General features: G+C 41.9%; 4 protein-coding genes and 1 long non-coding RNA gene across 12 annotated transcripts; 3 read left to right on the plus strand and 2 right to left on the minus strand.

Annotated features, from left to right (window-relative positions):
- Positions 1-3,626: 3,626 nt before the first annotated feature.
- ALG14 (ALG14 UDP-N-acetylglucosaminyltransferase subunit) lies at positions 3,627-25,630 on the minus strand. Its single transcript, XM_064455549.1, has 4 exons — positions 25,427-25,630; positions 23,111-23,262; positions 18,186-18,308; positions 3,627-4,011 (listed from the first exon to the last, which is right to left on the minus strand). Exons 1-4 carry the CDS (start codon positions 25,551-25,553, stop codon positions 3,781-3,783), a joined length of 633 nt encoding a protein of 210 aa, XP_064311619.1. The 5' UTR covers positions 25,554-25,630; the 3' UTR covers positions 3,627-3,780.
- Positions 25,631-26,628: 998 nt separating this feature from the next.
- On the plus strand, positions 26,629-72,519 carry TLCD4 (TLC domain containing 4). 6 transcript variants are annotated; one of them, XM_064455544.1, is made up of 11 exons: positions 26,629-26,928; positions 34,077-34,319; positions 35,035-35,219; positions 35,796-35,922; positions 37,030-37,204; positions 47,689-47,854; positions 52,467-52,556; positions 57,920-57,978; positions 59,833-59,927; positions 62,129-62,202; positions 65,619-72,519. In XM_064455544.1, exons 6-11 carry the CDS (start codon positions 47,700-47,702, stop codon positions 65,932-65,934), a joined length of 789 nt encoding a protein of 262 aa, XP_064311614.1. In that variant the 5' UTR covers positions 26,629-26,928; positions 34,077-34,319; positions 35,035-35,219; positions 35,796-35,922; positions 37,030-37,204; positions 47,689-47,699; the 3' UTR covers positions 65,935-72,519. The 6 variants fall into 6 exon arrangements, with proteins under 6 accessions (XP_064311614.1, XP_064311615.1, XP_064311617.1 ...); XM_064455543.1 differs by lacking the exon at positions 26,629-26,928 and adding an exon at positions 29,259-29,581; XM_064455545.1 differs by lacking the exons at positions 26,629-26,928; positions 37,030-37,204 and adding an exon at positions 29,258-29,581.
- Positions 40,712-42,449, minus strand: LOC135313979 (uncharacterized). The gene is made up of 3 exons (XR_010373496.1): positions 41,896-42,449; positions 41,698-41,807; positions 40,712-41,442 (listed from the first exon to the last, which is right to left on the minus strand). It is a non-coding gene; the product is annotated as an uncharacterized LOC135313979 (long non-coding RNA).
- A 3,362-nt stretch (positions 72,520-75,881) lies between the features above and the next one.
- Positions 75,882-83,358, plus strand: LOC104044899 (holocytochrome c-type synthase). Of its 2 annotated transcripts, none has more exons than XM_064455551.1 (7): positions 75,882-76,041; positions 76,360-76,506; positions 77,220-77,368; positions 77,984-78,132; positions 79,658-79,777; positions 80,595-80,681; positions 80,937-83,358. In XM_064455551.1, exons 2-7 carry the CDS (start codon positions 76,392-76,394, stop codon positions 81,133-81,135), a joined length of 819 nt encoding a protein of 272 aa, XP_064311621.1. In that variant the 5' UTR covers positions 75,882-76,041; positions 76,360-76,391; the 3' UTR covers positions 81,136-83,358. The 2 variants fall into 2 exon arrangements, with proteins under 2 accessions (XP_064311621.1, XP_064311622.1); XM_064455552.1 differs by lacking the exon at positions 75,882-76,041 and adding an exon at positions 76,148-76,230.
- A 5,533-nt stretch (positions 83,359-88,891) lies between these two features.
- On the plus strand, positions 88,892-96,959 carry RWDD3 (RWD domain containing 3). Of its 2 annotated transcripts, none has more exons than XM_064455553.1 (4): positions 88,892-89,220; positions 94,859-95,343; positions 96,055-96,170; positions 96,269-96,959. In XM_064455553.1, exons 1-4 carry the CDS (start codon positions 89,136-89,138, stop codon positions 96,381-96,383), a joined length of 801 nt encoding a protein of 266 aa, XP_064311623.1. In that variant the 5' UTR covers positions 88,892-89,135; the 3' UTR covers positions 96,384-96,959. The 2 variants fall into 2 exon arrangements, with proteins under 2 accessions (XP_064311623.1, XP_064311624.1); XM_064455554.1 differs by lacking the exon at positions 88,892-89,220 and adding an exon at positions 89,613-89,664.
- The last annotated feature ends 41,227 nt before the right edge of the window (positions 96,960-138,186 follow it).

Genomic DNA, 138,186 nt, shown 5'->3' on the forward strand with positions numbered 1-138,186 from the left:
AATTTGGGTCATCTGCTGAAAGCAGATCCGCCTGTTTAGCTTTCTTCTGGCACAACTTGTAAATAATCTTCTAAGCTGTTTTTATCAGGAGTCAACCTTCTTCTCATATCGTTATTTTATTACAGTCCAACTGGCGCGCCTCTTATCTTCCCTTCCTCCTTTTCTAAAGTAAAATTAACCTGTTTTTTAATGTACGTGCAATATATACTCTCCATTAGAAGACAACCAGGTCAAAAGAGAAGCAACTCTGAATACTTAATATTTGCCAGCTAATGCATATCTAGATAAAAGAATCTGATAACTAAAACTCATTTAAAAATTGGCTTCCAGGCTAGGATTCGGGGCAGGAATTTTTGGATGCCTTCTGTTCTCTTCTGAATCTTTGCCAGTTTTGATGATGATATTTCCATAAAGTCATATTTGTTTTCTTTAAGAATATATTTCTTCCCTATTTTGCTTTCAATCCATAAGGTATTATGTCTTCCTCTTTTAGAAATGGAGAAAAGAGAGGTAATGTATTTGACTCCAAACATCCGTCGTATACATAATGCAAATGTGTTAGCCTCGATATTAATGTTTAAGGAAAAGAATGACACAGAGTAAAACCCAACAATCCGAACATAAGGAATCCAGTCAGCAACCTTTAAGTCTTTGGACAGACCCTGGGAGCACAGTTTTCTGTTCCATGCTGGGAGCAGGGAGGATGCAGTTTTCCCCTAGAACAACAACAGTTTGGTTGTACCCGCCTACTACAAACAAAAGATAAGAGGTTCTCCGTAACAAAATGCTAGTTTATGTCGGCTCCACTGTGCTTTTGGAGAGAACTAGCAGTTAGTTGAGATAATCTTTTCAAGGATAAGTCAATCTAGTTGATAACAAAACTTCCCTTTAAGAGAATTCAAGCCAGGACCTCTTTTCTGTGCTCCCTCCCCTGCGGTTGCGACGCAGCGTTTTATTGAAGGCTTTGGTCAGGGTTAGGCTGTGGTCTTTCTGTTTCTGAGCTCTCCTGCGTAGTTCTAGCTGCTTCAACTTGACACACTTATGGGTCATTTCTAATCCAAGTTTTCACTTACTAATTATAAACCGCTGAAAATTAAGTGTCCTTAGCTCAAGTTGGCACTTGAGCTGGTAATCAGTAAGGAAATAGCAACAAATATAAGGAAATGGGTGCTGTCCCACTCTCTCATAGCCGATTTATCCAGATTAAAAAACACTTTTTATATGCTATTTTAACTGTGTTGACCAAACAGAGTAAAGAACCTGCTGTTGGGGGGACACAGGCAGAGATTCTCTCAACTTTCCTCCCCAGAAAAGCTGGCAGTGAAGTAAAGGGGGCAAAGTCTTTCCAAGTCCTTGAAAATGCAATTCCTCCACCTCAGATGGCCTAAAGCAGTTTGGTTTTTCAGAACAGCCTCTTGTGAAGAAACCTACCGTTACCTTCAGAGTGTTTGCACGGGAGGTTACAAGTCTGAACAGGCAAGTGATTCCCTCTAGCAGGAGTCATGGCCATGCAGGTGACAGGTGGAAGAAGGCTCCTGGAACTCCCCAGCGTTCAAAGGCAGACTCACGAAGTTTATGAACCCGCAGGTTAAAAGCACACCAAAACCCAAAATCCTGCACTGGGCAGGGCTCTAAGGGAGGACCTGAGCAGCCAGAGATGCTTTCACTGAGGTATAAACCTAGAGCAGGATGAGGATGGGCTACATTCTGCTTTGCTCTAAACAGAAGCGGCATGTGAACTCAGTGCCGTTGGAGCCTTGGCTGTGTTTACGGACGAGGCAGTCTAGGAGTCTGCCTCCCTGCCAGGCCAGCGGGCTATTCAGGCACGGGATGTGGTGCATGAATGGAAGCTTTCATTGCCTTTCTTGTCTCATGCTTTTCTGAGCCTCGGGGCGTTGATCCTCTGCTGTTGCCCCTTACCCAGAGCAGAGGCAAGGGGCTGCCTCAGTCCTCGTTCCCCTCTACTCTAGTTCCCTTGCAAGATTCAAAGCAAGATTCTGGGCAGAGAGCACTAACCTAAAATAAACAATCATTAGCCATAATAAAGTCCAGCGTATCTCCAATGTACCAAACTGTCTGTAACTGCACAGCGAGTCCTGATAAGACAGTCCTCACTCCAGTTCAGGGAAAAAATCCCCTGCACACATCAGATGTACTTCAACAGGTCATTTTCAAGGGCCTGAGTACGTATGGCACAGAGTCCTTCCCACATAGTCTTAAGCTATTAACTGCTCTTTAATGTCAGACATAATCTAGGTTAAAAACCACAAAAACTCTCTGTTCTGAACTCACATGTGACCACATCAAGGGACTCTCCTTACACCGAGGATTATTAAGCCTGTTGGACAGGTTGTAACGGCTGGCTTCCCCACAGGGCCTCGCAACATCATGACAGTAATTTTCTGCATAATGTTTTGTGATGATTTCTAATGATTTTCTGCGTAAAGCAGACCCTTGTTTCCTATCAGCAGGAACCACCCTTTCTGCTCAGTTAAATTCCACCCCCCGTTCCCTACTAGAATAGCTGCGGCGACGTTTTGACATCCGACACTGAGGAAAAGGCTCCAGAGACGGAGTCTCCTCCTGCGGCAGCGCGAGGCACTGCCCTTGGCTTCGCCAGAGTCAGGCTGTGCAGTCCGTAGCGCGTTTCTACTCTGCTTTCAGCTTTCTTCTTTGTGTATGTTTCTGTAGCCAGACACATAGCTCTGTGTGTGTACGGATGACAGATGTGTTTATATTGCTTCATAGGTGGAACAGTGTGTAGAATTACGTTTTGCCAGATGCATGTGAAATGCTCAAGTAGACTTTCACACACTTAGCTCCAGCAAAATACCTTTTAAAAGCTGTTCCAATGTACTGAATACCGTTTTCCGTGACAAAAATCTGAAGTGCGTATTGTACTGCTGAAAGTAAGGTGCTTCAAATGAGAAAACAGGATACACTGAAAATCAAATTCACTCTATCAGGAAAAGAGCGGGAAGCTCTCTTCCTTCCCCTATTACTGATAGTAACATTTTTTTTTCCCTTTTCTGTATTTCAGAGCCTGAACCAGTTCATTTTTCCCAAGTGACAGTTTGCTCTCCGTGATGTAAACCAGCTAAGGATTTTTGCACATAAGCTTTGAAGAAAGTACTTCTTAAATCTATAAGTACTGTGCCTGTAGCATGACACTTGTCACCTTTTTATTTATCTTAAGAAGTGAGCAACAGTTTTCAAAAAGCGTGCTACAGATTATAAGGACAGCTTTGACAAGCCCAGAGGAAAAATGATACTGGTTTAATGCTTTGGGGGGGGTTTTGGAAGACTGTGGAGCACAAACTGTCATGAAGCCAACTTAATATAACTGTTTCCTTTATACTCTAAGGATTCACAAGGGACTTCACTGCTAGCATACAGGAAATAAAGTCTGTTGTGCTAGAACAAGACTTTGTTTCTTACAATTTAGAAAACTACACAAAGTTTCCTTACAGGAAATGTTACAATTCATACAAATTCCCATATTTATTTGTAGACAAAAATTGCCATTCACATAGCAGGAAAACTAGATGAAAACAGAGACAGCATGGACTTAAGGCCATTATGGTGAGCAGACCTACATGATGGCAATAAATACAACTTCACAAAAATGGACTTAAATACATAGAAATCTTTATTATTGGTTCTTTTCCAGTACCAGCCTAATTTCTTAAAAGGAATCCTTGAAACAAAATTATTACATGAATGCATTTCTTCAGCGAAGAGCTTGCAGAGTTTATTTTAGGTAAAGCCTGTCTTCTGTTGTTACACTATTCGACCAAGATATACTGACTTGGGATATTTTTCCTTCAGATCAGGCCACTGAACAATGAAGTAATCTGAAAAGTAGTAAAGAATCTTTCCAGACAGGGATAAAGTTTCTACACGGCAGATGCTCTCTACGTACACAATGATTGCTCTCTTTATTCCTAGAAGCCCAAGAAGAAGAGCAGATATACAGACAGGAACACATGTTCCTGGTCCATTGCACAATACCTAAAAGAGATGGAACATTTTACAGAAGTAAAACATGAGTTTTTTTTAATACAGTGAAGAACAAGAAGTGTGTATATTCACATCACATATTTACAAAAAAACTTCCAAAGGTATTTTAAAATACTGAAGAGGCAAGTGAATATAGAAAAAAAAAGGGGGGGGGAGGAATGGGGCAAACAAAAGACATTATTTCAAAGTCGCTGCTGAAAAAGATCATCCTTCTTTACCTGTCGAGGAGGAAAAGAGCTCTGAGGTGGCACACTTAATGTCTATGAAGAAAGCAAAATTCCTCGACTCATGGGTACATAACTAAAACAGCTTCCAATCTTAGTCACAGCTTTGTATCAATGATGAGATTTGTGCACAGATTAAGGCATAATAAGGCCAAAGAAATTCAGTTAAGATTATTAAACCTGGGATCCAGATATAAATCTCTTGAATTTTGGCTTAAGTCAGCAAAACGCGAGCACAGCAAAAATGTGCTGAGGAATTAGGACCTTCAGCAGAATCTACTAGCTGATATGCGTGACTGGATTATTTTTCTTTTCACAGACACTAGTACATAGACACAAGGATACAGAAGGAAGGAGTTTTGGTAAATACATGCCATGTCCTTGTAGCAGAGGAGCTCAAAAGCACTTATAGCAGTAAAAGAAAGTGGTCTTTTGCTTTTAGACATTGGGAAACTGAAAAACATATTGCTTAAAAGGTTTAAACCAGTGTATATTAGGCACTCTACTTGGGTATCAAAATTGATTTCAGGCAAGACATTTCGTACTAAATTTAACTACTACCATGTAATCAGTGCTTTTCTGCACAGCTGGGGGTTACGTGGAAATAAAGAGTTCTTTTATAAAGTCATGGCCCTATAGTCTATAAACTGACATTTTTTTGTTCCAAATTCACCAGCTTGTGAAAGATATTATATTGGAGGGGGAAAGAAAAATATCAGAGTTTCTGTCTCAGGGCTGTACAAACATTTCAGAATGTTTCCTTCCCTGCTTCGTGGCAAGATCCCACTTGATAAACTGGCTAACAGCACCTCTCCTCAGTTAAAAGCAGAAGCAGCTTTGGTGCTACTGAGCTGCAAACTCTCACCTATGCTTTCCTTTGCCTTTAAGATGGCCCCAGAAATCTACCTTGGGGATGTGATGCCTGTAATGCAGTGTTTTCTTATCAGAATCAACAGAACGTAATACTGCATGCAAAATTATTCTGATTTTATTGATCTTAATTGAACTATTTATTCATGGAAGACTTACTGACATTTTCTGAAAGACCCTTACAAGCAACATGCTGTACGCTGTTTTAAGCTTGAAATTTTAGGGTATCAATGGCCACAAATACTTGCATAAGACAACTGCAACAGTGTAGTTCTTTTATATTAGCAGTTATATAGCAAAGAAGCTGAACACATCAACTCTGCATACTAGATTTTTGAACTCAGAGTAATATACTACAGTTTCAAACCTCCTGCTGAACCTGATTTCAAGTAAATCCATGCTGGGACTTTAAAACCTACTCTACAATCTGCTGAGAATGAAGATCTGTTTTTTTTATACGTTTGCCTTGGCAGGCAAGGACGTAAACCAACCACACACGCTGCCTTTTAGCACTTCAAAGAAACTTTTCCATACCTGTGAACTAAACCAGGCATTTTGCCTTATTTCTTGACAAGTTTGATTAATTTGCACCGGTGTTGACTGTGCTGCTGGTGCATAGCTACCGATTAAGCCATGTACACATCTGATCACAACTCACGCCCTCTGCTCTTTCCCCTTCCACACATACTGGTTCAAACGAGACAAAGCAGATGTGGCTCTGTAGGATCTCTATAAGCAAAATGCCCATAAAACGCTCTGACTATAGATGTTCCCATTGTAAAATGCTTGGGTTTAGGAATTGTCCCCTGAAATACTCTGCTATAAACCTGCTGAAGCTAACAGACAAATAAATCCCTATCTGAATTTGGGGTCATGATCTGTACATCACAACTATTAATCAACCTTTCTGATCATTAAAATTTAACCTTCAGTGCCGGTCTAGAGACATGTCATACCTAGAACTGGTGCAGTTGCTCACGTCTTGGAGCAGCAATTCCCCTCCAAAAATCTGGTCTGACCAGTCCTACCTACTCCCTCTCAGGCCGTCAGCAGGGAGAAGAGCATTCCTGCTGCCTGGAATCTAACATCATACGCTCATCAATGGACACAGGGGAAACTTCTGAGAAAACGAGTATGCACATTATAAAGAAGAGGAACCATTGTGGAATCGCTAAGCTAGAAATGCTGCTGTTCAGCTCCTGCCCGTATACGAGCATATATGGTGGGATGGGACTGAATCATATATGTCCTTCCTTAAATACATAAGAGAAGATGAGCTATCCTACCAGTGAATTTCAAAACACTGTTCAAAAGAAAATTTTGGAGAATGATTGATGTCTTCCACCTTGAAAAGACCAAGGCTTTTGTTTTTCCCCTCCTGCAGAACACAAGCCTCTCCCAGGGAACCCAGCGGCAGTCATTAGTACGCTGTGGAGAAGAAGCAGGCATCTATTGGACAAGAAAGGACAAGGGCCTCTACAAGGTCAACCGGCTCTTCAGGGTAAGTGTTTCTCAATATCTATTTACTTTAGCTACAAGGCTACTAGTAGAGTATTTGTGTTGCATGAGATAGATCTCCGAAGATCTCTCGTTTATTTATTTGGTTTGGCCTTCCTTGGTGAAGCAGCAGAAAGGGGGAAAAGAAGGGGCCAAAGACAATTATTGTGTCACCTTTGTGACCTCTTGAGCTGCAACTGCCCAAGGACTTTCTTGGTCGCTGAGATATCCGACTTTGCTGCCAACAAGCTGTAAGGGATCGTTCCAGAAGCCAGTGCTGCAAGTCTCTCTACACCATTTACATTCACCTCCAATGCAAAGAAATGTCCAGCTAACTGTTAGAATGGCTCACTGGCTGCCTGGCTTCACAGCTAGGCCTATAAACTAAATCCTGCGTACTAAAATCCTCTACCAATTCAATGTAACCAGACTTCTAAACAGTACAATAAGCTAAGCAACCTGTATATTAATGGATCTTTAAAAGTAAAGGCTCAGAAGACAACATTTAGACTTAGCAACTCTCTCTATAAACCTAATTTCATATTAATCAGTTTCATATAAAAATTGAATAGTTCTTGCCTTTCTGCTTCGGAGAGTTTCTACAGCTGTTGAAAGAAAACAAGCTAAGCCAGCAGTCTGGCACGCTGGGAACACTGGCACATGGCACCGCTGCTGATAAAAGCTGCTTTAGAGTTGGTGAATGCAGCACTGTAGCAAAGTGACATTTACCAGCCAAAACACTGAAAGCATAGCTCACAGCTTCACTGGGATTAAATGTCAGGCCGCTGGTTAAAACAAAAATGAGTAAAGCAGAAAACTTGCAGTTTTACTCATAAATATGTAAACACACATTTGCTGTATGTCTGTAATGAACAGGTATTTGAGTACTGCTTATGTTCCCAAGCGATAACAATCAAAGGGAGGACAACGTAAGTCCCCCTAAACTTAGTAGAAAGTGGAAAACTAAGGTGAGATTTGCTTTGGATAAGAAACTGTCAACACCTGCTGTTCTCCTTAACAACTTCCACAGAGCTTGGCCTTTGCCACCTGAACAAGAGCAGAAAAACTGCCCAGCTTTCCAGGGTTGGGCAGGCTTATGGTGTGAGAGTGCTGATTGCTGCTGTGGGGTGATACGTGTGTGTGAATGAAGACCGTGCTGCTCACCAGCTATAGAGCTGCCTCCTGGGGTATGTTTAGGACGTTGCTCAGGCCTCCTTAGTCCCGGTAATGCTCCCTTCCCTACAGTGCTGAACAACTGGGTGTAAGAATAGGGAATAGATGGTGGCGATAGAGAACTCCTAAAGGAGGCAAAGGCAAGTGTGGTTATGCAAAGCTGACCCAAGCTGGGTTAACTGCATGATCTTTGTATATCTATGCAAGTAAACACACCTACATTTTAACAATGTAGGAAAAAAATGAGTAGGTATTTTCTGCTGCTCAGGAGCAAGTGTGGGCTTAGAAGCAGTAATTTATTAATAATTTTATTTTGTTTATGTTTTTGCTGGCCTCCTAAAACTCAGCTTTTGTTAATAAATACTTCATTGCAATGGTTGTTTAACTCTTGGGAACAAAAACTAACCGGTCAGCCTGTTAAGATATCTCTCAGGTTTGTTGGAAAAGCCAAGGAAATTCAAATAGCTCTTTCTGATATTTTAAGAAAGGCAAGGGAAAGGGGATTGAAAAAAGAAAAACACACGGAAGAGAGGAAGTGGGAAACCAGTTTGAATTATAACTGAAAAGAAGTTAGCACAGAAGGAAAAGGAATTTTAAAACATGGCCATACTGCCATGCCTTCATAGAAGACACTTTAAAAAAAACCTTGCCTGCTTGCAAATAAGGCTTAACTTAAAAACAAAAAAAACCCAAACCAAATCCCTTAATTCCTCTATCAAGAAAAAGGAGGAGCTTAAACCAATCTCACTCAGCTCTGATGAACAGCTTGGCCCATCTGCAGATCTGATGAAACTCCTCAGCCAAAGGTATTTTCAGCAGAAAGTTTCTTGATTTGGACCAAGTTTGACAAGTTTCCACCTTGCTAGGCAAAGCGAATTCTGGCTTTGGAAGGAGTTTTCAAAGGTCAGTGAGGAAATGCACCAGCTAGAGAAAGCAGCTAAAGGGATTGTTATCTGTACGTTACATATTTTTATTTTCATTGCATGTTCTTAGTGGATGACAGATGCCCAAATGCTGTGTTGTTTGTAGCTGGACTTAATAATGAAAAAAAATGAAGTGCCCTGGCAAGTTACAATACACGGAAGCCTTAAAAGAATCAGCTTTAAGAAATTCTAGGAACAACAGCAGACAAAAATAATAAACCTTTCACAAAGGTAGCTGGAGTAACAATAAACACAACTGAATGACACACAAATACAGAAAACTAACAGGGGGCAGAAGATGCTATCTTGACACAAAGAAAGCCTCCTTCACAAAACTACAAATCTGACCACAGAATAACCTGAAGGATCTTTTAGAAATAAGGGAAATGGAGCGAGAATGATTCCTGTGATAGGGAACCTGAACAGTCACATTTAGAGTAAGCTGAGGTCCTGGGAAACTAAAAAATAAAACAGTCATTTTTATGCCAGGGCTGGTTTTGGACTTCTGTGTTCATCAGGTAGGAGCTAGGGGGTTTGATATTTCAGGAGTTTATTGCCTTTTATTATTTCAGTGTTACAACAAATGTTCTTGTGTTTTTTGGTTTGTTGCGGGGAGGTTGTTTCTGTGGCAATTAATTAATTGAGAATCTGCATTAATTAATTTGAATTCTGCTATGTAAATTACAGCACCTTGTGAGCTCATCAGCCCTTGCTTGGTTCTAGTATTATCTTACTGTTTTGAAAAGTCCACACTAGTGCCCTGTAAAGTGAGGTATCCAGCTGAAGGTTTTTTTTCCCCCTACACCTACAGAAGTACCGAGTGCTACCTACAAAGGCAGCTGTAATCTGGCTTCTCGGTCCCAGCTGTTCCCATTTCCTGCCCCGTGATTCCCCAGGACCCAGCTCAGCTGACTGCTTAGTGGATCCTGAACAGCCCTCAAGTCTGTGGGAAATACAACTGCAAGTGTTACAGCCCTGCAGTTGTGGGACCAGCTATCTTAATACTAGAGATGCTCTAACTATAAAATTAAACTAACAAAAGCATCAGTAAACAAATATCTCAAATGTTAATTGTAAATACATTTACCTTATGAGCTCATGACCAAGCCTGGAGAGTCAAGAAGCCAGGGTTGTACTCACAGCTCCACTGTGGACTCACTGCAGGACTTGGGGCACAACACTTACTTTCTCTCACATCAGTATTTTCTACTTTAACACCAGGAAAACAATAATTTACTCCTCACAGAGGATGCATCAAGATTCCTGTATATCCTTCTCAGTGAAGATCTCCAGGTATGGAGAGCATTGTTTTTATTAGCATGTGTTTTGATTCAGTAGCATACTCTGAGAATAACATAAAATGTGCACGCTGTTTTCTTTTGAATAGAATTATTTTAAAAATATATTCAGATATAGCAGGCCATATCCATTAAGAATCAATTTATGCTAGTAACTTTGATGGCAACTTAAGCCTGGATGGCAAACGGAGGGAAATTGTTAATCTTTCAATAATTGAGTAACTCTAAAAGGTTTCAAGAGATATATTGTTTGTCTATATGGAGGTAATGCAGTTATGACAGAAATAATATCTCTTCCAGGGAATATAAATCTATTTGGTAATCAGAAAAAACAAGAGAAATCTGAGAATTTAAGAGACAGGGATTTGTCTCTTACAAGCTCAAATACTTAAGGATGTGGGAGAGGGAGTGTCCTTGTTAAAGCTTTTGCTAGATTAGCTCTTTAGCATGTCTGAAAACTCAAGTTTAAACCTTGAGGAAAACTAGCTTAGAATTTTTAATATTTTTTTAAGGTTGGGAAAAAAGCAGCAACCTTTTCCAACAATTCCTTATTACTGCTATTGGTGGGGAGAAAGAAGAATTTCAGGTTCTGTTTGAACAATTTAAAGGTTGTTAAACTACCTGCTGGCTTATTCTTTTTGAATAGTGTAGATCTTATCCAGTTCACTTCCCTCCACCACCTGAAAATAAAACCAGCTAAAATTTCACACCCTGTTTGCTATTTGAATGTACCTGTGGAATGCAGGCTAGGACAAAAAAAATCTAGATGTGTAGTCTGAGGTAAATCAGGTAATTAAGGTAGGATTGAATTATACCTGAATACGTTTTCATTCTCTGTTCTCTAAATCACTTGAATCATCAGGGGTGCCAAAAGATAGTTACAGTGTTCTATAGCAACAGCTTGTGCTCGGGCTGGTCAGCACCTATAGCTTGTAGCATCGCCAGGAAAACCTTCCTAGTCATCTTCTGCGCGTCTTATTGCTGTGGTTCCTGTTGTTACTATCATAAAATACACCCAGTAGGTGAGGTGCTCCTCAAAACAAGCAGAGGCGTGTGTGGTCCTACGGGCAGATTACCTAACTAGGATAAATAAGATCAGTGAATGCCAGAACAGGGGAGAGAGAATTGGAAGAGCAAGGACTTACATTAGCTTACTGTGCAGTTGGGTTTCTAATGTGAACTACTTTTTTCTGAGTATTATTTTCATCATAGAAAGGAATATATTGGGAAGCATCACCAAGTGCCTCATTTCCCCAGCTCTCACTTTATGAAAGCTTGGGGAGAGGGAGGCAAAAACCCTACCTAGTGGACTTTTCTATGGGAGAAAAGGAGAGGTTCCACAAAACCACTAGGAACTATATTTAACAATGGGATTTGATTGTAACAGCACTAGGCATTGTCACTTCTGCTTTCTAGGCACTTAGTGGCCTGGCCCAGAGTTACCAGCCCCGTGTCCTCAGGGGCAAGAGACAAGGGAAAGGGCCCAGCTGATGTGATTTGGATCAGCATCCACATGCAAAGTAGTGAGGGAAGCTCCCAGCTTCCAGATCTCAGCAGAACTCCGGAGTTCAGCTATGCATGTGGCTATTTGACACTGTAAAGCCGTAAACAGCTCAGGTCTGTTTCTGGGTATGCCTAGGGGCTTTGCTGATGAAAAGAAAGATAACTGGGGTCATTAAGAACCTCAGAAGTTAGGCAACAGCTTAGTGAGGAAAGTTTGAGACTCTAGGCTTGGATGCATAAAGAAACAAGCAGGCTTGAACTTTTCTTTTTCCCTTTTTTTTTTTTTTGATGCTGCTAACCTTAGGCACCCTACTTAACTGCCCCTGTACTTCAGGTGAAAGGTGGCAGGCCCGTCATTGGGATTAAAAGGTCTTAGGTGTGGTAGTTTCCATCCATAGGTATGATGCTTCTGCAGGTATGTGGAAGCAGAACGGGACATGTGAGCTCAGCATACTCCCTAGCCTAGCTGCCAAATGTAAAATGAGAAGCATAAAACCAATCAGTTGAAAATACTAATGAATGACAGGTGTGAAAGTGGTAATAATGCTCAAGTCTGCTGGAATGTTACGTGTTGGTTATTAAAACATTAACACCCAGACTGTCAGTGGGACCAACCAAACACCATGATCTCTGCCAGAAGTTTGTGTCAAGAAATAGCAGCACCTGTGAGTCTTGTGAGAAACTGTGGGAGGTGGATAGAAGGTTGGTTTAAAACAAACCCCAAGATTACCAAGGCAGATGCAGGCTGGAGAATAAATTAACTTCCTCCCTGCGTTACCATGGAGTGGGTCTGTGGTTTATTGCTGCTGATAAATTAGTAGGAAGTAAAGGAAATTCGACTTCATGTGGATGAAAGAGTTGGTCATAAAACAATTCAGAAAAAGGCTTTTGCCAAGTAAATGAAATGGTAGTTAACAACCTATATCTGTAGCTACGAACACTAGGTACTAGCTGTCTTTCAGCAAACTGTTGCTGTTCTAAGCATCACCTTGGTTGAATCTGACCCAAGTCTCTTGGTCAGAGCACCATGAGAAATACCATCTAACCTGTTAGAGCCTATTTAAAAATAAGGGCTTATCTTCTCTCCTAAATGTACTCCTCTCCTAAAAAGTACTGCTGGTTATAGTAGCCTGCTTCTACTCAAAAGGAAAGGAGAAATTAAATCCGAAGACTGTTAAATATAATCATACATATAACTAACCGTGGCCTAAAATGAGCCTTTAATTGCAAATCTCAATGTATCTTTCATTAGTCAAGTGTTCATTTAACTAGAACTTGAAAGCGGTCTTTTTAGGTTAGCTAAAACTGACATTTTACATGCATATAAACATCTTTGAGGCTACTGCCTAATCACTGCAGTTGGCATAGCAAGAGTCCGCATCAAATACCTGCCTGAAATACCTTTACAATGCAAAACCCAGAGGTGTTAGCAGGCTCTATCTGCATACCAGTGGCCTGGTTCAGCAGTCAGAGTTAGGCGAGACTGTTTACTTGAAACCATGCTTTATAACATATGTGGAAGTGTGACCAGGGTGTTCATCAAGTCCATAATGAACCTGATAGCTGATGAGTTAAGATTGACCTGTCTTTAGTTTAAACTCATATCTAAGATCTCAGGTCACCTTTACTGCAACTTCTGTCCTCCCTCTGAAATGTCATGTCTATAGGCACGTCTAACTGGGAGTCACAGGAAGAGCAGAGCTACAACCTAGCTTTAAACTAACTGATTTGAATAGCTTTGGATGTTTCTCTGTGCTCAGCAGAGGGTAATTCTACATTGTGGCTGCAGGATAGCTGTACACAGTACACAAGGTAGAGGAGGGCTGAATAAGGCTCATATTTTCATTAACGCTGAGATGTTTAATACAAATTTGGATGGCTTAGCTTGTTTTCTTTTTAGACTATACAATTTGTATCACTGATGCTCTTAATCTGATGTTCTGACTCTTGCCTATGTTGACTGTTGTGATCCCAGAACAACAGTAGATCAGACACGCTGTAAAATCGATCTGGTCCAAAAGAATTATAAATAGTGGGGAAAGATTCAGTATACAAAAGAATGCACGAGATAGTCTTAATACCGCGTTATACAAAGTTCACTTGTTATGAAGTGAATAGAGAAAAAAATGCCACTACTCAGATTTTGGAGCTTTCCACAAAGTTCTAATAAGAACCGTGATATAAAGGACAATAACTTATTATTTGTCATAGCGATTTGTTAAAGTGCTGTGAACTTCAGACATTTTGGGCAGGGCACAAAGAATGGAAAATCTTAGCTAAAGGAAATAATGATCTCCTTTCATATAGCTTACTGTGTGAACACTTCTGTAACAACTCTCGAAGCTTGCTGTAGTGAATTTAACCAGTCGGGGGACCAGGCATGTGTGATGGGACATGCAGGCATAAAAGAATTGGTAGACTGCTAGAAGCACAATCAGCCGTGCAGTTTTCAGGCTTCTAGAAAGAAGTTGGAGAGATGCATTCAGCTGACAGCTGGTGGGGAGGGAGATGGCAGAGCTTGTTGTACTTGCTGTGCAAATGTAAACTTCTTACTACAGACTTCCCACGGGAAGGAGGCCCTAATGTGGAAGGACTGCCGCCTTTGCCTGATTTAACCCAGGCTTTTCCAAATAGCAGTGATCTGAAAATATCTGTTTATCTCGGTCCCTGTAGAGCACTGAGGCAGTAGAAGTGTCCCCAGAAAAGCCAAAAAATGGCTGGTTCTAAGGGTCCAGGGTGCACAATCCACTAACGAACGGAGCTTTACGCAGCAATTCTGAACAATTCCCGGTGAAATTTCTTTACATTGAAGGACAGCAAATTGCTGACCCAATTGCATAGCCCATCTATGGCTGAAAACAAGGACTGGATGCAACCTCTGTACAGCTTCCCGCTGTGTGGTGCACACGCTTTCTTTTCAGTTTGAATTTCAGTTCTGCCAGAGTGACTGGAATAATCATGACGCAAAGGGCTAGATCACCTGAAGACCTGGTTTCAGGGCTGGCAAATCAGTGCAGAGACAAGGACAACAGTTCTGAAAGCAGCAAGAGAACTGAAGACTGGTTCCCTCTGAACTTGTACCTACTGACTGACTGAAAGCATACCATAGGAAGGCCCTAACATGAGTTTATTCCTTCTTGGCCATCAAATAATCTATGTAAGATTCAGTAATTTTCTCTATTTTTGGGAAAAATCTCTGTGCAGCTTGTCTAATTTTCTGTAACTGTATAAGAGGGATTTGCATATTTCCTTAGATGGTAGATCTTTTAATGTCTTATTCTGGTTTTATGTTTATTCTCAGCCTTTCTGTCAAGGAAGGCAATAAAAAAATATCTCTTCTCTGACCAGCTGCCTGTTTTCATGGTAGGAATTTGCAGTCTTTGAGGCTATGACTGCATATTAAATCTGGCTGCAACTGATGAATGGTTTTAAAAGCTTTTCTGGGGGAAGGCAGGTGTAAGCGGAGTGTGCTGGCAGAAGCTTTGCTTTCCTGGAATTTTAGTCCTCTGCATAGGAAGCCTATCTAAGGTTGACATGTTGCAAAAACTGTCCAGCATAGATGCACCTGCAAAACACCAACACCTACATTTCTATAATTCTTGGCTAGAGGAACACAGGCCGCTCATCACTTCTGACATCTTGTCACTTGGTTTAATATCTCTAAGGGACTTAACTTTGCAGAGCGCAGATGTTCATAACTCAGAAATGGACCTCTTTAGCTTAGTTGTTCAGTTTGAGATCGTCCCTAACTTTTTACATCTCAAACTCCCTGGGGGCCCACTTCAAGTGAGGGTCAAGTCCTGCAAGACAGCAAAGGTCTCCTGGAAGTTGTTCGGTTCTTTTTGAACTCACTATCTTGAAGAAGTGTTAGATGGAACCACTTTCTCATGCGAAGTCAACTAAGAAGCTTTGCCAGAAGATCAGTGTGAGATAGAAAGGGGACACAGTGCTTATGTAAATAAGCACATATAAAGTAACTCCTGTGCAGCTAGGTTTGCTGTTTCCCCTTTACAGCTATTTTGGCTCCACAAATATGCTAGTTATGCCAACCTAAGCCTATCTGCTCCAGATCTTGCTTTTGTGCACTTAAGGGTTTCAGGCTCCCTTTGCAGTACTTCTCTTGTCCTGCATTCCTTGAAAACTCCAACATTTCTGCTTTTCTCTAGCTTCTGTGTGTCTGGAGAAGACTTCAGTCATTCCTTCAAACATGCACACATTTCTGACAAGCCTGAAAGCAACTGTAAGGATTTGGGGATCACTCAGATGTACAAATGACTTTGAAGCAATTCAAAGTTGTCTCTCCCTCCTGCAGTTAAACAAAAACAGTTGCCGAGACTGAAAAATGTACAGTACCCGTAAGCTCTACTGTTTAAAAATATGAAGCTCTCAGCATGATGTAATACTGTGCTTATTTCTAAACTCGGGTTTAGAAACCATGCCAGAAGTTATAGATGAGTCCTGTAAACGCCAGCATTTGTCCCACCCTTTCTAGTTCTTTAAACTACAATGCTTTACAACTCGCCAAGAGTAGGGGGAGTTGCAATTCAGCATGAATGCTTTCTTCTAAAGGCAATTAAATATTACCAGTTGCTTCACGTGCCACAAAACCTTTTCACTAGCAACATGAAGCATTTTAATCCCTGAATCACTCTGCTAAGTGTTTAAAAATCTTTACAGCTCTCCAACTTACTATAGTTCACAGGATTCTTAAACTAAGATACGCGTACAAGTAGTAGTATGCAAGCAGCTTTCAAGTAGTGTAAGATCTGGCATGTAACGCCAGAGATGCTCCTGCCAGTAGCAGTACCAGCTGCTATTGTGGTTGATGATGGTACCTGGCAAAAAGGTATTTGGGAACTCCCTCCCCTCCAGCACTTATCACAGGTAAGGACTCCTTGGATAGTGTTTTGATTCAGTGGTTTCCTTAAACACTACAAAGGGATTAAAGGCCTTGCTAAAATGTATCCTGAATTTTACAAGGACAAGCGTTAGGCTTTTGACAGCTTATCACAGTTTATCAACTCCAACACGGTTTCTAATAATTCTATGTGTAAATCCCACTGTCACTTTAAATTCCTCTTGTAAACAGAGAAACCATGGAATTAGATTAGTAACTTCCTGCCCTTCTCCTATGATGTGTCCTGTTGACACTTTTGGTAATAGATTAAGCTACACAGTGAGATTTTCCGGTCAATCTCTTTTGCAATAATAAGTTAAAAAAAGTATATATGTTAACTGAAACCGGTGGTGTAGCAAAGTGATTCCTAAGTATTTGTTACTCATGTTAGCTCTGTCTGCTTCACGTAAACATCTCTAGTATTTGCTGCCCCCCCCCCCCCCCAATTAAAATCACTGTAAAAAGAATAGTGTGACATCTCCTCCCCCCTCCCAACTTTATCTCCAGTTTTCAGAATAGGCTTGAAAAACAAGAACTGCAAAAAGCTGCTTCTGTTGTTCTGTGCACTAATCTGCTCTGAAAATGCCAGCAAGCAAGTAGCTTTCAATCTGACAGAACTGACCAGTACTACTGAAGCCAACGAGATCAAATTATTCACAGCAGCTTCTCTAAACATTCAAAATATCACAAATATATATGAGCCTCTTTAGAATTAGCCATATAGTTCCCAGTGAGAGCTAAAAAATGTCTGCTTACAAACATCCTCTGTGGGTGCATACATGCTGCTACTAAATTATGAAAAATATCTTGTAACTGCCCAAGTTTTTACAGGTTTCATTAAAATATTTAAAACCCCATAAAATACTAGTTTGAAATTCTGCTAAAATAATGCTTTTTTTTAAAAAAAAACCTTAAGTTTGGATAACTGGCTCCTTAAGTTGACAACAACTCCAGCGAAAAGCCAGCTTTTACCAAAATTTCTCTTAAAGAATTATAGGACTGAAACCTGGGAGTCCAGTGCACCAGCTTTTGAGTCTCACATTGACACAAAACTTTATTGCTCAGATAGCTCTATTTTAATTCTATAATCTGACTTCTATAATCTGAATGCTTCTGACTTGATTAAGCATATGTAATATTTTTAAATAAATGCTGTAATTAGCATAAGAGTGCAGTTCTGTGAACAGTTTGAAAAAGTAACTAAAGTACCCAGGAGTTGCCACTTCAGTGGTGATGGTTTTCTCTCATTAGACAAGATAGTTAATGCCAGTCAGCCAAAGGCTAGATAAATATGCACGTAGCTGAAAAGTCCATGTAAGCACAAGAACTGAATCTGCATGTATTTCTGCTGGTCTGAACCTGCCTGTTCCAGACTGGTCATACCATTCCAGGAGCAAGACCAGCCAACAGGATAACCAGGCTTTCAGGCACAGTCTGTGCTGTTGCAATCCTGAAGAGATATTATCAAGAACCTGTAACCTTGTTTGTGGTAGCTCTCTGAGCATTAACAAGGGAGTGACACACTCTCTGATGGTCCCTGCAAGCTTTGAGAGGGGAAACTGATATTTGCTACTCCAGTTCACCAGCAGTGCAACCCGTTCTCTCTTCCTTGGTGTATTGCTGCTATACCTCTTTCAGCTTTGATTTTACATTCAGAAATACTTTTCCTGTGAACTGTAAATCTAAGCATACGTATCAGATAAAGTCTGCAATGTCTTGATATTCCAAATGCTTTTATGACTCAGATTAGCAAGTTCTCAGTAAATTAAAATTTACCTACCAAATCTGGTTTCAGTTTGTAGGTCAAAGGAAGGGAGTAAAGTATGGAGTACAGGGTTGTTACCACAGAGGAGGTCCAAGATTGTCTAACCTCACGGCTCCTGGGAATGCGATCAAGGGTGAACTGGAAGAGAGCACAATAAGCTGAATTGTTATTTTTCTCAGAACGTTGTTCCTCCTTCTATAGAATTATTAGATCTGTCTGTGCCAACTTTTTTGTTGTTGTTTTAAATCTAGTTTGGAAATGTTTGGGTATGAAACCTTTTCTTAGGTGCCTTATTCAGTGTCGTGCTTAGCGTTCCTGGCAATAAAGTAAAATGAAATACTAGAGCAATATATCTATTTCTTAATCTCTTCTAATTTTACTTTAAAACGTTCCTAACTTAATAATTCAGCTCCAGCAGCTTCACCCGCCGTATGTTAACATAGTGCCCCACCTCGTGGTCACTCAGACACAAGTCTAGGTCTGATTAGGTAGAATCAAAACTCGATGACTCTTCTCTCTCTTGTGTGCTTAAATTCTTCATGGGTTTACACTGCAGAAAATATAACAACTTTTCTCAGTTAATGTCCGGTGCATACTGTTAAAAATGTTACAGTAAATATCGCTACCCTTTAAATGAGTACTCAATGAGTATTCAAAAGATATGTAAGACATATTCAAAATGAAAAATATTTGCATAAAAGAAACAGGAGAAGACGTATCATTAAATACAAAAGTTTAAGAAATAATTTGTTCTGTTCTTTCCTTAGGAAAAAGTAGAGATCATTCACTGTGTGTAAAAGGTATTCAAATTAATAAAACATGGTTGTTTCCTGTTTGCCTCGGATCACTGTAAGTGGTTAACAGTAGTTAGGCTTTTTACGTTCTTTGCGGATGGCTTTGACCTCGACGCAGAGGAACTACACCTAAGAACTGTTGCTGCACCAGAAGGCAGTCCTGATGCCAATGGCATTTTTGACTGTTTAAATGAAGAGACGAATACAGTGGCTGCAGTGCACTCGTCATTAGCGTTGACGTTTTTTAGATCTGGACAGCGGTGGCTGTCTTGCTTCGTATGAGACACCAGATCACCATCGCTCTGGCAGAACTCAGATTGGGAGTGAGAGACTGCAAATATTGTTATAAATACTGAAAATTGCCCAGTTACTTCAAATATGCCAATTAGCAATGGTGTAGCTTAGCCCTGGTGATTTGTGACCAGGAAAGATTATGTTGCCAATAGCCATAGAGTAAATACCAACTACAAATCAGTCTTGAAGAGCAACACCTGGGGCTTTTTTAATATATAAGATGGAAAGAATAAAAACTCCACCCTGCTTATAAATGCAGAATATTAAGTTAATTTTCTTGACTGAAATTATCCTGTTTCATTGTGATAAGCTTCTTCAATTGCAGTGATGCTGGCAGGCATTAACAGCTGTTACAAACCGGTTGTTTTATGTTTTATTTGCAGGTGTTGAAACTCCGATTGCATTAGTCTGACAACAGAATAGGAAAAATAAACATGCCCCCTGCTCCCCATTCAGCAGGATTCTGGTTATCACTACCTCTCTATTTCTTAAAGCTTTGGAAGAGATCAGGTGATAAAAAGAAACACTGTAAGTGGAGTTTAGACCCTTGCATAGTATTCAGTCCTGCCAGAAATATGTGTACGATAAGGTAGTTTTAGGCAGATCAGGTTTCAGTGGAGCTATTCAGGATGCTCCCTTCACTGTGAGAATGGTGTTAAACAACATTTGCCAAAAAATGTTATGTTATTTTCTTCTTCATAAAATCCTGATTTCAGCAAAACTTGGCAGGGACCCCAGACAGAATCAAAGTAGAAATTTACTTGTAGAATTCAAGTAAAGATCAAACTGATTTTATTTACAGTCTTCAAAAATGTGCTTGAAACTTTGCACATCAGTGTCTATGTCGTACGTTAGGACTTTAGCCCACATATCAGTCAAGACTTAAATATTAAGCTGAGAAACAAAACCGGGTTGGTTTGTTTGTTTGTTTAAAGGCCACTGCCAGATGCTTCTGCAATCCCTGCCTCTCATCTGATGGAGTACTGTTAGTATTCCAGACAAAGATACCTCCTCATCTTTTGCTGGAAAACTGCACAGTATGTCTGATACCAGGAACAGACAAATTACTCCCCTGTCTTCTACGGTGTCGTATTGTTGCATTTGTTTTTCCTTACACCTTTAGTGGAGTCAGAAACCTGTTTGTTACTTGAAGATGAATATTCCAAACTGGCAACTCTATAATGGTTGACTGGGTATTGCAATTTCAAAACCAGTGATGTAGTCCTTTACCTAGTTAATATTGTTGTTTTGCAAGCATGCAAGAAAAAGTAGGTGGAAAATTGCCACTGCTGTGAATTATCATAATATGCTCAACTGAATATACTGCAATGCTTGCAAAGAAGCTGGGTTTATGTAGTTCTTTTTCCTGTTCAGGAACAAGATTTCTTAGCATGGTATCTCTCATGAGACACAAAATGGAAAAGAACCTGCAGTCAGATGAGCATTATGTAATCTGGTTATTCATCTCGGACATGACAAATGGGGGTATAGGATCCCATGAAGAATTCACGTCCCTCAGCCAACAACTCTAAGCTGTCTTTCTACTGCTAGAGTAGGCCAGCAGGAGCTGAAGCATGTTCTCTATGCTGGGCGCAGAGGTTCCCTGAGTAACAGCTCTGGGGGCACCAATGTACAATAGTTGTGGTTTCAGGCTGGGGGCTGAACAAAGAGGCAAGTGATAGCAGGGCTGGGGACTTTTCATAGGAGGCGTTTCAGATAATCTTTTTTTCCCAGGAGATTTAGTGGGTAGAGGTGCAGCATTTTGCTGCTTGTAAGCAAGAAGCTCATGCTGGCTTCCTTTCCTTTCCCCTGAATACTGTAGCTTTTAGAACTGGGCTAGACCACAGATCAAAAAGAGAGACTGGATATATTGGTGGGTTATTACATCAGAATTTGTTAAATGCGTGCGCTGATTTTCCTTTAGGTCATTGTTGTAATCCGCCTTCTGTCCAGTCCTTACTTCTGGAAAAATTTACTTCCTTGACAAGATGAGGAAGGGAATGACCATGCATTGAAGCATTCAGACTTTTCCCTGTAGTTTATTCAAAGCTGCAAGAAGCTACTAATACATGATTTTTAAATGCTTGATGATCTCCAGCATCCCCAGTGCCAAAACACGTACTTACTTGAAACCACACTCTGGGAGTCAGCAAATATATGTTATAGGCACATGACCTTTAATTTCTAAAATTTATCTTCCGTTTTCACCCTAAACATTTTTGCTCAGTGGAAAAAGAATGGCCAATGGAAAGTGAGCATCTGTTATCCAGACAGCAAACTTGGATGCAGCCAAAAATGTTCCTCTGGCTTTCAATGCTGAAGGAAAATATAACTACGTGATCTGTTAGCAGTTGGAGGGGGTATGAAAGGGAAGCTGCTTAGCAAACTAAGTGGACTAGTGGAAAACTGCATAATCCTTTAATACTCAAAATACGCATTTCTAAGAAATGTAATAATTTCAGGTTGGATGTTTTTCAGATAAATGGATATGACTGTGTGAATGACTAATTACCACACAAGACTCCTCTGAACACAAAATACCTCCGGCCACTTTACTAAACATTCGTCCTTGGTGCACAATGAGAGAAGAGACTACCACACTCAGTTTTAAGCTGTGTCATCCCCACTTGACTCAGCAGCTTGTGGTAGGCAAGGAACCTTCGTCTTCCAAGGTAAAAGTGGGGTAAGCAAACTTAAAAATGTCATTCCTAAGTGAGGCTGTTGCTCACCTTAGCAGCAGTTCCTTTAAATTAAGAGGGTTTGTTCTAAAATCATTAGTACAGAGTCCTACTATCTTTCGTCCCAGTAGCGCTGCTGAGGACAACGGAAATATAAGTGCACCATATGAAATCAACACCACATAAATAATAATTAATGTTGTACTACTTGCTCAAAAGGACTGAGATTTTTTTGTAGTCAGAACATTCATTTCCATTGTACTTATTCCAATTTCATAATAAAAAATATAATCTTGCTGCTAATTTCACTGGACATCAGGTCACACTTTAAGTCACCAGAGAGTCATGCTGCTGTTTGTTGATCGTACAGAAACTAGCTCAAAGCAAGCAAACGTTTGATGAAAATTAAACAAAATCTTTTCATGATTTTTAGGAGTTCAGCATTTGCTCAGGTCATCAACCAGAAAACTAGCTGACGTTAAGAGGTATTGCATACTTTTTAAGCATTTGTAACTAATGCTTAGTTTTAAAATCCAACACAACTCATTCTAGAAACACACAAAATTAATACAATTTCAATTAAGGTTTTCTTAGATAAAAATCTTTTTAGATATAATTTCTTTCAAAAATACTCTGTCACTGAGAGAAGTGCCAAACTAAAAAATAAAACAAAAAAACCCCACCATATTTCTGAAGCAGTATTTTTACAGCTACAAATAATGCTCCGATGGCTAGTTGGTTTACAAAATTAAGAAAGAATAGCCGCCTTGGTACAGTCACTTTCACTACAATTATGTTCCCTCATTGCTTTAAATGGATTAACATGTTAACAGGATCTAAAGACCATTTTAAGAGAGAGTAAGGAAGGTAAACTGGTAGCAAGAATGGCTGGCATTTGCTATTTTTCGGTATACTTACTTTGCATTTTCAGCATCTCTCTAGTACAGCATTAATTAATAGTCTTTATTTAGGTCACTTTTAGAAACATAAAAAACAGTATGTACAGAATGGCATCGTTAACTGAACTTTAGTGCAAGTGATTACCAATTCCTAGAAAATCAAAAGCACCTGCTGACCTTAAAAATATCCTTTCAAAGAATCACTTCCAAATTGCCTGAAACGGAAAGTCATGTTAAGATCATTTTATCTCACAAGAGCATATTTAACAAGTTACCTGTGAATTGGAGAATGTTTCAGACCTCTTTTGTTCAAAAGAACGTATTTTAGCTTCACTCATCTTATCTGAGTCTGCAAGAATATAATGTCTCGGAGAGTATGACTCTGACAAACAGCTAAGTAACCTCAGGATTTCTGTTGTGTGCCCACCTGTAAGAACAAAATAAACTGCAGTTCATATATAAGAAAAATTTTCAACTTTCAATTTCTTCAGCTAAATCAGTCACTTTTCCTTTTAAAACTTTTTAGTACTAATATTAATCAGTGACACTTTTCTGAGAGGAGAGGATGCAGTTAAAGGATGGTTGAGACTTTAAGTAACATGAAGACAATTCAGCTCCTGCTAAAGCTGGACTGATGGAAGTTTTTCAGTTAAATGGGATTGAACCAGGATCACACAGAAGTACATTTATGTTTAACACCCCGTACACTGTGAAAAACAAGCAGGCAAAGTGTTATATGGTAGTCCATACTCAAAAGCCATACGATGGTGCAATGGTCAAACAGAAGCTGGATGGGATTGGGCTCAGAGCTGTGCCATGGAAAAGTACCTCCCACTGACCCTACACGGTGTTCAGCCCTGCGACCTGCAGAGCAGGAGCTGCACAATCCCAGCTCCTAATGCTGAAATGAAGTAGGCAGCAATTTCATTCTGCAGCTACACCAGTGTAAAAGCTGAGTGCTTACAGAAGAACCAGTCTGGCTCCAGCCAAGCGTTTTAACCACTGCCCTTGACCAGGTGTTGCCAACCTTCTAACAGCAAGGTCGCTTTGTTCAGGTGACTAAATCAGCACTAGGCTGGCGAGAAGGGGAGGGTGTACTGTGTACTTATTGTGGGTTTTGGGAGCAAGGTTAATTCTTTTTTTGTCAGTTGAGTTTCCTGAACCGGAGTTACAGTGGAAGAGAGGAGAGTGAAGATTGTGTGTGTAGGTAAAGTGGAGCCGGCTCACCTTTTATCTGTTGGGCTGGTTCGGCTTAACATCAAACTACACCCCTAAGTATGTGCATAAGCATTTACTGGATGTGTTACTTTTCACTCTGCTGGAAGTTGCAGACCGAAATAGTAAACTAAACTACTACCTCCTGCCCATCCAGTGTCATTAGCCTCCTAAGAGACTTTTGCTCCATGAGTCAAGCCCTCTTAGCTGGCAAACAACTGACAAGCAGCGAGAGCTTGGCTGCTGCATTAGGCATGAGAGTGTGCCCCCTTTCCATAACACTTCATGCAGTGTTTTTCAAACATGTTCGGAGGGATTTTCTTGTGAACAATGATTTGTTGAAGTTTTCACAAATTTTAGTGCAATCATCTGAGTATTCACAGGAGAGCAGGAGATTCCTACTTCAAAAAAAGTCTCGAAAAATAGGCTTCAACATTATATGAATCTTAACTGACTTATCAATTATTTCACCTGGGAAGCCTATGTATAGTGAATGAATATTTTAATATGTACAAACTAGACTCCAAAGGACCGAAGGAAAACAAGCACATTTCCAGCCCTGGTGGAAGTAAAGATGACCTGAAAAATTATAAAACCGCCAGCCAAACTCAGATTGCAGAAAGATTCTGGGATTATTATGCAATTAGTCGGTGCGTAAACACCACAGGAATACTGAGGTAATGAAATCAAAGCTTGCCTGGATTTGTCAGCTGCAAATTTTCAAGGTAGTCTAATTTTGGGGGGGCAAATTAATTACCCCACAGCTTTGGGGAGGTGACAAGGAGTAGCAGATGTGCGTGTGTGTCCCCTTGGTGCGGGGTGACACCCTGGGGCGCCAGTACTGCCTCTGACAGACCCACGTGAGAAACTCGTACGCAAACCACAGAAATATGGTTTGGGTCAAATTATTACAAAACCTCAGGTATGTAAGACGCGTGTCCAGCTTTGGAAAGCCTTGCCTTGAATCGCCAACAATAATTTTCTGTGAGACCAAGCACGGGTTTGTCCTGTAGCAGTTTTAGTCAATATGTGTGTTAATGATTTCGATGAAATGCATGTGCCGTTGGGAGGAAGGAAAGATTCAGAAACCAAACTGTCAGACACAGATATGGATGAAAATGCCCCAAATAATGTGTAACAATTACTCAAAAAACTAAAACCGCCCAAAGACAGGCTGCGGCCTCGAGGGTGCCCAGGCGCCGGCCCCGGCGGGCGGCCCTCCCCTCAGCGCCTTGCCCCTGCTCCCGCCACGACTACAACTCCCGGCATGCAACGCGCCGCGCCGCTCAGGCCGCCCCGGGCCTCGCTCCGCGCTGCATGCTGGGAGTCGTAGTTCCGCGGGCCCGCCGCGGCTCAACCCGCTCCCCGCCACTCACCGGAGCCGGCCACCACCAGTAGCCTGAGGGGGGGCGTCGGGCGACCGCGGCGCCTCCTCGCCAGGACCGCCAAGGGGACGAGCAGTAAGGGCAGGAGGAGGAGGGCGGCAAGCAGCGGGGGCTCCATGGCGCCGCCGCAGCCCTCCCGCCGCCCCGCACGGAAGCGGGCGGTAGCGCCTCCCGGCGTACGGCAGCCTGCGTGGCTCAAACCTCCCGCGTCTCCGGGCGCTGCCCGAAAACTGTGGTGGCGGCGCGGGAGGGGGAGCTGCGGGCGCGGCGGCTGTTCGGCCGTGTCGGGGCAGGGGCAGCGGCAGCGGAGCAGGGCTCCGGGCTGGGCCAGGCTGGGGGACACGACGCTGTTGGCCGCTCTCGGCGCGGGTGGGCGCAGGCCGCCGTCTGGGCCGGGCCGCGGGGCTGCCCTCGGGTGCGTGGTGCGTGTTGGCGGTAATAAAGTGTGAGGTGCTTCCTTATAGATGTGAAAATGTCTGTGCTGCTGTGCGTGCCCGAGCACAGCTGTCGTGTATGTCGTTTGCTGAGCATGAGCCAGCAGTGCCCGGGTGGCCAAGGAGGCCACCAGCCCCCGGGCTTGTGTCAGCCCTGGTGTGGCCAGCAGGGGCCGGGCAGGGATGGGGCCCCTGTGCTCGGCCCTGGGGAGGCCCCACCTCGAATGCTGGGCTCAGGTTTGGGCCCCTCGGGACAAGAAGGCCCTGGAGGGGCTGGAGCGTGTCCAGAGAAGGGCAGCGGGGCTGGGGCAGGGTCTGGAGCACAAGTGTGCTGGGGGGCGGCTGAGGGGGCTGGGGGGGTTTAGCCTGGAGAAGGGGGGGCTGAGGGGAGCCCTTCTCGCTCTCTGCAGCTGCCTGAGAGGGGCTGGAGTGAGGGGGGGGCTGGTCTCTGCTCCCAAGTAACAAGTGATAGGACAAGAGGAAACGGCCTCAAGCTGTGCCGGGGAAGTTTAGATTGGGTATTAGAAAAAAAATCTTCACCGAAAGGGCTGTCAGGCCCTGGCACAGGCTGCCCAGAGAGGGGGGGGAGTCACCATCCCTGGGGGTGTTCAAAAACATGTAGACATGACACTTCAGGGCACGGTTTAGGAGACGTGGTAGTGTTGGGTTGATGGTTGGACTTGATTATCTTAGAGGTCTTTTCTAACCTTAATGATTCTGTGATTCTATGATTATGGATGAGAACAGCAGAAACTGGCCTTCGCTGCTTCAGCTGCCAACGAGCCAAGTCTCTGGAGCTCCCAAATATTCCCGTGTTGGAGCGTGACTGTGAGGGTAAATAATTACTAATACTTTCACAGTATTGCCTGCTGGCCCAGTCCTCCGTGCCCCTAGTCTGCCTGTTCTGCATGGGTTGCAGTCAGCTGAAAGGAGATCTAACTGCTTTGATTAATTTGTAAATTGAGAAATGCATACTGAAGAAGTAGGTGTTTGGCTACACTGACACGGACAAATTTCTGCAGGAATTTGCAAGCATGCGCAGGCATAATCTATATCCAGGTACGTATACATATGTGGAACTGTAATTTTAAATGGCCTACAATAACGCATAAAGTAAAGAATATTAATATTTCACTGGCTCTCACTATTCTTGCTTTTATTCATTCTGATACTTTAGCTTTTTGTTTCAGTAAGAAGCAACAGATCAGCACTCCTTTAATCTCTGTCAGCATCCAGTCTTTGTTGCGGGGATTGTGATGATTCAGCCGTCGGACTAAGCCCAGATGAGATGTGTGTTTGCTAGAAAGAGGGTATATTACATTTTATGATTAGGAAACAGTAGAGTTTGTTCATCATTATCCTTAAATTATCTGCCAGGGAGCAAGGCCCTCTTCTTGGCCTGCAAATTGGGATCAATGAACTCTAGAACTTTTTGGAGTGGTTTGACACCATTGCTTTATGGGGTGACTTGTCAAGCGTATGAAACATGACAGCTATGCACTTGTACCTCAAGTGCACAAACACAATAGATCAAACACATTGCAATTCTGCATCTGTCTGCTATGGTTTGGCTGGGTTTTTTCCTCTCGTTCATTCTGAACAAGTTGGACTTTTTATATCCCTACCAGCCTTGGAACCTGAATGTTTCTTTCTCCTTTTTAAGAAAAACTTGCCAGTCATGGATTCCAGTGGTTATTGCATCATTTAGAAGCAAAAGATACACTTTCTAGTACCCTTAAAGCTACTTACTGAAGTGAATCTTTCTGATTTGTGTCTCACACAGTTCTACAGGTTATGTTTTATTTTTCTTTACATCAATGTAACATACAATTTTGTAGTTGTTTTAAGCGGAGACTATTAAAAACAGTGTTGCCATGGTAAGGTCTTCTACCCAAATGAGTAACCTCACAAAAAAATATCTCACTGCTTAATCATTGTTGGCGTTTGGGAGCCACAAGGTTTTAATTAATAGTTCTGTTGATGATGCATGAATTTCAAAAATTCGTTTTGCTTTCCACTCAATTAGCTACGTAAAACTAATAATTAGGGACAATAGCGATGCAAGTCTCTAAATTACAGAAGAAAGAGGAAGAAAGCATCACAGTGCTTTTTCAGAAGATACACTACTATGATAAAAGAAGGCGGTAAGTTCTATAGGCAATTTAAATACTGATCTTGTCTGTGGTGATCTTTCCCCTCTTCTTCAGTGGAAATGTCATTGATGTAGAATGTATCCCAGGTTGCCACAGGGAGTGCAGTCAGCAACTGTTTTATTTAAGGAATTTTCTTCTAAGGCTTTTTTGTATCTTCCCTTTGCTCTTATTTTTCCTGCCATAAGTAGTGTTAAAGAACTGCTTTTTATTAGGCATTTTATCCAGAGGAACAACCCTGGAATCTCAGCAGCAGAATGTGATACAAAAAACTTATCTCTTTTTCATGTTATTTCTTCTGTATGTACATACTTCCCCTTCTAACATAGAATTCTTCTGTAAGGCTATTTGGTGAAATTCATGAGAAATTGACCTAAAACCAGTATGGAAGGCTGGTTTGGTTTTTTTTTTGCTAGGCAGGTAATTTAAAAACGAGGAAAAACAAGAGTGATACATAGAGGGAAATACCTGTTCTTTGGACTAGAAAATGGAGGATCTGACAGTTCCTGGGACTTAAAGCAAAGATCCTGACTTTCAATGAGTCTAAAAAGCTTTCCAGTGAGTTTGCCTCATAAACTAGAACAAGTGCTGGAAGTCCTTACTCATTGGGAATTCTGCTTGAATAAGAAATATAGCCTTCAAGTAGTATCCGCAGCGGATTGCAAGGCTTGAGGGAGGAGTCGGAGTTTGGTGAGACTGGCTAAAATAGCTATTCAAAGATGGAAGCAACAGTCTGCAACCTAGTTGCCATAAAGTTTTGCAGATTCCTTTTTCCCATTGTGAAAATTGAGTAGAGCCCATGAAGATCCCGTTTGCAGTATAATGCTGCTAATTACATCTTTTCTCAGTAGGACACAGACATATTTGTGTTTTTTCATCATGGCAACTCCCTGCTCACTCAACAGAGACAATGTTCTGCACCAGGGAGACTTCAGTCCGAGAGCAGTAAGAGTCATGGAGCGAGTTGCTCTCTACTCACTCAACTGGGTTGCGTGCTTGATGAACAATTCCCATCTGTCAAGTGCCTGCAGAATATGTCACGTCAGCATCATGTAAAAGTTAGTATGAAAAAGCAGTAACTCTCCCAAAGTTTATTCAGCTAACATGACCACGATGTGCTAATGTGAAGTATAGGACCTCTGTGTGGAAGGCAATGGGTAGTGCTGGATACTGTTCTCCAGTTTGTGAAACTAATAATACTGCAAGTGTATGTGTAACCTGTTTGTTTGGGAGGACGTGGTGTGCCTGCCCTGAAAAGTCATTTCACAGAAAGTGAGGCAAGTGCAGACAAGGGTGTCTCTGGCACCTCTGCTGCTGATGCAGGCAGTAAGCTTTGAACTTTTTCACTGAAGGAGAAACCATGCTCATTCGAAATAATGGATCACTGTTGCCCAAAAAAACCCTCTGAAACTCTTGAATAGGAAAAAGTATGGTTTTTTCCATTTACTGCTTGTGATGCAACATTCTGAAGAAGAACCTGCTGCTATCCTTTTTGTATGTGAATATTCTCTGCAGAAGCTTACGAGTACATCTGATGCGTGCCTCCTTTGAAAGTTACACTGGTGAGTACTAAACTGCATTGAGGAAGTCCTGCTCTCTTTGTGTTTCAGTTTCTTTTGCCTCCAATAGGAAGGTCTGCAATTGGAACATAAAAGTATTTTCCTCCCTGAAATGAAATGTAGGCACCTTGGGCTATCTGATGGCCATTCACTTTCTGACATTCCACTTTTAAGTGAAATAGCTTTAACTGTTAGAGGGTCTTTCTATACAGCTGCAATACACCTTATAGTCATGACTTCTTAACTGGCATGTTGAAGAATTATTTTTTTTTCTTCTAATTATGAATTCTAAAAGTAGACCTTTGAACAAGAGTGATTGTACTGTTGTTTTCTCAAATGAGGTCATTTTGCCCTGTTTTGGCTTAGAGTGCAGCTCCACAAACAGTTGCAGCAGCACAACCGAGGGCTAAACTAGCGAAATGGTTGGAGGAGCTGGTGGAGGAAAAGGGCAGGAACCTCTTAATCAGGCTTTGCTACTGGAAAAATTGTAACGTGGAACCATGTATCCTGTTAAACCTCAGGCATGTATTAAATGTATCTAAGTATTATTCTTACGAAATTATTGTGCAGAAACTAAGAGAAATTATTCAAAAAGGGAGATGTGCTCTATAAGTAAACTTCATTTTCTGCAGAAAACAAATATTTCCTTTTATGTGCTTCCAGTGTTTTTGGAAACATAATGAGCAGTGATACTGTGTTCTTTGATTAGAGAAAACCTGAAGAATTCTGGCTGAGTTTCTAATGATTATTCTTTAATATTAGAAATGCAAGCTGCATCTGGAAGACTCTAGAACAGTAACAGTAGCGTAAGTGTTGTAAAAAGTTCTGCTGTTGGGAAGGAAAGGGATTTTTAATTAAATCAGTGGACTAGACCACTGGGGATCAGCTGGGGACAAAATGAAGCAGGCAGCTGATAAATACATAAGCTACTGGCTGATCTCACTTGATGGCAGAACCAGGATGTTATCAGAGCCAGTCTGTGGCAAAGTTTGTCCCTTTTAGAAGCAGTTACTTTCAATTACTTCTGGCTAAGTGCAGTTTTACTTTCTTGTGAGTCATTACAATTATAGGAATGTAATCTTAGAAGTCCTGATTTATATCTGTAATCAATAACATCTGTAATATTTATGTTAACATTACAGTTAGTGCTGTGTTTCCTGGTATAACAGCGCTTCTCATATATATTTAAGATGACTTGCATTTGTTTAGATACAAAGATACATTTGTCCTTAAACACAGACAAGCACTTAAACACTGCTTGTCCTAAATAGCTGGAACTAAAAAGCTGGAAGCAAATCCCCCAAAAAACGAGATTTATTCTCTATTAAAATTGAATTATTTCTCCCATTGATGTTTGCCAACCATTCTTTACACTTTCATTTCCAGTGGTGTGCTGTGGTGTCTAACTCTGCCACCAGTGCCAGACAGCAAAGCAGTTGTGAGTTTGCACCAACTCGGTAAACAAGTCATCCCTCCCTCCCACTATTTAAAGATTCCCCTCTTCCTGGCAGTGAGAAGTTCTCTGTATATAGCCTTTGGAAATGGGGGAGGAGGTTGTTTTTAGAAATTTGTCTGGGTCTAAATACCGTGTACGAATTTAGAATCAAAGAAGCAGTTTGTAGGGGAAATGTTTTTCTCCAACAGGCATAAGGCACGCTGCTAGCAGATGTTTCTTTAACCTACATCTGACAGCGTGGCTGGAGAGCCGGTGCGTGGAGCTTTGATGACACAAGGTTTGGTAACCATTTGGGCGTATTCTAAGCATGATTTTATGAAGCAAGAACATTTGTAGTAGACGGATTGTTTAGGGAGCAGTCCCTGTAACATAATGTAAACTAATGTTCTTCTATCTATTAAAAAACCCAGGAGAAAGAGGCTACTGTTCCACATCTTAAAAGTACTGAGCGTCCTGGAGGTCAATGGGTGCCTCTGGCCACTCAGCCTGTTAAAACAAGGCCCTTTTTTAAAATACTCCTAAAAATAGATTTGGAGTCTGATATTACCTTCCCGGAAATACATCTTCAAGTAAGTTTATAATGTGAAATTAAATTTGCAGGGTACTTGGGGGTTGGGGTGTAGGGTTCTCTGCATATTCACTGCTGCTGTTTGGCTGGGGTTTTCCTGAGCTTTCCATAGCTCTGTAAGGAGGATGAGGAGAAACGCACCTTTGTTTAGCCTTTCCTGGATTCCTGCTGGCAGAAAACTGGCCGTTGCTTGTGCAGAGAGATAGCCTGGTCTCATCTATCAGCTTGTCTCTGTGCGTATCTTCCTCTCTCAGACTGAAAATTAGGTAGTTGGGGGGTCGCTGCTGGCATTGCAGCTCATTTTCTACATTGTGGTACTCAGCCCTCAGCATTCTTAGCCTTCTCCCCCTTCTGCGCTTTCTCCATCCTCTCCTTACAAGCATACAAGCAGCATCAGAACCGATAGCCTCCACTGTAAAGACAGGGTCCGGAGTTGAAAGAGAGGACAGGAGTTTTCTGAGCTGTTTAGGTTTCTAAAGGTCTAGAATTGAATTAATGGTGTACTGGAGTTGGAAAGAACTGGCCATATTAAAAGACAAGAGACGATGTATTCTGGTTTTGCTCTGCACTGTCTTTCATTTTCTTTTCCTCCTGTTTTCCTTGTGTCTTTTCTTTTGCAGTTGTATTTAAAAATAATGTCATTTATTGACTAGTGTTTTGGGGATGCTGCCAGGTATGGCTGTAGGTTTGGGGATTTGTCCAAATCCTATTAAAGTCAATTGAATGTAATGACTCCACTAGCTCTCAATGGAGATAAATGGAATTCTTTGTGAAGTTTGCAAGGGCTGGCCAAGTTATCTCAGCATTTTAATTTCTGTACGTTTGTGTATAGTTCTTGCAAGACAAAATATTAAAATTTTGAAATCTGAAATTCCTTCTGTTTAGTTAAAAATATTGTAAGATGTCAAGCACAGCAAACCATGTTAACAAAAAGCTGTCAGTTAGAAGTCCAGCTGTAGCCAATATGACTTGCCTTCTGCACTACATTTTAACAGTCTTTAATTATGTGATAACATAAAATTTCCAAAATACCCTTCGCTTTCATCAACCAGCGTTGATGTGTAACACTGTTGGCTCTATGCTTGGCAGTACGAGAAGAGAATGTCCTTGTCTACATTGCAGACTAAATGAATGTTAGGAAATTATACACCATTTGCATTAGTTATTGTGAATTTAATGCATTGTGAAGGTGTCAAGAGAGCTGGTCTTGTTGTTGTGAATTAAACAGTGATAATGAGACAATTGCTTTGAGTTAAGTTACGGTATTAATTATTTTGCTGACTGATGATTAATATATTGCTGAAAAAAAAACCATGTTATGCATGTGGAAACACTCAGGAGTTTTCATGGCAGCTTCTGATTTACTAGTGCTGACCAAAGACAAATAAATAATAGACATAATTTCCAAACAGGGATGTTACAGGTGATTTAGAATACTTCAAAGACAAACTGTGTTGTCTTTTTTATTGTACCTTTGTGTTTGAGGACTGCTACAGTTGTAAACACAAACAATTCTTAAGTAGATGGTAGTCAAGCCAAGAGCTTGTATAAGCCGCTATTACTATTATTATTATTATTATTCACAGAATCCCAGCCTGGCGGGGGTTGGCAGGGCCCTCTGGAGCTCACCCCGTCCCACCCCCCGCTGGAGCAGGCACCCCCAGAGCAGGGGCACAGGGCCGCGTCCAGGCGGGGGGTGAATGTCCCCAGGGAAGGGACCCCACAGCCTCTCTGGGCAGCCTGTGCCCCTGCTCTGGCACCCGCACAGGGAAGGGGTTTGTCCTCATGTTCAGGGGGAACTTCCCGTGTTCCAGCTTGTGCCCGTGGCCCCTTGGCCTGGCGTTGGGCACCGCTGAAAAGAGCCCGGCCCCATCCTCCTGACACCTGCCCTTCAGATATTTATAAGTATTGACAAGATCCCCCCTCAGCCTTCTCTTCTCCAGGCTGAACCAACCCAGGTCTCTCAGCCTTTCCTCATAAGGGAGATGCTTCAGTCCCTGACCACCTTCATAGCTCTCTGCTGGACTCTCTCCAGCAGTTCCACATCCTTTATTATTATATCTAATTGATAAACTGTTTGTAAGGTAAACTGCAGTCACCTTTAAAGAGTACGGTACGCACAAAAAACCTACTTTGTACAAAGTGAAGCTGAAGAGCTACTGCCCTGGGCTTGTTACCTCCTCCCTTTGTTGTGTGGTTTTGTAGTTAAGAATCCAGTCACGGGAAGCCTTGATTCCTGTAAATTCCACAGTGGTGATGGGGAGGATGAAGCACTGTGTCCTCATCCAGATGGTTTTTTTTTATTGTACATGCAGGGATTCTTTGGGACAGGTGCTATGCAAAAGTCGGATGAAAAGACTCTCCTGTTTTAAGGAGATTTACTGAAATATGTCCTTTTTTTAAAAGACAGATTGATTAGGCACAGTGCAGAGCATTACCTGCTCCAGCACCTGGCTTCATGTGTTTTTCCCTAGGATAACTTGACATATAAGAGTTTTTTCAGTGCCCAGACAGCCTGTATACACAAGCATCAAATTTGCTGAATTCTGAACGTCACGGACTTGCTGCATGGTATGTCCGGCACATCCAGTGAGTCAGAGACGTCCAGTCTAACGCTCGGCGCGTACGCGTGGAGTACAGTGTGTCCCGAACACATCTGACTGGCGCACTGCGGGACACGGCATTGGACTAGAACATCGTGGTCTGCGTAGGTGCAGGTACTGTTGCCCAAGATATCTTGAATCTGAAAGTTCTCACTTTCAGTGGGGAGATTCCTGTTGCCCCTGGGGTGCAATTTCCATGTAGAAAAAGAGGACATCACCCGAGGAAATCCAGGCGTGTCATATCCATTATTCAGCAAATCAAATGAACAGGTGCTGAAATGGTGGCTCTTTAGAGCAGTCCCAGTAGAATTATTACAGTAAAATGTGTACGTGTACAACAAAATAAAAGTACATGTGCAACACTGGAAAAAAACCCAGCAAACCAAGATGATGTAATTAGTGTCTATTACAATGCAATTTTCCTGCAATTTACTCAATTACACAATATATTTGGTGCAATTCACAAACAGACTTTTCAAAGCTGTTTATAATGTTTGCATGATACGTTTTTATGGTGAAACTCTTCCACCTTAGCATTTGTTCATATATATCACATATACAATTAGGATTACTTTTTAATTTTTCTTTATTTTCAATTATCCTTGGGTTTTAAGTTAATTTTTTTCCTAATATTTGTAGATACTGGAGTACATCGATCAGAGCGAGTGTTGCTCATCGGCAAAAATGTAGATGGTGCTGAATAGTGTTATTGGGATTGGAAACCTAAAAAGCTTCCTCACTTGATCTGAAAAGCAAATGTTAGTTCTGGATTTTAGCACTGATACATTCACATGTACGATTTCTTCTCTTTTTATATCTTTCTTACCAGGGATGCTGTCTTAGATCTTAGGTTTGGAAGTTACAGTTCAGAGCATGATCTCTGTCATATGGATGGAGAATCGCACAGAGGCGTGGAAATCTGCCTGCATGAAATAACGCGCAGCTCAAGGCTTTAGAGAGGGGGGCAGCCACTAGGCCTGCTGGCATCAGTGGGAACTAGGAATTAAGCTCTAGGTAAGAAGCTAGAAGAGTGCCGATACAAAATTTGCAAGTAATTACAATATTAACAAGTAGTTCTGCTAGAAGCAGGGTCTTCGCTAAAAGACATTATTAGCAATAAGATAAAAATGAATAGTACTTTCTGGGGCTTCTGACAAAATTAGGACATAAGGTACATTTCCTTTTGAAAAAATGTATTAAATATACAATTAAAATAGAAAATTTAAATATTATTTTTATATAAATATTTTATAGAAATGTGGACAATAATATATTATATATTAATTTATATATCAATAGAAATTTATAATTTTACTATAAAATTAAAATATAAAATAAAATATAAAATAAAGCTGCAATGCTTGAGAGATACCAATTTAAAAATTATTATATTCTCTGAAAAATATATAAATATTACAAGTATTATTGAGTACTCAGTTTGAGAACAATATGAAAAATAATTCTTTGTTTTCTTATTCAGGGTTTTTTTGATGGATTTCACCAGCATGTAGACATATATAATGTGAGTGTGCGCCAGGTTTCATTGTTTCTGTGTGCCGCTAAATCATTTTCCTTCCTTGTTTCCTCAAGGCTTTCACAGATCAACAGAGGATGGAAAAATCACTAAAAATGGTAGACAAATTTTTGCAAATCCTTAAAAATTGACAGGCGCTCAGAGGGAACTATGTTGTCTGAAGAAACTACTTAACCTTTTCAGGTGAATATATCTGCCATTAAAATATCTTAATAAACCATTCTTTCTGTGCTGTGGGGCGCGCTGAAAGAGGCAGAGCTAAATGCTCTGCAGCTGCTGTAGCATGTGCCAAAGTTTAGACTGATCTAAGCGAGGCTTAGAAGCTATCTTTAGCATACAGATGAGCGATACTGTCCCAGCTCAGTCTTTTTACCTGATGTGCTGCTCCTGAAAATCCGATGCTATCATGTAAAACAAAATACCTAGTAGCAACAAGCACTGTTTTGTTCTTTACTTGAATTATGCTGATTTTAATTAACAGTCTGAATATTAAAAGAGCATTGCTTTCTGACCCTTCGCATGTTGAATTGACGGCAAATAATTTGTTTGGGTTTAGCACGGCTTGGCACCAACTTCACGCTTTTCAATTGTATGCTGTTACAAAGTACATCTTCTTTCATTTTTTGCTGTTCTGACATCATCAAATTCTAGTCACTACCCCATTCTACAGTGCTCTTGTTGCTAAGAGCCTTGACTCGCACAAGGCAAAAGGAAATATGTGCATGTGAAGAAAAGAATCTGGTATTATTTCAAGCTTCCTCCTGCTGTGTCTGGTGTGCTCCAGCTCGGAGATTAGGGAACCGAGAAGTCACGTTAATCTGGGAGCTCGCTGGTTTAAGCCTTTGGGAATGCAATGCTTTCTAGATCCTCAGTTTGCTGATCCCAAAGATGCAGCCAGGTGCGGTTTTGTTTGCTGAAGAGCCAAGGACACATTTCACAAAGCTGCAGTGCTGTCTGTTGTAGTCCTTTGTGTGGGCACATCACAGGACCAAAAATGCGTAGAGGAATGTGAGGTGGACAGTGAAGGAAGCCAGGGGAGGAAGAAAATAAAGGGCCAGAAAAGGACACGGTGATAAGAAAATAGAGGATAAAGTGGGAGAGGGGAAAAGAGGAGACAGAATGACCTGGAAAAGGAAAAAAAAAAAGAGATGTCGTTCGTGCGAGTTGCGTGGATCATATTCAGCACATCTGTTTTAATGCGGTTTGATGTTTTGTCATAATGCTGACATGGTATGTTGGTGCAGCGGTTTGTAATGCAGCGTAATAAACTCCCAATGTGCTGTTTTACAGGTCCTCAGTAGCTTCTGGACGGATAAAATCAAGACAATAATACCAATAGAGAGGGTAACGCTGCGTGTGAAGTGTAACTAGATGAAAGAGGCAGCGTGTGATGAGAGAGAAATGGAGAAGAGAAGACAGATAACTGGGAGAGAACTGAAGAAGGGAGGCTGAGGTACAGGAAAAGGTTAGTGACCAGACAGCTTTCCAGAAACAAGCCTTTGTTCCATTGCTGAGGGTAACTACTACTACTACTGGCAGAAATGGCCCTTCAAATGGGGAGGTGGCAGGAGCTAGGAAAGCCAGACTAACCCATCTAAGGTGAAAAAGGGAGGGGGTGTTTGGAAGAAGTAAACACAAGCAGGGGAAATGAAGGCATTGTTTAGTACGCTGCTACCTAAAAATGTGACGGGATACGTTACAGTGACCTGTGCTGGAAAGGCAAGACTCCCATCGTGTAGCGCTCGGTCTGAGTAGGGATAACATGATGTGCATCGGCCCACAAAGTGCGTCTGCTCTTTGGCAAATGAAGGTAACACTTTTACTTCAGGGAAGCGTACAGCTCAGCAGCTGTTAACTGGGTACGTGCAGGGTGTTTAAAACAAAACCCAAGGGACGCAGATTCAGTTGGGTTTTTCTATGCAAATTTTTTGAGGGGAGGATTTTTAATAAATATTTTTTTTTTCCTTTTCCATTCACCATTTTTCTTTAATTTTTCAGCTTTTTTGGCTAAAACCAAATTCAGATCCTTTCTTTTCAGGCTCCTCTTTTCAGTCTTGGGCTTTCTGAATGAAACGCCGCAATATTAGCTGCGTACGGTTACTGTGATTGGACTCCATGGGTGGCCTGAGCAATTTTCAGACAATGGAGCTGGTTCTTTCCTCACTCACACCAGTGTAACTCGTTGGCTTCAGTGGAGTTACTCTCGATTCAGAGTGTTGTGAAAGGAGAATTGTGCTTGCTCTTTCATATGTTCTTTCATCTCCATGATATTTTTGCTTACATGTATAATTGATTTTCTGGGAATATCTCCTGCTGCTGACAGGTAGACCTGGGAACTTCCTAAGACGGAAATAAATTTAAACATTTTTAGGTCACTGAGTTCAATCCACTGCTGCCACAAAACCATGTTATGTAATTTCTTTCATAAACTGAACATGCTTTAAGCATTCATTAAGACTCTATTCTTACTACAATTGGTAAATTCAGGCAGAAAGGTTAGTTATGTCCTGTGTCAGTTCAAAACCACAACTGAAATAATTTAAAAATGGTCTAGGAGTGTTTTCCCTTCTCACATGTGCCTCACTTTTCAGTACAGCCGCCATGATAAAGGCTTCATTCTTGGCAGAGGTAGGCTCAGCTCTGAGAAAGCACGGTGCTGAAGTTACAGGACAGGGTACTGTGTAGGGTTTTGTTCATAGTCACACCACACTCTCAGATTTTTGTGGGAGTTACAAGCAGTCATCTGACAACAAATTTTTACCATACCTGGAAGCACCACCCTGAAAGTCAGTTACAGAAGGAGAAGGGCATGGAACACGTGTGTGCAACTTGGCTGAGGATGGATTACTGCAGACTTCAACTTATTTATATGGGGCTACCTTATCTCTACCCGCCCTGTCTTAGCAGACCCCCTCCCTTTCAGCAGAATTTGTTCCTCATTTATGGAATTCCTGGGCCTAATTGGCATGAAGATGAAAATCGTCAGTATAACCAAGAAGTTGAATTGTTAATTAAAGCATAGGTGAGAAGCAGAGCCCAATTTTTCTGTTACGTAGTGTAAATACGATGATTCAACTGAAGCCAACAGATTTACGCTATTATCTGAGTATACTACTGTGATACCTGCATGCCCTCCCTACCTTCCCTGTGGTCTTTCAGCATGTGTGCCCTCTGTCAACATGGAATATTATTTCATTTTTTGCCCTGTGTTCCTAAATCTCTGTTCTACACCTCACCTTAGTGAGCCCATACTTCCCTGCTGAAGCGTAGCTTGGGAAGTTGCATTTGTTACAGGGGAACTTTTTGACTGTTACCATTTAGTGGTGGAACTTTGGTTTACAGCTGCTGGAAAATGGTGGCTGCATTTCACAAGGGAGTGAGGAAGAGGTGTATTAGTTGTGAAAGCCAAACTGTGGTTGCTGTGTAGCAACCAGCTGGCTGTGATACTCCTCTGGTGACTATCTCACCCTTTGGCTACTGTATTTCTGATGCAGAAATAGATGCACAAGTTGCATGGTGCAAGTACAGAAAGGGCTTTTAGGACTTACTGGAAATACTTTTAGGACTTACTTTTGGGACTTACTGGAAATGCTCAAAGTAATTGTGTGGTAAGTTCATGCAACACGTTTGAGGAGTGGTAGAGTACTCTCTTGCTTTTGTTGGAACTGCTTTGCACATACAATACAGACCTCGTGTGTTTGCTCTAAGGACCTCTTTGGGACTGGGGACATGGGACATCCAAGGTGAGGCTGCTGCACATATATCTGCATATATGCATATATGCTGCACATATATATGCATATATCCCGATAGGATGATTAGATACGGACAATCCCAGATATACAGGCAGTTCTCAAAATCTTCCTGGAGAACATTTCTGGTTGGAAAAGAGGACAGACAACCAGTCTAAGGCAACCTGGACTTACAGTAGCCATATTTAACCATGTCTACAGGCTGCCCTTCTACTGCAACACCTTTATACCCCTGCAGCCAGTCCTCTTTTACCTGCAAATTCTCTATCAAAAAGCTAAGAGAGAGCCTGCTGTGTGCTCACATGGAGAGCATTTGCCAGCCAGGAATCCTCGGTGCATCACCCTTCTCAGCTTTAGTCAGCAGTGCCTAACCCAGCACATGTTGTTGTGCTGTTGAAAGACTGTATCGCCTCTGGTCATGATCTGCTGCGTGCTTGACAACGTGCTGGTCATGGGCCAAGGTGAGAGCAGTGAGGCAGGTCAAACTAGTTTCTTTCACCCACGCAGCACACCATGCCGAAGGAATTGTTTGGTAGGCTGTGTGCTATGCAGGCCTGATACAGGGGTTTGGGGAGTCTGGTTTGTCTTCTCCTAGGTGCTTCCTCACTTGAAAGTGCATAACGGTGATGGGTTATTTTGAGGCTTAGAGCTCTGATAGGTGGTCTCTGGCAGAGTTATCTGTTCAGTTTAAGACATTACCAATCTCAACTGTCTGCTTTACCCCGCTGCTAGGTATTACCACACTCTTGCGGTAGAGATTCCAGGTCACAGGCTGGCATATTAAAAAAACTACCTACTTTCATTGTTGCACTCCAGTAGAATGATCGTGACCTTGGGCAGTTGGGAGAAATAAAACACAGCAGCTAAATCTGCCAGAGCTTGTTGTTCAGAGCCTTTGGTTCTTAATCATGAGTGGAAAGGGTCCTTGCCTGTGCCTGCAGGCCTCAGGCCAGGCGTTCCTGCCTTCTGCTGCTGCAGACCCTCTGCCACCCCAGAAGTCCACTGCTTGTCTGCATGGAATGCTGTTGTCATAGTTGTTACAAGTCGAGAGGGCAAGGAGTATGTGTAAAGAAACTTCAAAGTCAGTGATACCAGATTAAGCAAAAAGTGGGGGGTGTTCATTGGAAGGTGAATTACTGAAGAAAAAATTATCTTAAAACTTTTCTAGTTTATTGTCATCTTCAAAGTGGTTTATGACCCCACCATGCAGTTCTTAGGTTTTAGCAGCTGTTCTGTTTCACTAAGAACTGTAGACATAATAGAAAATAGGTTGAAATCTTCCTTTATATGACGAATAAAATTATAGGACGTGAGAGTAAAAGAAGAGGTTTTTATCCCCATTTCACTAAGAGATTGTGTTGATACGATGTTGCTGTCTTTATTTGTCCGTCTGTTTCTGGAATGGAAGAAGATTGGAAGTAGGAATGGGATCTCCTCCTTCACTCAGCCAAGAACATCTTGTGGGATTTTGTTAACAAAATTCCATTTAAAAGCTGGTCAACCATAAGCCGCAAGCCCATGGGAAGTCAAACTTTAAGTAGTTCTGATGTTTACACAAATGCTTTATCCACCAGTTGATTTATGTTTAGCAATGGATTAAGCGGAGATGGCTTGAAACAGTTACAGATGCCGGGGGTGCGCCCTGTCCCCCTCATACAGGTTACGGTTTCCTCAGCAGGGATGGCTCAGCGCCTCATTAATCAGTACCTCAGCTTCTGCGTTTCGCAGATCTGCGTATTAAGGAAAGCCAACATCGGTCTCTGTTCAGGCTTAAGCCTCAGCATTCCTGCCGTGGGAGATGTCTTGCAAGAGAGATTAGTGCACCCAAGCAGGGTAGATGATTTCTCTGTCGGCCGCAGCTCAATATGCTGCGAGACGCATACGAATACCTTCGATATTATGTTGTCTGAGAGGACAATTTTTAAATTATTTATCTGAAAGATCAGGAATCCTGTATGGAAATGGAAAGTTGAGGTGGTTTAGGATGTGTATGACGGTAGAAGCATGCCAAGAGGAACAGTCTCCTGACCATTGAGCTCTTGAGTTGGTAAAAAACTAAGTCCATTCATCATCATATTTAATTTTGTCAATGTACTTTTGCTTCTCTCTGATTTTTATATACTATACATCCGTTTCAAAGCGTAAAAAGAAAAGTTGACAAAAATCACAGCATTTAATTTAAGAAACCATTAAGTATCAGCAATACCTTTTCTCCATAGGATGGTGCATCACCTATCATCCTGCACAACGCTATCGAGGATGCATAAACGGGTTCCTGGGGCGCGATCGGTGGCACCAGCATTTTCCCCGCGGTACCTGTGGGACAAGGGGGCTCTGTCAGTGAAAGGCGCCGCGACTGAAGCGTGGCGGGCAGGGGCCGTGCTGCTTCTAGCAGGAGTTTTACCTCCCCCCAACACCGAAGCCGGTCTCAGCCCCCTGCAGTGGGCAGGACGCGGGGACCTGCGAGCCCGCCCGGGGCACACACGCTGCTCCCAGAGAGGCGGCGGGCAGGCTCGGTGCCGGGCTGGCCGGCGGCACCGTGGCCGGCCGCCTCCTCCTCCTCGCCCGGCGGGGGGGCCGCGACGCAGCCCCAGCCCCGGCTCCGAGGCGCCGGGGGAGCGGCTGCGGAGAGCGGGGCGGGAGGGAAGGAGGGAAGGAGGGACCGGGGGCAGCCGCCTTCCCCTCAGAGGTGGCGAGCCGAGCCCGGCGGCGGCGGCGGCTCGGCCCCTTTAAGGCTACGCCTGCCGTGAGCCGGGCCGCAGCCGGGCCCCCGCCGCCCCCGGCGGAGCATCCCGCGCCTGGGACGGGCTGTCCCCTCCCCGCCGCCGCGGGGAGGCATGGCGGAGGCGACGGCGGCGCGGCGGCCCCGGTAGCGCCGCTCCCAGGTGCGGCGGGAGGGGAGGGAGGGAGCGGGCGGCGGGGTCCAGCGGGGCGCTGAGGGGCCGGGGCCGGCGGGGCGGGGGCGGAGCGGCCCCGTCCCCTTCCCTCCCTCAGCGAGGGGCCGCCCCCGGCGCGGTGCCGCCCCCGGGGGCCGCGGGCCTCAGCCGGCGGCGGCCGCCGCTCTGACAGCGCGGAGAGCGGCGGGCTGTCCCCCTCCTCCCTCCCTCCCTCCCGCCGCCCTGACGGCGCGGAGAGCGGCGGGCTGTCCCCCTCCTCACGCCGCCCGCGCAGCGGCAGCGACCCGAGCCAGCTCGGCGGGGCTGCCTGGCTGCCTGTCGGGCTGCCTGTCAGCCTCCGTGCCTGCCTGTCAGCCTCCGTGCCTGCCTCCGTGCCTGTCAGCCTCCTGTCAGCGGGCAGGCGCCTCGGCTGACGGGGAAAGCTAGGTAATGCCCGGCTCCGGGGGGGGAGGCGAGCCCAGCGCCGAGCTGCTCGGGAGGGAGCCTGCTGGGGTCCCCCCGCGCCCCCGGGGGTGTTTGGGGAGGGGAGGTCCCCTCCCTCTTGCTTTCCTGCTGCAAACTTCTTGCCGGGTTTGAGGAGATCGAGGTTGTAGGTAAATGGTACAGAAGCGCACAGCTCGCTTGGTTTACCCCGTCCTAAAAAAGCGTGCCTGATCTGCTAGTTGCCTTGGTGTTTTAAGAGCAGAAAGCAAAGTGGAGTTTGGGGTGTGAACAGCCGTACGTAGAAAAGGGAACGGCTGAAGCTGCGAGTAGCTTCAATTTTATTGTGTGTCTCCTTAACGCTGCTTACTGAGCGAAGCGATCTTACCTAAATGGAGCCGTAGAAAGTGCCGCTCGGACCCAAGAGCACGGCAGAACTCAAGCACTGCAGATGTTTTATTATTAGGCGTGTTATAAAATGTGCAAACAGCCGGTAGGCCCACGTTGCTCTTTGCAAATCAGTGTGGCAACTTTTATGAGGATAGGGTTTGGCTTTCAGTCTTAAACAGATCAGGAGAGCGTAGGGCTGAATGGGATATCCTGGTATCACTAGCAGCTTTAGGGTGTAATCTCTTTTGGACGTTGATCCAGCCTATCTTAAAATCCAACCATGAAGAAAGTAGTGGCTGCGGGCCTTATACCTTCCTCCGCACCTCCTTACTATGTCTTGTGGCTGAACAGTTGCCTTTTGTATTTTTATGATGTGAAAAATTGATGTAGAGACGGTGAAATGAGGAGAACGTAAATGCTAAACGCCATTGGTGGTGCAACGCTTGGTAACTCTTCTGCTCCTTTATCCTCTGTCAGTAAGTGCTGAGTTTCTCTCAGAAGTTCATCATGGTTTCATGTTGGGTGTGAATGAATGCTGAATCTTAATATAGTTGGTTTTTTCTTCTAAATTTCAAGCAGAAACATAATTGCAGGAAAACCACGGCATGTTAATAGCAGATGAAAAGAGACTATTTTCAGCTCTCAGTATGACTGAAAAGCTGTGTTTGTAGCTTTTTCAAAATTACTGGGGTCAATAGAGGAATTTGATACTGCGCTAGACGTGTAAGCAATACCTTGCTGAAAATTGTCAGTTTCAAGTGTTTGCTGACATTTATTTACCTAAAAACTACACTGAAAAGCTGCAAGAGTGAAGTTCTGATCATTTGTAATTACTGTCTAACTGAATGGTTAAGACAGTAATTTCGGGGAAGCTGGGGAAAGACACTGCTAAAAAACTGATGGTGAAGGTCCAGCCTGGATATCACACTGGGTTTTTTTTTCCTGAATTACAAAGTAGTTACACTAAACCTCCCTCCCCAGCCAGCCTTCCGCTAGCTCAAAAACCGTATCAGCTGACTGAATGGTAATCAATGACTATGCAGTTTGGGCGACAGTGTCCGCTCATATATAATCCATGAAGTTCTGTGTCTCGATCAGACTCTGCTGGACAGCTATAAGAAGGTACTGGGGCAGAAAAACACAGTGCAGTTGACGCTACCTTTGACTTACTAACTTTGGCCATAGTTATCAGGGCAAAGAAGTCATACGTAATCAGAAGCTGCTTATGTTTCTTTTAAGTGATAAGCATTGGTTCAACAACATGAATGATTTTTCTTTTAAACAAAATCTGATAAACCTGTTAAAATCTGTTCATCTTCATGTTAAACAGGATATAGTTGAAAACAGGTGAGAGAGTACGTTTATAGCTGAACTGTTCTTCATCTCACATGAAACACTGTTTTCACCTGGTCCTTGAACTGAATTAAAATACAGCACTCTTAATTTGCCTGAGTAACACATGAAAATATTCCTGGACTTGGTACTTAATGTACCTGAACAGCATCTTGATAAGCATATATGAAATCACCTTCTGAAATCAGTCTTGCAAAACTCCTGAGAGTACTGTGAGACCAACCACGGAGGCTGGGTGCCGAGTTTCCTCTGCTGCCATCGTACCTTTTTCCTTTGTGGGCATCGTGGTTCTGTACTTGCTGCTAAAACCCCTGAGAGATACAGGCACAGAATACTTCCGAGAGTCAGGTCGTGCACTTTCCACGCAAGTACTTTTTCTTAAAACGAACTCCCGACACAAGCTCCTTGGAAGAAAGGGCAGCTCTTCTCATGCATTTCTTGCAAGGGATGGTTGGGAGGATTTTTGTTTACTTCCATAATCTCCTGTACTAAAATGAATACCTGTCATGTGATGAAGCATTACTTCTCTAATAAAATCTTCTGGTGCTAAGGAAACAAAGCAAAACATGGCTTTCTTTTGTCCAAGAGATTATGTCAGTGTCTTTGAAACTCCGAGGCGCTAGAATAGTCATTGCAGATGAATCAAATTGGTAGCATAGTGAGAGTTGTTATATTTTAATCAAAAGGATCAAGTAGGTGTGGTTGATGTTCAGTGATTTTGCTGGTTTTCTGAAGAGAATTGTCTTCAACATGCATTTTGGCTTCCCTCACTTTAGGAATTAAAACGACTGATGTTTTTTCCTTACGTGGTCCAAGAGAGAACTTGCCTTTCACAAATGAGATGATGAAATAACAAAGTTTTGGCCCCGGGAGTAGAATCTGGAATGGGACACCGTACAGTGCTTATCAGTGGGTTTAAACTGACAGATATAAAATGGAATTGATTTTATATTATTTATAGTTTATATTTATTTAGGATTTTATTCCTTCAAGTGGAAAAGTTTTAGAAAATAAAGCTTAATACCCATTGTCTCTAGTACTTCAAACTGTGTATCAAGTGCACAAAATTTGATTTGTATTTTTTATCTTCTTGGTCAGTGGAGGCAAATGGAGTGGTGTGTGGAGGACAGTGTAGTACTTGAGAAACTACCAAATATTCAGGATAGTATTTGAAATCCGTAGTTTTTATAGACTAACATTAAAAAGTATGCAAGGCTAGTATGCTGCTGAATTAGAACAGCTCATCCAATAAACAACTGGAATGAGCCAATTTGTTGCAATGCCCCGCAGCGCGTGTACATTAAAACTATAGTTTGGTGTAAAAACGCACTTATGAACTGAATCTTCCGATAACCCCGATTTACCGGCCTCTGGTTTGTGTGGCACAGCTGTCCCAGAGCGTGCAAGCTGGGTTCCTCGTGGGTTAAACTGAGCAGGAAGATAGGCCCGTCAAAGGGCACATCAACTACGGTCTAACAACTGTAGAGTCCCTAGGACAGGATTAAAGCTAGTCTGAAGTAAACGCTTGAAATGCGTATGCTATGGATGCAGGTTTCACTCAGCAAATCTGCTTTTATTTGTCCTGCATTCTGCTTATATGGCTGTAGCTTTTACTGTGGGTACTAGTCAGAGGAAGTTTTCAGATAATTCACTTTCTATTTTACTCTTCAATTTGGGGGGGCGGGGCAGGGAAGAAAAGAAAGGGGAGGAGGGAAAAAAGTTTGGGATCCTTGAACCTTCTGCTTCTAAATCTTTGAAGGCAAAAGTATTTTTTTCTCCTGATCTCGATGTAATACACCTTTTGTTAAAGTTCTAAGTTTAAATGCAAACTGTGTTTCAATATACTCACCATTTACACCACCAAGGGAGAATATTGTACTTAATTTTTAAAAAAGTTGTTATTTTAACTGGTGGACTTTCCTTTCTGGTTTTTTCCCCCCCCTGAAGTTTCTTTCCATCTGCAATGCAGATACAGTTTCAACAATCTAAGGCATGTTCCCTCATTCTATAATGCATGTGAACTGAAGGTGGACGTAAGTGTGTTATATAATTGTGTCAGGTTTTGCTGACCATTAGGTTGTTGCAGTAATGTCAAGTTATTCTAGCCTCTGTCTTGATTTATTTTCAGTTATTTTCTTCAGTAAAACTAAAATAAGTGACCACAGTTATTTAAATAGCTATTAAAATCGTGATTTAAATATTTTCAGTGAAGCCATTTGGCTTTTTTCCCCTCTTTTCTATTCAACTTAAAACAAACTGACTCTTTATGAGTTTGTAACGTTTGCTAATCTTGGAATAAAACACTTCACGACACCATCGAACCAGCGATGTAGTTCAGAAGCTTGTGGCTTCTGGGAAGATATCATTCTGTCTCGCAAAATAGCGGCGACTCAGGAGGAATGATCGAAGCATTTAGAGACTGACGTTTTGGTTTGGAATTGTTAGGCTATTTATTTAGACCTCATGAAATACCTAAATATCCAGCATCCCAAAAGTGTGTTAGCTCTGAGGATAGGAAGCTTTTCAGTGCGCTCTGACATAGTGCAAAGTTTAGACTTTCATGTGAAGAAGAAGAAAGCTCCAACACAATAGCCTGTGAACAGTGCAAATCAAGAGCTACTGCCTCTGTAAAGTATGCTAACATAAAGCCGCAGTGAGGCTATGACTTCCCGAGGCTGACCTGAAAAATCTCTATTACACTTACCTGATCTCATTGTTGCTTTGTAAAATCCCGTCGGCAGCAGTCAGTCTGGTAAAAGGGAGATGAGTTGTAACTTTGGAGCTCCTTGGGCCAGGAGCGGAGGCTTCTGAACGGGCGGTTGCGCTGGTCGGCTGGCGCTGCCTGCCCTTTCTGTGTAGATAAAACACATGTGACTTTGGGCAATGAAAATGGGTAGCATGCAAATGTTAAAAAAAAAACCCAACAAACAAAACACAAAATCAAAATGCAACTTTTACATGTAAAAGTTTGTGGGTAGTTTTATACTATTAAGGCTTAAGTAGAAGCATTGAGCATGATGAAATTTTTAGTGAATAATATTTCTGGTGATAAGTTAGCTGTCAAAAATGCTTTCTGTGTCTGCTTAAAATAGTTAAATGGAGAATGGACTGAAATTACCTTCTGCTTCTCTTCACAGGCTGAAGAACAATGGCTTCCTTCAGCAACCTGACTATTGGCATTGCTGTTGCCAGTTTTACTGTATTTCAGCTCCTGTTCCATGTTTTGAGTTCTTGGGTGTCAACACGAATAACACCTGGTTTTAACAATCTCAGCCAAAAAAGGAAGATCGAATGGAATTCAAGGTAAATTGTTCAAAACAAACTACAGCTAATGACCTACCTGAAATTGTCAACATCTCAGCCACCTGTGTTTGTGTATATATATATATAAAACTGCAGAAAACCTTTTTAGTTAGACATCTGTGAAGGTTAGAGGGACGGCTCTAGGCACTTGACAAATTCTGAATGTAAAATGCTGAGGCCCCTTCTCGAACACACAGCGTTACAAATACTTGGATGTTAAACGCTTTGTTAGACATTGATGCCCAAATGAAAGTCAAAGAAGAAATCAGTGACTGGTAAGAGATAATAAGCTGAAGTGGATTAAATGGAAGCGGTTTTAAATGGCTTCTCTGTGGTGTGCCTAGTAAAGAGAAGAGGTACAAAATTCCCTTCCACCAAACCTACATGAAAATCAGAACTATTGCAATGATCTGAATGCTAGTGTATATCTGGTCATGCTTTTGGGTGCAAAGCAAATTGCTCTCTCTTCTCTTGGTGCTACTACCCTCCAACCTGTTTTATGTAAGTTACGGTTTTCCAAGAAATTTGATGCTTCTTTGGCGTAGCATTGGTGTGAGGCAGGGTTAGACACGTGCACCTGTCTGTTGGAGGGGAAGGAGGCTGCACAAAGAGAGGAGGGAGAAGCTGTGACAGATGCAGGCTGCACATTCAGGAAGGAGTTGTGGAAGCTCCATCTAAAAACCTTCCTCACTCCCTTTGCGTTTCTGCAGTTCCATCCCTGGGATGGCTCCACCTGCATTACACTTGTCTCCTCAGACAGAGCGCTGGTAGAAACTTGTTCAACCCTGTGAATCTTTCCTGGGTGTTTTCCTCTCTTTTAAGCCGCGAAGGAAGTATAGTGTGGTAATTGCAAATGGGATGATCATGGAGGTTTTATTTGCAATGTGGTACTCTGAAAGGGTATATATAGTACACAAGCTTCTCCAGTTGAAATGAATTGATACAGTAAAACCTTGTGCTTGAGTAGCCTGTTGCAACTTCAAAATATCTTCCAGGTGTTTCTCAAATTTGAAGCTCAGAAATGGGTACTGTGTGGCTGTCACTGCACTCAAGTTGCATTAGTCGTGTTGCTGTTCCTCCTCAGTGCTGTTTAAAGGCAGCATCGGGTGGACACTTTTAAAGTTGTTTCCATTATTCTAGGCAGCATTAGCAACTCAAATACTCTTGCCCTTCCATTTGGCAAACATCCACCTGCATTGTTCTTAAAGACACCGTCTCAATTTCCCTTTGCTTTGAATGATTGCCCATCTGCCAGAACAACTTTGTAGACTGCCAGTTCGTGATACCAGCGAAGCTTAGGTTTATCTCTATATTAGAGTCAACAACAGAGCCAGGCAGGGAAACTAAACTAAGCAGTTATCATGTTGGAGCTGAACTTTTGTGTCTAAGCCACATCAAGTGACCCTCGAGTTGCATAATAGGCTTTCTGAGAATTTATTCCCGCCTGGTAGCACTATGCTAAATTGTGGTGCTTTGCATAATAACATATTAATTGTTTCGCACAGAGAAGCATGCTGGAAATAAGCCGCTCTGTAATTTCTGGGCTGCTTTGTAGTAAGGTGTTTAACTACTCAAGTTGATACAGCACCCCAGGCTTTGTCCTTTTTTCACTTCTTTCCCCATTTTTTCCTTGGGATTGATAGCAGGATGCAAGTGTTAGCAGACTGATGAGTCGTGGTCCAGAGCTACATTCAGTTCTGGAGTTAGAAGGCATGAAATGCAAAGCATGGTTCATCAACAGCTTGTTGACGTTATACCTGAGGAGGACATGAAGTGAAAGAAAAGCTAACTGTGCTTGTGTTTCTGCAAAAGATTGACTCTTAACTCTGCTGACTGAACACAGCGTTCTGTCAAACTGCCTCATTGCTCCAGTGTCTCATCAAAATGAAGAGACACCCCAAGGAGTATCTTACATGTTCAGAAGTTATAGATGGACTTAGATGTCCTCCACAGAATTGCTGTGCAGGTAGAGAAAGTTACTATCTCCCTGTAAAATGGGTTGGGTTAACTGAACTGATTTAAAAGTAGATGTTTGTTATTTTGTCCTATACTGAACTGGTGCAGGGAGTGCTCCCCCACAAATGGTCTGTTGGCAGTCGTGAAGGAAACTGGCACAGAGGATGGTTATGCATTTTTATCAGCTCAGCTGGGTCTGGAAGAGGGCATCTGCCTGAAATGAGCTGTAGCATTGAAAATATATGTAGTTCGGAGGGTTTTGTAATCAAGCATTTGGGCTGCAGCTCTGGACAGTGTTTTTCTGTACTGTCAATTTGTTCATTTTGACCTTCCAAGAATCGAGAACCAATAAAGTAATTGCTTCTGGAATCTTAAGTACACAGATGCTCAAATTGAGTTAAAACCACACATGGAATATAACTCTCTAACTTCTTGTGCATAAATTCCTGTCAAATGTTCTAAAATACGTGCTTGTTTTAAGCAGTTGTGAAAAAAAAATATATATTCAATAATATATATTATATAATATATACAAAATATATATTCAATAATAAAGGAACAGGTATGCAACTTGTAAGTGCAACTTTTTTTCTTTGCATTTTATTGAGGAGTTAAAGGATGCAAGCTTTGACAGTCATTTCAAGGCAATGTACTGAGCTTGATAGCTTGACCTAGATTCCATATTAAAACGGAGTGTTGCACTATTTCCCTTCTTCTGTCCCTTCTTCTACGGAGAAACTTCAAAGTCCAGGCTTAAGAAGGAAATCTGCTTTTTTTTTTTTTTCCTTTCTTCTTTTTTCCTCTCCCCCTTCAAGTGCTGTGCTTGTGCACAGCTTGTGTTCTAAACACTAAGGTTTGGATAAACAGCTGCTCCCGAGACAAATTGCAACTGTAAACTAATGAGCTATATTCTAGGACAAATTTTCCTTCTTTCAGCATTATCCTCTGCTAAAGTTCAAAACCCCTAAGTATTTCTCAAACACTAATATTATATGCCATGCTTTGTTTTAAAAAGGAAGCAAAGTTCCTAGTTCTCTGCAAGCGTAGACATTTTAATTAAACCATTAATTATTATTAAAATTCTGATAGCTAAATTTTCTTTCTTTGTTTAAAAAAAAAGAAGCAACCTGTGCCATGGTGGTTAGTACATGTTCTCATCCAGCTTGTTACATTTGGCTATTTATATTATATTAATCTCCATTGGTTTTTTTGGAATGCTATTGAAAAAGCTGCTGAAAATAGCATGATGACACTCTTTAAACAAATTGTAAATCGAGACTTCTTTTCATGAAAAGTCACAGAACCTTCTAACGCCAATAGCCAATAATACAACTTCTGGAAACAGGCTAGGGATTATAACCTACTCTTTCTTTGCAAAATCTTCCACAGGAAGTAAGAGTTTAGACTCCTGAGAGTGACTTACGCACATTTAAAATATTAATAACTCCCAAATACATGTATTCGATATATACAAAGGCAAGACTAATCACTAACAGCATCTGTACATTTGCGTGCACATTGTTAACGCCGTGCAAAGGTGTTTCTGATCATGCAGAATGTAATTTAGAGTTCTCATCTTTCGAATACTATCCGTGATTCAGTAATTTGGCACGCAATTTTATTTCTTCCTAGTCACACTTAAAAAGTGGGAAAGCGGAGGGTGGCTACACAGTATTAGATGCAGTTTATAGTAGCGTTAAACCCAGGGCTAGAGGAACAAGGTTACACATTTTGGGCCTGTGCCCGTTGCATTGTTCTACCTTCCAAGAATACATACGGACTCAGAAGGGCAGGAATGGCCCCGGCCTGCCTGCTGGCAGAAACCCTGCCGGGGCCTCTAAACGGGTAATTCTCTTTAAGCGCTTGTTAACATTCAGAGTTTATCTATAGTGTGTATGCAGCCTGTATGCTTGAGGCTGGGGTCTTGGGGGGAAAAAAGTGGTTAGTACCCAAGTACCCAAGAGGCAACTCTGATTACTGTGACTTTATGTAGGACAAGAGGAGTATAAAATACTGTAAAGCTGCAAGCTGCTAGTTCTTATCCACCAGTCGCTGGTACGCCTCAGATACTCAGCTACAACCTTCTGTTACACAAGTTTTCTCTTTGAAAACCAGGATCTGCTTCAAATGCACTAGAAGTTCTTTCTGAACTTTCCTTTATGGGAATTTTTTTCATTTAATGCCCTTCTTTGCAAAACCTGAACTTGTTAGATTTATTATGGGTCATCTATTAATTTGGTGTCTGAAAGGAGAAACCTGCTGCTGCGGGACTTGTGGGCCAGTCTGAATATGAAATGCATATAGGTTTTCCAGCAAGTGGGACAATACAGTAAGTACTTGTTAGAAAACTGGATGTCATATTGTCTTTAAAGATTCATTAATATATAGGATAATTGGAGGAAAACGTAGATCTCAGTTACTTGAAGACCCTACTTTCTATTTAACCCCTGTCCCAATCTAATAGATTCCTTCTTTTGGACTGTTTTTCCCCCCTGCCATTGCATAAGTGGTTGGATGTAGCGTAAAGGAGAGATGATTCTCTTCCCCAGAGGTACCTGGATGCGGTTGAGAGCGTCTTTGGAACCCTCCTCCCTTAAGCACAGTGTCTCAAGTTGTGAATGGCAGTACCTCCTTGTGACTGTGATCTCTTTTTCAGGACAGTGTCCACATTCCACGCCTTGGTGGTTGGTGGGTTTTGCCTATATATTTTGTTGTACGATGATGCTGTTAATGCTGACCGTCTCTGGTAAGGCACGTTACATGTATGTTGTATTAACACGATAAAATAACATAACTGAGAAGGAAAAAAATAATCCTGCAGTGTATTAATTACTGAAATAATTGTTTCATTTCCCATTAAAATATGCAGTTGCGATGTGTCCATTTTTATGGCTGTACTATTTGATAATTCCAGATTAGTCTGTCAGTATTAATGTCTTAGTGCATTGTGTCTCTGTGAAGTGGAATAGATAAAATACAAGCAATTGGTTTGAAATAGTATATTAAATTACTAAAGCATATAACAAAGAGTGTAACTGGAAGTCAGCATGAATGAAACTATGCTATTTACTATAATCATTTTAAAATGAAATTGAAATGCTATTGCAGGTCTGGAGGGTGGGGGAGAGGAAAAACAAGCTGGAGGGGCCTATTATATGTGTAAAATATATATGTCTAAATTGATAAATTAAGATGTTTGTATTTCTGCCTCCCATAAAGCTTCTGTCAATCTTTGTTTTAAAAAAAGTGTGAAAGTTTTCAAGAGCTGTCTTCACAAGCAATAGGAATATTTAATAAATGGACTTCTGATATTTTCTCTAGTTAGCAAAATATTTTATACTTAGCTTATCTTGATTTCTAGTGACACTGTTTTGTTTCACACTTTTTTGAGGGAGGAGGAGCGAGATGCCTTTGTTTTAGTCAAGTTAATTACAGATTGCTAATGGTGTTTTGATATTTCACTCGTTATCCTCTGGAACTCTTTCCTTATAGAAGGAAGAGGCCATATTTTTCCTGAGGACTAACTAACTACTTTAAGTTTAAAATTAAACTTAGTATTTGTGTCATAGACAGTTGTTTTTAACCTTGTCAAAGGACCACCACCCTGTGAGTTAGTTTAAACTTATATAAATTTAACATCTGATGCTTGTTCTCTCTGTTGATATTGTAAATTAATGGCAATGCAGCATGGACTAGACAGGATTGGGTCCTTGAAGTGCTCTGCTGCTGACTTGCGGTGGGCTTTAATAAACCTAACGCTCATTCATGACGCAAATTGAGGCAACATTGGCCTCTGCTGTATGTAGTGATATATGATTAAATTATTGGCTGTTTTGGATTTTTTCCGTTGCATTCTGGCATCTTTAGAGAGACCAAATACAGCCTGAGTATCTTACGAGACCTGGTAACCATGCTGAAAAGCAGCATGTTACTATAACTGTGTGTGCGTTGTGGTAAGCTTTATCAGGTAGAAGCTTTTATCCTGGTTTGTTTGAGCAGGCCTTGTTCTACACTGTGCAAAAGAAGTAATGAATGGCAGAAATAAAAGCTTCTTGGGGATGATAAATAAATTGAGTCTTCACATTTACTAAATTTTCATGGTATAATTCCAGGAAAAATGCAAATTAAGCAGAAATCGAACCACTTTTTTGCTCTTAGTAAGTTTGAGACAAGTTATCTTAGGTATTTTTGTATACTGCATTGAAAACTTAATCTTGCTTATGGAGCCTTAGCATCCTAGGTATGTAAAAACATTAAAAGACAAAATCCATCTGCCTTTGGGGGAACTTTTTAATGTATTTCTCCTATTGCTTCTAAATAGTTCCTTCTCTTTGGTTATGTTTACAATGACTGCTATTGGTGGTTTTATTTACATTTGGTAGAGTAAGAAAAACTTTATATTTTTAAAAGTCTAGTGAAGGTATATCTAGTCTGTGTGTTTCCAAACAAAGCTTCAGGTTCATTTCATGGCAGTATTTCTGTAAATTGTTTCTCGGTCAAAATTATCTTAGTGGTTTCAGGAATTTGTCAATTAGAAGTGCACAGAACACACTCGAGGTGTGGAAAACAGTATTTTTAGTTACCAAAGTAATAATTTTAAAAAGTGTGAAGTATCAATTAATGTATTTAAAGCAGTTGCAAAGATTTGAATTCATGTTCATGCAAGCGTTTAATTGCAAAGGAAGCCCGAACGTAATACTGCCCATGGCTGTACAAGTGCTTGTATGCAGCCTGCGAGTAAGATACAGCTTTGTGTTAGGCTTTCTTCTGCCGGTGAAGCCAGAACCATAAGGTGGTTTCCTCAGAATTTGCAGATGTACATTTTTTTTCTAAGGCTGACTTTTATATTAGTCTTAAAAATGAGATAGCTAGCATTAGCCTCTGCATTCCCCCCAGATGTCGTGTTGGTAAATACACCGTAATTAAAGCCTTAACTGACCATGTAGAGCTTTAACCATTTTTTTTTTCTCAGTCTATTTTACGGCTGAGCTGAACATTAAGTCTTAGGCTGCCCATCATTTTTACACTGATTTGTAGCTGAATCCACATAGCCTTGATTTTAATTGAATACGACTGAAGAGTGAAAAACCAAATTATACGGGAAGTGCCAGATGGGCTGTGTCTGGAAACCTAACGCCCTTTTGAAATGCAGGCAATAAGCTGTGGGACTTGGTCATTTACAGATACGGAGGATGCATAAGCCTTGCTGTAGGAGTCTCTTATTGACAATACAAGAAACATCTGCAAATCTAGTTTTAGTAGTGTGTTAAGTAAATGTCCAGGGATCCTTCGTGCAGCTTTCTTGCACTCTTTTAGCCCAGGTAGCCTGAAAACATTACACGGATGCTCCAATTTTAGACCACTGGGAAGGTTTTGATACAGACATTCTTTCCCTCTCGTTATTGCCACCATTTTTGTGTAGTCATTGACTGTATGACAGTATCCAATCAGTTCTTTACTGTGGAATTTAGAGATATCTAAATCCATAATAGAAAATCACAAGTTCTGAGCCTGTACATATGTCGGCCTAACTTCTGGGTTTATGTGGAGCTTAACTGCATGGTAATGATGATACCATACGCCTCGAAAGGGATCAGGACTCCTGCTAAGGGTTTGGGTTCAGTGGAGAGAGGATGTGCCGTTACTGTCGGGTAGTGCCTGAAACGATATGATAGATTGTAACAAAGGATAATAAAGACTGGAGCTTCGGTAAGTTCCAGAAAAGCACCAGTGTTGTGTGCGTACACATTTTTTGATGGTCTAGGACGACTCATAACACTTTGGCTTTTTTTCTATATGTAAAACAGAGTAGCTAACATAGACTATGTAGAAATTGTTTTTGAGGTGGTGAGAGCAACACGGTAGAAAATGTGGAGGTGGTAGAGATCAGATAAGGAGAGGGAGAAGATGCAAATAAGTGGATTAAGTTGTAGCTTCACAGAAGAGCAGGCTTATATGACTGTCCACTTTACAGTCATCACATTTTTTGAAGTCTGATGTTTATTAGCATTTTCTTTTTATCCACTATGACTCTGCATCTGCAAAGTATCTGCAAAGAAGTTGGAAGAAAGTCAGTCATGTGGACTTTTGTTTGTTATATCTGCCTGTGCATGTTCGTGTGTAATTCATTTGCCACACATACCTCCTTAGGGATAGCTCTTCCCTTTTGCTTACTCAGGTCACTCCGTGTTTGTCACTCCTGGCTCTTTCTTGCATTAAAACTAGGCTCCAAACATCTGGGCTCATAAGCTCCATTGCACTTGCTGTTCGAGAAGAGAGATCAAGAAATCTAGAAGATTTTAGACTAAATTCTAGGTTCTCCGTTAATTAATTTGGGATTCTAACGTGGACTCTTCTTGAAGGGAGGTGACAGAAGCACAGTGCAGCCGTATGTGGTGTTGAAGTGTTGGTTTAGAAAGTCTATAGAAGGTTTGTTGCAAGGTGACCATTCTCATGGAAAGAGCAAAGAGAAATGAATCGTTCCGTGCCTCATCCAGTTAAGTCACATTTACCAATATCAAGGAACCCATTTCATGTAGTCAGTCCTTTGCATCTTCTCTGGCGAAGGAGATGAAGGTTCTTGAGCTCAGGCTCAGTCTTGGCAATGATGCGCTCAAGTGTGTTGGGAGCACTTACGGGTGTGGTTATGGTGTTGCCGCAGCTGGGCGTTCTAACGGGAGGGCTGTGACTATTTAAAGAGTTCCTGCTAAAGTTGTGAGACCGCATCTGGCTGTGCTCTGTGTCTCGTTGTGACTTTCAGAAGCGCTACACCTGAAGGAGCACTCCGCCCACAACTTAGGTAGCTCGTGAAACCAGGTTTTGAAGCCACAGAAAAAAGTTCCTGTCTCAAGTTGTAGTTATGAGAGCCTCTGTGGCCCATCTTAAGAGACGGAGTGAGCTCCAGGCTCTTCTGGTGATGTTTTTCCTCACCTAACGGCAGAATTCTGGTTTTGTGAGCCCTTCTGTTTTCCTGTAAGCTGCCCTCTCACTCAGGGAAGCAGTTAGTTTTGGGTGGTAAGAAAGCCTTAAAATTTAGTGAACAGATTGTAATAATACAGGAAATCTTTTCCACTGCTTCATTCCAATAGGATTAAAAAAAATAGCTAAGCAATAGCATTTTACTGCTTTCTAGCTGAGGTAGACTGCGTGTTGGAGGTGGCTGTAGGCACAGTTACGTTCCTTTTTCTCGAAAGGTTTACAACAAAGATTGTTTTCCGAGTTTGTCTCGAGCCGTCCACATCCTATAAATCTGTAGACCTGTCACTTGAAGCTCAGTTCACGCACAAAACATACCTAGATCAGATGCACAACTTGTTAAACAGAAAGTTATGATCTTTATGCCAAGGAAAAGAGCTTTGCTAACGGACTCCTGAAAGCAGGAATGCACAGAGGACAGCGGAGGAAAGAACAAACGTTACTCGCTGTAACGTGGATGCTTCCCTTTCTTGAGCTGTACTCACAGGTTGGGTTTGGTGAACATCCTAGAGGAACTGAAGTTGTGTGTGCGCTACTTAGAGCTTTGCCTGCCAAATGTTTGGCACCAAAAGGGAAGGGACAGAAGGTGTGAAACTACTCTGAAAAGCATTTCTCCTCAAATATTCCTTGGCTCCAAAGAACTGGCAAATAATTCATGTCTCCTTCTACTCTGTTCATCCCTATAAGCATCCATCCTATTATGAGTATGAAAAGCCCCAGCTGAGCAAACTACTTTTGTGATCCATAACAAAGTTTTAGCACTGGCAGAAGAACAAAAATGGAGGCAGGGAGGGTCAGCTGAAGTGCTCAGAGACACTGCCTGGGCTGTTCTCCCTTATCCTCTGCTTCCAGAGAGCCCAGCTTGCTGGGTTCCAGTTCTAGCCTCCAGCAAGGCCCTCGGGGCAGTCCCTACCGCAAGGCAGGGGGTAATCCTGATTGGGGTGGTTAGTATGTGGCTTCTATCTGGCTGGAAAAGGAATCAGTTTTCATGACTAGGACCTTTCTTAACCAAATCTTGTAAAGTCTCACTGCTGGGCCAAGAGTAAGGTGACGCGGTGTGTTTGATATGTGTATGTCCTTTGCGAATTACCTTGTTACAAAGGCTGTAACTGTGTATTTTTGGTATGTTTACAGGGGTGACCCTTCAATTGTGAAACTGAATATCGCTATTACCACAGGCTACCTCATTTCTGGTAATTATGCGACATGTATATAAGACACACAATCTGTATATTTATATTGAGTCACTATGTCTATATATTTATACTGAGCCACTACGCTGGAGATGTGATACGTGTATACAATACAGTTCCTACTGTGGCTTTTAAAATTGCTGATGGAGTTGTGGGTTGTGGTGAAATCCCAGGATCTTGCCAGCAGGTGTGAACGATGGAACGATATCTCCCCAAGCACTGGGGAAGTGCCACCGTGTGGCTTTATGATGGTTTGATACCACAACCACCAACTCCAGCTCAGTGTTGTCCTTCAGGCAGCTGAGGAGGTGTTAGAGCGGAGCCCTTCAGTCCCTTCAGGGTGTCTACAACTTGTAGCTCTGTTATATGTTTCTTCCTGTGACCTCAGAATGCTGCCAGAAGAATTTTGGTAACCCTCAGTCCGTGCTGAGGCAAATGATGCCATAAGATCCTGCCCGCCCACCTTTTAGTCTCATTTTAAGCCAAAATTTAGTCATATATAAAACATGGAAATTTTGAATTATTTTCTTGGTATGGCATTTACCCCTACATATATTTTGTGTCCTTAATTATTTATTCTCAACTAAAATTGGTATGGGAGCTTTCTTTTGTGGTCTGTGGGGGTAATGCTGACTTACCAGAGCAAAAACTGGTTGTGACTTGGGACTATTTTCAGGAAAAACTTCTCATGTTAGGATGGAGTCTCTGGTCAGAGACTGGGCCGTGGGCTTGATTACCTCTCAGGCTAGATTTCTCACCTCAATGGAACTGATAATCTGGTGATCAGCACACCCAGTAAAACTGTGGGTTAATGTAAGCCTCTGTTTTTTCCATAAGAAGAATGTCAGCTCCCACGTTTAAATTCATTGGTATCTATTTTTGAATAATTATGCATTAGACTTTCATTATGAATTAATGAATGCCTTTGAACAGAGACCTGAACCTGGCCACTCATTCTCTCTCACTTCCTTATATAGTTGATGTTTAATTATTAATAGGAAGTGGAGTGGCTATGTCAGATGATACAGAGTCCTGCCTGAGGAGAGCTAATATAAAAGAGATCAAGGCACTCACTGGAGATAGGAGAGGCACAGGGGTAAAGTCTTTGATTTGGATCCTTGGTCACTAATATTCCAGTCCAAATTACTCATTTGGACAAAGCAGGGGCAGAAATCGCTTGTTCTGGTATAGAAAATAAAATCTTCTGAAATCTCAGACCGTCATGGGACAAGAAAGAACTTTTCTGTCAAAGCTTTCCTTATAACATTAACTCAGGCCCACTATATCGCTTTTGCAGTAACTGGACAATTGTAATTAAATAAAGCAAACATGCTTCTTATTCCAGGTGCCCCTTGCAAAATATTTTTGGTAATCAGTTCCCCTATTTGCTAATATAACTAGTTTCTGATTCCAAAGTTCCCCGTTACAGATCCCTGCATTTATTGCATGTACTTGTATATATTGGCTCTGCCCCCCTGTAGCACACCCCCTTTTTTTTTTTTTTGTTTTATAACTTTTTCTAAATTTTGGGTTCCTAAGTGTGAGCTCTTGCTCTGAGTCTCTGGATCCACTTTTTCCTTCCAAAATATCTCAGCTAAAGCTATTGCCTCCGTACTCCTATTGATGTGGGAAGTAATAATTTATGGCGACTGTTGGAAGAATACTGTTGCTTAATGCGTTGACTACAGCAAAATCTTTAGGATAAAGATCTTCTCTTCAGAGCTAATTAATTCAGAGAGTTTCTGCTGATGCCATATGTTGGCATTTATACCTCTAAAACTTAGAGAAACACTGTTCTGAGGTCAATGGTAGTGTAATACATTGTTCTTTATAATTCTTTCTTTTCTCTTGTAGATTTGTTGCTTATTGTTCACTACTGGAAGGCAATTGGTGACAAATTTTTTGTAATACATCACTTGGCAGCTCTGTATGCTTACTATTTTGTACTGGTGAGTGCCGTATTTACCGGTAACATAACAAGCAGATGAGGCTGCAGACAATGCTTTTTTAGATCTCATTTGCTTAGCGTTTGAAAAAAGAAATTCTTCGCTGGTTGATGTATTAGCTTTGTGAAAGGCATCTTTGTATTTTTAATCATCATTACTTTCTAAATGGTTTTATCAGTCATTTGTGGTAAGTGCACGCCTTTTCAATGTTACAGGCCTTCAAACGTGTACCTTATTTTAACTGCTGAAATTAAAACTCTTCACAGTTTTTTGCTGTAGAGACTTTGACATTTTCTATAATTTCTATATTTCTAATATCATAGTAATTATATGTATTCTATATAATTTCTAATTTCTGTAAAGAAAAGGGTTTCAAATAAAACCACAAGTCTGAGTATTTAGGTGGAAAATTAGAAGAAAATGGTTTCAAGTGGTTGTGTTCTGCTTGTGATTGTACTTGCAAGGCCATGGGTCAGTGATCTTTAACTCCGGTGAATGTGCTGCAATCAGCTGGGTGTGGTTTTTCTGGGCTGCCTTTTTATTTTTTCCTTCCAATTTAATTAAAAAAGCCCCCAAACTTATGACACAAACTGATCCTTTGAGACTTCTTGTTTAAGGTTACTTTGCTGGGGAAACAGTGGGTAATTAACTGTATATACCTATAAATATCTGTGGCGTGGATGCATTGAAGGGACAAGGGGAAGAGAAGGACACTGTTCCAGAAAGCAACTAACTTAGTTACTCTTTGCTGCTGCTGGAATTTCTCAAAGCTGCCCGTGTGACTTGGTAGCAGTCCCATTGACCTCCAGAATAATGCTCCTGAATTTCTTCTGAAAAGCTCATTCAGTAAATAAAGACGTCTTATGAAATGCAATTTACTTCATTTACCACATTTCTTCCCCTGCCTACCATGTGAATCCCAGGCTTACAATATTAAAAGTGTCAAGATGCCAGATTACGGTCATGTTTCCCATGCAACAGTTCAAAGGGCACCAGTAAATACTCTGTTTTGGGTTGAAGATAATTAGATCTACTAACATTATCACGGATGAAAGTGAATTAGAGAAATGAAAATACCACTACGAGGGCTAATCCCTGATGCAGAAAATTTGTTAGATGTTTCTGGAGTGAACTCTAAGCGTAGTGTTAGCGTGAACCTCTTTTAAAGCAGTTCTTATTATTTGGGTCTAGCTCTGCCCTCGGATGTCCGTGTGCTACTCTCATTTATCTTCAGAGAAAGTTACTCCTAAGTATTTTATTTCAAAAATTGCTCTTGGAGATGGAATTTGATTTGATGAAGGACACAGATTTTCTGTTTGGTGTAGTGTGAGCTGACGTGAAATGCCCGCAGTAGTGGGTATGAGCACGCCGGGTGGGGGAAGGAGGAATGATGACACACATGCCATAGATTGCCTGGGAGACCTGCTGAGTTTTTCTTTTTAACAAAATCTTTTTATCTCCTCATCTGCAAACTGCTGCTTGCCCAGCCATTGCGCAATGGGATACTATTTCCAGCGTAGCCAAACGATAGGACAAAAGATAGGCTGTACTTTGTCACCTGGAGGAAAGTGCTCAGTTACAACATGTGTCAGTGTAAATGTACCACGCAGTTATCTGGACATCGGCGTGGAGAGGGTGTGCTTTTCTTCCAACACCCAGGGCAGGTCAGGGACCGCGACGGAGCTGGTGGAAAGGGTTTCCCTGTGGTGGGGAGGAGGGAAGAAAGGCCTTTAGGTGTCCCTATGCTGGGAATTCCTCTTCGCTTTGCCAAATTATGTTCCTAAAACAATGCAGGGACATTTTTCTGTAGGTTACAGTGTTCCTCTCTGGGCTTGTTGAAACACAGAGAAATCCAAAATATTTATAATTCTCTTAGGCAGTGATAGTATCATAATTGCAACCTATGACTACTTGTGCCAGTCTTCTCTAGCTAGCTTGCCACGGCCACTCACTGTAAGTCTTCTAAAGATTTATTTAAAGTAGGAAACTACTGATTCGAGATGCCTGAAGGACAATTGCAGCTTTTGTAGTAAACCTCGTTTTGAAATTGTGAGGAAGTTGGTCACAGCTGGCAAACTCGCTCACTACCAGTTTTAATAAAGAAGTTGAGATGTTGTATCACTCGGTGTATACTTGAAGACTTGAATCAAGATTTCAGATCTATGTTGTTGATTTTTGTATGTCTGTTTTGTTTTGCGAACCAGAGCAAAGGTCTGTTGGCTTATTTTGGAAACTTCCGTCTGCTTGCAGAGTTCTCCACTCCTTTTGTCAACCAGCGGTAAGTGGTTAGGGAATTTTTGCACAGTTCTTTTGAATTTAAATCTGTATTATTATTTCTGTCGCTTAGGAAGGAGTTTCTTTGTTGTTGAATGTCTGCTGAAAGGGGATTTATATATATTGAACTAAGGATTACTATGTGGAAATCTTTTTTGCTGTGAAAACTTTTTGCTGCTATAGCTGCAACAGTATTACTACTGTATTCACCCCGATTGCCTTTTGAGAGTAGACCAGCCTTCATCCAGAATGCCAAATTTTTATGGAACTACTGAACAAAAAAGGTCACAAATATAATATTGTTTATCAGCCTTTGTGTGGTCATTTGATTATTATAATAAAACCATCATTTTCAGTAGGGATTTTTTTTCTTTAGTATCATGGACCAGGGAAAGAAGCAAGATAACGTTGTCTTCAGAATCCTAGAATGGAATTGCATTGCCCTAGATAATTCAAAGTTGATTTGCAATATTGCACAGGTATAGATCAATATTAACATAGGTGCAGGAATACATAGAATATAATGTATATTCTTTACTTTCAAAAACAGTTCTGGAAAATATTTTGAGGACTTAAATTAGAAAAATAGTAGGGCACCTAAATGTATCTGGAATGGTCAATCTTCACGCTTGTGACCAGAGAAGAAGGTGGCGGAAGGCTCTTTGCACAGCTCAGCGACAGTCGAAGCCTGCCGTGGCTTCTGGCTGTGGTGCTGCTGCTGTGAGTATCAGAAGAGGAGTGTGATAATGCCAGGTACCGTAGGTGGAGTTGCCTGGTGTGCTGGGGAGGGTGGCCTCTCTCCTCACCCTGTGGCTACCATGACCCAGCTGGGGAGAGGGGTTTGCCCCAGGAAGCCCTCACCTCAGGAGAGAGGCTTTGCTGTAGGGCCGTTGCTGCAGTCCTCTCCTCTTCCCCCTTTTTTTTGCAATGCAGGATCAGATATTTCAGTGTATCAGGTGCGTATGCCTCACCCATACCTTCTGGGCTGTGTTTCTACTTTACTGATCCTACGTGTGGAGCATCTGTTTTCTCTTCCAGGTGTCTGGCAGAGAAGGGATAAGGTTTGTACAGCAAATAGGAACAGTAATCCTGCAGACGGGTATCCGAGTATTACCCATTATGCAGTGTGACTGTAAACTCTGAAGTATTTCATGAGACTGTAGCATTCCTCAGATCTCTAGGAATAAAAAAAGACTGTTCTGAGATCCCTTTTGAGCACTAGGTTGGCAAATTCGACTTACAGGAGGGCAGGGTGGGATAACGGAGCTCTCCAGAGGTTGCTTTTATTTGCCCAAGCACAGCTGAGTAGGAGATTATAGTTTAATGTAGTCTGTGCTCCGTGCGCACAGGGAAACTGAGGAGTAAGAAAACACTTCTTTAAACTTATTTTAGTAATACAAGGAACAGGAGAGTAAGAAAATTTTAAAAAGGGGTATTATATTCTAGGTTTCTGTATTGAAATTCATGTCCTAGTGAATGGCTGTTCTCGCAGCCGACTTTTCCCAAGACAGGAATTCATCCTGGGTGCCAGCGGTACCCGTACTGGTGCTGACCTTTCAGACTGTGGCGTTAGGGAGTACCGTGATACATCTGGCTGTTCAAAGTAATAGATATGTTCAAAATGCCTATGGTGAGATCGTGTGTCTGTGAATACCCGCGTTTACTGCTTTCTCAGAAAAACTGAAATCTCCGTAGGAGACAATAAACCTCCTTGCACTAAGGAATGTCATCTCATTAGTGCACGAATGGGGCTTTTTTTTCATTAAATTTGAAGAGAACCAGACCCTTAAAACAGTAAGTAGTGGATAATGATAATGGCTTACATTATGTCCTTTTTTGCATTCTTAGTATTACTAAAAGAGCTATTATTAAAATACAAAATGATATTCTAATCTCAGAACTGTCGTATTTTCTTCAGATTTCCTGTCTGTGTTGTTAGGGATATCTAATGGGAGGTTGTCTCCAGGCCAGGCATTTAGATCTTTTAATGTTAGTATCAGCTTTTGTGTAATTAATTATGAACTGTGGTGGGTAAAATTGTAATGATAACTATGATTTACTGACTTCTGTTTTTTGGAATTTGCTGGGAGAGGGAAGTTGCTAAGCAGATGTCCAGTCACCTTTTCTTCAAACAGTTACCTCTATTGGCACATTGCAGCATACTGAAAAACTTTTTTTTTATATTATTTTTGGAATCTGTGCTGTATATATCAACGGAAGTACAGGCTCTGATTGTTAGTCTGACCAAATACATCAGGTCTCTCTCGTCATCCTCCCAGTACGTCTTTCTGTGGCGAGGTATCCCACTCCCAGGCTGGGCGGTCACCTGGAGCGCCTGGATTTTCATTGTCTCGGTTGCACTCTTCGTGAATTCCTGGAGTATTTCTCTTAGAGTTGGATGTCTGGCAAATCTTTTTAGTATATCTGTAACTACCCAGGTTGTAATCTGTAGGTAATTGAATTAAAAAATGGCTTTTAAAACCAGTTTTAGAACTGCTACTTAAATAGTTTTACCCTCTTATCTTGAAAATAAATGAACTATTCCACTTCCCTCCCCATCCCCCATAATGAATACAGTGATTAAAGTAATTTTCCTCCAGTCCTGGCTTTAACCTGCCATTGTTGCACAATTTTTCCTTGCATTTATTCTGATTTAAGTGTGAATGATAAAGAATTAGAGGAATTCTTTGTTCCTTTTTCTAGGAATTCAAGCCACAGGTTCTGTGGGCTAGGCAGTAGATCCATTATACCTGTCTACTAAGGAATTAATACGCAAGAATTGTTTTTTAAAGACCACTTATGAGCCAGTAGTAATAGTAGGAGAGGGGTTTTTAGACTTATCATTCTCATTGCATAACATACCGACCAAGCTGTGACATGATCCAGTGCCATTTACAGTGCCTCATCCTGAAGTTCTGGTTTTGGGCTGGCCAGAAGCAGTCAGAAACTGGAGATCAGAAACTAGAGATAACTGGAAATCAGAGCTCTATCTAGGTTACATTATCCAAATACAATACTGGAATTGCTTTCGGAGAGACAAATAGTAGCCCATGGGTGCAAACTATAGTAACAAGTAATAAATTTGTATTTATCATTTTAAAAGAGAATTTGAATGATAGTGTATTATGCGATATTCACTGGCATGCCCACTGGTTGTCAACTGGTTTATAATTCAAATCAAGATTTTCTACGTGTTCTTCTGCAACGTAATGGATATTGCACACTGCTTAAGTGGGGGGGAAAAAACGCAGCTGAGCGGAAGAATTTGCAACTAAGCGAGGACACAGTGCAATAATTTAGAAATGAGAAGGGTAGAAGCAATTGATAAATTAAATGATTAATTTAAATAAATGAAAGAAACCCCTTGTTTAATCAGCTGGCTTCAAGTCTGCCTGGTATCTGTGAACACTTCTTTTGCAGGTGGTTTTTTGAAGTACTGGGATACCCCAAATCTTCCAAGGCCAACATCGTCAATGGTGTGCTGATGACAGTTGTGTTCTTCGTGGTCAGGATCGCCGTCATGCCTGTCTATTACAGCCATGTAATTTCTTCATTCGGAACAGAGGCTTTCCAGAGGTTAGGATTTGCAGCCCAGAGTGCCTGGATTATCTCAAGTGTTGTCTTGGATGTTATGAATGTGATGTGGATGGTCAAAATTGCGAAAGGATGCTACAAAGTCATTTGTCTTATCGGACGGGAGGAAGCCAAAACTCACAGAAATGGAAAATCGGACTAGAAATCATACACATAAAATGAAATTTCTGCTATGAATATAATTTGGGTTCACTGAAGCAGTGCACATTTCTGCCGTGGAATGCTCCTCTTAAGGAAACAAGGTATTACCTCTGTACTGACCTTACTCTTCCCCTAGCCACACTGCCTGCACACCCAGGGCCACGCTTTACGGATCCTGCCCGGTGAGGAATAAAAGCAAAAGCTCACGCAAATGAGTTCCACGGGTCCGTTCCGAGCAGTTACAAGCTACTGAAATTAGAAAGGAGCAGACTGGTCACTTGCTTGTTGTCCACCAGTGTGTTCGAAGTGTTTCACTCAGGTTTCTCAGATCAATGTGTTTTATAAATCCAGTGAATACTGACATCTCTCTTTGGTTTTTTTTTTTAGAGAACAAAAAAAACCCCAAACTCCTGATATGGTGCAATTTTCCTGGCACGTTTCTATGTTTTCTTCTAGGAATAGCAATTGAGATTTCATTCTTGATAACTTTTAAATTTTTTGCAAGAAGAGCTAAAAGTTTAGCTTTGATTCTGTGGAGTCTTTTACTGCTTTTTGTTCTGCCTTACATGAATGCAAACCATTTTGGGAAATGTATGAAATAATTTTATCTAAAGTGCTGTATTATAAGATTACAGGATATCTTAAAAATTGTTTAAAATTCTCTGATTTTGACGGGAAGGATTCACCTTTGCTGTGCTAGGTTACATGCAGTAGCACACCTAAATTGCCCGTGGAATTTTTTTCATAATTTAGTATGCGTGGAAACAGCGTAATTCTTCCTGGAGTGCTTTTTCCTTTGCTGCTACTACCTTGGAGAAGTGCTGCAACTCCGCTCAGATTTATTTTAACCATTGGCTATTTGGATGCAAAGTTTAACTGTAAAAAGATAAAATTCTTCTGTATATTTGATGTGTAACTTACAGTAATACTTTTTTTTTTTCTTTTATCACAGAAATGACCCATTTGATACAAAGTGTTGAGGTTTTTGTCATGTTTTCCATGTTAATCACATCAGAAATCTGAGGTGTTGACTAAAAACGTTCTTGAATTAACTGTGCCAAACGTGTGTAAAGCTGTACGGTAATTCTGTAGAACGACAGTTCGCTTCTGCAGGCACAGCGCTTTGGTGTTTTTAAACCAGGTGTTTGTCAATTATTACTCTGTTCCTTCTGCAGACTTAAAGGTTCGGAGGCCATCAGAGAGGAATCTTACCATCTAGAAGTAGTCTAGAATGTAATATATAATACAGTTTGAGGGAATTCTGGATTTTATTTTGAAATGGTTTTGAGAGCCGTATTTGTGTGTAGTTTGGTTTTGTTTTGCTTACTTTAAACCATATCTGAACTAGAACTGATTAACTTCTGGTTTTTTCCCCTGTTGTTTTGTTTGTTTTTGACGTTACCTGTTATTTGTTATACTTCCTGGTAAGATCTGCTTAAAGTATCCATTTTCACTCAGTACTTCAGTGCATATCCCAATTATTGTAGCAGACGGTTTAAGCAATTTATTTTTAAGCAAAAAGATGAAATATTTACCCTATGCAGACTAGTTTTCCTCTTGTCCTGTTCCCTCTAACGAAGCTGGGTGACAGGAACTCTCCCCTCTGCAGTCGGAGGTGTGAGCGCCCCGATACTCTGCTCTCAGGTGAGGGTCGCAGCGTTCCCGTCTTCCAGGAATCAGATGTCCATAAGACCCCAAGAGGACTGCGTAGGCTGAAATGCCTATTTCATATATATATATACGGAACATATATATGAAATAGGTGTAATATAATCATAATATCCTCTATGAAAGGAATATAATGTTCACCTTCTTCCAAGGGGAGACCTTTGATTACACTGGCAGCTCATGAATGGTGAACGATGTGGATATGAAAGATCTTTCATAAAGGATATATGGTTATACATAACCATGGTTATGATATATGAAATAATACCAATTTCATAAACCCCCCCTGTTTTATATATGAAAAGCCACAGCCAAGGTGGCTGCGATGAGTTTAGTTGCCCAGTTAAAATGACATCAGGGGGTATCGTTTGGCCTGGTGTAATACGCGCTTTTATAAGCCTAGTTCTGCTCTTTAACTGGGCAGGCGTGTTTCCAAAACCACTTCCCAGTGCTGCCTTCTTCAGGGACGTATCAAGGATTGCTAATACTTCTGGGTTGTTTGTTTTTGTTTTTTTTTTTTTTAAATTGTGTGCTTTTTCGTACTTCACAAGCCTGCAGATGATAGATTTGTTTATGCCTTGGGAAAGCTGGCAGTTAATCTGTTTAGCTGTAGGATTTGGGTGAGCACAGGACCTCATTTGGGAACCAGTAAATCCACAGTCTTTGTGAGCTGATCCTGTGACCTGCTCTGCTGAAAGAAACAGGCTCCCTTTTATACTAATTTGCAGAATCTGGTGTCTTTTAAAATAGTGGTTTCAGTGTATCTAATGCAAAATCCCAGCTATGTACAAAGGCTCTATCACCTTTATGATTTAAAGGTGTAAATGAAATACTTTTTTCTTGTGCTTTTTCAGTCACAAGATCAGGGAATCATTTTGCAATAGCTTGTTCCTTTCTAAAATAAATTTTAAATTTGTAAATTCAAACTATTTGGAGAACATGTCTCAAAGCAGAAGTCTGCTTCTGTTATTCGGGAAGTAGGATAAAAAAAGCTGATAAGGGAAAAGCTGATTTGGTGCAACTCTTACGGTGATAAGTCTTGGAAACTTTTTGAAATGTATCCCTTCTTAGCATTCATCTTTAATATTTCAGTGTTTAATATTTTTTGTTTTCAGTGGAGAACATTAATTCAAATGGTCCGTTTCCTTCACTTCTAGGTAGACTTGGGTCGGATGGGGGGGGGAAGGGAAAGTCAAGTTATAAGAAAATTAAGTTAAAACTAGATGGAACCCCCCTGTCCCCGCATAATACACATTGGGCAACAGTCCAGAATGGAAGGGCAGTGGGAAAATTATTTTAAAACATGTAATATTTTGGGTTTTGCTGTACAAAATTAGTGTAACTAAAACGATATTTTGCAATGCATTAGGTTTCAATTTTCTACTTTGTTAATTTAATATATGACAGTTATGTCCTGATGCATCTACCGTGTATCAGAAGACAACTTTCTAATGAAAAAGATGATTGACACTTGTGTATTCAGCAAGGACTGAGGCGAACAGTCTGCAGAGTTGTGACATACTGAATACATGAGCATAGGGCACGTCTTACCTGCCGTTACAAGCTTATAATACAGCAAATTAGATAGCTGCAGCACCCATTCTTCAATTGCACTTTATTAATTTAAAAACTGTGGTGAAATATTGATGAAATTTAATGTTGCAAACTCGTGTCTTTTCTTTTTTTTAATGCAAAAATTAAATGCATGATAAGTAGCATCGTAATAAATGCTACCTTTAGAATGTAATATCTTATTAGTGGCTTAAAACTTCTGTTTTTAATGGATGCACTGTCTAGTGTAACAGCAGACTCTTGGTATGTCACAAGGTGTCTTTGCCGTGGACATATCGAACGGAAGGAGTTAATGTTGTAAAAAATGCTCAGTTATCTTGTTTTTCTTTTCTGTTATATTCTTTGGTACCAGGTGACATAGAATTAGCACGACGATCATGGGAGAGTCCGTTTGTACCGGTAAGGCTGTGTGTAGGAATACAAGTTTCCCTTTTTTATGGCTTTACGTTTTCATCAAAAGATGAGTAAATACCACTTTCAGAACCACTACAGGGGAATGGTAGGTCAAGTTTTGCTTTTATAATTGATTTGTGAACAGAGGACTTGCAGAGAGGAAATGTACTTCAGTTGTTTTCTCAGTGAGCGCTCCAGTGGATTTCAGTGAAGTCGAGAGCCTTACGCTACAGAGACGCTTTATGGGTTATCTGTGTGCATACTTCGGTGGTAAGAATTACATCTCTGAAGCCTACGCTACCTCTATAAAGACATGCTATCTTGAGTGAGCTCAGTAATTGCTTAAAACAGAAAATCTATTGGATAATGAGAAATATCCTATGCACAGGAAAATGAGGGGAGCTGACTTTATACATAAAAATTTTTAACAATTCCAAATTTTGTATGAAAATTTATTAAAAATTAAATTGATTACAGTGTCTGGAAGAGAATTGCTTCCATCTTTACTTAAATTATGAGAGAAGATTACTCATACTGTAGAACTAACATTAACCTAAGAGTAAAAGCTTACACAAGCGAGCAAATGCGTTCAGGCAGGTTTAAAGAGGAGGATCGGGTGGAGGAGACTTTGAGAACACAAGGATAGAGATCCAGATGTCTTCCTGCTGCTGTGGTTGGGACAACAGCGGACTGAGGCATAGCAGAAAGGTCTAGGTAGCTCTGTGTCTCTGTTCACGGTGGAAAATGAAGCTCTAGTCTTCAAAATTTTCAAGCTGTTTAAAATGGGTTACCTGTTGTTGATTGCCATTATGAAGAGGGCATTTTCTCATGGACTTGTGTGTGTTTAAGCGTACGTACATACAAACTTTCTGTAAAAGATCATTTACTAGACAAGTTTGTAAAATTGTTTTGTGATGCTTCTGCTGAGCCATTCAGAGGAAAATAAAGGGCTGCTTGACAATTACCCCAGCTTAGGTTCTGGTGCAGCGTTGGCTGCTGGTGAACGCCATCAATAAAGCAAATAGAAAGGGATGAGAATTTTCAGATGAAAAAATGCAAGCGTAGAAGACTTTGAAAAGAATGGGCAGCCCTCTTTCCTGTTTCTAATAGCCTACTGTATGACATCGTTATCTGGCTACAAGGAACTTCACGGGAAAGGATTTGTTCCTGGTGGAGTGTCTGTATGTGTGGAGCATATCTGACAGCTGGAAAAAGAACAGTGCTTCATTGCTGGGATCCTGACAGCCATCAGATGGAAACAGCGATCAATATTTATGAACTTTAACGTTCATCCAAACCCGGGTAGAACCTCCTTGTTGGGCAGGTGAAGGTCTTAGGATTTTCTGAAAGCAACTTGAAAGCTCTTCTTATGGTAGAGAAGATGAAAAAATGTGCTGCTTGGGATGTTCAGAGATCGGAGATTAAGAATCAAATCATACTTTTAGGTGGTAACACTTGGTAAGTTTTCTTATCCATTACAAATCTCTACTAGCTACCTCCTTTGACATTCTTGCTCTATTTATAATAACCAAGCACTTTATAGCTCAGTAAAGAATGGAAGGTAGCTATGAAGAATAAATTGTATCGTTTGGTATAAGAAATATTTGGGCAAAATTTCTTTTGAGATCAGTTTCGTCGTGTGATGTGATGTCCCGCACCGAGAGGGCATCTGGTTATGACGATGTATATACATTTTTAATCTAGTTGTAATGTAAAGGAAATGTCTTCAAGAGAGTGAATTATGAAGAGTTCAGCATGGCTTGGTATCAACCCTATAATGATTCAGTGTGCTATTTATAACTTCCTACTGATTGAAAATGAAAATGTAAAAGCAAATGAAATATTCTGTAGTGTATCTTTATTTTTAATCTATGTGTGGGATGTCGAACATTGTACTTGTCTTGTGGACAGGACATGCTTTTATGAGCCTATAAATATTTAAGTATATGAGATTCTGCACCCAAGTGGAACATGTTGCATGTCAGTTTGGCTCCTAAGTTTTTAAATTTCAGTCTTTTTAAAAATTTGCTAGGTTTGAAAGCAACATTTGAATATTAATACTAAGGTGTAATACAGAACATAACATTTTGAATGCAATGTGGGATATACTGGTTTTGGTTATTGTAACCCTACACCAGTTCCACAGGAGAAACCCATCATGGGATAGGGGGAAAGGAGGAAAAGGGCTAATCATGAGCTCGGCTATATAATTTGCACACTTAATATGCACACATCCAAATATCTTGGCTTTGTTTCTAGCATGCATATACCAAACAGTGTTTTCTTTAGTATCTAGAGATACATATGTACGTAGAATAATTTAGCATGTAAGCACAGCTAACCTGATAGAAAACCGAATTCCAAAGACTGTTGGGAACAACTGAGTTACAGGTTAGGCAGAAGTAACGGAGCCTGTGATTCAAAAATGTTTATATAATCTTCCTTCTAAAAAGAAACCTGACAAATATATCTAACACATGCAGAGCAAGGATGGAAACTAAATTCTGCCTGCCTGATTTCTGGTAAATCTTGACAATCTGGTTTGCAGTAAATACTAATATTGTCACAAAATGTCAGGATCACATTATTAAATTCAGATAGTAATATGGCCTGACCGCAGTAGCAAGCCTTACCACGGCACAAGACCTTAAAAATGCAGTGTAACAGTTCCGCAGATCAGTGATAAAAGTGATTGGTCGTAGTAAGGTGAATGATGAAGTATTATGGATTTAAATTAACTTTTTATTAGGAAAATTTTTTGAATTATTTGTTTGCATTTCAGTGATATTGTAAAGCATTTCTGTATTTTGTTTGAACAGTTTAGGAGCTTGCATAAAATGGTACTGGCTGATTATTTTTTTCTTCCCTTTGATATATGCAATAATGTCAATAAGCAATAAATTGCATGTTGTATGCAAGGTATCAGTACTTCGTAATAAAGGAAAGGAACGCAGTTTCTTATTCTGTGAATTTTTCTTTCTTAATAAGGCAATTGGTTATGTGGTTATGTACCTGTAGCGAATGCATCATGAAAGAACAGTTTTCTTTGGGTTCAGTTCAGAAACAACTGCCTTACACAGTAGATTGAAATTTTGTACTGTAGCTTTTTGTATTTAAAAAAAGGTGGGGAGGGAGTAAGAGGTCTGAGCCACACCGTTGTTCAGGTGCTTGGACTTTTAAAGGGTGAAATTCTATGTACGCCATCGCTAGGGCCAGGAACGTAACTTAAACTATGACTTTTGTTGTGTATTGAGGAGAAACTTGGATGGTAGAATTATATCACACTGTGTTGTAACAGCACGTTTCAGGATGTAAGCTGGACGGTTGTCTGAAGGCTCTAGGGATAAAGAGCTACTGTTCTCAGTGCATTATAAATGTGATGCACGACGCAGTCCTTCACTGAATACTAAGGCGGCCAATTAAGTTCCTTAATATGGCATTCCTGGATTCTATATGCGCAGTGAACGTACGCCTCGGAACCACGAACTGGGTGGTAAAGCCTGTAGGTTCCTCTGGGCATCCTCAGAGGAAGTTGCTGCTGTTTTATATTTTATCTGTTGGCTTCCAAACACAGGAATTGCTTGTGCTTGAGTTTTCTTTGGTATTATGCAATGGTTATATTACTAGAAGAAAACAAGAAGCATTCCAGTGGTTTTTACTTTTTTTCCCTGTTATCTTTTAAGGGGAATCTAATTCCACTTGTAAATTATATTCTTAGGGTACCAATTTTACACTGTTAGCCTAGAAAACTACTCATTAACTTGTCGGTCTGTTTGGAAGTGAGTGGGAACGTCTGGAAACGTTACTTGGGGTCAGGCACTATATAGGTCAGCTTTCCGACTGCCTGAGGAAGGACAATGGGGGCTTGGTGGGAGGCTTTCGGGTTGGCACCAGGCAGCTCTTAACACTGAATGGTGGAAAGGAAGGCCCGAGCGTGGCTGGGAACGAGGGACGCCTTCCAGTGAGCCGTTCTTAACCTGACAAATCGAACAAATCTTGCTTAAAGTATGAGAAACATACCTCTCCCTAACATGTAGGGTATAGAAAGTGTTTTGTACATCCACTACTTTGTCATGTTCTGGTGCAACGTTGCTCTTCATATTCTCCTAAATTTAATTTTCTTTTTTTTTTTTGATTACTTTTTGTGTTCTTGCTGAAAACTTTGTTTTCTGTACTTGTCTTGGTGTGATAATTCTGCACTAGGTTGGGTTTTTTTTTCATTTTTTATTTAATCTTCACACTGTGAAAAAATATCTGTCATTTTTTAGAGGGTGGACTACTGTTCCAAGTATCTTATTATTTTGCTCTGCTTTTCTGGAGTTCACAGTGTAATATACCTAAGAGCAGGTTGTGTGTTTCGTTGAGATTGTGACCTTGGTGTTCTTTGTCATGCTTTACATCGAGGAAAAAGTATTTGCTACTTGGCTTATCTTTGGAAGGGTAAAAACTATTATCTATAAAATGGCTAACGAGGAGTAGAATTGCTGCTTCTGGTGGGGCGTGGTGGTGGAAAGCGGGGAGACAGCATCCTGACATCGGCAACATTGTGTACTTCGAGGGGAGGGCGTAGAACCAATTCCCCGTCTGAGACCGTCAGAGAGAGAAAATGTGTTTTACCTTAGAGTCGTTCTGCCACTGCCTTGAAATATTTGGCAGCAGAGATGTCAGTTGGTCCACAGGAGGCTCTTATTATTAAACTGCATTGTCAAGCGCAGCAAGCGAAGGCTAAAAAGGTTGTATCTTGTTTAGTGCTGGCTTACACAGCTGTTACTGTGAATGCAGTCTTGGAGATTTCAGCAAAGCCAGATATGCCTAAAACCTGGGCACCGGTGGAGGCAATCAAAATGTTTTCTAAGGCACATAATAGAGAATCAGCTGGTGACATGGTGCCCCTTTCCTAACTCCAGGTCCTCAATACGCTGTGCTAATAATTCCTGCATGCAGGAAGGGTAGGAAACAATATCCTCTTACATAATAAAGACTCTAAAAGGGCAAAAATGAGTGAAAGGATGGATATTTGATATTGCTTTGTACTTGTATTTTTATGTTGTGTTCTCACTGAATGGCAATGACCTCATTAATAAGAAAGATCCTGTTCTGAAAGACGGTATGTGATTGTGTTCTTAAAAGCACTTGAGAGGAACGTATAAAAGAAGTTTTAAAATTTGAAATAGTGCATGTTAGCACTGCTTCAGTGTGGTTTAGAAATTGTGTCTATTAATCTTTCTGATCTTTTTCAAAATAAATGGCAGAGAATCACTCACTTTTTTTCTTTACACCAAAATACATACAGAGGGTGCAAGAGACCCCTCTCCCAGATTTGAATTTGGATTTCCTTCATCCCAAGTTAATGTAATAACTGGGCCACTTAAAGCCTGAATTCCTCCCTACTTTTAATTGCTGCGATGAAATAGGATGTTTAGTAAAAATTGTTTTTTCATCAGTTCCAATTGTATATTTACAATGTTGTCTTGTGTCTCCCCACCTGCCTTTTGCACTTGACAGCCTATTAAGAGTCCCGGTGTGGGACGAACATGGAAATAGTCCGGCAGGGTTTGTACTCGCTGTACAGCTGCATCTTCCCACCTCTGAGTCAAGCAGGGCCAGGACTGAAGCACTCTGACTTGCTCTGGTGCAAAATGAGTGCCGTTTTCTGAATCCTCAAGCTGCGGTGTTACGCAGACTATTTCACGCAGGTAGTTAAACTGCATCTCCGGGCATTGAAATAAAGCAGTATTTTTAGTAAATATTTAAGTGATGTGATACTTTTGACTGGTGTTTAAAAAACATCTTAAGTAAACTTAGTACCTCCGTGAATTTAACACTGGAAGGGACACGCCTTTACAATATTGACTCATGCTGCTTGTCCGTTAAGCATCTTTTCTATACTTTTTCTAAAAAAAAAGTTATTTGCATTTGTAAGGGATAATGGTTTCACAAACAAAACCACACCATGACCTCAGGTCACGCGTACCTCATGCTAACACAGCTGTTCGGGGATTGAACGTGAGCCTCAGTACACAAAAATCACGTTGTTGGCAGGTTTTGAAACAACTTCTGTACCATTAAACGTGCCGTAAATGAACCCCAGCAGCCCTCCGGCGCCCTCTGTCCATTCCCCGCTCTGGCATTCGTTAACTGTGTGCAGAAAAGGGGTGTATTCCCGGGTCAGGCCGGCGCCCTCAGCCGCCCTTCGCCGGGGGCCGCGGCCGGCCGGCCTCTCCTCCCGTGAGGGGAGCGGGCAAGGCGGCCCCCGTCCCCGCCCTTCGCGGCGCTCCCGCCTCGCCTCCCCGCCCCTCCCGGCGGCGCTGCGCAGTGCGCAGGCGCGGAGCGGGCCGAGCGGCGCCGCGTTCTCGCGAGGCGCGGCGTCGTGCTGCTCTCGGTACCGGCCGCAGAGGCGCGGGCCGGGCTGAGGTGAGGAGGAGGAGGTGGGGAGGAAGAGGAGGAGGAAGAAGAGGCGGCCGCGCAGCTGTTGGTGAGTGCCGAGGCGGGGCGCCCACCGCGGGGCCGGGCCGGGCCGTCTGGGCGCGGAGGCGGGCCTGACCTTGCCGGCGGCCGCGGGCGGTGGGCGTGAGGAGGCGGGCTGAGGGGCGGCTGCGAGCGCGGGCCGCACCTGCGGGGACCTACGGGCTGCCAGCCCTGGGGCGTTCTGCTTATCCTGGAGGTTTGTGACTTAAACCGGTTTTTAATTTATTTTTTAACTTACGATGTAGCAACATAGCTGTACGTGCAGTCACCTTAATGAATAACCCCTGTAGTTCCCTATTACGAACGTCTGCTTCTTTTTCTTTAGAAACTTGATCTCAGAGCCGGCGTGCGGAAGCCATGGGTTTGTCTGCGTCCTCCCCGGCTGCTGCAGGTCAGTCGCCGAACGCATCCGAGCAGCATCGGACGGCGTCTCCACCTTCAGAATGTCCTATGCATCAGGAAAAAATGAGTGGTAATTATCCTTGAAACCTAAATGAAATAAACTCTTCACGTGGAAAACTGATTGACAAAATATTTGGGGGAAAAAAAAAGAAAAACAGTTATACAAATAAAAACTTGAGTTTTTCAATTAACAAAAATAGCTCTCAAGTAACTTTTCACGCAAAGGAGTTGGTGCTTTGCAGGCTGCTTCGTCTGTCGAGACAGTGGGTGCTTGCTGTAGAACCTGTGGGTTGCCCCTGATCCCCGTGTTTCACAGGGGTCCTGCAGATCTGTTCCCATCGGTGCTGAGGGTCCAGGAGGCACAGGGGCCCCCGCAGAGACGCTGGCTGGGAGCAGGTGGTTGTCGCTAGAGAGCACGCATCTGGAAAAGGGTAGCGGTAGGGTGGAATAAGATGAATGTCTGGAGAAGGAGGACATCAGCTCTTCTGTGGACACAGTCAACACGTGTTGGATTAGCATTACTGTGGAAATCTTAAATACAGTTTGGTGCAGGGGTCAGCACAGGGTGGGGAATGAGCCTTCAAGGACTGCGTAAGAGGCTTAGATCTTACCATGGTGCTGGGTCCTAAAATGCAGGAAGGAGAACAGTTGAAACCATTGCAGAAAAAGTAAAATGCCCGTTTGTATTTATACGAGCATTCAGTGAAGTGTTTTCCGATTCCTGTCATGCCTTAGAGTTTTCATTTTGTAGCAAAATATATACAATTATTTCCTGTATTTCAGGTTGCCCAATGCACATGAAGACTCCTGATCATAGAACTGAGAACACAGGTGATGTTCCTGCACATCAAGAAAGAGCATATGAATTTGTAGCCTGTCCAGTGAAGGCCGGTGCATCTCAAGTGAAGGATGACATAGATCCTAGCAATATGGTAACTTCTGCTTATTTCAGATGTTTTCTTCAGTTTTGTTTCTTCTGAAACATTATACGCAAAATGTAAATAGTGGCACTGTCTAAGGTGGAAGCTCTGGCAAATAACTATTTTTTAATTTTTAACATTGCTTTTTCTTACTTTATATGCAAAGATTTGTATAGAACAAGTTACATCTTATTCAGCGTTCTCTTCTTCAAATAAAAGCTGGTTTTCCAGTCTGTAAATATCTTTTGCTATCTGTTTCTGGTTTAGTTAGGGTTTTTATAACTAAAAACACACGTGGTTTTTATGCCACACTAGCAGGTGTTAGGTTCCGTGTAATAGCAGTACGGGTAAGTTCTGATTCAGAGAACTCTCAAAGATTTCCTCTGATTTACAAAAAGCACTGCTCTTCTGAAAGCTGAAGTTAAGGCAGAAGGGTTCCTTTAGTCTTCAGATGGCAAACTGTGCAAACTGTTCTACTGCAAAAGAGAAAGATAATTTTGGTGGACTTAAATAGAGGCTGAACTTGTTGATCTTTGTAGCAGCTGATTGATTATGCTATGATTTTTTTGAAACACCATAACATAAACCAGTTCTCATACTCTGTTGTTGATTCTCCTTGTTTTCTAGATGCCGCCTCCTAATCAGCAGCCATCCCCAGATCAGCCATTTCCGTTGTCAACCGTTAGAGAAGAATCTTCCATTCCCAGAGCGCATTCTGACAAGAAATGGGTCTACCCTTCGGAGCAGATGTTCTGGAATGCTATGCTAAGAAAAGGGTAAATACACTGTGAATGGAGTCTGTGAGCCTGAAATTCAGGAATTAATATCATTAGTTATTATTCATTGATATTATTTAAGAGTTTGTGGACTCTAAGCAGGAAATAATTAACTAGCTCTTTTTAAAATGACTGGTTTTATAAACAGCTTTATTTTAAAGGGTGAGCTGGTCTCCAAGGCCATACCTCCTCTAGTGATCAGCAAGGTGGTAGGCGATGTCAGGCAACTACCACTAGCTCAGAAAATTTTCTTAAAAGTCAGTGCATAGGCGTAGACAAACTTCGCATGACTGCCAGCTTTCAAACTCCATCAGCTTCATGCTAATCTTATAAACTGAGAGTAAAAGTTGTCTGGTTGTGAGAATTTCTAACTTTGCAGAATTGCTAAAAACGTGAAAATAGTTTGACATGTAGATGTTTTCAGTCTTTACAAAAACTTGGTATAGACAAGATCCAACTGAATGATGAATGTCTCCTGAGGCCTAAAAAAACCTTCTGTGCTGCTGTTTCCTAATCCTTTCGCAATTATTTGTCATCTTTAAACATAACCTTTAAAGGTTGTTACTATTAAGACAATAATAATTCGTTGTTCTACATATCAATCAGAGAAGGTAGGGTTTGGAGGGACCTCTGGAGCTCACCCCGTCCCACCCCCTGCTGGAGCAGGCACCCCCAGAGCAGGGGCACAGGGCCGCGTCCAGGTGGGGGGTGAATGTCTCCAGGGAAGGGACCCCACAGCCTCTCTGGGCAGCCTGTGCCCCTGCTCTGGCACCCGCACAGGGAAGGGGTTTGTCCTCATGTTCAGGGGGAACTTCCCGTGTTCCAGCTTGTGCCCGTGGCCCCTTGGCCTGGCGTTGGGCACCGCTGAAAAGAGCCCGGCCCCATCCTCCTGACACCCGCCCTTCAGGTATTTATAGCCATTGATGAGATCCCCCCTCAGCCTTCTCTTCTCCAGGCTGAACAAACCCAGGTCTCTCAGCCTTTCCTCACAAGGGAGATGCTTCCGTCCCTGATCATCTCCATAGCTCTGTTCTGAAGACAGTATGTCCTAAGCAGTCTATATTGAACATGCAAGTTTTCATCCTGTAAACACTTAACTGTGTTCCACGCCTGTTGAAAAGGAAGCACGCACGTAGTCGTGGTGCAGGGTCAGAGAGATGAAAGGCATTGCTAAGAGTATGTGGAATGTATTGAATACAGGACTTCTGTGCATTAGGAATGCAAGTGGGATTTTTCCTAAGCATTTTTACGAATGCTGTGGATGTGCTGATGTTTGCACGCTCTGATAACTGTCTGATCCAGTTAAGCTGTTAATATAGCTAACTAGGGTTTGTGGATCTCTGTGATAACACAGAAAATGAACTGGTTCTCAAGATGCTTAAGCAAATGAGCTGGAAGTTTCATACTTTGTGTCTTGGCATAAAACCTTAAATCTCTTGGTTCAAAAGCCCATCAGATGGACTGAGGAAGGTGGGGTGGTTATGCTATAAGGCTCGTAAACTGTTTCCAAATTCTTATTTTTTAGGTGGAGGTGGAAAGATGATGACATAACAGGTGAAGACATGACCAACATTATTAAGATTCACAACCAAAATAATGAGCAAGCTTGGAAGGAGATTTTGAAGTGGGAAGCTCTTCATGCTGTGTACGTACATATAAAATGAAAAGCAAATCCTTTGGTTTAGCTCTTTAGTAATTCTTTGAAAGTAGAATGTCTCTTTAGTTTTTGCAGAAATGTTCTCATGCTGATACATCTCAAAAGTTACGGTCTTGTAGGAGCCTGCGTTCTGATTAATATGGAGGAAGATTATCCAGAAGAGCATAACTAGAACAGAATAATTATGATGTTGCTAAAACTGATGAGCGTTTTGGTGGTGTGTGTGTGTCACGTGGATTTGGAGAAATTAACTTCTTACTGTATCTATTTGGGAATTATTTAATTGAAATCTTTATATTATCAAAAAGGTATAAGATGTAAACTTTGGTTAAAAGTGACTGGTGTAAAACAAAGTGTCACTTCTTCAGTCAGTATAGGCTCTGTTCCTAGAAGAGACAGCCCAGCTAAGGATTCTGTATGTAGGAATTGTTCTCTGAAATGCCACAATCTTTGTTACACAGTGATTCGGATGATGGGTTTCTGTTCTTTAATGATTTCCTGGTTTTTATTAAATCTGTGGATTAGGTTTGCTGAGCACTGCTCTGCTGATAAGTTAGAACAATGGTGTGGAGTGTATCAAAGGTACTTTATCACACCAGCAGAAAGTGCTGTCAGAAACCGTGAGACTCTTCAAACCTTTTAAAAGAAAAAAAATATGTTTTAGATCCCTTGTTATTAATTTTTTACTGTTGCGCTTTCTCCTGTTTGGTTTTTCTGTTACCAAAACAAATTGCCATAGCGGTTTAAACATTTTAAGGTTGTTTTAAAAGGTAAAAACTACTTTCTTTTTCAATTGTGTGCCCAGGGAATGCCCGTGTGGACCAGCACTGATGCGGTTTGGAGGCAAAGCGAAGGAGTATTCACCAAGAGCCAGAATACGTTCGTGGATGGGGTAGGTGGGCAGGGAAGGAGGTCTTCCAGTGAGGTGGGAGGTGGGGAGGCGTGTCTGAAAACGTGGTGTAGAATTAATTTTAAGATGCTTTAGAACTGGAATTGCAAGTTATAATTACCAGAAGACAGAAGTACTAGGGGGGATCTTATGGGAGTATCTGGATAAATAAATCTTCTTAAATAGGACTTCCACTCCCTCTCCCAGGTTCATAATATCTACTAAAATATCTGCATGGTCTATTGTCTGTCCTTCCAGATATGAACTTCCCTTTGACAGACACGACTGGATTGTTGACCGCTGTGGAAAAGAAGTGCGATACGTTATCGATTACTACGATGGTGGAGCGGTAGATAAGAACTACCAGTTCACCATCCTGGATGTTCGCCCTGCGTTTGACTCTCTCTCGGCCGTGTGGGACAGGATGAAGGTAGCTTGGTGGCGGTGGACTTCGTAACTGCTCCTGTGGTGTGTAGTTGAAAAGTAAACCACTTTCCTCCTAGGCTAAGGATGAGCGAATACTAGGACTTGAAACAGAAGTTCGCCTCAACTGGTGTTATTTTCATCGTCACCACGGTGCTTTGGGGGCGGGAAGGGAGGATGGGGAAATCCGTTGTTAAGTACAGCGATGCTTTGTGGTGTTTTGAATGACATAATAAAGGTATAGTAGCAAACACATGTATCTTAATTTTCTTAAGAGCTGGGAAATCTTTTCTTACTTTGTCACAGATTCTGCGTAAGCTTGCCTTCTTTTCATTTCATGACTCCAGTGCTGCGTCAAATAACATTTTTGATTCTGACTGGAGTTTGGAGTATTGCTTAAATAGTGAAAACTGGAAATTTCATAAATGATTTCACAGTTACACTATTTGGGTACTTAGATGATGGATAAAGGGTAGAAGATCTAGACTGTTTCAAACTGCATGTTTTATTAACTATATAAAGCCATGTATTTGCTTTCACGTGGGCACTTTATCTGCTCAAATACATGCTTCCTCAGAAAATTTTAGTCAAGTTTATTCTGTTAGAGGAAGTACAGTGTAGCACAAGTATTTTTAAAGGTATGTTAGGTTGAAAAGGAGAGTATACTCACGCCTAAATCTGCAATGTAGCTTTGAACAGAAGAACATCTGTTAGAAGCAGGAAATGAGTGTCGGTTACTTTTAAAACATCATTTCTAAAAGGAGATAAAATTGATATTTAATGGCTATTTATTTGAGTATTTAAAAGGTTTGTTTTCTGATGTAAGAAAACTATTCTAGTATTTTCATGTCTTTAATGTGTCTCTCGTCATTCAGGACAGAATTAAGCCTTATTTAAAGAAACTGTCATGCAGTGCATCTGTAGTTTTGCATTTGGCTTCATCATCCGTACCATAGCGTGTTTTTTTATATAATACAGAATCGCACAAGGGTGTGTGACTGCACAGTCATACACCTTTCTAGGTGGTGATTATAGTGAGGCACATTACAGATGTGTACGTACCTTGGTCACAAGGGTACCAAAAGTGCCAAGAAATAAGGCTGATTTGAGCGTTTTCTGAGGGTGATGCATGTTAATGCTGTGTGGCTTAAAGATTTAATTAATGTTTGTGCTTAGTAAGGGAAACTAACTTTTTGTAAGTCTTCCACTGTAATAGCTTTAAATTTGCATGGCTTGGAAAATTTCAGGTGCTGCATATCCCTACATTTAAATTATGTGTCCCTTTCAGCACATATAGCTCTTGAAAATGAGTCCTCCATGCAAAATGCCTGGGAGTGGAAGGAGTAAGAGTATCACATTGCAGCTTCTCAAATGGGAGAAGCTTCCTTCACGAAACCTCACAGCCTTAGCTGGGAACCAGCTGTACATTCATTTTCTGAAAGCAGTTATTTTTAACTGACATTGGAAGGTTTTTTCTTTTTTTCTCCTTTTTGTTTTTTTTTTCCCCCCTGAGGGGAAAGCCCCTTAGTGTTTCAGTCAAATAATTTTTCTCTAAATGGGAAATTATTCAGGGAAGCTTCCATGCTTTAAGGTACTAATGGAGACAAACGTTCCCTCTTTGGAGGCAACTGTCCTGCATGGAAGGCATAAACATTACCCAGAAGTCCCAAATCTGAAGAGAAAACCACGCTCTTACCCCTGTCCACTTTCCTCATTCCTTTTTCACCTTTTTAGTGATTCACATATATATAAATGAGAAATAGTTTGGGGAAAAAAAAAATCCATCTGAATAGGCAACGTCAATATGAGATACAGGAGAAGTGAGTGAGCTTGTATGAAGTGTATCTGATAATGAAGGAGCTGCTCCTCTCTGCTCTGACAGTAATGACTGAAGCTTGCTGCTTTTTTGGGGTGGGTTTTTTTTGTTTGGTCAGTTTATGTGTACAGTTTGGTACCTTGATATATGCAGAATCCTGTATTTCTCACAACTAAATACGGAAAAGGTACACCAGTGTAGGGAGAGCTTCAGAACCTTCAAAAGAGCGAGTTTGCTTTGTTGATTTTTGGAAGCGTGATGTTGAGCACGTTATGGAAATTGTAATTGCTGCTAAATCTGGTGCCACTTCATGCGTTCGCATCTTCCGTTATGTTCCTTCTTGCAGAGATTCAAAATTGTTCTTTTCTGTGCTACTGTTAACGAAATGTATTACTTCGTCATCAAGCAAAAAGGAGAATCAAATAAATGTACTTTTCTTAACTTTGGTATTTGGTGATCATATTTTTAGCTGTAAGGATTATTAGGATGGGCTCTTGCATGTGTCATAAGAGGTGACAGTCTGGTACAACTAATCGTATCATTGCATAGGTGCTGGTCATTTATTTAGGTGAACACAGATCCAAAACCCAAGGACTAAATTCAGGTGTTTGCCAACCAAACCAGCAGCTCTCAGAATAAGAGCATATGTCAATAAATACATTAATCCTGAGTCTGGGTAACTTCTGAAGAGGGGAATGCAAGACTTTTTTTTTTTTTTTAAATAATCCTTGAAGTGTAAATGAAAATAACTCATTTCTACAAGCAGTAAGACTTAAGGAAGTAAACATGGAGCTTTTTCTTTTAGGTTTGGGTAACTTCATGCACGATGGTGGCAGTTCACGATTTCTCAGAAGGTGGGTGTCAGAGTGATTAGAATTCTAATGTAAACTTGAAAAAGTTATTTAAACTGATGTTTTTTTTACCCTTTGGGAGGATGTTTTAACTGTAAAACTATTGTTTAGGCTAGGCTGAAGGTGGTGTGTGTGTATATGCATAAACAAATACACTTGTATCCTTTCTCTGTAAGTATAGAAAGGTACCGAGAGTTCCTGAAGCTCAAAAAAGTGAAGAAGTGTCCTGATTGGGGCCTTTCAGGGAATTCTGCAGCAGCATCGGGTTCCCAGTCAGGCTGAAACAGAAATTGGGAAGCCAGCATCTCAAACCTGGCTAACCTTGTGTGTACACAAAAGGGGAAATGGGGACACTGTCACTAAAGCAGGGCCACTTCTCACATCAGCTCTGTGTTTAGGTGTCTAAAGTTCACCTGTGTTCTGCTTTGCCATGTCGAAGCCCTGCTTGACCTACTGTGTTTGGCTCTTGCAGTTAAAACGAGTTAGGAGAGCTCTTCTGGTCTGCAGCTGAGGTGGGATATTCTTCAAGACGGGTATGTCCTCAAGGATGTATCTGCAGCACTCAGAAGCTGCAAAATCTCTGTGACTGACTGACGGACAAGGACACCGGCATAGCACTCCAGCTGTATTCAGGTCCTGCTTCCTACGGATGCAGCGCGGAGCAGCACTGACCTTTGTTACCTGGAGCAGGAGACCATTCTGCGTTCAGACACCTGGCTTTGGCCTCTTGCCATTGCGTCGCTGCAGGCAGGCGGTGACTACCCTGCAGGCAGGGTGCCTCCCCTCCAGGGGCACCAAACATCTGGTTCATGCTGTGCCTACGACACCCTCCCTACTCAGTGATGCTGGCCCAGCTCTCTGCTCGTCACAGCCCGTCCTGTTAGTATCTGACCAACGCGAGAGCCCGCTAATTAGGAAGTAATTCACAGGCTTGTCCTCGCGGGATGCCTGGAGTTCCTGGCTACGTTGAGTCACCCTATGACATTTTGCCCTTGTAGTGTACTAGCAGGCAGTTTAGAAAGGGGAGCTGTAGCTCTTCTCTCACCCTTTATTTCCCTCTGTCCCGGGAACAGCTTTGCTCGTCCCTTTCATATTGTGCCAACGGCCTAGCTGCAATTTCTTTAAGAATTTTTCAGCTAAGCCTGAGAATTTCTGCCCTGCTTTGCTGTAGGAGAGAGAGACTGTTGCTGGTAAGAAGGTATTTGTGTCCATTGTTGATTATTGCTGTTTTTTACTGTCAAAGCAAAGTGTTCTGGATTTCCATTTCTGAATTACGATGTGAAGGAGGTATGCTAGTTTAGTGTGAAATGGGACCACAATGCTGTCTAATGTTTACGTAATGTATTTCCTATCAGGACTTTTTAAAGCATTCTAAATAATTATTTAAAGTCTAAAATATGATGATGAATATTGTTATGCCTCCGAAAGGTGTGAGAGTGGCAAAGGATCTCTTGGTGTTCTGAAAATGATCATAAATAGTCTGTCATTTACGCGCTCCCATTTTGTTCATTCAACTCTTGTGTCAAAGTGTGGGGGAACAATAACTAGTGTGCCGAAGTTCACGAGATGGAGACACAGATGCTAAGGGTGCTGTAGATCTGCAGCTAAAAACGGAGGGAACAGGTAAGCTAAGGAGCACTGCCTAATTTTTTGGACTCTTACTCGTGTTTTTTATAGAGGGTGGAAACGCCCCTTTCAAAAAACCACTGCTTTGCTTTTTAAAGGGATCTGTCCCCACCATTTAGTAAATTGAATGACACTTCAATCCTTTGTCTCCCTTTGCTTACATATGGAGGAAAATCCATGTAGTAAGGTTCCACTAGCAGATGTACTTGATGTGGAAGCTGAACTTATTTTGAGGGGAGAATACACAACTCATAATGCCAGCTGTGCTTCCGTCTTCAGTGTCACACCCTTCCCTACCCACAAGTGTCTTTACGTATGTTCCTGTTGAAAATACACAGCACTGCTAGTTTTCTACAAATTTTTGGTGAGCAACTTCATGCATTTTTACTCTCACTGGAAGAAAATGTGTCCTATTTATTATTCTATCTTGCTTTATACAAGGTAAATTGCAGGCAAAGATCTATACGCAGTGAATCAAGTAAGTATTGATTCTCTCGGCAATGCTAGTAATAATAGGAACCTATGGTCATACTAGATACATCGTTTTGTAAAAAACATCCTTTTTAGTTTGCATTAGATGGTTAATCACTTTTATGTGCATCTCCTTCAAGAAAAAGTGGCTTGCCAAACTGCTAGAGAAAGAATCTTAAATTCGTTTATGGATGTGACAGTTGCACCTATTTGGTCTTACTACTTGTACCTCAAATTGTACAGAAACGCACGGGCAGAGGACTGGTCTTGGCTCCAAACTGAAACGTGTGACCTTGAGCATGTGTGAAATGATGAGTTATTTGCCGTTGAACCGCTGATTCCAATGGCAGCTACTCACAAGACACGTCTGCATATTTGCAGTATGGGTACATATTTTTATGACTGGAGTCTGAATTAATCCAGTTTTCAAAGGATAGTGTAAATTTGTTGGAAGTATTGGGATGGTTATTAGGCCTCATTAAAAACATTTAAAGGAACAGAGAGTTTCCTGTGCTGACATTCACTTTGCACCGTGGCCTCTTAGAAAACAGAAGCCATCACATTTGTTTTCAACATCCTATGGCAAAAAACCCCCCACAACATTAAAGACTAAGCCATGACTCTGTTTTCCGATGTTTTGCCAATTTTGTGGTAACTACAGAAAGAAGTTTTAGCTATTTTTCTAACATGCTTGCTGCTCTTGCCTCCAGCTTCTGAAGACTGTGACCCCATAAACCTCCTGTCTATAGAGACAGCTAATGCTTTAATTGATCATTAGTAGACTTTCAAAATGAGTTTCCATCTGCCAAAAGATTAAGTGTCTTAGGGAATTGACTTAGAGCAGTTTGATGCATGGAGGATAAATGCAAGTGCCTTTAAAAAGCACTGCTAGACCACAAATCCTTGAAAAACTTGCTTCTAAAATACTTTAAAGTAATAGAAAAGATTTTTTTTTCCTCTGAGTTGTTTTTTCTCAAATTAGAGATAGCTTTTTTTAATATATAAATAAGAATTCAATAGCTCGTTTTCAAAAACTGAAGAGCAAAACCTCATGAAAATGTCGAATTCAACCTTAGAACAACCCATGCAAATTTTGGCAGCTTTAATTTGCAATGTAAATTTTTTGTTAAATGAGTTTACACCAACTTCAAAAAACACATGCTTTGGGCCAAAAAAATGATGAAAACTTTTCTACTAGCTGTACTTTACAATACTGAAAACATCTCCATGTTTTATCACGATTTTTCATAATTATAGAGTTTGCTTCTCCTTCTGTTTTCTTTAAACTTTTGCCTTTTAGCTTATTTAGAGTGATTTTTACAGGTTTTCATGGTGCTTCCTCTCTGCCAGTTTCGTACAAGCCACTTTTGGGAAAAATTCTGCCATTACGATAACAGAATTGTTACTACAGAAGTAATGGCTTCTTTCTTAGGTATCTGAAAAATCAGTGCTATTTAGCGCAGTTAAGAACAGTTCTAGCTGGTAAGAATACCATTCTGGCTGCATTAGAGCTGTCAACGTTGTTGTAGCAGAAAATATAGGAACTGCAGCTGTCCTACAGCAGTGCAGAAAGCTGGATGTGATTTGCATTGTGTAGGTTAGCCATCACGCTTAGCTGTGGTTATGGGTTCCTCGTTAGTGTTTGTTTTGTGACCCTAAAATGGGCAGCTGCTGTGATTTTTAGGCTCTTCCTAGTGGTCCTTCAACACCTTTTAGAGTACATGCTTTCAAGACTACTTACAGTTGCGGTAGCTGGGATGGCAGGGTGGCTGGCATGGAAATGGTGGTTAAAAAAAATGTAGATGCATGTTCCAAATTGACATATTTTTTTCCAAATGTCCGTCTACTCCTCCTCCTCGTTTGCCACACAGGTTAGAGGAAAATAGGATTAAATGCATACTTTTATATATAATCACCAGTTGTTGTCGACTGAACACCTAATTGATTTGGGCCATAATTACAGTGAGTGGAAAGCAAAGGATACTACTTTTGCAAATAACACCAGGAAGATTAATCTTACCTACGTATGAAAGGCTGCATTCTGTTTGCCTTGTCACGCAAAGTGGAAAATACTGGTATCATCAGTGGCGTATCGATTTATGACAGGATGCTGGAGCTGGTTTAATATAGGCTGACTGTAAAAAGCAAGATTTTTTTTTTTATTTGCCACACGTTGATGGGAAAGCATCCATTTAGAGAAATGAATATGGCTAATGTTATTCTATCAAACACTGCAATGTTTGAAGAAATTATAAGTAAAAAAAGAGGAAAAATAAGATCTTGTCTTCCAATTTAATAATAATGGAATATGAAGGCCAGATTGTAACTGTAGAAGTTCATTTCAAATTTAAATATTTAGCATTTTCACTAGTCTGCGACTACGAGAAAATTTATTACATTAAGATGGAATTTAGTTCTTTGACATGAAGCTGATATTTTCATAGTGTGAAAAATATCAAGCTGACATTATACTGTCTCATTTGATGACTTCCAAATGTCAGAGTGCAGTAACTTATTCATAGGGACCTCAATGTCTTGCGATAGTGTCAATTTAAAAGACATTTACATCGACTTTTTTATTTAAACACGGAAAATGGAATATGCAAAGTGGATGAGGAGAAGGGGGAAAGACCAGGGGGCAAGAAAGTTCTTAATAATAGAATGAGGCACTTTTAAGGCTAATTTCCACCTGAGCCTTCTGACAGCTGCATGGACTACTACCTGGCAGTACTTCTGACAGCTCCTGTCGTCTTTCCCTTCACGTTATTTCCCTCATTCCCAGCTCCGCTCTCTTCGTTTCTTGTTATTTCAATGCCATTTAGGGGATTAAAAATAGCACAATGTAGTCTCCTGAAAAAGTAAACCACCCGTCCCTTGCATTTAAAAGTGATTTTGTAATAACGGAAGAGATTGAGTATTTCTTTTGAGAGGATTATACCTGGGAGCTAATGGTACCCTTGGCCGTCGAACGCCTCAGTCACACGGCTCGGAACAGGGAGCGGGGCAGCGCGGGCCGCGCCGGGCGCCGCCGCCGTTACGGCGGGCGGCCATTTTGTTCGGCGCCGAGCGCGAGAGGCTCTCGCCACCGTCTCTGAGGCTGCCCGTTGCCGCTCCCTGCCTCGGAGGCTGCCGGGCTGCTCGTCACGGCGGCTGCCCGAACCGAGGGGCAGCGCCGGGCGAGGCCGCCGGAGGGGCCCCGCCGGTAGCTGTACCCTCCCTGAGGCGCGGGTCGGGGTGGCAGCGGCGGCGGCACCCCCTTCAGCCGCCGCCATGTCGGAGCTGGCGCTGGAGGAGCTCTCGGCTCTCGCCGCCATCTACTGCGAGCCGGACGCCTGCGAAGTGCTGGCGGTCTCAGGTGAAGGCGGCCGCGCTCCTGTGCCTCAGCCGGGGATGGCCCGGCCCGGCCCGGCCCGGCCCGGCCCCGGGAGGAGGCGCTCCGGGGCCGCGGAATGGGGGGCTCTGAGCAGCGCCGGCTTCATCCCTCGCTATTAGCAGCAGGGCGAGGGTGGGTGCCTTCTCGCCTGGCACCGTCCTGCCGCATGTCTTCGCTGCTGGCCCCTTTGTGGGGGACAAATCGTTTATAATTAGCGGCCTTCTTAATTCCAGCTGTTTGCAGCGCGTGCAGAAACTTGCAGTAGGCGAAGGGCAGCAGTGGGAGTGGGCTGACTGCTCTTCACATAAATAAGTAGGTGCAGCTCATACCTGTAAGAAGATCGAGTATTTATCCTGTTATATTTAATAGGGGTGCAGCTGTTGCTATGCATGAGAAGCCGTGGGTCACCTCTCTCTTTTTCCGGGGGTAAGGTAATAATCTGGGCCTTACGATGTGCTGAATGTTCTCCAGCTTCAGCAATACATGTGTAACTAGGTTTTCCAGGGTACTAAGGCTAATCTTTCACGTTTGCTGCAGGTGGGAAGGTGAGGTTTGTAGTGCCTGCTCCCATCAGCTGCTGGATGGTGAAGCACTAGCTGTGGACACCTGTATGCCACGTTTTCTGCACCAGCCATGGTGGCCGCTGATCAGAACATAATTTTAAGATACTAATTTTATCAGTCTGTGCTGTTCGAGTGCTGTAAAGGTGCCCCTTCAGCAAGGGAGCCTAAATTTCAGTAGTTCCAGTGCACAACAGCCGTTACTATCAGGCTTAAAACAAGTGTCAGGCAGGATATGCAAGTGTTTCATGTCTGTTCAGATCCAGAGTGTAAGTGAATTTTGCTTAGCGCCTACCACAGACGTGACAAATCTCTCATATATTTGTTAAGAGACACATACATACACAGAGAATATGCATATATTCTGTATCACTGTTGCTGGTGTCCTGGGAGCTATTGCAGTGTGCTGCCCAGCTCCCCGGCATAGCGACAAACAGCAAGCAGCTTCGTGCTGGTTGGACTGCAGTAAAGTCTTGGGAAATGCTATTAAAAATGAAGCCAGTGGCGTCCTGTCAGGTTTTGTCTGCATATTGAGCCGCAAAGACCTGGGATTGATAAGGAAATACTTTTTTACCGTGGGGGTGACCGAGCACTGTTAACAGGTTGCCCAGAGAGGTTGTGGAGTCTCCATCCTTAGAGATATTTAGGAGCCATGCGGATGTTGCCCTGGGCAGCCTGCTGTAGGTGGCCCTGCTTGAGCGGGGAGGTTGGACAAGATGACCTCTGAGGTCCCTGTCAACCTCAACCGTTCCGTGACTGTGTGCTGCTTTAGTGTGAAATTACATGTGGTCGCCCTTGAGTGACTCACTTTAACCAAAAAGTTACTAAGAAATTAATTGAGTAAACCTCAAATTTTTATTTGAAAATAGTTGCTGAAATAGATTCGCATAGAACAGCAAGTGGTTATTTGAAAAGAGGGCTTCGTGTGTAGACAGCCTCAGAGGGATGAAGACATTAGTATCTCTATGGAGCACAATTAACTGGGTTAATCTAAAAGCAGAATTGTTTTGTGTCTAGATTTGCACGACACACCTCTTGCTCCAGGGTAGGCAGGTAATTCTGCCATTTTATTTTTTGACTGATATATAGGGTTGTATTTTTAAAATATGATCGATGAAAGGTTTCAACGGAGTTTTGTTTTCTTGACAAATTCAGCAATGTTATTTCAGGCATACTTTGAAAATACAGTATCCAGGCTTAACAGACGTTTATTTTAAAAAAATGTGAATGTATCTGAATGTTGCATATGCATGTCTGTTCCTCCAAATCTGTTAGAGAAATATAGGCACCTCCTTCTCTGTGCTTCATATACAGAAAAATGGTTTTGTGTTTTTAAGTTACCGGGATCTAAAAGGCTTAGAAACCTTCCTGGAACGTGAAGGGAAGTGCCACAAGTGCACAAGGGGAACAGGCTATTATATTCATATTGATGTTATGTGACCTTGCAGGACCTTTAGCCAGGCTGGGTCCATGTTATGTTAGGATCATGCATATCTGGTTGATTTCCATCGTCTTCTGCTGGAATTGAAAAGGTTATTTACAACAACGGTTATTGGTAGTTTCCTTGCTTTGGGAATTTACTTCCCTTTTACATTGGAGCTACAGAATCCTTTAGTTGGTATACAATTAACTTTTGCTGTATTCATTAGTTTACATTTGCTTTATCTTTTCAAACCATGTAAATTGTCATTGACAAAAGGTTTCACAGAAGTAACTTCCAGTAAGACCTTTATGTTATGCTATCTCTAATACATTAAGAGTAATTTGCATGTAGATCCACAGGATCAAAAAGGAAGCCACCGGGGATTTATGGTTTTGAGGAATGTACGAAAATGCTTTTGCAGGTCTCTTGGTGTGCTAAAAACTTCGGCTTTCTGGAGTTTAACAATGAAGTATTCAGAATGTAAAATATATTTTTATCAAAACCAGTGTGTTGATGAATTTAAATAAACTAATTACAGCATCTCTTTCTTTACCTTACGTATCTATCTACAAAGATTAGCGTTACAGATAGAAATCCATAATTTACTTGTTAATCTGTTCTCTTCTGGTTTGCTCACCAAGCTTGCTATAAAAATATATTTATATATTCTAAGCTTGTACGTTGTTAGGTGCCATTTTCTGAATTTAAAAATAGACTGCATGTGTTGCATAAAATGCCTTTGGGCAGGAGAGGAGGGGGATATCTGTCTGGGTGACATGGAACATCAGATTTTTTCTTAAGTATGCTAGAGCTAAATATACTGATAAGCATGCAGCTATGGGGGAAAATGAGTTAAAATGTATTGAGTTTAGTCCTATTAGCACATTAAATGCCATCAGAACGGCCATACCCAACCTTTTATTTCAGAAATAATCACCATTTTGCTGTGAGGACAACTCAGACCTTGTAGCGTGTGCAAACAAAGGAAATATTTCTTCAGAGCCTCGTTATGCAGGGCGCTGGTGGTTTGCTCTTTGTTCTGCCAGCCGTCTGCAGCGCTGGTGCAGAAAATGGATGCTGGAATGTTTAAATAAACTTTAGATGCTGTAGCCCTACAAACGTTCTGAACCGATTCTCCTTTTTAAAAGTAAGTCTGAAGCAGATGTAAATGAGCACGGCTGGGCTTTTTGCGATGGCTCAGGGTGATACACCTTGGGATGCGAGGTTGCGCCGCTTCCTTCGGATTAGTTCGTCGCCACAGGGAAAGGTGTGAGATTGTTACAGGCTTAAGAATATGATCAGTGCAGCAGGAGGCCCTTGCTGAAGGCGCAAGGTTGGCCTGTCTATTTATCCCCCGGTTACTTCTGAGTTAGTGAGATCTGTTATGACAAGCTAGTGAAAAAATTCTGGGAGGATTATCAGAAAGGTAACATGTTTTTCTGTCACTGTAATTAAGCTGGCAATAGAGTAGTAGTCTTCAACTCATTTTTAGGCTGTGCATTTCAAAATTTCTCGGGAACATAGTTCAAAATGAAGTGATTCACAGGCAGGAATATAATAATGTTAATAACATTCAGTGAAATGCAGCTGGCCATGTACCTGGTGGGGCTGCCCGGTGTAAGGGGCGGCTGGTGGGTTGTCAGGCACTGTCTGTGGGCGGTGCGATGCTCAGGCATGTGCGGAGACCCTCCATGGCAGCCAAGAGGGTGCTGGGTGTCCCAGGAGGGGCAGTGTAGGTTTTTTTCTTGTGTGTGTGGTTATGTGTACTGAGCCTAGCATAATGGCAGAGGAGCTAGCATTCCTGGTGCCCAGTAAGAAGTGCTTGTCAGGGCAGCAGAAGGCAGAGTTTGGAATGGGAAGGCTTGAAGTCCTCCTGCGTAGCTGCTGCCTGTGAGTGAGGGCTGCATGCTGCCAGATGGACGCTGTGGAGATTGGAGTTTCTTCCAAGGCTGGTGTGGTTCTTAGGAATAAACTTACCTTAAAGGTTTGAACCTTTTGTTGGGGTCTTAGAAGACTGGAGACCAGCTCCTGTTGGCAGAGAACGAGGCTTTGACACAGTGCTTGTAGGTATGGGCACAGTTGGGTGTAATTTCAGTTAATTAACTGGATTTACGTCTACTACTTTCAGCACCGGATTTGGCTCTGTTCAGGTAGTGATGGTTTGTAGATGTTTGGAAACTTCTTCATAGAGTGCTAGAGTTTATTTTATTCTGTGACTGCTCTGACCTAGAGAGTTCTTTGTATGACCCAGGAAGGAGGTTTGGAAACAAGCCCTTGGCTAAGCTCTCTAAAGCGCTTCTGTCTGTCCAAGTCACTTTCAGGTTCTTTCACTTACTTAGAAGGTTCAAATATAAAATCATAGACGGCACTTAGGTTGGTTACCAGTGTCAGCAATACTAATCAAACATAATTCAACTGACTGTCATGTAAGGGAAGGTAAGATAAGGTGGGGGCGGGGGGGGGAAGAAGGCAAGTGACTTCAAAAGAGCTCCTCTGAAACTTGTCTCTGCTCTAATCTGCCTTTCAAACCTGGCTTCTCCTGCCCTCATAGAATGAATCAACCTGACATTTTAGCCATTTTTTAAAGAAAAGGGGTGAAATGCATAGAATGCATCAAAGGGGTGAAGCAGAGAACATCTGAAGAAGATCATCTTTTATCTCATACCCTCTTTCTTCGTGGCAGAGGTGTAAAAGTAGGCTAGGTCTTTGTCCCCGCTTTTTACTTTATGAAATTTTGTATTGTTTTTCTGTGAAACATGTTTTAGTCAAGAAGGTTTTATTGCAGGAATTACTGTACCTAATGTTCATATTTTACATCTTTGATTATGTGATTTATCAGGAGGATGTGGTCTTTTGTCCTTCCTGCTACATACTGTATGTATCCTTTTTGATCTGGAAATAGTTCTAGTCTAAAGCAGACCAACAACAGGTTTTGAGTAGATATGCAGATATATACACATACATTTATATAAGTATGCGCAGAGATATATGTAAGTAGTGTTGAGGTTCAGATGTACAACAGAGATGGTTTCATTTTGTCGATCTAACTTGTAGAGAAGTGGGCAGAAAACAAGCATATTTTCTCTGAAGTTGTAGGGGACAAAGAATCTGACTTTTTTTCTTTTCAAGTCTCTCTTTAGTGTGGGAATGCTTTTGTATGGTTGTCTTAGAAAATATTCAGTACTAAGTCTGCTTGCCTTGTGCTGGTGTTGATGTTAGAAGTCTTACAGATCCCTCGCGGAGCAGTCCCATGTCCATCCACAAAAGTCTCTATTTTCAGTTGTCCTTGCTGCTGCTGTTGAGCTGTAGAAGCTGAATTATGTGTTTCTAAGAGAGACGATTTTTTATTACGGGCTTGACTAGACTTTGAAAGAACCAAAAGGTGTGAATGCTTTTTAGAATGTGTTAATAACTTTCCTTCTAGTATGCTATGGAAGTGTTTCATTTCAGGATTCCCTGCAAGTATAGCTTGAGCCATTGCTTGCAACCCTGCACCCCACATAAAAACCCCACACCGCTTATTTTATATAGAATGGCAGTAATTTTAGTTGAATTGTTCAAGAAAATAACATGACTTCATAATCTGTGTACTTCAACTTAAGTGAACTATTAATGTTTATTTTTTAATCCTTTCCAGAGACGCATGGAATCACATTTACAATTCAAATCAGCGTGAAAGAACTGCTGGATACAGATGTACTTTTAAAGTTGTTATTTCGTTTACCAGTCAATTATCCATCAATTCTACCAGATATTTCTGTTAACTCAGACCAGCTTACGAGGGCCCAATGTATGGACGTGAAATATAAACTACTTGAGCAAGCAAAGAAGCATCTTTCTGAACCCATGGTACATGATCTGATTCTTTGGATACAGCAGCATCTTAAGTACGTCGTTAAGCAATCAGCAACAGTTTGCGATGAAAAAACTACTTTGTCAAAAGGAACAAGTACAGAGGATGGTATCTGGATGCTCCTTTTGCATTTAGATCACATGAGAGCAAAGGCAAAATACGTCAAAACTGTGGAAAAATGGGCTTCGGATCTAAGGCTGACTGGAAGACTGATGTTCATGGGCAAGATAATATTGATTCTTCTTCAGGGTGACAGGAGCAACATTAAGGTGCAGGAACAATGAATGTTGACTAGTTCTATCGATTTACCACTGAAACCTATGTGTCTGAATATTTTGTGTGTGTTTTTCTAAGATGAACAATTTTGGAAGCAGATTCATCATTAGGAGAGTAGGAAGGCCCAACAACTTTATTCTGTATTTAAGAAAAAGAAGGTATTCTATGAGAAAGAAACCAGTGATACCTGTAGACCTGTGGCCTGTATTGCTTTGCTTCCTGCTATAATTATACACCTGTATTCCCTGTGTTTCCTGACTGTAATATGCCTAGGTTTAGTCTCCTGTATTTCCCAAATGCCCCAGAAAACAGAAAATTTGTGGTGAGAAAGTAGTAACAGACATATTTCTAGCTTATTACTAAGCATCTCTTTCCTACACCTAGACCACATGGTGCTCCTAGCACACACCTGGGCTTTGAACTTCTTCTCTGTACCTATGAACTCCTGCTGCATTAGGCAGGCTTTTGTAGTGATATTGGAGCAGAATGTTTTGGCTTTTTAAACTCATGTTCTCTAGATCATTTAAGACTGCGCTTAACTTCAAGCTGGTGAATAGAAACAGTCATGCGCTTTTTGGGATGGGCACTTGCAAAGTTTGATTGCTGTGTTCTGAAAAATCTATGTTTTATATAGATTTTTGCATTTTACTAAACTTCAAAGATACTAGATGACATCTGATATTTTGTTCTTTTTTGTCATTTAGGAGTACTTGATTCTTCAGAAAACTTCTAAGGTAGATGTGGACTCAAGCGGAAAGAAATGCAAAGAGAAAATGATGAGCGTACTGTGTGAGACAAAAGTGCAGTCGCAGCATAAAAGGTATAATTTAGTACTGTTGTGGATAGAAAAGTAACGGAATTGGTAATTACATTCTGACAAATCTAGGCATATTCATGAGTTTCCCTTGTACAATGTAGGTTTCAGACGTTTGAAGTCAAAGAATTTTCAACGCTGGATGAGCTACAAAAGGAATTTGAAACTGCAGGACTTAGAGCACTTTTCTCTGAGTTTGTGCCTCCTCTCTTAAAATAAAATGAAAACACTGGACTCTGACGAAAGCAGTAGCTGACTGCAGATGCCCATGGAAGATAAAAGGACTAATTTGGTAAACAATGTTAAAGCTTTTCTGCAGAGGTTGCCAGAAGTAGCCATCCTCCTGCAAGAAGGAGAAGGCAATTCATACATTAAGAATTGATAATTTTTTGACATTTATGCATTGATAACTTTTTCAAAGGAATGTGGAGTTAATTGTGATAATTGCATGGCTAGCATGAGAGATGGGGAAGAAATTATGTTAAAATAATAGTCTTCTAGTTAGATCCTGTTTTGCTGTCCCTCTTTTTCAAAGTTTTGGGTTTTCTCTCTCATGGTAGTGGTTTTTCATCATGGCCTGCTAGAAAGCATGATTAATTTTGCTTTGAAAGCTTACATAAAGATGTTTCTCTAAAAAGCATAGCAAACACAGATTTGAATGTGTGAGGACAGCACATACTTAATATCCTGCTAACTTTTCCTTCTCCATTTATTTGACTATCAATGCTAGACTGCTGATGAAAGAAAAAGTTCATGTTGCTTGGGGCCTGAAATAAAGTGTCTTTCTGAATGTCAGTTTTTACTCTAAAGTGTATATTTTTACTCTAAAATGTTCATATTTTACCTGATACCATTCTCTAGCAAGACTAAGTTGTCCAGTAGTAAAGATTCTGAAGTCATGAGTTTCTCAGTAACTAGCAATGCCATTTCATTTGATTTTGGCAAGTATTACTGCTCTCTAAAACTCACTCCCAGCAGCCAAATATCTCATCTATTCTTTGTTAACTGAATAGATTTGATCAATTCAGTGTAAATTAAATTCTGTCCATTGTACTGAGGGAAGACTGGTACGATTTGGTTAGTTCCCGTAGTGTGGTTTGGCAAATCATTATCTAAAGCATTTTGATTTCCAGTTTCATACTCAAACCATGAGATCATACCTCTTTCTTTATGTATACTAGAAAAGCAACTAAAGCAACCTACTAAGATTTTTAATTTTTACTGTTTGAGATATCAAATGCATGGAGGGTTTTAGACTATTTGAGAGTTTCTTAAGTTTTTAAGGAGGTGGGTAATTTTCCTAATATGCAGTGTCTCAAATACATACATTGGATGTTATTTTATGCACTGAGGCTTATTTAATGAAACAGTAGCAAAAGCTCTTCTTAACGAGTCTTTCATGTGTAGCACATACAGGACTTCAGGCACAGTAGAAAACAGACTGGGTTAAACAGGTTTTACAAATCTGTTCTATGTTATTTTTAAATGGCTTCCTGAGAGAAAGGAAGTCTAATTTTCTACTGTTTTAAATGTACGCAGAGATGAATTTTTACTTCTATAAAGAAAAAAAACCCACAAGTATCTTTAAAATATTAAAATAGCATGTATTTTAAATTATAGTTTTCAGAATTGAGCTATTCCCAGTTAAAATATTTGAAAAATTATATGTCAGCAGAGTATAAGGCTTGAAAAGATGCAGAGGCTCTCTCCTTATACTATGTGATGGATCTGACAAGTATCAAAACCAAGAAAAGGCTTATGCATGTACAGCGTAAGAAAACGTGATCAGTATCTTGCTGGAAACTGAAATGCTGTAAGGTTTTGCCAGACGGATTTTAGGTCCTCAGCCAGATCTTTACTTTAAAATGCTTCAGGTTTCTGGAAAGAGAATATTGAGGTACTTCAACACAACCTATATCACAATCTTGGCCGTTAAAGTCTAGCCAGGGCCTTTTCCAACAGACATATAAACCAGTTGTATATTCTTTCTGTTGATTTTGGGAATTGAGTTGAATAGTGATCTCAAATTGCATGTGACTGCAGAAATAACTGAGGCGTACAGTTGTTGTGGTCATCTTTCTTGCGAGATTAGATGCAGGCTCTCCAACTTTTTCCTCCCTACTATAAAAGCTACTGTAATTAGCTGCATAAGAAAAGCCGTTTGTAGGGTCAGTGGTTGCCAGTTGCACTTGGATATAAACTAAGGTATTTTCTTGAATATTATTGCCTGATGCCTTCCTGGTTAACTATTTGGTCAGACCTGGCATTCTGCAACAGCCAATTTAAAAAAGTTAAAAAAGAAGGTGAAAAACAAATGACAGTTGGGTAAGTTGCAGCTCTCCTGATCTGGGCTCACCTTGCCAAATGCAGTTGTTGTAAGGAGCTAGGTGACTTCTGTATTTCAGAAATCTTTCTGTAAAAATTTCTGTAAAAAGTAGTTTTTACAATGGATTTTTATCATAGTTGAATTTGTTATTCACCAACTTACGTTGGACAAATCAAGAAGTCCAGTGTAGGGAAGGACTGCATTTTTTTTTTTTTGCATGGTTTGATGTGCTTCAGAAGAATTACAAATCTGATCAGCTTGATACTGTTCAGACAGCAGAGAACATGAAAACTGATGTCAGTCTGATTCTGTCAAAGCAAATGCTTTTGCCTACCCATCAATCAGTCACTTTGAAGGGTAGGAGGATATCTCATGTTCAGACAAGTAAACAATATTGTTAAAGGTTGTTCTTTTGGAAGGAGGTTGCAGCTGTCTGTTAACTGATGGTTTGTTTGCATTTATTGTAAAAAGAGATGGGTAAGCCTGCGAGCCCCTGGGGCTCAGAAGTCATCGAGATGCGTACTGTGGTGCATGCTCCACCCTCCAAGGGAACCAAAGCATGCACAGAAGAAGAAAACACAGGGAAAGGAAGTCAAAACTCCTGCGAATCGTTAGAGAACGCGTATCAGCGTCTAAAAAGTTAGTGAAGTGTATGTAGCTGTTGGAATTGGGACAATTCCGTTGCAAGAAAAAAGAAATCCACAAAGAAAAAATGGTTTAACAAACAAGAAGCTAGCTTACTTGTGGATATTGTATTCTAAATACTTCTTTGAATTAGTAAAGCCTCGTTTTGTGTGATTTCCTTGTGTCTAAACAAGTGCGCATGTGAAGCCTTTCTTGCAGAAGAGATGTTCATGATGGTGCTCTCCCAGGTGGGTTCCTGATGCCTGATATTGGTTGTGCTCTCTGTGTAAATCATTGAAGTATCGATGGCATTTTTCTCTGCTACCTGTTTCACCAAAGATGTAGACACTTGATTTCTTTCAGGCTATTAACCTCTCATTTTAATTGAAATGAGTTGAATTCAAAAGTTCTAGAAGAATTTTGTGGTATATGTGCACTTTGGTACAGATAGCACAGCCTTGTAACCGTAGTTTCCTTTGAAAATCAGGCTAAAATGCAAGCCCGTGCAGTAGGACTGGCTGCTTGAAGAATTGAGTTTTTAGGACAAAACTGAGGTTTGATTGGTCTTTTTGAATCCCTTGGCTTATTAAGTGTGAAGAAAACAAAAAGTGGATTAAGAATGAATGTTACACAGAAATAGGAGCAAAACCCCAAACCCAACATCAGCCCTATTTGCATCATTGTTTTTGCATAAATACGTTGCATCCAAAGCATCCATTCTCATCCTGAAGAGACGTGCTCAATCCGCAGGTGTGCGAAACCTCAGTTGAATGAATGTCTTGGGCGGGCGTCTGCCGGTCTCTAGAAGAGATGGCACAGGCTGTGTCGGGCAGGTTTGTTGGCAAATGGCACGTGTTCACTTTTTCTGCTCCTTTCATATGATTCATGAGTGTTGTATGTGTGCATTTTCTGTGGTACGAGAAGAAGGATGGTCTGGTCATCTGAGGAGCACTTCCCTCTCATTACCCTTTGTGCAGCAGATTGAAGTAACCAAAAGGATAACGTAAGATCTAGATGATTTTTACTATTACATGTAACATCAAGTCTTTCTACATAATTATGCTACTACTATGGCAGAGTAGTGATGTCGGGGGAAACAAGGACATTAAAGTGCTAACATTAAATTACTCAATTCTGCAAGGAATCGATCTTTCTACACTTTTGGTTTTTAGAATCGTTACTGACCGCCCTTGTGACCGAGGTCTGTAGATAAAACCACCTCTGTCTTGGTAGAGGGAGGAGCAGGAATAAAACTCCCTTCTTCTCTGTATTAATCTTTCAAGGCATTATTTATAGCATTAATAGGTACTATTTATATTTAAGGGGTTTTATTGTCGTCTCTAGGAAAGAAACCTTTATGAGCAGCACATACAGCGAAGTAGCCTACCGTTCAGGAGAATAGCATGACTTCAGTGGAAGTAATGCAGAGTTCCAGAGGAGGGAAATGCTTTTAATGGGGAACATTGTCAGTATTGGGAATTCATCAGCTTTTTTTAGTTATTCAGTCTCATTAAGGTTCTAATTGTTGCACACACACCCTTTGTTATTTGCTGTTACAGGGAGGATGAGACACTGTGAGAGCTTGTAGATGAAAGTTATGAGACGTACTCAATTGAAAAAGCCCTGAAAGTAGTTTTGATTGGGTTGTAAACAGGGCTAGTTTCTGTGGTTTTGTAGCTCTATCGCATTTTCCTATAATAAGACTATTTGTCTCTTATTTCTGTGTGAATGACCCACAAAAACACTGAGATCAGTGTAAACTATACGCAGAACTGCTGTAATGAGCCCAAAGAAACTCCATACTGGAAAAATACTTTGTTTACATTGTTTCTTTTAAAATAATTGAATAAACCCCACATACGGATGATTTAAAACCTAGCATCCCTTGATTTGTTTGACTTTATCTGGGAAAATACAAACATAATCATAGAATCATTTAGGTTGGAAGAGACCTTTAAGATGATCCAAGCCCAACTGTTAACGCAGCATCGCCACCTCCACCTCTAAACCATGTCCCTGAGCACCACATCGAGACGTCTTTTAAATACCTCCAGGGATGGTGACTCTACCACTTCCCTGGGCAGCCTGATCCAGTGCTTGGCAACCCTTTTGGGAAAGGCATTTTTCCTGATATCCAATCTAAACCTCCCCTGGCACAACTTGAGGCCATTTCCTCTTGTCCTATCGCTAGCGACTTGGGAGAAGAGACCAACCCTCACTACAGCCCCTTTCAGGCAGTTGCAGAGAGCCATAAGGTCTCCCCTCAGCCTCTTCCAGGGTAAACACCCCCAGGTCCCTCAGCTGCTCCTCATCAGACTTGTTCTCCAGACCCTTCCCCAGCTTCGTTGCCCCTCTTTGGACATCTACAGCGAAGGACCAAAAGAGCTGCCTGAACGCAGCCTCCCTCAGAGCTTGTTCATATCCCCTCTTGCTCCGGGCCCATGGCTCTGCTGCCCGGAGCCATCTGCGCTGGGACCTGCCGCTCTGTCTCCACATCATGTTATAGGTCATTTGAAATAAGATGATGAAATGTTGCACACGCTGTATTTCTGCCAGAGTTTGAAACTGAAATTGCTTATATTATGAAATAGGGCCATGGCTGGAATCAGCTTTCATATATCTTACAGTAATAATGAGCATTATCGTCCTGTCTGTGCGTAACACATGCAACACTGGCAGCGCTCTGTTCTGGTTTTATATTTTATGTGTAGACTTAATTTTGTGTTATGCAAGAGTTATGATTGTTTATATGCTTAATTATAGACATAAAGGGAACTTGAAATGTAAATATGCTAATAGCACTTTGCAGTTATTGTTCTGTGCTGGTTTTGTAGATTGGCTTTTGTATCAATATTGGTTCGTGTTTTCTAACCTCAAAGTATTAACCTGCAGGGAAGAGAGCTCTTCAGAGTGACAAAAAAATTTGCCTAAAAGACGTTAATTTAAGGAATTCTTTGGACTCTGAAGTGAATCCCTTAGTATTTTCAGTTAAATATGCATTCAGGTGCTTTAATTTCATGCTAATAAGGTAACAGCCGTTACACTTCCGATTTTCTTTGTGTTTCTCAATGTGATACAAGTAGTCTGTTTGTATCCTGCATTAGAACGTAGCTGGTTGGAATCGGGGTCAGTATCTTATTAGTATTTCCCTTTATAAATGCCTGCGATTCATTATATGTGTGCATTGTTATCTATTATAACTTGAATGTAGAGAGTCATTTTAGGATGAAACTTGATACAAAAGGTCTCTTCATGAGAACAACTCTGTGCTTCTTTTCCTATTGTCACCTTTTACATTCCTGTGAATAAGAAATTGAAGACTGATTTGTGTGGGAATTAGTCGAATGGTGACAGTTTCCTTGAGCTGAACTTCACAGGCCAACTCTCTGTTATGGTTGAACTTGGGAACCGCTGGCTGGAGGCAAGGTAGTCTCTAGGCCTTTATGGGACTGCTTTTGGCAACACCTAACTGCTCCACTGAAGGAATTAGCTGGGTGTTTCTTGAGCTTTATGTAGAGAATGGAGGGAGCTAATTTCACCTATGCAGGAAATGAGTGGTTGACTGCTGCTTGATCTGAGCTTTACATCAGGAGAGCAGCCTGGTACTCCTTTTATGTTAGTGCCCACAGGGGCGAATAACCTAAAGTTTATGCTTGCGCTAGTCACGGAGAGCGCTGCAGAGTGAAATCAGTGCCACGATTTTTAAGACCGAAGGTGCTAAAATCAATGTACCTTTACTGTTCTTGGGATGCACTTGGAAAAAAAAATCAACACAGAAAGATTTTCTTGGTCTCTGATCACTAAACTGGAGTCGTATGCAGAGGCAGCGTGCATTTTTATGGGAGTTGATGCCATGAGTATCTTTCAGTCAAGATAATATAAGAAGAAGTTATTTTTTAAAATAAAATGAGTTGTGAGAACCCTGTCCATGCGAGATGCCAAACTGAAGCAGAGCTGTATGGGTAGAGCTATGCCAGAGGCTGGTTTTTATTTGGTAGAAGTGGAGGTGTTAGAAAGGAGCAGACGGCAGTAAAAACACTGGTGATGTTGCTCTCAGAGAAGCCAAAAGAAAGGGTTTTTTTCTGGATTGATTTCTCGTTGGAAAGAGGCTTGGGAAAATGAGCAAAGAAATTGCTACTGTATCCAAGCTTCAAGTAGAAATGCCTGAAATAAATACGCAGCTTCATTGTAATTTTCTCTTTTTAGCAGAAACGTCGTGTAGAACTGAGAACAAGTAATAGAAGTTTTCATGGGTTTAGAGATGACTAACCTCACGCAAGAGCTGTAGGCTGGCCGCAAAGGAATTAGAGCAATTCTTAGAAATTTTCCTCAAATGGCCCAGGGACAACAGAGGCTTTGTTGAGGCAACGACCTCCAAAAGTCTTAAGGCTGGGAAACCAGGCTGTTCTACCTCCGGGTGGTTGGGAAGATTGATGGAAGAGGTGGCCAGCAGCTTTCAGGAGCAGATAACCTGCAAAATATGGGCGTTCTGTAAAGCAAGGACTAAGAGGGTTGACAAATCACTTTTGGAAAAAAATGTCCACTTGCTTGTGGAATCAGAGAACACAGGTAAGTGTTTAATTTTTATGAGACTCTTTCTGCATTGATATTACAGAGCCCTGGCGTGGAGATGTTAGATGGTCCTTGCTCAAAGAGCACGTAATGTCTTGGGAGGCTTATGTATTCCAGTTCCACGTCAACTATAAAGATCGTTTTGGATGATAACAGTGGTCAGTGGCATTACAGGATTTAAGAATTAAGTGCTGTGAACCTATTCTGGGTCAAGGATTTGCTATGGGATTAAGAGCCACCCTTTAAGTATGGGTTAGACAAGGCGCATCTAATAAGAGCAAAAATGGGAGGGAAAGCAAATACTCCACTGGAATGGCTACAAGAGTTCCAGAAAATCGTGTTTCTGAGGTACTGGTATGGCAAAGGAGGACTTCAAGGTTATCTTTGCATTGACAGGGAGCCAAATGCTAGAAACTCAGCTGGGTGTGAGGGTGTCAGTCGGAGTTCCTGGGCTGTGCGGTACCTGGAGAGCACCTGGAGCTTGGCACAAAGCGTGTGTTTTTCCTGCCAACCATGCACCCGATTGATTGATTTTTTTTTTTTTATTTTATTTAAAGGCAGCTGCAGAAGCTGCTTGCTATGAATTTTGTTATTTACTTGCTACAATGCTAATTATTAAAAGATGCTACAGGTTTCCTTCAGAGTGATTTTGAAGAATCAAGGGAATGCTTTTTAAAACAAAGAAAGGAGCAGTGATAAAGCCTCAGGAGAAGCTGTGCATTTACATATCAGCGCTGTGAAAAAAATTATCATAACAAGGACAATCATAAAGCAGAGCAGGAATAAAGACATGTCCCCAGACCGGTCCAGGTTTGCCATCTCTCCAAGCTCCTGGCAGAAGCTGATGTTAGTGCTCAGCAGAGAACAGGTATCTGTGCAGTAGTGCCTGTTGCCAGCCCTAAAGAGCAATCTGTGGGGGGAAATTGGGGACAGCTAAAGCCAAAAGCGAAGCTTGGAAGCTCAGGCAGCACTCTGACGATTTTTAAGGCCTCAGCTTTTAAAGAGCCGTGGCAGCTGGGCTCTGTGGTATGTAACAGTGTTTGTAATGCCCACAGGAGCACTGGTACTGGCTCAGAAATATTTATTTAACTGATCAGATCTATTGGAAAAGGTAGCTAATTGAAACGGTGTCATCAGTTCCAAAGGAAGAGGGTCATTGTAGAAGGTGAAGCTGTTCAGTACTGGGGAGTGCTGGTTCTGAAGGCTGGACGGCTGGATGATCTTGGTAACTGGGACAATGGAGAGCTAATTACTGGGATTTTTTGTATAGTTATGAGTAATAGCTCTGTAAAAAAGGGAAGTAATTGATTCTTACTCATGTAGTTTATGGATTTTTTCTATAAATTTGTTGCTAAGTTGAAACAAATGAGTTGTGGATAATTATTTGGCAGCAAAATGAAAAGTTTTCCTGCCTTTAGGTAGAATGTGTGATTGAAAGGCCTAAGAGAAATTTTAGCTGTTAGGTTTCCTATGGATCTGAAGTAGAAATGGGTTACAGCTCACTGAAAATTTCTTATTAACAGCAAATGATTAAAAGCGGAGCAACAAATGTTAAAAAATTTCAGCTGCTGTGGAATAAGCTACCACAGAGAAAGATGTGAGTGCATGTAATTCCTGTTACTCAGTATTTTGCAGGGACTCTTGGGAGCAGCAGCAAGTGGGGGCTAAGATTTTTCTGGATAGAAATAAGGATTTTTATTTTTTTTTTCTAAGCCAGCAGCAAGAGCTTCTATTTATGCCATTTTCTAGTAGCAGAAAGAAAGGGGATGTACTTCACAGAATCACAGAATCCCAGGTTGGAAAGGACCTCAGGGTCATCTAGTTCAACCTTCTACTACTTCTGGAAGGGGGTAACATAACTTCTAACAGATCTGTAGGTCTCATTCATAAGTTAAAAAAAAACCCCACAGGCAGAACCTAAACCACACACACACACAAATACCAAAGTCTTTCTAAATTATTCCGGTTCTTTATCCTGAACAGAATATTTTTTTTCTTGTGTAACAGATTTATTTTTGTAGTGGCCAGTAGTCAGCAGGAAGGGAAGCAGAGGCTTGCGGAAAGATTATTTTCATGGCAAAACATAGCTTGTGGCAAACTGAAGTGACAGCTTTTAGGTTGTGCATGGACATGTTTGAGAGAAGACACTCTGCACAGGTAAGGGGTGAGATTTGGTTTTGGTTTGGTTTTGGTTTGGGTTTTTTCCTCTTAAAGCCAAAGGGGATGCTGGAACTTGCTAAAACCTTTGAACAAGAACTAGTATGTGAACAAATAACCTGCGGTAAACCTCAGGTCATCACTCAAATATGGTGCGAGTTGTTCCAAAAGGTAGTAGTTTCCCTTTGGATAAAACATAAAAACGGTGGGTTTTCCAGTGAGTGACGAGCAGAAAACTGAGGCTCTGCAGAGATACAAAGCTTTGTCAGTTCTGGAAAATTCTTGCACAGTGTGTTAAAAACCAGCAATGTGTGGCTGGTAGCAGCCTGCTCTTCCTTTGGTCCATTTTATTTCACAACCCCTTTTGTACTGAACCTGGACAGGAGAGCAATTAAAAGGGCTTGTGCAGTGATTGGCTTATGACAGCAGCATCCTAAGGTTTTCAGGGGTTAAGTGTCATTCCCCTGGAAAACAGTAGCTGGCCACTGCTTCCTATGAAGGATGCTTGCGGTTAAGATAGGTTGGGTGTCACTTTAGTTGCTGCATTTGCCAGTACTGACCTGAAGAGGAGAGCAAAGGTTTGCTTCTTCAAGGAATGGGTTTATGCTGAAAGCAGGGGTCTTCCTCACTTTTTCTTACAGTTTGTGTAAGCACAGCTGCTGTCTGAAGGAGCACCAGACAGGCGTGGTTTCAGTCTGGCTGGCCCCAGAACTGGGAAAGCAGCTTTGGCAGCGAGGGCTGGAAGAAATGGGAAAGCGATGCGCTTTCTGTCCAGGCAAAGGGGACAGAGGCTGTGACAGGCACAAGGGGTTAGGCGGGCATCAGAGCTGGTTTTAGGCTGCATGAGAACTGATACTGACAGTGCCTCTGGGGACACCTGACTGTCCCCCCGCGTACGTTATATGCCACGTTATCCCATTTACTGTCCAAGTTGTTACATGGGTTGTTTTTATATGTGGGCAATTCTGTCCCTGACACTGGGGACTGTCTTGCTTTCGTGAGGATGGGAAGACCTTCATTCCAAAGCTCGGTGCTACAAAACACCACCCTTTTGTGTTTTCACCGTGAAAGTCTTTCCATTTCACCAAATAGTGAAAGTCAACTACACAACAAAATACCGACAGTATGGGGTGCAGACTGTCAGTCTGAGAGAATCCATCCACTGTCACTTATATAAATGGAACAATAATTGTTTGTTCCTCTTCAGAAATACAGTTTATGCAGTCTATATAAGGGCAAATTATTTAGTGCAGTGCAAGGAAAATTCTTCTTTTCCTATCTGAAACCAATTTAATATTAACTGATGAAACCATTAGAAGATACTGAGCCCAATATGAATCCCTTCAGTGGAATACACGATGTGGAGGAGTGGCTTATCTCACAAAAAGCCTGCCTCCATTTTGGAGGTAATGGGGTTTTTATTTTTTCACTTTCTTAATAATAGAGGAAGAGAAAGGGATAGATCTGCTAGAATACTCTCCTTATCATCTTTCCAGCCTATGCTCTCATGGAGAGGAGTAGCTGAGAGTTGAAAGGGAAAAAATCCTGACTATTGTGCTTTCCCTGAGATAAGGAGTATTTTAGAGTCCCTTGTCTCATGCATGAAACCTGGTAAAAGGGAGTTATATTAACATATGGAAGAGTTTTGGGGAAAAACAGATCTTAGCCTCAGGAGTCTGCTTTTGACTCTTGGTATGGCCGGGTGTTTTATATGTCTTTGAAAATGAATGCTAAAAGGGGGACTATGAGCCACATGGGCTGAGATTGCTGCAGTGACCTCAAGAGGTGAAAGCACAGTTGAAAAGGTCTATTTTAAATGTTTAAGGAATTAATAATTGCTGAAAAGTGCAGATTACTAGAAGAACAAGCATCTTCTCTGCCGTGTTACAGACAGATCCAGCACTCATGGGAGGCATTTGTGACAACAGTCTTTCAGTGGGTGACATTTATGTACATGATAAAGAGACAAGACCTCTTTATGTAAAATTTACAATGAGATTTCTAATGTCATCAGTTTTTTTAGGCTTAAAAAAATCCCTTCTCTCATAAAATTAACTCCTCGTGTTCGGCGATCAGCTTTTGGAGGGGCGGGGCGTTCAGCCCCACAGGCGCGTGTGGCAGTGGAGGGACGCGCTGGGAGGCTGCGGGGCTGGGGACCTGAGTGGGGACGGGCAGGACGCTGCTGTCCCTGGGCACGCGGCGGCCGGCGGGGCTGTTTGCAATGGCTGCTGCTGTTGGACTGAGGGTGGCAAAAGAGGTGGAGGGGAGAATGTGTCGTTACCCTTGTTTTTTCTGAAAGTGTATCTGGGAGTTGGGAAGGAGCTTTTGTATTACGTTTTAGTGATATAGGGCCAGCAAAGAATTACAAAGTAGAGAAGAAATAGGGCAGAAATACTGAGCGAGGGAGAAGGAAAAAACATCAAACTCAAAACTGATGCTAGAACCAGTGTGAGAGAACAGAACAGACAATGCCAGACAGAGCCAGGGAAGGTTTCTTAGTAATAGAGGAAGAGCCTTGTGATTCCAACCAGAGACATCTTCTGCACAGGGGGCTTCCCCTGGTGCTGCTCAGCTCTGCACGCGTCCTTATGTCTTCCCATGGCCTCCTCTCCGAACAACGTTGCTTTGAGCCTGCCACTTGGTCTCCCAACCTTTGTGAACCCCTGGGTAGCCCCTGGCTGCTTGGATCCCTTGTTGGAGCAGATGGCTTCTACGTGATGGAGCTCAAGGGAAAACAGTACGTACTGACTTCAATTAAACTGGGGATTTCCACTTGTGGTGAGAACCCTAGTGAGAGATTTGTGGCATTGTTCACCCATAATACTTTCAGGTTTACAATGTAGGAATTGATAATCACTTGTAGTAGCAAGCCATAAACATTGTGTCTCTTGAAAGCAGTGAGACTCTTCAGGCCCTCAAAACCTTTCAATAAGCTAAAGCCAGCAATAACTAGAGGTGTCCAATCTGAATTAATTTTAGTAAGAGAAACTATATGCTTGAGTTTTTGTTGGGTGATGAATGGATAAGGCTTTGGATTCAGCCATCACCTGCCATTCCTACCTTCAAAAATAAGTATTTCCTTTTAGAATATTATAAGTTGCCCCTGTGTGGGGGTTTGAAGGACAAATCCTGACACACTGCCTCTGTAAGATGCATGGTTTTGTCCAACCTTTCTGTATGGAGAAGAGGATATGTACATGGAGGCTACATTTTGCTGAGCGATGCTGTGAAAAGACATCTTTGTCCATGGGCTTGAGAAATCTATGAAGATGAGTGCGTGGCTCTGGGGAAGCGATGACCCCATGGCATCTCAGACCACAGACTTCAGCTGGCTGGGGCCCCTCCAGACCCCCTTTATCCTGCTTAATATGGCAGTAGTAGGTACAAGAGCAGCTTTATGGCGGGGTCGTATGCTACCCCTGCTCTCCCAAAACTTTGCCTTTTTGCTGAGCCTGCTGTGTCCCTGATTTAATCCAGATTAAGCTGCATTTTGCTAAGAAGTGCGCCAACCTATTCAGATACTGTCTTAGATCTTGCAGGCTGCGACGCGTCAGGGTATTTTGATAAGCATCGTGTCTCCTTGGAAACTACTACTTAGCAGTAACTTGACGCTACATTTGGAGTGTTATGATCAATTTAAGCCTTGCTTCTGCAAAGACACATGGTATGGGCCTCCTCCTACAGAAGTGAGGAGTCTTGTTGAGTTTATCGGAACAGCTCGTGTGTTCGAAAGTGTCCCTGTCGGGTTTAGGAGTTCTCTGAATCTCTTCAGGCTCTTCTTTAAGCTCGTTGGTTATAAATCTCACTTGTTATCCTTAGGTATAGTTTTAGGAGCCTGTTGTCTAATTTGATATTTTAAAAACATTTCTAAAAAGTCTACCTCTACAGTTATGAATAAATATAAAGCTCCTTCTGAGGCCATTAAATAGTATTTTAATTAGGCTGGCAAAATTGCTTTTGGCTTGTCTTTAAAGTCTTTAGTATCTTATTTCTATTAACAAAATGGTAATCAACGTTAAATTCTAAAATGTAACCAAAGTAGGTCATATTTTTATTAACTGGAGATAGATAATGAATGTGCCCTATATAAAGATTTGGATTAAATCTTCTGAGATGCTGAGGATAGTGTTTTAATTAAGGTAATCCTTATTTGCATCTAACAAACACTATTGATGCTTAGAAATTTAAGACCTTAGTGATGCATATTAGTGCATTAGCTCAATGAATCTAATAGAGATTTAATACTTGTATTTGAAGTAGCAATCTGTCATAAATTAGGAGCATTTGCATAATAAACCATATTATTCTTTGCAGAGTTTTCTATAATTAAGGAACACATTCAACATTAAAATTTTGTCATTTTTATAGTGCTGGGAAGGTGTACTTTGCTGTTTCTGTTAAACTAGTCTTTGTTCTCACCTTGTTGAGTCCAGCTATCGCAGCAGTGTTACATATCTGTGCTGAGTTTCTCCCTAAGCCCCCAACTACTTTGGGACACTTGGCGTAAAGAATGGGACTGTGTTCAGCATCCCACTGAACATTAGAGTGGGGTTTACAAATAATGCTTTAAAAACTTGGTAGGACAGTTACTAATTTGCATCATAAGATGTTACGAGTCCAATGTTTGAAGTAAGAGATTTCGCCTGGACTGCTGGCAAAAGGACTGTACTGGGTAACAGTACCCTATGGTCTATCAGTCAAGGGCTGTACACAAAGGCAGTACTCAGCTGATTTCAATGAGAATTAACTTAGAAGTGTAAGTTATTTTTATGTTTTAAATAACATAACCGGAGGCTTTTGCATTGAATACATTCCAAGCATCCTTTGTCTGTGAAGACCTTATCATTCCTTTGATTTCTAGGTTGCATCACCTAATTTTTGAGCTCTGCCACTGTACTAATCTGTGGGAGTGACAACTGCAAAGCGAAGCAGACGGACGCCTTCTCACATGCTGCTTGGCTCTCGGTGTGCACTGTGACGCCAGGTTAGCTGGATTTTGAGTAAGAGTTCTTGTAATACCATTCACTGAGTTATGAGAAATGCTAATTTTTTAACTCGGCAAAAGCTTAGCCTGGAAAATACCATTCAAGGTGCACAGGGATCCTGTCTGCCTCAGCACTCGTTCCCTGAAAGCAGCCGATGGGATGCTTGTGGACTGAGTATAAGGAATAGGCAACATCTGCAGAGGGGCTCTTCCCTGGTCCACGTCCTTTTGGCTTTTACTTGCACTGGCTTCTCCTGAGGAGATCATATGTGACTTAAAATAGGTGATGTGTCAGGACTTTCTGGCCATGCTTGCTGAACACCAAGTTGGGCGGGAGTGTTGATCTGCTTGAGGGCAGGAAGGCTCTGCAGAGGGACCTGGACAGGCTGGATCCATGGGCCGAGGCCAGCTCTATGAGGTTTAACAAGGCCAAGGGCCGGGTCCTGCCCTTGGGTCATACCAACCCCAGGCAACGCTCCAGGCCTGGGGCAGAGGGGCTGGGAAGTGCCCGGTGGAGAAGGCCCTGGGGGTGCTGGCTGACAGCCGGCTGGGCATGAGCCAGCAGTGCCTGGGTGGCCAAGGAGGCCACCAGCCCCCGGGCTTGTGTCAGCCCTGGTGTGGCCAGCAGGAGCCGGGCAGGGATGGGGCCCCTGTGCTCGGCCCTGGGGAGGCCCCACCTCGAATGCTGGGCTCAGGTTTGGGCCCCTCGGGACAAGAAGGCCCTGGAGGGGCTGGAGCGTGTCCAGAGACGGGCAGCGGGGCTGGGGCAGGGTCTGGAGCACAAGTGTGCTGGGGGGCGGCTGAGGGGGCTGGGGGGGTTTAGCCTGGAGAAGGGGGGGCTGAGGGGAGCCCTTCTCGCTCTCTGCAGCTGCCTAGAAGGAGGTTGTAGCGAGGTGGATCTTGGTCTCTTCTCCTGAGTCAGTAGTGATAGGACGAGAGGGAACAGCCTCAAGTTTTGTCAGGGGAGGTTTAGATTGGATATTAGGAAGAATTTCTTCACTGCAAGAGCAGTCAGGCATTGGAACAGGCTGCCCAGAGAGGTCGTGAAGTCTCCATTCCTGGAGGTATTTAAAAGACGTGTAGATGTGGGACTTGAGGGCATGGTTTAGAAGGCATGGTAGCATTGGATTGACAGTTGGACTTGATGATCTTAGAGGTCTTTTCCAACCTTAATAATTCTATGATTCCATGAACGTCATCTGCAGAGCCCACTTCCCACAGAGAGAGAAGGACGTGACAGCAAATCTGCTGTCATCTTTCACTGAAAGCTCTCTCCATTCTTGTGTTACACTCATTGTGCCAGACCTTCTTTCTATTTCACCTGGTGGGATGCACAGAACAGTCAAAGCAGCTCTGGGTGTGCTTTGTTGAGTTTCTATAGGGGTAGGGATTTCCCTACCTCTTTTAATTCTGCTCTTCCCCATGGGGGAAAACCGTACTAATATTCAAACTTTAATTTTTGTTTGCATAATTTAACCTTGCTGCTCCATTGTGAACCATGCTGCTCAATTCTCATCTCTTGGGTATGTATGTCCATCGGAAACAGTATCTTTCTTGCTCACAAACAAAAACCAAATCAATGGGAAGATTGTAAAGATTATCTTTATTAGCTTCCTCCCAGCATAAGCCCACAACCATAAAACAACATTGCCCTATAAATTAACATAAAAGAATGTTCCTATTAGGAGTTTTGTGCTATATGCGGTCAAGTAGTAGTGTTAAATAATTTATTTATGTCAGAGTCACCAAATATAACATATTCTTGCTACCCGTAGATGACAACTGTTACAGTAGTCACAGATTAATCTCTCTTTTGGGATGGGCAGCTTTGCTATTCTATCTTAGTTTGAGATTCAGTTTTATGGTTTAGGGAAGAATGTAAAGGGAAGTCAGGACTATGTAGCACAACAGACCAGCCTTACTCAGGCTCTTCACTAACTCTTAGTGTTCACTATTTGTTATAAATGTTGTCCTTTAAATTGGTAATTGGTATATGAATTTTACACTCATTTACCCTGTTTGCTTTTGGCATCATTAGTTGGCAAATGACAATCTTCCCTGTGTTTGTTCTACTTTGGATGCGGGTTGCAGTCACTCCGCCTCTCTTCTCTCTTTATTTTAGCATTCCTTAGATTGATGCTCAAAATTACATGTTATTTTTTCTGCCTTCATAAACCCGTGTCACAGAAGTAGAAAGACCTCAGCTATTGAGATCAAAGGTTGCTAAACTTTGCTGGATAGTATGGCATAAAGTTCGGCCGTGATGAATGGTGCTAGGACTTGAAATAAGAGTAGCAAGTCTAAGAGCATGAGTCACTGTACTAGGTCTTCGTGTCTGCAGAAAATTTGTGTGAACTGCTGGCTGAAAGCATTGACAATTTTCCATTAGTAATGAATTACAGTAGTAATTTCATTAATTTCTTCACCTCAGTCAGGATATGTTAGTGTAAGTTGCTTAACCAAGCATCAGAGGAGCCATTGCAGTTAACCTTTAGTCCTTTGCTGTGTAGCCAGGACCAGTTAAGAAGTAAATTAGCGTAACATCCCTTTTAAAAAAAATTACTTTAGATAAGCAGTGGACATAATTTTTGCCTGTTTTTAATTTAATAGCAGGTTTATGGTTTTATGAAAAACCATTCACATTACATCTGACCCTCTGGGAGCTGGGTTTTTTCGTCTGTGTAATTTGGTGTCTTTAATAATCTCCTGTCTGTTAAATCCAGCACAGGCTTGATTAATGAATTGTGATGAACCAATGCATTAATTTACAGGTTTGGTCTAATACCCTAAAAGGCTACATCAGTGCTTCCAGTTATTAATGCTAATAAACTTGAGAGAAAAAGCAACATGAGGAGGGGCAAGGGAAGGTAATATGTGACAAGTCTTGTCTTTATTCAAGCCTTTATGTCTGCAGCTACTTTTCTTACAAGAGAGCTGCAAAAGCCCTTGACAACACACAACATCAAATCAAGAACAGCTTAGTAGTGTTTGAAAATACTGTAAAATTTCTGAAGCTGTCTGCCTGTGTTCCGCAGTCACATCCTTTTTCCACTGCTGAAAGTCCTTATTCAATATAGCTTTTCACGCTGTATTTTGAAATGCTGCGTAACGTAGTTTTGAAGTCCTCTGCTGTTAAATCTGTGGCTGAAACACAATCTTGAATATGAATTTCTCTGACAAGTCACTCTGGAACCCTGGCAGGTAATAGGTAGGCATGCTCGTAAGGAGGCATATACATGAGAATAGTGGGTATTTGACATTGACAAAATTTGCTATGAAGAGCAGCTCATTCCTAAGATGATATTGAAGCTTTTAAGATGATCCTTTTGAAGACTTTAAATAACTCTATGAACAAAGTTGCAAACTTTTATTTTATTTATTTTCTTTTAAAACCCTTCAAGTGTCTGTTGCATGTAGCGATTCAGAAGAGTATAGCGTATTCTGTTAAGTCTCAGAAGAGCTACTACATTGAGGAGAGGGAACAGTAATTGATTTATTTATTTTTTATTGAGAAAGTAGGGTTTGGGAATGGGATAGTAATACGGTGTGAAGATTTTAGGTTGGTGTAAAAAAGTATGAAATTTTGTCTTTGATGCTGAACCTTTAGATCTTGAAAACACCTTAAAACAGCATGGAAGTTCAAAGAAGCGGGTGTCTGTCCTCTCTCCTTGGGTATTAGCTCACAATACTGGAGCTCAGACTTCTTCAGATTGCAATTCCAGCCTTGCCTTGTTCTGATAAATATAATCTGAGAATTATTATTTTAGACATTGATGTATCCATCTTTCTGTCTATTAAAATATAGCATGACGTTTAAAGCCCATTTTAGTAATCATGCCTCAGGCATTTTCTTTCTAGTGGGGCACAGGAATTTTCCCTTGTCCTTGAGATAAATGACACTGGTACAGAATTGGCATCTCTAAGTCGTGCTTCAGCATCTGTAGCACCAAAGTGTTGCCGGGAATGTTGGGGTGAGACAGAGAAATTAACACGGTTTAGGCTGAGCAAAATAATTTCCCCCTATTTCTGTTGCTACTTTCACTTCCTTACTGCTCGGGAGAGAATAATCTCTGCTACATCTTGGGTATTTTAATAGGATTCAGAACATATGATCACATTAGATACTGTACCTGAGGCAATCTGTATTTAGACTGGTGATAATTACACGCAAAAGTCATTCAACAATGAGGCAATTAATGCTGATGAACTTTAATAAAGTCAGCTGTCAGCAACAGATATTGCTGGCAAGTTTCCTAATCCTATATTTATAATACTTTTAAATTCCCTTATGTTCTGATCTATAATGCATTTCTGTTTAATGGGTTAAAAAAAAAAACAAACTCAAGAAGTTTACCACGAGAAAATACTGCCAGCAACATATTTGTATATGACATAAATATGAACAAAGAGGTTGGAAGTCAGCCTACTTATCAGATTTACTCCAGTGATTGGTGTTTACCAAAGAAGATGATAGACGGAACAAGGCAAATCCTCTAACTCTCTCAGCAGAGGAGAGGGAAAGCATTAGATAAGGAACGCAGGGCTTACGCTTCCCCTCATTGTAGATTAACAAGCATTAAATGATGCTTAATGTCAGATGTAGGCAGGTCACTGCAATGTGGTGTCAGTGTAAATTAGACGATCAAACCAGTTAGTGGCTGGGATTTGCAAAAATTCTGGAATCTGGGTGCTTTACTGCAGAGACGTACTTTTGTCAAGTTCTTAGTTATTCTAACTGGTTGTATGACCAGATTAATTTTCTCATTGGAAAATTCCATTATAAAGCCATTATTCTTTAGAACAGAAAGCAGACAGTGACTCCCAAGCTTTTTTTGCCTTTCCACAGGAGGAATAAAGTGTCCTCTTCATTAAACCTTACTGAACATTACAGAGGCAATGCAGGGCTGTGCACCTTTTCCTGTGGATCAGTCGCTGTGACTTGGCGGACCACAGTTCAGGAACCACTGCTCTGACATGAGGTAGATGGAAAATATGAAAGAAACTAGTACAGGGTACAGGTGTGACAGCTAACAAAGGAGTATGTATCCTCTGAAATGATATAGAAAGTCTACTAAAGGTGGGAATAGTTTTAAAATGGCAGAAATAGCATTTATTTCTTTGCTAATGCAGTATAATACGTACAAATCGTGTGTCATTATGGAGTTGTTATGTGCTAGGTTTAGGGGAAGAGCTTGCTCCGGATCCCCTGGAAGAGCTGTGCTGGCAGGAGCACTGAAAACCACCAGTCTGGGAAAGGACTCCTTTTGCCAGAAGCTTTCTCTTTTCCTTCAGTAATGCAGTGGCAAACACCGGGGAGGTATTTTTCTTCTTTGTCTGTTTTCTTATTAAATACAAAGGCGTTATCTTTAAGGCCAGAGATGGCCAGAGGGGGTATCCCTGTAGGTGGATGTATTCTCCTCCTTTTCCCTGATGGCTGTGGTTGGAGCTTTTGCCTGGGTGCGTTGATGGTTGGAGCCGACATGACTCTTCTCACACTCTTCTTTTACCTGCCTATAGCAAAAGCAGCGCTGGCAGTCCCGCAGGACGGTGAGCAGCTGTTAGATACAGGTTCAGTAGCTGAAGCGACACGGTATTGTCTATTTTAGCTGTTGTACTATGTTAATCACTAAAAAACATGCACAGCTGAGGAAAATCTGGTTATGATAGTTGAAAGTGTGTTGTGGTGAGTGTTAAGGTTACGAATGATGGTTCAGGTGTACAAGCCCTTGGTTTCAGTTAGAAAAACTTTGGTATTTGGGACGATGTTAGGTTTCTAGGGTGAGGTTGGAGATGAATCACAGCTGGATTTTGGCTTTTGGCTTTAACGTCTACTAATCTTTTTCCAACAGCTGACAGAAAGATCATATTGAACTAGATAAGCTGTACAAAATTCCTGCTGTTTTAACCTGAAATCATATGATAGAAAGGTTGAGAGTTGGAAATGAAAAATGTAATGGAAAATGTTCCTCATGAAGTGTTGGAGGCAACCTGCAGCAGAGACCCAGCGGGAGACAGGCAAGAGTCAGGAGAGGCTCATCTGGGTCTGTCTGACCACCGAAGTCGTCTGGTTTGGCCTCTCTGGCTTTGGCTGCTTGTGTCCTTCAGGAGTGGAAGGAGAGGGGAAACTGAAATAGGGACCCTAGGGACAGCGGGGAGGTGGGGGCCTTGACACAGGGAGACAGAAAGGCAAAGGCAGTGGGGGCTCAGGGGAGAGGCAGTGATGAGGAAAGAAGTTAATGCTGTGAAAAAAAAATGGGGAGGTCACCCCTTTCCCTGTCTGCAGTGAAGCAGGTGACAGCAGCATGGTGGGGCTTTTACTTGGTAGTTAGAGCTGTAAAGTATTTAAACATCTGTTACACTATGTAATAACTCCTTAAATTGCTTAGGCACTTGCGGTATAAGGCAATGCTGCAAAGTGTGTAAACAGGCTCATCTCTGAAGTCAAATGTAGGACATTCCTGTGGTTTTATTACTTCTCCATGCTTTCCTGGGAGAAATGGTCTTTTCTATAAGATCAGTGACTGGTTGCGTATCCTGCCTGTTGAGTAGGTTTGTACACTGACATTCCTTTGTGTTACATCAGGACAGGAGAAAAAGCTTTTAAAAAGGAGGCTTTTAATGTCCAGATTAGGACATTAAGGCCTGGATGGATGGATGGATGGATGGATGGATGGGTGGATGGATGGATGGATGGATGGATGGATGGCTGGCTAGGTGGATATGATCCCAGCTGTGTGGTGGGTCTTAGAGGGTTGTGGTTGATGGGTCATCCCTGCATGTCCCAAGTGGAGTACCAGGGGTCTATCCTGGGACCTGGCCGGTTTGACAACCCTGTCAGTGACCTGGGGAGGTGGTGGGGCGCACTCGCATCAACTTTACAGGTGTCACCAAACTGGAGGAGGGACGCCAGCCAACACACTCAAGGGCTGGGCTGCTTTTCAGGGGTACCTAGCCAGGATGGAGGAGGGGGCTGCCAGGGACCTCATGGAATTCAGTAGGGGCAAATGCAAAGTCCTGCCTAGGATGGACTGGCTGGGGGCAGCTCTGCAGAAAAGCGGCTGAACGTGAGCCAGCAGCAAGCCCCAGCAATAACGGAGCTGACAGCACCCTGGGCATTGTTAAGAGAATAAAGGCAGGAAATTGAGGAAAGCGATTATCCTCCTCTTCTCAGGACTTGATAGACCACATCTAGATACACATCTAGGACCCCTGATACAGGAAAGACATCCTTAAAGTGGAGTGGGTTCAGCGAAGGGCCACCGAGATGGTCAGGGGCTGGAGCCGTGTAAGGAGAGGCTGAGGGAAGGGGGCTTGCTCAGCCTGGGGAGGGGATGGATTCAGGGGCAACCTGCCAGTGCCTGCGAGGGGGTTATGGAGGAAACAGAGCCAGGCCCTTCATGCTGGTGTGTGGTGGGAGGGAGAGATACAAGGAGTGACTTTCCCCATGAGGGTGGTCCAGCAGTGCAGTGGGAGCCCAGGGAGGCTGTGCAGTCTCCATCCCTGGAGGTTTTCAAGACCAAACTGGGCAAAGTCCCAAGTAACCTGGTCTGGTCTCATGGCTGACCCTGTCCAGAGCAGAGGTGGGACAGCATGGGCTCCCATGGTCCCTTCCAACCTGAATTATCTCAGGGGCCTTTGAAATGGGGGAGAGAGGGAAGAAGAGTTAATCAAAATAAGTTGCTCAGAAATTCAATGATGGACACCCAATGCTGAGGCTCTTAAATATTTAGGTTTCAGGTTTTCTGTGGACTCGCTAGACCAGGAAGCTGTTTGCCTGGTGCTGTCTTTTTAGATTATATTTAACCATTTGTATTTGTTCTGTTTGGCTGATTCCTGAAAATAACACTGGGGGTTACTTTAGCTGCTTTTGCTCTGGAGAGCCCAGTCCTGCTCAGTTCTAGTGCTGGAATGACCCTGGAGAGACTTGTAACTTGAGATCAGGATTTCAAAGGTGAGTCTCTTTTTCTTTCTCTATTTTGGGGTTTTGTTTTTTTTTTAATTTTTTTAAAAAAGATTGATTTTGCCCACTTATTTTTGAAAAATGATTAGTTGAAGTCAGGGTGCATCTTAAATAGTATGCAGCTACACTGAAATAGTAGACTTTCAAGAATACTCTTCAAAATGCAGCGCCACACTTTTTTTATAGGAGGAAGCAAACAAATCTGGGAAGGTGGTTGTAAAATTCAGCTGCTGGTGCCAGCTGAGCACCATGAATGAGCAAAAGCAACTCCTTTCCTCGGTGCAAGAATGAGTCACGCATTGTGCTAGGGTTCGTGATTTAGGCAGATGTGCTTTGCCTCACATTTTCAGCAGGTACGGCAGCTCCCGCAGTCAGTTCCTGCAGCTCAGCAGCAGCACACGAGCTGCTCATGCTGTCCTAACCCAGTGATGTGCCTAAGCACTTCGAAACAGCATCCAGCTCTGTCTGTAAAAAGGAGACAGGATTAGGAGGGAAGACGGTATGTGGTGGTTTGGTGTGTCCTCGCGAGGAGGTTACTGCGAGGTACGTAGGTCCAAGGGGTTGCTGAGAGGTGGCCTGAGCTCCTGAGCTGCCCGCCGCGCTTGTGCAGCCAGCGGTGCTGAGCAGCAGCTCCTGTGCTTTGTGCTCTGCGTGTCCGGACCTCTGTGTTTTGGGGATTACAAGGATGTAGGAGAGAAAGTGGAGAGACATCAGGTGCAGGAGCCTGATGACCCCCTGACTGGGGTTTAGCATGAACCCCCTCGAGTCTCTGTACGGCAGCCCAGTGCCTGCGAGGGCTCTGTCCCCCAGGGCTCTCCTGGTGCCTTTTGATACCAGGTAAGTAGCAATTATTAATCATTAGTTAGGGCTGAGTTTATTCACACTGTTTGCTTTCCTCACATTCATTCCTCCATTTCTTGTTCAAATAAAGTGACATTTAGTAGAAACTTACAAAGGAGCTTTTTATCCCCCTTTCAGTGGTTTATTTGATTTCACTGATCTCCGTAAATCATAATCAAACTGATTTTTGTAACCAGAAACTGTCTGATCTTACTACTTTCATTTTTCTGTGTACTGGAAGAACAGTTGAGGCTTGCAGAGCTCAACAGTCTTTGTTAGGACTAAATTTGGGCCCAGGCTGTGGAGCAGCTGCAGCTTTCCTGCTGGCTGGGCACGTCCCAGTGCGGCGCGGGAGCGGGACGGCCCCGGGGGCGCTCGTCCCCCAGGTGGGGGCAGCTAGCCACTTGCACGGGTGTTTTATCCACCACCCCCTTGAAGCTTGGCACTTTGGGGCTCCTCCCGGTGCCTTCGTTAAGCAAGAGGTTCGTTGCCTAAGAAATGCCATATTGCGCCCCAAATATCATAGATGCTCTTTTAAACACGGCAAGGGGCACGATTTGAGGAAGTTTTTAATAGGATTCCCACTTCATGGACAGCAGCTTGTCTGTTAAATCTTCTTTTTAAAGATAACGACATTTTAATGAGACAAAGCGACATTTTTCAATGTTACCCATTTATTCTGCCCCCCCGAATGCCAGAAGGAGAAACGTCAGATAAGAGTACAAAGAAAACCCAGTCGGGACTGGCCTTCCAGGAGGGTTACACCGACCAGCAGACTGAGTGGGGCTGAAAAAGGGTGGCTTTATCTAAAAAAAAAAAAAAAAAAATAGTAAAAATCTCTCAGAGAGGCCAATATCCAATATTAAGGAGGGTTTAAGCATCATCTTCCCCAGGCTCCACCAGGGGCTGCTCGTGGACCGCGGCGGGCGGGCGGGCTCCCGTGTTTACAGGGGATAACTAACGTGTCTCCCTTTCCTAAGGCAGTATCAGTGAGATTTTTATCTCTGCTATATACTAAAGACAGTCTTGTGGTGCCTGATTATTCCCCTTCCCATACTCTAGGATCGTTGGCTTCTTTCTGCTTATTTTTCTGTAAAATAATGACTTGAAAATGTACTGCTTTAACAACGAAATTCTTCTAAAATGCCCTAAAAAATCCTTCAGCAATGCCACCATTCAGAAGGTCGGTCCGTGACACAGACCAACGTTAGCAGCAGGCTTTGATTCACTGCAGAAATGTGTGAGATGACACGGCATCGAGTGACGCCATTTTTGTTTTCACAAGGCTTAATATCCCACTTGTAATAGTTAATGAGTTAACAGCAGAGGCAGAGTAGACTGGAATAAGCAAAAGGCAAGGCTATACGGGCTTCAGTGGTATTTATAAAGAAAATCTGGTGTCGAGCAAAAACTCCATTTCATGTTCTGTGAAAGTGAAGTCACGGTAGTTACGATATTTTGATAAAATGTTTCACCTACATAATTGGTGTCATTGCAAGTTTCTTCTGTTTCTGTTGCTCCTCAAGTCTTTTTTCTTTATCCCCCAAACTTTTACAAGGGCTGCAGTGGGAAGAGCACACTCGCAGAGTTTTGGGGAAAAGGAGTTAGTTTGTCCTGGTTTTCCTTTAGTTCTGAGTGGGCTTCAGGAGGTTTGTCAGTAACGCTGCTGAAAGCGTATTTGTAACTGTGTAATAACTGTGTGCTCTGTTGTCAAAATCCTTAACAAACCTTTAAGTGAGTCTAATTAAAGCAGCCTTTGATAATGGCAATAATAAAGGATTACTTTAATTTACACCGTAATGAAAGGATTGTGCCATTAAACGTTACAGGCAATAGTGGAACTACTTTTCCAGAGTAGGAGGAAATTGCATGCTGTGCTTTTATGATCTCGGTGAAGTCCAAGCGATCCGCTTCCGTGCCATCAGCGAGAACTTCAGAAATGAGGTAGTTCCTCCCTCTCCTGAGAAAGGAACAGTCCAGTTCTCCTGTTCGGTGATTCCAGTGTGCGTTTCTTCTGTAAATCTTTCACATGTGCCCCAAAAGCCGATCATTTTAACGCAGATTGAGCCTGACAGGTTTTGTGGTGTCCGAACACCAAGCTTTGGGCTGGAAACATTGTGGGGTTTGTTCGGTTGGTTTTTTTCCCCTTGGAGTTTCTTTCGCTGTACTTTGTTTCTTGGTGTCTTGTCCGTTAAGCTGGGATTTTTCCAGAGACATGAAATGACAGCTTCTTTTTCGGAGCACTGTTCTAGATACTGATAGCATTGCCCTTCTCAAGTAAACAGGTTGCCAGCCTGTGAAGAATGGCATGGTATGATAGACGTGTCAGCAGGACATATGGCTTTACACTGCAGGTTAATCACCAGAGAGCCTCATGTCACTTCTCCACTTTTCTGCTGCAGGTTCTGGTTTCATTTTTATAGTTTACTGAATTTTGTACTTATTTTCATGGGACCCTGGACGAAGCCTCCGTTTTATGTTTTTCAGAGGGGAACCTGAAGGGAAAAGTAAGCAACATACCCCACGTCATTTCCTAAGGTAAACTAAAGCCATGAAGTTACATTTAATTTTCTAAACTTCTAGTGTTCCAGTGAATGAACATATGAAGTGGCTGAAATATGACCAATCCACACATTGTTACACTCTTTAAATGATAAGGTGTTAGAAGGACTGAAACCATATACATTTAAACATTGAGAAACAAGAATAAGATGAGAATCAGCAACCTTAGAGCGGAATAGAAAATGCTGCTGCTGCAGCTGGGACTCATGCTGATTCTGTGTATTGTAAAGAAAACACCATAATAACAATAATAAAAAAAAAGGATAAGCAACTAAACTGTGGATTCCGGGTTCACTTTTCAGTTCTACCTAACTCTTTGTAACTTTACAATGAAAGATTCAGAAATTGGAGCCAATTACCATAATATGTGGTGGTTTGGTGGGAGCATGTTCTACATCAGACAGTTAAAAGGTTTTATTGCTATTAGGAGCTTGTTAATGCCCTTGATAATGTCTCTAGTTGCTTTGTAATGTCTCTTGTTGAAGTATAGAATTCTTTTATCTTCTTATTACATTATGCAGAAACTTGAATTGAAACGATATTTGCAGGAACATTTAAAGTAGTGCATCAATCAGTTTCAAAGAAGAGAAAATGTTCTCAGAATATTTTATAAAAGGATAACTGTCAGTTTTATTTTGGATGAACAAAGAAACCGACGTAAAAAGCACTTTATTGTAAAAGCACACTGTGCAATTCAATAAATATTCCATATAAATATAAAAGAAAAGAAAGTTCCTAATTATCTGATGACTTGAATGTAATTTAAGTAATACTTCCAGAATATAGCAAGCAGTGAAGCACCTTCTTTCCTGTGTATGACTACCCCGAGATCAAGTTCTCGGTAGGAGATAGCTTAAATCATCTTCTTAATGATTTGAATGGATAAAGTATGGTTATAATGTAACATTATCTTCCAGGAATGTAAAGCTCCTCACAAACCACCGCACTGCATTAGAAGAATAGCAGCAGCATCTTCCCTCACTCTCCTTGGGTTAGTTTTTTTTTTTTTCCCTTCCCCAAACATGATTTCATGCTATTTGTTTTCCCTCTGGCATTTCTTACCTGCTTTAGCACGAGGTTATTTGAGTATTTATACATTTGGATTATAAACCTTCTATATGACTTGGGTATAAAACACTTGCACGTGGTGTTATTATCCAGGAAAACAGTTGCAAATAGTATGCTCCCTGAACCAGTGTAGCTTGCTAGACCACACAAAATATGGCATGTTGCAAATCCTGTCTTGTAGCCTGTAAACCAGAAGCAGCTCTCCCCCCATCTTTATATTCTAAAAAAGGAAAAAAGAAAAAAAAAAAAAAAAAGAAGATGCCGAAGACGGCACAGAGAGAGTTGTAAATGCTCTGCTCACGCAGCAAATGCTTCCCAGAGAAATTTGAGAGTGTTTTGCCCTCTGGATCTGTCGTCTTTTTAGAATCCAGCGTTCACCCCTCGACTTTAGCAGAGCAGAAGATTTCTAGTTTCATAATTGTATGTTTATTTCTGGAGAGTTTACTAAGGCAGAGAAGTAGTTGACTGCGAATGCATTGATTTATTTTATTATTTCATTTTGGTAACTAAATTCTACACACAAAGGATTTCTGACTTTTTTGTAACTCTGAAAGGGTACACGGCGTACACCCTCGTCACTAAACTGTGTATTTGTCACTTCTAAAGCTTTGAAAAGAGCATTTATTTTTATCTAGTAATCATAGCAAAATGACCCCACCTTGTTCATGCCCTGTCCTCAATTCTCACCTGCAACCTAGGTACGTCTCTAAACTTGCAGGTGGTTTTAAAAATGACGTGCTATTAAAAAAACCCACCCTATGTGTTTTACGGACTTACAGCATTGGCTCCGGTGAAACCTGCTATAACTGATCGATCAATTCATGACATTCACAAAGTCTTTAAGCTGTAATTGTTTTTCCATGACATATTTTCCTACACAGGGCATCCCTCCTTCAGCTGCTTCCCTTTATGTCCGTGGCCGTGCAGGAGCTCCGAAGGACGGCGCCTCGGGTGGCCTTTGCCCCCAGCACACCCCACCTCCTGCCCCTTCGCTCGCCGTTTCTCTCTGGGCAGACACCTGCCTCCCTTGGCACAGGTGTAATTACAATACCCCCCCAAAAAAGAGTTTATTTAATTCAAGCAACTCCTGGAAAGGAGCCTTTGTAAGTTGTTGAACCCCTGAGAAAGCAGTAATTTACAATGAGCAGGTTGGTGGGTTGCACACGTCTGTGTGCCCTGCCTGGGAAAATAAAGGCGGTTCCCATGGCAACGCCCACATGCTACGTATGTAACATGCACGAAGCCCCGGCCTCGCCAGTAACGTGAGGCGAACCCGCCTCGGCCCCCCGCGCCGCAGGGTCCGTGCCTTCTGCAGCGGCCCGGGCAGGCTGGCATCCTCCAGCCCTGCCTCGCTCCTACGCTGCCCGTCCCGACGAGCACGGTCTCTCCCTTAAAACATGCAAAACCCAACCCCGCGTTAGCGATCCCGAGCACCCAAGGTAAACAAGGCCCACGATCATCTTGGGATCTTCTTACCAGAAGGCAGCGTTCTTGCAGACTCTCAGCGCTGTCCGTATTGGGGAAAGTGTATTTATTTGCCTCAAATTTATTTGTCTGTTAACGTTTGTTATTCATGAAGCAGACTTTGCTGGCCTGAGGGGAGCGCGAAGGGAGCGCGGGGGAACCGCGGTGCCTTCTCCGGGAGCATACGTCTGAAACCTGACTTGAGAAATACATTAAAAACATGCTGTAAAAGCAGCTTATACTTTACCTAGCGTGACCCGCTCCAAAATGTAGGTTACCATGACAAGTGTGGTGACAGTGGCTTTCATTTTGCAGGGGGGTACTTGGTGAGGGGACTCGATGCCATTTTGAGCAGGACTTTGGTTTGGGATGTTGCTGAGCTCTGCTTCCACCTGAAGATGCAAGAGAGGTAAAATACAGACCGGCCTCGGGGAGACGGTGATCAGGGGTTTCTAATCGAGTACATTTTAAAGGGAAGAGACCTATGGCATATAACGAATTATACAAACGTATACGAAATTGTTGCCGGTTGAGCTGGAATGCCTCTTGTAACATCTAAGGCTTTAAATAACTCTGGGAAGAAGAAAGGAGGAGGCATCTGGCTTTACTAGATAGGAGCGTTTTCAGATATACGCTGGGAGGAGTAGAAGACGTTACGAATAGATGTGACAAAGGCGACAACAAGATAGACATTTGCATGAAGCACAGAAAGTCGATCCATGGGAGGAGACACCGTGACTTGGGTGCCAATAGTGTGAACCATAAAGAACCTTAAAACTGAAGGGTGTTTCTTGTTTTACTATGATATGGCAAAAGAAAAAGAAAAAAACAAGAAGAGGTGTGCGTAGCAGTAGCACCCGCGACACCCAGCCAAGAGCGAGAGACGTGAGAGGCTCTTCCCCAGCGTACCAATTTCTAAATCAAAATGGAGCGGAGGCTTGAGAAGGGAAGCAACTAGACTGAGGAGCCTTGCCCGGTGTCTGTGCCAATAATGCTCCTACAGGTGTGACCCGACTTAAGGTACAAAACCTCCGGCCCAGGTGCCGAGCATGGCCTTGCTGTGACAGAATGGGGCTCAGACTGCAGCAGAAGTGATGTCTTAGCAGAAGAATTGAGTGGGAAGTGACAGCTCTTGCTGTAAAAAAAAAAAGTGGAGCAAGTATGAGTTAAAATAGATTCTTCTCTGAAATGCCCATGTAGCTTCAATAGCTCCACGGGAGTTTTAGGATTACAAATGACAGCAAAATTTGTGCCATTCTGCATAATTGTATTCTCTACAAAGAAAGTTTCCTACATCTCCTAGCAAAGATGGTACTTTCATTAGAAGGAAAATAATTTCAAAATGACATGTCTTTGTGCCAAGGATTAAAAAGGTCTAACAAGGAGTTCTAAAAAAATAATGAAGCATTTACATTGAATCCTTTGGTTTTACAGGTAGAATAATGACATGAAAATAAAAGAAAATTTTAATTGGTGAAGGGAAGGGGAAACATCTTAGTTCCTGACTTGTCACTATGTTCATCCTGTCTCGTAGCACTCACCATTTTCACTGGCAATACACAGAACTGTATTTGTCTTTACTGAGGTTCAGCTCTGTTAAAAACAATCCAGTTTTACCTCTCTGCTAACGTAAGATTTCAGCCTTCCTTAACACGGGTGTCTGATAGACAAGGGCGAACCCAGGATGTCTTGGTTTGGCAATGGTTCAATCCCTTGTAATTTTATTAATTTAAATTTAGTCGCAGGCGGCACACTTAGGAAATGCCATCTCTTCCTGCCCCATCGCAGCCTAGAAACTCTCCGTGATCACCGGGTTGTCATAGCTGGAGAGCACGAACCCTCTGTGCTCAGCGTACAGTTCCGACTGCCATCTATGGACATTTCTAATTACTTTGGAGGCGCTCCATTTTGTAGTGCATGCATAATTAGTTAGTTATTTACATTTTATTTTAGCATCTTTTCTAGCTGGTGCACTAATGAAATCCCGGTGTGACATCAGAACCTCCCAGTTGAAGTGGGTCTTCCCTTCAGGGATCAGCCACCCTTTTAAATTAATGAGCCGCTTTACAGAAACGGCTTCATAATTTTGTGTGCGGTGTCTGCAAGGAAGTTTATAAATGGTCCGACTCTTTTCTTAGAGTCCAATCCAAAATCTGTTGAAATGAAAAGAAAATCCCCCATTAGTATTGTGTGCTTCGGGTCACCTCTTGTGTGGATTTTTTATTTCACGTGTTTACAGTAACTCAGTAAGGGAAAAGGGTCCTTCAGACCTCGCACGCATGAGCAGAAGTACGAGTGGGAAAGAAAGGATGTAAGAAAGCTGATTAGCACTGGAGCCCCCAAAAGTATGGGATGGGCTGTAGGTAAGAATTAGTAATGTCATATTATTAACAAACTTGTTTTTCATTTGAAGACTGAGAAGAATATGGGAAATGCAATTGCACAGAGAGTGAGCTGCTTTTGAGGTGTTATTTTGGTTAAAATCTTGAAAACTTCAAATCTTAACTTTTTTTTTTGCTAGAGAATCTATGATAGCATTGGTAAAACTTCAAGCAACATCCCTCTCTGCTCACATCCAGCACATCCTGGATTTCTTAAGTGTAGTTGAACCAAAAAAAAAAAAAAAGAAAAAAAAGGGAGAAAGAGAGAGAAAAGGTGTTGCTTAGCAACAGCCTCATTCAAATGATCGGAAATTGGTATACTTGCTGGAATTTGGGAGACATCTCAGGGAGCTTGCCAGGTGCACGGGCTAAGGAGAGAAAGGAGCCGATGTCCAAAATGGAGAAGGAAACCTCTACTGCGATCAGTTTAAGCGCGTGCCCTTCATCCAGCGTGGTTTGAAACACACTTCTAGTTGCCCAGGTTAAGCACGTTTGGGCTTCGTTGTATGCCCTTGATCATCGTTTCAGTAATGGAGGACTTGTTTTGTGGCAGGTAAATGTGGGTAGTTTCTTTGTCATGTTCGCAAATATGTTTGTTTTCCTTCACTTTTAGCTCTGCTTGCCTTCTCTCTCCTCAGCCTGGTTTACTCGACAAGCGAGCTTGTCCTGAGGGCAGCAGTCTCCCTTTGGTAGAGCGGGAGGACCCGCTGGGTGACGTGTTTGCAGCACCAACTTCTGCCTGCCGTTTTCTTGCCCAAATTCCTCTTGGAGAGGCCGACTCCGTGCGGAAAGAGAGCAAAACCTTAAGCAAATACCTTAAGTATACGTGTCTGTCTGGGTAGAGGAGTATGTGGAAAGGAGTGGGGGAGAGGAGGGTTTGAGAGTGATTATTCCCAAGCGTCATCCTGTGCGTGCCATTTTATCTCTCTCCTAGAAGAGGCAGCCCTTGCGCTGGAGGCCTGGGAGGGCAGCCTTTTTGCTGGGTAGGATGCCCGCAAAGCACAGTGGAAGGCTGTCTCTTGGTGTTTTGGCCACGAGCTGGAGCCTTAGGTGGTTTCTTTTGTCTCTCTGTAATGCTGTCACTGCTTAGTGTGCGGGTGGGCTGACCACCTCACTTTTGGGCTGCTGTGTGGTACTTGGTTTGTGACTTGGATTTTTTTTCTTTTTTTCTTTTTTTTTTTTTTTTTACCTTTTGAGGTTCCCTTCCTTTCTTTCCAGAGGAAAGAGAGAGAAGTGACTCAGTAGTTGGTCTCCATGTACTCTTGATTTGCCATTCAGCAGCCCAGGGAGGGATCTCCAGCCTCTGTATGTCCTTAGGTCAGGCAGGATGAAGAGAACGTCTGCTATTGGCACTCCAGATACCTGGAGCTCAGGAAAAGCAACCACAAGGGTGTGAATTGTCCTGGTGTCATGGGCTAATTAAGCTGCTTCTGGTTTCCCCGGTATCCCTGGGGATTTCTTTAATATCAGTGTAGATAGCATTTGTACGAACTGGTTGTCCTGTTGGAACCTGACGGGTGGCTTTCTGTGCGCGGCAAGAGCCGGAGCTCGTTGCCTCTTTGTGGCAGCATCGCCTTAAGTATATACACTCTCTTGTGCAATTCAGGGAAGGAACTGCAGGAATCTGAATGAAACACCACCTCTATTTTGAAACGGCCTCTCACTTTATTCCTGTCAGTCTTGTTGCTTTTGGGAATGGCCGCCTTTCCCACACAGCTCCAAGTAAGAAGACATGCGAAGGAAAAAGCAGTAATTTTTCCCTTGCGCATCATGAGGGAAGAGCTCCGAGGGAGGAAAAGCGACCAGGGCTCACAGGCACTAAGGCAGAAACTTAAAATTCTGTTAAAATTCTGCAGCTCATTCCCTTTGTAGGGGAAGAATCCCATCCCTGTGTGAGTTGACTTGCCAATACGTTTCTAGAAACAGTTATAAAATGCAAATATTTATGAATCACTGTATAAGTTGTCATCTTATTTCCAAAACAAACATTGCCTTGTACTGTGATTCCTAAGTGCTGCGAGTCAAGAGATTTTTCCAGCATTTATCCCATTTTAAGCAATTAGCTGCAGGGAGTAAATGCTGCTAGTCAGACCGAGGGGTGATGCAGGGACTCCCGGAGCATCGTGTGCTCCTGGCAAGTTGTTGTAGTATACGCTCAACAAGTGTTTGTAAAAATACTCAAATTAGAGCTAAAATCGGGTTGGGTTTTTTTTTTTTTTTTTGTTGGTTATTTAATTGCTATTTAGGCACATGCCGTAGCCAAGGAGGTGGTAGCATTCATGTTACAATCGGCTGGTAAGCCCTGGCTGCTCTCTGGCGGGCAGGAGCCTCCCTGCCCGTGGCCGCTGGTGTGGCTTTCGCCTGGCGGTTGGGTGTGGAGTGCAGGGTGAGAGACGCGAGGCATCTCTGCGGCGTGCTGAGGCAGCTCCAGAGAGAAATAGCCAAGAGGGGAAGGGAAGATGGGAAGAAAACTGAGGGGACTGTGGAGGTTTAGGACCGCGGCTGTGGTGAGTCCCTGGGTGGATGCCCAGCACAGGGCCACGCCGTGCTGGGACGGGGAAGAGGGGAGCTTTGCGTGCTCGGTGTTTTTAGGAAGGAATGAACTCGTAGTCAGGGCGTGCTGGATCTCTGCTACGTGGGTGTTTGTGCCGGGAGTGCCCCGCGTGAGACGGCGCCCGGCTCGGCGGCGGCGGGGCGAGCCCCTGCCCCTCCACCACTGCCCCTCGCACCGCTCCCTGGCAAACCGTGCAGCTGCGTGGCACTGAACAGGGGCGCTCCCTGTTCCTGGGTGTACTGGGAAACCTTGTGAGGAAAAAAATCAAGCTGTACTCATTCTGAGAGCAAGCAACTTGCGATCCAATATATGGGCAACCGGCAGGCAATAAAGTTGCTGCCATGAAGTTATACGGTGAATATCGCTTTGCAGGATGAATTCTGGTGCCTTGTCTTGATTATATTTCTCACTATAAGAGAAAATGTTGAAGCTTTTTAAAAGCCGGGCTGCAAGGAGCCGCTTTATTTCTGCGGCGTTCGGTAATGTGGTTGTGTACAGATACTAATGGTTTGTGTGAAGCCTGAGTATTTCAGGAGCTGGGTTAGTTACGAAGATTAAGACCAGGCCTGATAGACAGGTACAATGTCCTTTATCAAACTACAACAGAATAATAAGAGAGAGTAAATCAAAGTATATGGAGGAAGCAGATTCTTTCATTGTGGGAAATATCTCGGGCATTAATCACTAACTTCCTTTTGCTGGATAGATGCAAACATGACAGAGGAGGTTATTTCCTTCCAAATTACGGTGCACAGTGGTTTTTAAACGGAAAATTCATCCCTGTGCAGAAGGCCACCACCATAGGTGCTGGCCTCTGAGCTGAAGATTATGATGCGCTTCTGAATTTGTCTCTGTTTATAATTGAGCTCATCACATAGAGTTTGCCTAAATCAAGGTATAAATGCATTATTAGAATGAAGTTATAAAATATGCATGCGCCTCTAACACTGATACGTTATATATGTCTGCTCTATACAGCTGCACGACACAGTGTATTTATTAAAATCTAGCATTTGTATATTCCTATAATGGCAGATCTTTTCTCAACTGCTTGTGAGCCTGGGGGTATGCAACATCCGTTCATCATTGTACTCTGATGAAACACTGATAAAAATGAAAATGCTGCAAAGAAATGTGGACCTGCAGTAATATGGGAAGGTGCAATTTCAGGGGCTAACACACTCCTGTATCTCATAAATTGACTTACGCTTTTGCTTATTTTCAAGGAGCTCCTCTATAAAATAGCAAAGAATGTGTAGTGTCTGTATGCACAGTAAGACAGAGATAACACAAAGAGCGGGGGGAAAAAAAAAAGTAATGCAAATAATATTAGGTATTTAAGATGGAAGGAAATAATTTGAGGAAAAACCTCCTTGTTTGATAATATATCTACTCAGCTTCTACTCAATGCTTTGCGATATTCTTAAAAAATGGTGTTTATTTAATTATAAAATCATAGGAGCGAAACCAGGAAGGTCTGGTATGTCTTTGGCAGAAGAGGTTTAGACCTCCTCCCTCCGTAATCCCGAGGGTGCTCACTTTGTGTTCAGCTCGAGCGCTTGGAGGCGGAGTGGCAGAGACTGAAAACTCCTCGCTTTCTTTAAAAGCTGAGAAAACCCCGTGGCGCAGGCTGGGCTGGGGGGCAGCTCGGCCGTTCCCATTTGAAAGCGCTGGGCGCGTCGAGCGGGACCCAACACATGCTCCTGCGTGTCAGCTCCTGTTGCAAGAGGCTCCGCACATGTGCGTGCCAAGCTCCTCGAAGGCTCTGGTCGCCTCTCGTGCTTTTTAGGCTGGTTTTGGCTGCTCTCAATAATTCCCCAAGAAGTCAGACTGCTTAAGGAATAAATAGAATTTTGGGTTATAAAATCCAGCCATTGTCGGAAAAGATGACAAGGGGCAATAAATTGTTGAAAGTCAGAGCTTTTCAAACCTTTCTTTATTTATTTTTGTTTTGTGGAAAGCAATACAGACTTCTTTTTGGTTTTGGAAAAAATGGTAAAAACCTTGACAAAACAAAATTTTTACTGAAAGATCATGAAATGGACTGCAAAGACGTTCTTCATTTTATTGGATTATATTTCTAACATTTTAGCTTTTGGAAAAAAGACTAAACACAATAAAGTTGTTGCTATTTTGAGCAGTCATAGCAAAGAGGTGAACAGAAGAAAGCGACTATCTTCCACGTTGCAGTCATCGTATTTCTGGGAGTATGGGAAGTGCAACGAGGAGGAGTTTGATCATGAGTTATTGGAAGGAATAATCCACGTGCAAAACAGAACACGCGTGGGCTTTCTGAAACACGATGGCTGTTACTGCTTGCTAAGAACGTGATTTATTGTCAAATACCGTAGTAGCCCTTTGCTTTTATCAGGTCTGACAACTTCACAGGTGTGGGTACAAAGACAGACGTAAAAATAGTCGGTTATGTAATACAGAAAATAGAACAATTTCTGTGACACAGTCCCAAATCTTTTTCTTCAGCTGTCATGTGGTGCCTCTTTTCTTCTTTCTTTTTTTTTTTTTTTTTCCTTAAGCCAGGCTGCTGAATGATGAGAGCTGGGTTTGTGCTTCATCATTTTCCCTCGCAGGAGCAGGGAAGCACAATGCGTTTTATTTCATGTTATTAGCTGGGCTATCGCTGGGTTGCTTCGTGATTGCAGGTCTTTTCCTCTTGCCTCATCGTTTTCTGTCATAATGGAAAAAGCACGGTGGTGATGAAGGAAGCAACCAGCCATCAGGATGGGATGTAAAGGCAGTAAATTACAGTAGGGCAGGAGGATCTGTAAAGATCTCTCGCTCCCCTTTGCAGATATCTCTATTATTCTACTGGTCCTTGGAGGTGACATGAGAAAGGAGGAAAATTTTAAATAGAAAGGACTGTTGGCGATTGCGGCACATTATTGCATGTGCATGCATGAGTGAGAATCCTCCTCTCTTCATAGCAATATTCAGTGCCATGTATCATCCTGCCTTGCAAGCTCTCACCTACCTGTGCAGGAGTACTGGAGTAGGCTGAATGTGCTGCAGGGAATGAAGGTTTCCGAGAACCGCTGTGGTGGTCCATATGCTGTCAAAGGGGCAGCTTGAAGTAAGCTTCGTTTGAAAATGCATAGTCCTAACAAAAAATATAGAGAGTCTTAAAATCAGGGGTGTAATAATGAATGAAATGGGAGATTCGCCTCCTTTATACGTATGAGATGCGAGTACATTGCGCAGCCAGAACCAGAAACAGGTAAAGTCCTTCTATCAGTATTTGTCCTCATTAGTCCACAGCTGGCAATGGTGCATAATGACTACTGGGCTTGTATTCTGCGTTCAAAAATGGAAAGGCACAAATATAGGTTGTCCAATCCTTCATAAGGCTGCTGATTTATGAAAACTGCCTGAATATTTCTTATGTTCGGGATAACATCTAAGAAAGTGCTTGTTTTGAGCTTGTCCGTGATTGCTTTCCTGAACAGAGATGCTTCCCTGAAACGCGCCTAGGCAGTGCAGAGCTGGTCACAAAGACAACTAAAACTTTTCTAAATTTCCTGATTAAAACAGCCAATGTGTATCTTTTCAGGACTCAGACTGCCTGAGTATGTCACTGTTTTAAAAGCTATTTTTCTTACGTGACCTTGCAGAATGGGAATAATGGACCCAAAATTATTGCATTGCGTAGCTGTGATTAATTAATAGCACCTGGCCTGTACCGTTGTCTGTCCAGAGGTGGGCATAGTGTGTCAGGGTGGAAGAGATATCCTAATCAATAGTAGAGAAATACAAATATTCTGGTCCAGAGGAACGTGGCCATAAACAAATATTTCCTAATGAAGTTCATAAAACAATTGGTTCTGAACTGGTGAAGGGTAAAATTGAGCCTTTGTGCTTGGTTTTCCTGGGAGTAATTGTCACAGCAGGTAAGAACTGAAATGAAGTATTGGTAACTACATGGTTTGTGAAACCCCTCACTGGGATAAAACGCCTATTGTTTGCATGGGAGTGTAATTATGCTGTATGTACCTGGATGTGTTGGACTGTAGCACCATCAGTAAGAGGTGATGCTCTGTTGACTTTTGGGAAGTCAGCAACCTTCAGGGACAAAATACAGGGATGGAAGGCTATGTAAAGAGAAAAGGCTCAGCACAGACTTTGGTGGCAACCCATTGACTCAAGGCAAGACAGTGGAAAGTCAATCCCTCTGGCAGGCCTTAGAAAAATAACACTCAAGGCCAATACCAAAAAGTCATACTGCTGTCCTGTGTTTCATGTGACAATTAAAAGATAGGTTATTTCAAGACTAAGCATCCAAGAAATGTCAAATCAAGAAGGAAAGAATTGGTCCAGAACAGCAAAATGTGATGAGCCATGGTACAAAAGAAACAAGAGCCAGTTTTAAATGAGCACCAAAAGCAAGAATGACCATTCCAAAAAAATATTATTGAGACTGTTTCCTGGCAGCACAGCATAGAGTTTTCCAGCATTGTGCAAGCTTTTAAAGAACAATAGAGTACTCTGGATCATAGGCTAAACTAATTTTTTTATTGTATCCTCTGGTGCTAACCTCTTTTGTGCTTGACTTTTGAAACTCCTGCGAGTAGCTTCTCAAGTTAATCTGTTGTCTCCTGAATTGCTGAAATGGACATTCCAGCCAACAAAAACATTATTTAATTATTCCCTAGGATTTTCATTAATTCCCTGAAGAACACCAGAAGAAACTTCCATATTATCTCCGTATTTCTCTGCACTCAGTAGACTTTAGTAAAGAACTGGCTGTTGCAACCAGTCCCCCCCACTAGTCACTCTCTGTAAGCATGGGCAGCCTTTCGGTAGATTTTTATTTCTTGGATTTTATGCCTTTCCTGCACTGGCTAGAGTATCTTCTGGGGGAGGCTATGGATTTTCTCCTCATTAAACCAGTCCACAGCCTGCATATTTCTGTGTTTCCTAATTGTCATTAATATCTGAGCAGCGACCCTGTTGTAAAATAATATACTGTCTTTAATTTCCTTGCCTTCTTTTAAATAGCAACGGCTCTATTTGCACATAATGTGGAAACTTGGACTCAATTATTTAAGAGGTTGGGATTGGGCTGAAGAAGGAGGTGGAACACTCTGGTGTTTTAAGAGTGTTGAAAAGTCAAATCATGATTTGGACCTTATGGTGGAAGTGCCTTCTTATCCGCAAGGAGACCATGACTCCTACAGAGGATGGAGTGGTATCCATCAGCTTTGCAACAACAGATTTATGGTAAGGCTGCCAGAAGGGAAAAGAAGAAATACATCTGAAAAAAAATAGTGACTGAGCATGCCTTAATAAATTAATCACGCTAGAGAGATATAAGCCCCATTGAAGCATGGTTTTCTTCTGAAAAGCAGGTGCCATCTTCTAACAGCTAACAGGTTACCAGAATATAATAACCATTTGATATTATTATATATAGTATGCTCAGCTCCTCAAATTTTATTTTTCTTTTTTTTTTCTGAATGATGAAAAAAATCTACCAGTCATCCACCAGTGGGCTATTTTGTCAGTGACTCGGGCGAGGGTTTCCCCCCATACTAGTGCACCACTAGTGGAATTTTATCTCAACCAATGCTTTTAGGAAGTGCCAAAGATTTGAGTCTTAATTTTGTAGAAGCCATTTCAGTCACATCTGTGCTTTTTCTACTGTCATTCAGGAGCTCCTTTGTGCTAGCTGTTAAGCACTTCATGCATGTGGTTGTAGATTGAAGGATTTTGATGCTTGAGCTCTCTTTATATTCTTTATTTATGGTCAAAGGCAAATGCAATCCTAGATTAAAAAAGGAAGAAGAAAGGAGAGAGGCTGGGCCGGTAAGGAGCTGGGGAAATAGGAAATACAATGATCTTGTACCACTACAGCCTTTTTTGCTTCCAAATGGAAATCCATTTCCTAATGCAGTGAGCGTTGTGGTTTCCTGGTTTGGGCGAGCACCCCTCCTTGCTGCGCACCTGGGCCGTGCCCTGGTGCGGGATGTGATGGCTGGCGGGTGGCTGGGGTGGCTCCGCCGCATCGGCCCCGGGTGAGGAGCCCGGGGCCAGCCCTCTCGCCTCCGCTCCCGAGGTCTTTACCTCGGCCCCTGGTGTTTCTGCTTAAACATGCTCATCCGGGCAACAACACTGGGATAGTAAGTGGAGCGTTTGTGATGGATACTGAATGCATGAAATGTTTCCTTGTGGGATGGGAGCCTGTGTGCCTGCAAGGACAGCACTTTGAAGAAGCAAAGAAAACTCATATTGATATTTCTCTCTTAATGTATAAAAGTTGTGTAAGAAGTAGAACTCAGAAGAAGTTTTTAATGGCCTTAGAAAGGGTAGACTAAAAAAGAAGACTGAAAGATATAAACCACCAGTACAGCTGTAAATCTTGGGTTTTTTTCTGATCGGCACTACCCATGTACTGCAATCTCTAGCAGACTCAATCTTTTCATTTAGCTGACCAATAGAAATATGTGTCACCATAAGCCATTTAGACTGAACCACCCCCCCCCCCCCCCCCCCAAACCCACTACCCTTTGAGTTAAAATAATTCTTCAAAGTACAATTTTAAGAATTATGTATAGCCTCAAGCAAGTCTCGTTGCTTGATCGGACTCAGTGAAGAGTGGCTGGGGCAGTTTGCCTGGCCCAGAAATGGAAAATGATGCTGGGAGTGTTCAGAGCGTCTGCCTCCAGCGAAAGGAGGACATAATTCTGAAGGCACAGAGTTTTCCTACCTCCATAAATACTTATGCTTATTCTGAGGGTGAGAATTAAGAAAGTAGGTGTTATCCTATTTTTTTCCTTCCTCCCTCAAAGATGAGGAGGCTGTTTGAGGAAACAGAGGCTTTAGGTGTGACAGTAGAGTCAGTTACACTAGGAATACTGGGGATTGATTTTATAAAAGTTAATTCTTCTTCCTTTCAAGGACTGAAGGTTGTATACAAGGGCATGAGAATATATTGACTGGCTGGGAATGAATGCAGGGTTTAAGGAGTCTGAGGTGCTTTGTGACACATGTCATTTCTGGAAAAATGAGCCACCCAGAGAAACAGTTTGTCTGCCCTGATGTGCCAAGGAACTTTATATATTGGCAACAGTGATGGAGTGAGAGCGCAGCAAAAGCTAAGCATTGCGAAAGACTTGAATTTTCATGAGGGACATAAGCAGACAGTCAGCACTGTCTGAAATACAGACCACAGAAACTGTGCTAGTTTAGTGAGGCTAAGAAACATGCTGGGGTAGGTATCGTAACATAGGTACACCAATGACCGAGCCAAGAATGGTTAAAACCCACTCAGTACCTAAACAACTTAAAAGGAAGCTTAGGAAGATACGGAAGGTGGTTGGTTGTTCTCCTCCTTCTTTTTTTCTTTTCTGTAACTAGTAGTTGACTGTCAAAAGAGGTTTTCCTCTAGAAAGATGAGAATTTTAACTGCCTGAGGTCCTAGCTCTCAGAAGGGGTCTTTTGAAACTGATCTTTTTATTTCTGTTATCCACAGGTTTGGGAGCCATCTCCACCTGATGGGGGCTTGGGTTGCCTCCTTCTTAAGGTTGCACATCTTCACTATCTCCTCAGCACTTTAAATATTTAAGGAGAAAGTGATTTTTGCTAGTCTCTACCTGTTCTGCAAACAGTTATCTTTGATATGCTTAGGCTGTCTTTGGTCTCATGTCCTGGAACTGGTCCTTCTTTCCTGTTCAGGAGTTGAACAACATGTACTTAAGCTCAGCCTCAGACTGAAAGGTGGCCAGTGGCTCTATTTGTTCGGACAGCTTTTAAAATATCTGCTTGCAAAGGTAGTTTTGCCGAAATTTCTTCTTCTGACTTACAGACATAAGTCTGCTAGTCTTGCCTTCATTGTGGCAGGGTAGAGGGATGGAGGTGGGTGTGGTAGCAGTGGATGTAATTTTTGCCGTTGTCTGTTATTTTGTTGAGGGAGGGGTGTGCGTTAATTTGAATGAAGCAAAGAGAAGGACACAGAGAAAGAGAATACTGCAGGGGTTGAAGTAAAGCACGAGAAAAATATAAATGCAAACCCCCCTCAAATCCCTAGCATCAGAGAACCTCCGAGTTATGACTCTAGTTTTCAGCAGTTTCATAGACCATTTCTCATGTGACATTTCATTATAAGCTACCCAGGCTCTCTGAATTTCCACACGGACTGACTGAATGCAGCGGTTATCACGATCAGTGTTTTTGAGGCTGTTAGTTGGACTCCCTTCCTTTGTGTCTCTGCTAGTGCAGGATTTTTGCATCTGACTTAAACAATAAGGAATCTGATCTCTGTATTTTTTTTTCCTGTTGAGCAAAGGCTTCTGTCTTTGAAGCATGTTTTAATGTACAACTGGTTAAAAGAAAAAAAAAATAATATGGGTGGTGGCATCTCCCCTGCTGTGATACCTATGGGATAGCACTGGACATCATAACAGGGTGCAAGTCCCCTTCTGTAGTGGTACTGTAGGTCTTGTGGGGTCTGGGAAAACTGGGAGCCCCAACAGATGGAAACCTGATATTAGAGTTTAAATCTCTAAATATTTATTCTCCA

The sequence above is a fragment of the Phalacrocorax carbo genome, chromosome 6 (genome assembly GCF_963921805.1).
Source record: "Phalacrocorax carbo chromosome 6, bPhaCar2.1, whole genome shotgun sequence".
Lineage (NCBI taxonomy): Eukaryota > Metazoa > Chordata > Aves > Suliformes > Phalacrocoracidae > Phalacrocorax > Phalacrocorax carbo.

Coding starts and splice junctions, on each gene's coding strand:
- RWDD3 (XM_064455553.1), top strand. CDS start 89,136: ATGTCGGAGCTGGCGCTGGAGGAGCTCTCGGCTCTCGCCGCCATCTAC. Junction 89,221..94,858: donor CGAAGTGCTGGCGGTCTCAG/GTGAAGGCGGCC, acceptor AATCCTTTCCAG/AGACGCATGGAATCACATTT. Junction 96,171..96,268: donor GTGCAGTCGCAGCATAAAAG/GTATAATTTAGT, acceptor TGTACAATGTAG/GTTTCAGACGTTTGAAGTCA.
- TLCD4 (XM_064455544.1), top strand. CDS start 47,700: ATGGCTTCCTTCAGCAACCTGACTATTGGCATTGCTGTTGCCAGTTTT. Junction 52,557..57,919: donor GTTAATGCTGACCGTCTCTG/GTAAGGCACGTT, acceptor GTATGTTTACAG/GGGTGACCCTTCAATTGTGA. Junction 59,928..62,128: donor ATGCTTACTATTTTGTACTG/GTGAGTGCCGTA, acceptor TTTGCGAACCAG/AGCAAAGGTCTGTTGGCTTA.
- LOC104044899 (XM_064455551.1), top strand. CDS start 76,392: ATGGGTTTGTCTGCGTCCTCCCCGGCTGCTGCAGGTCAGTCGCCGAAC. Junction 76,507..77,219: donor GCATCAGGAAAAAATGAGTG/GTAATTATCCTT, acceptor CCTGTATTTCAG/GTTGCCCAATGCACATGAAG. Junction 78,133..79,657: donor AATGCTATGCTAAGAAAAGG/GTAAATACACTG, acceptor CTTATTTTTTAG/GTGGAGGTGGAAAGATGATG.
- ALG14 (XM_064455549.1), bottom strand. CDS start 25,553: ATGGAGCCCCCGCTGCTTGCCGCCCTCCTCCTCCTGCCCTTACTGCTC. Junction 18,309..23,110: donor AAACATTCTCCAATTCACAG/GTAACTTGTTAA, acceptor GCTCTCTTCCAG/TTCACCCTTGATCGCATTCC. Junction 4,012..18,185: donor ACAAACTGAAACCAGATTTG/GTAGGTAAATTT, acceptor CATCTCTTTTAG/GTATTGTGCAATGGACCAGG.